This window comes from Fundulus heteroclitus, chromosome 9 (genome assembly GCF_011125445.2).
Source record: "Fundulus heteroclitus isolate FHET01 chromosome 9, MU-UCD_Fhet_4.1, whole genome shotgun sequence".
Lineage (NCBI taxonomy): Eukaryota > Metazoa > Chordata > Actinopteri > Cyprinodontiformes > Fundulidae > Fundulus > Fundulus heteroclitus.
Genome location: NC_046369.1, coordinates 174,014 through 318,192, shown reverse-complemented (window position 1 = coordinate 318,192; position 144,179 = coordinate 174,014). Strand labels below are relative to the sequence as shown.

Below are 144,179 nucleotides of genomic sequence, written 5' to 3'. Positions count from 1 at the left end.
CGCTGCTATTGGCTGTTCAGCATGGCCAAAGAGCACGCACAGTTTTTCTCCCAAGCAGAACAAAAGCTTTTAATGGAAGGTTATGCCGAATTTGAGTCATTAATTAAAACACCTCAAAGTCTGCTAAAGCCAGGAGAGAGGGCCGGCAAAAAGCAGCAGACAAATTATTACGTAAATACTGTCCATGGTAGATGTTTCTATCACTTTCTACAGTATGAATTTTTGCATTTTAATAATCTCATATTTACTTTGTTCTTTTATATCAGAGCCTCCACAGGACCCACTAGAACATGGGGACAAGTAAAAGTGAAATACAAGAATATTCTACAAAATGGTAGCCTTTAATTGTCATACTTTATTTTAAAAAGGCACTTGTTATGTCAAGAGATCTAAATTTCAGTGTCATTCCTTAGACATGGGAAGTAAAGGACATGTGCAAACTGGGAATTTTAACAAAAAAAATCTTTATCCATAAAAAATTAAAATTTTCCTTTTCCAAGTCATCCACAGTTTACACGGTAAAACTGTATTGCTCTGTGTCTAGATAATCCATCCATAGTTTTTTCTAATACAATATACGGCTCGACAGGAAGCAAGCTGTAGTATATAGGGGGGATCTATTTACTTTGGCGGTGTCATGATTTGTCTTTGGATGAACCCGGACACAGCACGCACACACAGAGCTAGTTCTTGAAGTGAGTTTTATTGTACAGATTGGATGGTTAATGACCAGAGGAACCAGAGTCTTTATGGACGGAGATGAAGGGTGCAGAAGCTGGCTGACAGGAGACTGACCAGGGAGGAACACCGGAGCTGAAGACTTGAGACCAGGGTGGAGCAATTGAGACCAGAATAACAGAACCGGGAGCTTGAGACCGTGGAACAGAACTTGAGCCCGAGGAACTGCTGGAGAACGTGAGACCGTGGAACAGTACTTGAGACCGAGGAACTGCTGGAGAACGTGAGACCGTGGAACAGTACTTGAGACCGAGGAACTGCTGGAGAACGTGAGACCGTGGAACTTAACTTGAGAACGAGGAACTGCTGGAGAACGTGAGACCGTGGAACTGAACTTGCTGGATCTTGAGAACGTGGAGTAGCTGGGGAAACTTGAGAACTTGAGCGGAGCAGAGCTGAGCAGAGACTTGGGAAATGACTTGAACAAAAACCAAGTTGAAGTAACGTCTTCAGGTTGACTGCAACAAAAACGGAGCTGACACTGGATACTAGCAGGAACTGAGCAGGAGTGAACACCACGGACCGGCGACGAGAACAGAATGAGGTGAGTTTAAAAAAGGGTGGAACCGGGTGAGAGCAGTTGAAGGTTGATTGCAGCCTGACAGGTGGATTTAATTATTCTGAGCAGGGAAGGGAGAGAGGCAGCGAGGCACAGACTGCAGCCTACAAGCTGCATCCTGACAGGCGGAAGCACTCCCCTAGCTACTGAGTTTGCCTATTGGTTGTTTGCCGGCGCATTGATATTGAACTGTGAACGCTACCAAAAAGCTAAGTAAAGTTCCGTTCTTTTTCACCTCGAGTTGAATCATTATTTGCTATACTATGTTGGAGTAAAGACACAACAAATTGGCGACGAGTAATCTGGACCCTAAACCACGGCACGAAAGGAGGGTTTAAACTGAAGGGAAGGAGAAAGGAAGGAACGAAAACCAAACTTGAAGGATCCGTGAGTAACAGTGCATTGCACACAGTGAAAGGATACGCGGATAACATCGGAATTGCATGTCCGAAATGGCTTACGTGGGAAAAGTAGAGGAGTTTGATAGCGCAAGTGAAGACTGGGAATCATACATAGAGCGAGTGGAGTTGTACTGCGACGCTAATGATGTTGATGACGAGAAAAGAAGTTCCGTCCTCCTCAGTTTAATGGGAGCCAAAACTTACAGTCTACTACGTAATCTCCTGAGCCCTGCTAAACCGTCAAGCAAGTCATATAAAGACATTGTGGACACGTTGCAGAAGCACTTAAATCCCGCACCACTAGTGATAGCAGAAAGATTCAGATTTCATAAGATAAATCAAACAAAGGATGAAAGCATATCTGAGTATATGGCCGAGCTGCGCAAGCTATCACAACATTGTGACTTTAAAGATGGACTTGGCGATGCCTTGAGAGATCGTTTAGTTTGTGGCATTCACTGTACAAGTACACAAAAAAGGCTACTGTCGGAAAAAGAGCTAGATTTGAAAAAAGCCCTCGAACTAGCCATCTCAATGGAAACAGCAGCGAAGGGTGCATCAGAGCTACAGAAGAAAACATTAGAAAACGAAATGCATCGCATGTCCTTAAATGGAAAAAAGCAAAAATGCTACAGGTGTGGTAAATCCTCACACAATGCAAACGAGTGTTGGTTCAAAGAAAAGACATGTAGGAAATGCCATAAACAAGGCCACATAGAAAGAGCATGCAGATCAGACCAAACTAATGCCCAAAAAGAAAAATCTGGGAAGAACAAAGGTTTTAAACCTAAAGCAAGGGACAAAGCAAACGAAATGCATAAAGTAACAGAACATTCAGACAACACAAACAGCAGTGAGGAAGATGACCTGTCATGCTTAGAGCTGCACGGCATAACTGAAGAAGACCGAAAAGTAATATGGGTCACAACAACAGTGTCTGGTGTAAAACTAAAAATGGAACTGGACACAGGTTCAGCCTTGTCTGTGATCTCTGAGGCTGACTATGACAGACTATTCTCCAGCTTACCACTAAAAAAGACATCAGTGATGTTAAAAACGTATAGAGGTGAAAAAGTGTCCCCAAAAGGGAAACTTAATGTGGATGTTGTCTACGGTGACCAATCACATAAGTTAGAGCTTTATGTACTGAAAACCTCAGGCCCAGCGCTACTAGGACGTGAATGGCTGAGAAAAATTCAGCTTGATTGGCATTCAATAAAAGCCCTGAATATCTCAACAGGCTTCAAGAGCGCCACCTACAGGCCGGAACAGATACGGTCACAGTTATTGGAGGCTAATGCAAAAATGTTTGAGAAAGGCGTTGGAAAACTGAAACACTTGAAAGCAAAAATCGAACTTGACAAAGATGCCAACCCAAGATTCCACAAAGCGTGCCCGGTGCCATATGCATTACGTCCCAAGATAGACGCCGAACTACAGAACCTGGAGGATTCTCTCAAAAGTTGACTGGAGTGACTGGGCTACACCCATTGTCCCCGTAATGAAGAAAGGCAAAAGTGAATTGCGAATATGTGGGGACTTCAAGGTGAGCATCAACCCGGTGCTGCGCACAGTGCAGTACCCCCTGCCACGAATTGAAGACATCTTCTCATCATTGGCTGGTGGGGAGAAGTTTTCGAAGATCGACTTATCACAGGCTTATCTCCAGATGGAAGTGGAGGAGTCAAGCAAAAGGTTCCTGGCCATCAACACACATAAGGGACTTTATCAATACAATCGTCTTGTGTTTGGTGTTGCTTCAGCACCAGCCATCTGGCAAAGAGCCATGGATCAGGTGCTCCAGGACATACCTAGAACTCAATGCTACCTGGATGATATTATCATAACAGGAAAAGATGATGATGATCACTTCCAGAACCTGAGCAAAGTACTCACTAGGCTGAATGAGTATGGCCTATAGGCAAAGAGAGAGAAGTGTGAGTTTCTCAAAACCGAAATCTCATACTGCGGTCATGTAATCGACAAGCATGGCCTGCATAAATCACAAGAGAAGATCGAGGCGGTGCTAAAAGCACCTAAACCTGAAAATGTGTCACAACACAGATCATATCTAGGTCTCGTCAACTATTACCACAAGTTCCTACCGAACCTTGCCTCGGAGCTGCATCCATTAAATGCACTACTACAGACAGGAGTGGAATGGCATTGGTCAGAAAAATGTGAAAAAGCAAAAAGACTGATGACATCTGACGAGCTTCTGACCCACTATGATCCCTCCAGACCCATCCGTCTATGACGCGTCCCCGTACGGCATTGGCGCAGTCTTGTCGTACACAATGGATAATGGACTTGAACGCCCAATTGCATTCGTTTCAAGGTCCCTCTCAAGTGCCGAACGCAATTATGCAAAGATAGACCGGGAGGCCCTTAGCCTAATATGGGGTATTAAAAAGTTCCACCTGTACCTCTATGGCCGAAAGTATACCTTAGTGACTGATCATCCGCCCCTAGTATCAATATTTAATCCAAGGCAAGGAGTCCCAGTAATGTCAGCCGCACGACTACAGCGATGGGCCCTGTTCTTAGGGGCACACTCGTATGACATTGAGTTCAAGGGGACTAGACAACACTGCAATGCTGATGGCTTGTCACGCCTCCCACTCTCATCACCTGTGGATGAACCATCACTAAAGGGTGACCCTGCAGAAATGTTCCACACAACACTGGTAGACCAGTTGCCAGTTACAAACGCCATGATACGAAAAGAAACGCGGAATGACCCAACACTTTCCAAGGTGTATGACATCACCTTACAAGGTTGGCCTGCCCATGGGAATCCATGTTTTCTGGAGTTTTCAGCAAGACGTGATCAGCTGTCAGTCTGCCTGGGAACCTTGATGTGTGGATCACGGGTGGTAGTACCTTCCAAGCTTCGCACCAGAGTGTTGGACAGTCTGCATGAGGGTCACGTGGGTACAGTGAAGATGAAAAGTCTGGCCCGTAGCTACGTATGGTGGCCTGGGATAGATAAACAAATTGAGGACATCACCAAAACCTGCCCAGGATGTCAGGTTATTCAAAATGTGCCGCCACAGGCTCCCCTACATCCATGGGAATGGCTGTCTGCACCCTGGCAGAGAGTGCACATTGATTTTGCTGGTCCATTCATGAACTCCATGTTTCTCATAGCTGTGGACGCACACTCAAAATGGCCTGAAGTAGTCCCAATGAAATCAACATCATCTGAAAAGACTATTTCTGTCCTGAGAACCATCTTCACCAGGAATGGCCTGCCTGAGCAAATTGTGAGTGACAACGGCCCACAGTATACTTCTGAAGAGTTTCAAGAGTTCATGAAAAAGAATGGTATCAAGCACTTCAAGTCAGCACCTCACCATCCAGCAACAAATGGCTTAGCAGAACGGTTCGTACAAACATTCAAAAAGTCCATAAAAGCAATGACCAAAGAAGACATCTCTCTTCAGCACAAAATCGACAACTTCCTCCTGGTGTACCGCAATTCTGTCCATGCAACAACGAATCAGACGGCTGCAATGCTGTTTATGAACAGACGGCTCAGATCTCGTATGGACCTTCTGAAGCCCAACCTGAGGAGAGACGTGCAGAACAAACAGTTCAGTAACTTTTCAGGTGAAACAGCAAGAAGCTTCGATGTGGGACAGCATATACTGGCTCGTGACTACCGAGGGGACAAGTGGACGCCTGGAAAGATAGTCACAAGGAGCGGCCCTCTGATGTACGAGGTGGACACGGGTGAACATACCTGGAGACGTCATGTGGATCAGCTGTTAAATGCCCAACCAAAGACACCGCAGCAACCAACATGTCCACCTTATCCTGGAACCAATTCTGATCACAGTACAGTGGCACCCACAGTTGCAGAAGAAGCGCCTCCTGTAGTGAGCACTCCGGAAGTTCCCAGGCGCAACCCTGAACGACTTAGGGCACCACCGAAAAGATTGGATTTATAAGTTCACTTATGGGACTTATAAATCCAATAGACAGGATCCTTTAGCTGCGCTAAAGGATCCTGTCTATTGCGCAATACGCAATTAATTCAAATAACTCTGCAAATTATTCTTGCACCTTCCGCAACAGGTTGCAGTCGTAAAAATGGACATGGCTACGGCAGACTTCGCTATCTCCTCCGCTTATACAGCCGTGATCTAATCTTGTTTACATGAAATAAGCCTGCTCTGGAGCAGGTCAACAATGAAATCCTGCTAACTGAGTTAGCGAAGTACGAAGAACGGACCCCAGCTGAGCATCTTTATGACAGTGCACTTTTACTTTCGCCCTCTGGGGGGAGCCTCGCTGGAAAATCAACCCCGGTTGCATAGTATACCTTTAAGAGTGTACCGGTGCGCAGCGGCTCATCAGATGGATGCTGTTGCCTATTGACTGACAGCCGCTCTGACTGCAGCTCTGCCTTCTTTGGTTCAGAAAAGCGCAGATGAAATTATTTATTTTATTACTTTTTCCAATGCGGACCCAGTCAAATGTGGGACATTGTTTCACATTCAGACCCTTCCTCAAAAAAAAAAAAAAAAAGAAAAGAAAAAAATCGTGTCAGCGACAGACACGCTTACCGATGGAAGTTGTTGTCAGATGGTCAATCCGCTCCACTTCCTGACTTGCTGGTTTGCATAAATCCAAAGAAAACCTTTGACCACCGCTACTGTCATTCATGCATCTGTGTCCAGTTTGAGATGCTGTTCCAAAAGTTGTTGCTGTTGTTGTTTTTCTTCTTCTTCTTCTTTTGTTATTTATTGGCGGATGGCAACCAACTCAAGGTGCATTTACCACCACCTACCAGACTGGAGTGTGGTCTTCAATGATCCCAGAGGGAAATTAATAATACATGCCTCAATGGTATGCTAGAATGCTCAAATTAACATCCATACAATTCAATTCAATTCAATTTTATTTATATAGCGCCAAATCATGAAACATGTCATCTCAAGGCACTTTACAAAGTCAAATTCAATCATATTATACAGATTGGGTCAGATTATACAGATTGGTCAAAAATGTCCTATATAAGGAAACCAGTTGATTGCATCAAAGTCCCGACAAGCAGCATTCACTCCTGGGGAAGCGTAGAGCCACAGGAAGAGTCATCTGCATTGTACATGGCTTTGCTGCAATCCCTCATACTGAGCAAGCATGAAGCGACAGTGGGAAGAAAAACCACCCATTAGCGGGAAGGAAAAACCTCCGGCAGAACCGGGCTCAGTATGAACGGTCATCTGCCTCGACCGACTGGGGTTACAGAAGACAGAACAGAGACACAACAAGAGAAACAAAAAAGCACAGAAGCACACATTGATCTAGTAATCTGTTCTACATTAGATGGTAGTAGCGGGTGAGCCGTCTTCTCTGGATGATGTCACAGTTAACAGAACGCCAGACCAGGTGTACCTACTATGAAGAGAAAAGAGAGAGAACAGAAAGTTAAAGCAGAAATGACAACACATAATGCATAATTGAAGAACAGTAGAACTCAATAGAGTGAGAAAATTAGATCCTGATATACTCCAGTAGCCTAAGCCTATAGCAGTAAAACTATAAAGGTAGCTGAGAGTAACATGAGCCACTAGTTATAATTTTTGTCAAAAAGAAAAGTTTTAAGCCTAGTCTTAAAAGTAGACAGGGTGTCTGCCTCACGGACCAAAACTGGGAGTTGGTTCCACAGGAGAGGAGCCTGATAGCTAAAGGATCTGCCTCCCATTCTACTTTTAGAGACTCTAGGAACCACCAGCAGACCTGCAGTCTGAGAGCGAAGTGCTCTGTTAGGAACATACGGGGTAATCAGAGCTCTGATATATGATGGAGCTTGATTATTAAGGGCTTTATACGTTAGAAGAAGAATTTTAAATTATATTCTTGATTTAACAGGAAGCCAATGAAGGGAAGCTAAAATTGGAGAAATATGATCCCTCTTGTTGATTTTCATCAGAACTCTTGCTGCAGCATTTTGGATCAGCTGAAGGCTTTGAACTGCATTTTGTGGACTTCCTGATAGTAAAGAATTACAATAGTCCAGCCTTGAAGTAACAAATGCATGGACCAGTTTTTCAGCATCACTCCTGGACAGAATGTTTCTAATTTTGGCGATATTCCGGAGGTGAAAAAAGGAAACTCTGGAAACCTGTTTAATATGGGATTTAAATGACATGTCTTGGTCAAAAATAACACCAAGATTTTTTACTTTATTACCAGAGGCCAGGTTAATGCCACCCAGATTAAGTGATTGGTTAAGAAGTTTATTTTTTGAGGACTCTGGCCCAAAGATTACAACTTCGGTCTTGTCAGAATTTAGATGCAGGAAATTTAAAGTCATCCAGCTTTTGATATCATCAAGACATGACTGCAGTCGAAGTAATTGATTGGATTCATCAGGATTTATGGATAAATATAGCTGAGTATCATCAGCATAACAGTGGAAATTAATCCCATGCTGTCTGATAATTTTACCTATCGGAAGCATATATATAGTAAAGAGAATTGGTCCAAGGACTGAACCCTGTGGTACTCCACAGGTGACCCTAGAGTTTGAGGAAGATTTATTATTAACATGAACAAATTGGAATCTGTCTGACAGATAAGATTTAAACCAGCCTAATGCTTTCCCCTTAATCCCTACAGTATGTTCAAGTCTTTGTAGGAGAATATTGTGATCAACTGTATCAAACGCAGCACTGAGATCTAACAGGACAAGTATAGACACAAGTCCATTATCTGAGGCCATGAGAATATCATTAGTGACCTTCACCAGAGCTGTTTCAGTGCTATGATGAGCTCTGAAGCCTGACTGAAACTCCTCAAGTAGGTCATTACTTTGTAAATGTTCACAAAGTTGATTAGCAACTACTTTCTCAAGAATTTTAGATAAGAAAAGAAGATTAGATATAGGTCTGTAATGTACTAACTCATCTTGATCAAGAGAAGGTTTCTTAAGTAAAGGTTTAATAACAGCTACTTTCAAAACCTGTGGTACATATCCATTTACTAAGGATAGATTAATCATGTCTAAAATAGTGCCACTGATCAAAGGGAATATGTCCTTAAACAACTTGGTTGGGATTGGGTCTAACATACAGGTAGAAGGTTTAGATGAAGCTAAAATTTTAGATAGCTCAGAAAGCTCTACTGCTTCTAAACAGTTCAAACACTGCGCAGATTCTAAAGATTCCTCCCATGCTGCCTCACTTACTGAGGACGAGGTAATCATGTTTGGGAGGATGCCAATTATTTTATTTTTAATGGCATCAATTTTATTTATGAAGAATCCCATAAAATCATTACTACTAAGAGCTAAGGGAATGGATGGATCAACAGAGCTGTGGCTCTGGGTAAGTTTGGCAACTGTACTAAAGAGAAATCTAGGATTATTTTTATTCTCTTCAATTAATGATGAAAAATATGCTGCTCTAACTCTGCGGAGGGTCTTGTTATACAACAATAGTCTGTCCCTCCAGATTAAGTAGGATTCCTCTTGGTGTGTAGAGCGCCATTTTCTCTCCAATTTCCTAACATTGTGCTTCAAGGAACGCAGCTCTGAATTAAACCAAGGAGCCAGCTTCCTGTGAATAATCACCTTCTTTTTCAAGGGAGCTACATTGTCTAATGCAGAACGCAATGACGAAGTCATACCGTTAACAAAGACATCTATTTGTGAATTGGAAGAAACAACAATGCTGCCATCTACAGGGCATTTCTACAATACGGAGGATATTAAAAAGGGGACAGACTCTTTAAGTTTTGATACAGCATTATCCGATAAAAATCTACTATAATGGAACCCTCTTTTGGGGGTGGAGAACTCAGTTAGATTAAACTCAAATGTTATTAAAAAATGATCAGACAGGACAGGGTTGTGAGAGAATACTGTTAATTCTTCACAATCAATGCCATATGTCAGAACAAGGTCTAAAGTATGGAGCCGAGAGTGCGTCGGTTCATGCACATTTTGAGCAAAACCAATTGAATCTAGGATAGTTTTAAAGGCTACACTAAGGTTATCACATTCAGTGTCAACATGGATGTTAAAATCACCCACTATAATAACCTTATCAGTATTTAACACCAAATCAGATAAGAAATCTGACAACTCATCCAAAAACTGAGTGTAAGGGCCTGGTGGACGATACAAAACAACAAACAGAAGAGAATTTAATGCTTTGCAGTTTGGATGAGGGAAACTGAGGGTTAAATGTTCAAAAGAACTGTAATTATTAGTTGGCCTGGGACTAATTAATAAATCAGACTGAAAGATAGTTGCCACTCCTCCTCCTCTTCCCACAGATCTGGGAATGTGGAAATTTGAATAACTGGAGGGGGTTGACTCATTTACACTAACGTAGTCCTCTTGTAGCCAGGTTTCTGTGAGACAAAACAAATCAATCTGATTATCAGAAATCAATTCATTAACTAACAAAGTCTTCGGAGGGAGAGACCTTATATTTAATAGACCACATTTAATTATTTTATTTTTTGGTTCAAAGTGATCCGTATGGATTTGTATTAGATTTTTATGATTTGTTCCTTTTAGATCAGTTTTTGATCTGTTAAGTTTTGGCCGTGGGAAAGACACCGTCTCAATAGGATAATGGGTGGGTAACAGTACAGAAGCTGCAGAGAGGTGTGTTAAACTACGGCTCTGCTTCCTGGTCTGGACCCTGGGTTGTCAGCATTTAGGAGAACTAATAAATCCGGCCAGATTCCTAGAAAGAAGAGCTGCACCCTCCAAAGTAGGATGGATGCCGTCTCTCCGGATCAGACCAGGTTTTCCCCAGAAAGTTCTCCAGTTATCAATGTAGCCCACGTCGTTTTCTGGACACCACCTAGACAACCAGCGGTTGAATGATGACATGCGGCTAAACATGTCATCACTGGTCAGATCAGGCAGGGGACCAGAGAAAATTACAGAGTCCGACATAGTTTTAGCAAACTCACAAACCGAAGCAACACCAACTTTGGTGACCTCTGATCGGCGTGACCGGGTGTCATTACCGCCAGCGTGAATAACAATCTTACTGTATTTACGCTTATCCTTAGCCAGTAGTTTTAGGTAGGATTCTATGTCGCCTGTTCTGGCCCCTGGTAGGCATTTAACTATGGTCCCTGGTTTCTTTAGTGCCACATTTCTCATTATGGAGCTGCCAATAATTAAGGTCGGCTCCTCGGCGAGACTGTCGCTCAGAGGGGAAAATTTATTAGAAACGCAGATGGGTTGGTGGTGGTCTGGGGTCTGTAATCTAGAGCTATGCTTCCTACGAACTGTCACCCAGCCAGCCTGGTTACCAGGCTGCTCGGGTGCTACTGCTTTAGGTTCGCTACGTGAAGTTACTCTATGCGGCTCCGCGCTAGCAAAAGAGCGGCTATCAGCTGGTTTTTCAACAGCACGGAGCCGGGTCTCCAATTCTGACACCCTCGCCTCCAAAGCTACAAAAACACTACATTTATTACATGTACCATCATCACTAAAGGAGGCAGAGGAATAACTGAACATCTGACACAGAGAGCAGCAGATAGGAGACTTAGTCAGAGACGGAGAAGCCATTATGAGGCTAAGGCTTGGCTAGCGCTAGGCTAACGCTAGGCTAAAGCTAGGCTAGCGCCCTATTATCACGCCAAAGAACAAACCGTGTGAAACACGAGGAGTTCCCAAGCGTGATGAGCAGCCACAGACAATGTTTTAAAAGTGCTTATGTTTGGAAACAGATGTTACAGCAAAGAGGTTTAAAGATAAAAAGCGAGAGAGCCTGGAGCAAAGCTCCGTCGTTCACACAGCAACAACAGGAAGTGACACAATACGCCTTACCGCAAACAGGAAGTCCGCGAGCCCATACACATATGTGTGTAAGGTAGTGAGGTCAAGGGTCAGCAAGGTGAACCGAAGAAAGAGCCTTAGTCAACAATTCCAGCTTCTGATGACTTTTTATTTTCAACAAGATTGAGAACACTCCACACACATACACACTCTAAATACGATTAAATAACCCAGTGTTTTTTTTTAAATCTAATTAATTGAATTCTAACAAAATTTGATTTATTACCTAAAAGATTTATCATCGAAAATCCTATTTCCTTTCTATTTAGTACCGACCTTAAGTGCTGACGTTCCTCTGAATACTTATTACATTCAAATAATACATGTTCCACTGTTTTCATATGATTACAGTAATTACAAGTGCCTGTTTCATGTTTCCCTATTCTGAAAAGATCTATTAAGTCCAGTGTGACTAATTCTTAATCGAGACATGACATCTTTAGATCCATCTGTATATATAATTATACTATTTTTAAATCTTGCAAAATAATTATTAACTATAACCCATTCTGGAGTCTTTCCCTTTTTAAGAAGTTTCCCCAACTGTAGATCAACTTCTGGTGTGATAAATAGCCATGGTTGAATTGGTGACTGTGGAACTGTAAGACTGTACTTGAACTGAGTCAACCCCAAATTGTGAGCTTTGATGTCCCCAATCAACCCAAAGCTGTTACAATTAGATTTATGGTGCTCCCAACAGTCCTGTAGCACCGTCTTAGTTGGATGATCATTATTATGTCCCTGTAGATTTAGTTCCAAAAGTTAGAATGATTGAGCACCAACAAAGCTCAGTTTGGCAGATGTCCGCTTTGCAAAGACCCGCCCTACTCTCTTTCTGATTGGCTAATGTTACGGCTCTGTCAAGTTTCGCTGGTTGAGAGCAACTTCAGTTTAAAACCTTGAATAAAAAGTGTAGACGGAACAATTTGCGCTCATTTTCCAAATGACGGAAATTTGTCGCAGCGACGGAGAACTTTAACCCCTGCCTTAGAGACCCGATAATATGGTTGAATAAAGTCTGAGAGAAAGGCTGTTTAAGCACCGAACAACAAATTTACAAGAATTTTAAAATCAGTTGTGTAGAAGAGCAGCCAGGACATGGTGATGTGTTCACGCCTGTGAGATCGTGTTAAAAGACGTGTTGCTGCACTTTGCTCAAGCTAAAGGTGGCTGAGAGCAGCCTGTCTGACACCAAAGTACTGAGCATTACAATAGTCAGGATATGAGGAAATAAAAGCAGGAATGACTCTTTCAAGATCCTTTCTAGAAAGAACGTCTTTTCCAACTTGTGTGAGTTGAAAATAGCTAGATTTTAAAACTTAACTTATTTGAGGGTCAAATTTCAAAATCTCACATAAGGAGACAAGGAGCTAAGACTCAAACCAGGAGCATCACAAGAGCAGATTATTTTGTGGAAAAGTATGAGCTCAGTTTGCTTTTCATTAAAACTTAGAACATTTTAATGAACAGTTTTATCCTCTTTATTAGCAGCCAGGATAGCACCTCCACCTCCTCTAACTCCTTAAAGTTTACCAGAGAGCTGCATTCAGCTTTTCTATCCTTCATTACTTCTGAAATGTTTTTAATTTAGGACAATACTGCAGTCTTTTCTTATTTTAACAGCATTCACAGTATTATGGAATTATTCAAGGAAAATTTGATTATAACATATTCTGCTCTAAAATAGGCAGATTTTTCCTGCCTTGTATTTGTTACAGATTTTTTTAAAATTCATATTCAAAGAAAACTAACTGATGTGCAGCTTTCTGCTGCAAAGGATGCTGAATTCCTCTGAAGCTGTTCTTCTGCTCCATCATCAAATTCCTCCATCCAGCCGGCAACTTTGACGACTGCTTACTTTGATTGTTCAGGAGTTTAATTGTTACTGTTTGGGTTAGCTGCACACTTCAAAGGCATCTTTCCATCATTTTAACCTTGAATGTCTCATCTCATAAATCATATTCTTTATTGAATTTATTTTTAACAATATTCAGACAGTTAAACATAAGTTGCTTCAAATTGCACTCTTCTTATCTTTACATTTATGTAACATTGTCTTCTATGTGACTCACTGCCTCTTACAGCACATTTCTTTATGATATAAAATGTGAAAATTGCTTTATTGTTCCACAATGGGGAAATTCTGGCGAGGCAGTGGCAAAGACACAAAGTTACACATAGTTTATAGTAATGAAAAAACAAACTAATCTTGACAAAGTATATCCAGTAGTGGCCACTGCTTTCTTTTTCATTAAAAACATCACTGGGACAAAATGTCTAAATATTCTAAACTCATTTAAATCCTCTAAGGCTAAAGATCCCTTTGGAATGGATATCAGTATGTTCAAAGACCTGGTTCAGTTCTTGCCAGTTTTATTTCCTCTCTTCCACCCTTCCCAGATGCTTGGAAATCTGCTTTAGTTACTCCAGTATTCAAATCTGGTGATTTAACATCTTTAAACAATTATTGACCAATAAGGATTCTTCCCACTTTTTCACAAATTAAAGAAAATGGGTCCCTGGACAAATTGTCCATCATTTAGATAACAGCTCCTTGCTCCACTCCATACAGTTTGGCTTTTGGGCCAATCATTCCACTGAGATGGCCATGTGTCTGTTTGTAGAGAAAACAAAAGCATCTCTAGGTTTGGGTGGTGTTGTAGGAGCAGTATTTCTGGACCTTAGGAAAGTATTTGATTCAGTAAATCATTCAGTTCTTTTTGCAAAGCTTAATTTCTCCATTACTGCAATGAGATGGATTGAATCCTATTTAAACAATCATTCTCAGTGTGTTTCAATTAATAAGAATAAATCTAAGGCACTCAAACTGGCATCAGGAGTTCCTCAGGGATACATTTTAGGCCCCCTTTTATTTAGTCTTTATATTAATGATTTGCCCTCTGTTTCGCCTCCTGAAGTTGAATGTATTATGTATGCAGATGATAAAGTTTTAATTGCTCGTGGTCATTCTAAAGACATTGTTGCAGCCAAATTAAGAAGTCACGTGACAACATGGCTGCAAAAGTACTGTCTACAACTTAATGTCTCCAAAACAGTCAGAATGTTTTTAAGCAAAACCAACAGAAGCTCTCATGATCTCATGATATTACCATCTAATGTAGAACAGATTACTGGATCAATGTGTGCTTCTGTGCTTGTTTGTTGCTCTTGTTACAAAGCTTATAGTTAGAGTGGCTCATACCCTGAGCTATCTCTATAGTTGTGCTGTGATAGGCCTAGGCTGCTGGAGGACATCAGGGTCTAATTTTCTCACTCTACTGATTTCTACTGTTCTTCAGTCTACTGTTCTCCAGTTTTGCATTGTATTACATTGAAATGACTGTCGTCATTTCAGCTTTTAACTTTTTGCTCTCTCTCTTTTTCTTCATAGTAGGTACACCTGGTCTGGCGTTAACTGTGACATCATCCAGAGAAGACGGCTCACCCGCTACTACCATCTAATGTAGAACAGATTACTAGATCAATGTGAGCTTCTGTGCTTGTTTGTCTCTCTTGTTGTGTCTCTGCTCTGTCTTCTGTAATCCCCAGTGGGTCGAGGCAGATGACCGTTCGTACTGAGCCTGGTTCTACTGGAGGTTTTTCCTTCCCGTTAATGGGGAGTTTTTCTTTCCACTGTCGCTTCATGCTTGCTCAGTATGAGGGATTGCTGCAAAGCCATGTACAATGCAGACGACTCTCCCTGTGGCTCTACGGTTCTCCAGGAGTGAATGCTGCTTGTCGGGACTTGGAAGCAATCAACTGGTTTCCTTATATAGGAAATTTTTGACCAATCTGTATAATATATATATATCCATCCATCCATCCATCCATCCATCCATCCATCCATCCATCCATCCATCCATCCATCCATCCAACTTAACTAAACAAAATGAAGGTGAAAAAGAAGCTAAGGAACTATTTACACGCAAAAACAAATAAAAGACAAAACAAAAGTGGTTGATCATAATCAGATAATTCGTTGAATCCTTGTTCACTGTAGATCTGATAAACAAAAACATGGAGTGGAGTTTAAAACATTTGGCATATGTTTCAATCCATTCACAATGCGAATCCTGTGGTAAACAAAACATTATTTGATGAAATATTTTAAGTTAAAGAACCAAAGTTCACCTTAGAGAATGTGAATCGTGGTTAAATTAGCTTTACTAATTCAGAACAACATTTGACATGTGTTTCAACCCATTCACAATGCAACGCACAAGTTAACCAGAACATTATTTTGAGAAAATAACATTCTGGTTACTGATTTGCCCAGTAAAATCATTTAAACCCTTAAGACTGAGTTTGTTAATGCGATTCTCCCTCCGGGTGTCTGGGGTTGCTGTAGCAAATCGGTGGCTAAGAGGTTACAACATAAAGTTATCAAAATTGCCTTTACCAACATTAATATTCAATAATAATGCAGGGATAAGGCTCATAGCACCATCGAAGGATGGCGGAGCCGAACGATTAAGCTTTGTGCTTTAAAACAAACTCCTTTTGAAATGTCCCGGACCGGATGTTAGCGAGGCTAATAGCATTAAGGCTAGCGTGAGCTACCTCTGTTAGCCTTTTTCTAAAGCACCATGTGTCCAACAAGTTATAGACATTTCCCAATAAACCTTTTTACTTCACCCTCAGCTCCCTGTCCAAACCTGTCCTTTGTCTCGTGTCAGTTCTGTCCAGTTTGGCCATTCACGGAAGGAACGTTGAAGGAGGGAAGTTTTTGGCTTGTTGTTGGTGGGCTAGCGTTAGCTCTGCAGCAGCATGTGGTCGGGTCGGAGGCCTGATGTCCTGCAGACAGTCTCTGACTCCGTCGCAGTCCGATTTAAGCAGGGGTTTTCCTCAGCATACAGTCAGTCAGTCGGTCTGTGAGAGGAGCCAGGGAATGAAACTAATTACCAGATGAAATCAGACAAATATTAATTTATAAGGCGTAGATATATACATCTGTCAACACTAAAACTACATCGGTTGTGCTGTATTTGTATATTTTTACTGTATTGTGGTGTATTGTATTGTCTTTATTTTCTCAGCAGTAGTGTTTTGTTGTCTTTGTGTCAGGATCTGTCGAGTTCAATCTCATGTCTAAACTGTGTTTTTGTTGTTGTAATTATATTCCTGTATTTTATTGCTTTTTTAACATCATGACCAGAGGACTACAGATGAAAAGGAGCCTTTGGTTGATATTGTTTTCTTAACTCATGAATTGTCATGTCATGTGTTTTATAAAATTGCACTGTCCCGTTTTAAATATGTAAATCTAATCTAATCTAAAGTTAGTTCTAAAGCAACAGAGAATGAGGTTTATAAGAAAGACCAAAAATAAAAGGAAGGATAAATACCAGAGTAAGTTATGCACAATTATTGATAATACAGCACATTAAGGTAAAAAATCTGAAATATTCAAGTTAAATGGTGAAAAACACATTAGCATATTTAAAGAACAATGTGGGGGAAAATGAAATTAGCATGATAGTACAGCAGCATCTCAGAGCAGCTAAGCCGTGTGAAAGAGTACCTTAGCATCTGAGAGACGGTGTAAATGATTCACGATCGGATCAGAACCAGTGCAACCATTTTGCATTATTATTCAGAAACATCACAACCACCACACTCTTAAAAATATTATTCATTAATACCCACAATTCTGATTGATTGATATCTTGATTAGCTGATTTAATTTGGCATAGGAAGAAAATAAAATAATTAAACCTAATACAACTTTTTCTACGGCCTTCAGCTGGTAAGATGGACTTTTTCCAGTAACTGCTAAATCAGGCTTCTAATTTTAGGCCTGAGAATTTTGGGGTTTTCAATTTTCAATCAATTTCCCAGCATGCATCCTGGGCTTGACCTCTCATGACCTTCAAAGCTCCATGATTTCAGTCTGATGTGTCCTTCCTGTATTATTCTGTTCCAGCTGCTGGAGGACAACATTGTCACTTTTGTGAAGAAGGAGCTGAAGAAGATCCAGAAGGTTCTGAGTCCAGATGACCCAGACTGCTCAGAGAGTCAGAGAGATGAGGAGGAGGGGTTGGAAGGTGAGGATGAAGAGCAGAGGAGGAGCAACAGAGAGGCACTGATGAAGATCACAGTGAACTTCCTGAGGAGGATGAAGCAGGAGGAGCTGGCTGATCATCTGCAGAGCAGTAAGAGGATTTCTACAAAGATTTAACCTGATGGATAAATCACACATTTACTGATGTCTGAAGAGATGGAATCACATTTATCCAGATCATCTGCAGAAGATCATGTTGTTTCCTTCCTGATTTCACTTTTTGTGTTCATTTAGAACATCTTGCTGCAGTTTGTCAACATAAACTTAAATCTGGTCTGAAGGAGAAGTTCCAGTGTGTGTTTGAGGGGATCGCTAAAGCAGGAAGTCCAACCCTTCTGAACCAGATCTACACAGAGCTCTACATCACAGAGGGAGGGACTGGAGAGGTCAATGATGAACATGAGGTCAGACAGATTGAAACAGCATCCAGGAAACCACACAGACCAGAAACAACCATCAGGCAAGAAGACATCTTTAAAGTCCCACCTGGAAGAGATCAACCAATCAGAACAGTGATGACAAAGGGAGTGGCTGGCATTGGGAAAACAGTCTTAACCCAGAAGTTCACTCTGGACTGGGCTGAAGACAAAGCCCACCAGAACATCCACTTCATATTTCCATTCACCTTCAGAGAGCTGAATGTGCTGAAAGAGAAAAAGTTCAGCTTGGTGGACCTTGTTCATCACTTCTTTACTGAAACCAAAGGAATCTGCAGCTTTGAACACTTCCAGGTTCTGTTCATCTTTGATGGTCTGGATGAGAGTCGACTTCCTCTGGACTTCCAGAACCAGGAGATCCTGACTGATGCTACAGAGTCCACCTCAGTGGATGTTCTGCTGACAAACCTCATCAGGGGGAAACTGCTTCCCTCTGCTCGCCTCTGGATAACCACACGACCTGCAGCAGCCAACCAGATCCCTCCTGAGTGTGTTGGCATGGTGACAGAGGTCAGAGGGTTCACTGACCCACAGAAGGAGGAGTACTTCAGGAAAAGATTCAGAGATGAGGAGCAGGCCAGGAGAATCATCTCCCACATGAAGACATCAAGAAGCCTCCACATCATGTGCCACATCCCAGTCTTCTGCTGGATCACTGCTACGGTTCTGGAGGACGTGTTGGAGACCAGAGAGGGAGGAGAGCTGCCCAGCACCCTGACTGAGATGTACATCCACTTCCTGGTGGTTCAGACCAAAGTGAAGAAGGTCAAGTATGATGGAGGAGCTGAAACAGATCCACAATGGAGTCCAGAGAGCAGGAAGATGATTGAGTCTCTGGGAAATCTGGCTTTTGATCAGCTGCAGAAAGGAAACCTGATCTTCTACGAATCAGACCTGACAGAGTGTGGCATCGATATCAGAGCAGCCTCAGTGTACTCAGGAGTGTTCACACAGATCTTTAAAGAGGAGAGAGGGCTGTACCAGGACAAGGTGTTCTGCTTCGTCCATCTGAGTGTTCAGGAGTTTCTGGCTGCTCTTCATGTTCATCTGACCTTCACCACCTTTGGTATCAATCTGATAAAAAAACAAACATTTAAAAAGTCTTCATTTTCTAAGAAACCTAAACCAAAGTCTTTTCACCAGACAGCTGTTGATCAGGCCTTACAGAGTCCAAATGGACACCTGAACTTGTTCCTCCGGTTCCTCCTGGGACTTTCACTGCAGACCAATCAGAGACTCCTACAAGGTCTGCAGACACAGACAGGAAGTAGCTCACAGACCAATCAGGAAACAGTTCAGTACATCAAGGAGAAGATCAGTGAGAATGTGTCTGCAGACAAAAGCATCAATCTGTTCCACTGTCTGAATGAACTGAAGGATCGTTCTCTAGTGGCGGAGATCCAACAGTCTCTGAGTTCAGGAAGTCTCTCCACAGATAAACTGTCTCCTGCTCAGTGGTCAGCTCTGGGCTTCATCTTAGTGTCATCAGCAGAAGATCTGGATGTGTTTGACCTGAAGAAATACTCTGCTTCAGAGGAAGTTCTCCTGAGGCTGCTGCCAGTGGTTAAAGCCTCCAACAAAGCTCTGTAAGGACACAGATTGTTGCTGCTTTTATTTCTGATAATGAGAAATCTGCTAATGAGGTAAATATTGATTCACGTTGCTTCAGTTTAGTTATAATAAACCAGTTCAAAATAAAGGGAGACATAAAGATGTATAAAATCAGACAAATCCATCAGTCCTTCCAAGGAGAACATTGGTGACTGCAAAGAAATAAAAAAATATTTCTGATGAATTGTTTAATAACAGATGTTTCTCCCTGTCTCCTCAGACTGAGTGGCTGTAACCTCTCAGAGAGAAGCTGTGAAGCTCTGTCCTCAGTTCTCAGCTCCCAGTCCTCCTGTCTCAGAGAACTGGACCTTAGTAACAACAACCTGCAGGATTCAGGAATGAAGCTTTTCTCTGCTGGACTGGAGAGTCCAACCTGCAAACTGGAAACTCTCAGGTACAAAGTTCTCCATCCTGTTGAGACCAGATTTCTGTCCATTACCTGCTAAAACATGATGGAATTGTAGTTCAATGATAGATTTGTCAACTTTCATCTGACCTTTATTCTCTATGAATAGAAACTAGGTGCAGACTTTCCATGTAAGAGTGATTCTCAAATGTTTTCTTTTGTGCCCACATGAATCCCCCAACACAACATAATGGGCCAAAACATTTACTTTTATTGTTTTATATTTCGATGCATTAAATCTGCTGTTCAAAAGATTACCCAGAATCCCTTTTAAAATTTGAATACATCATATGACAATAGTTTCTCACAGGTACAATTTTTCAACATTGCCACACTTCTTTAACTATATAATATTAACAACAATATAAAAGGTTTTTAACGCTAATTGTACCTACAGTCAACACAAACCAATGTGTCAACTCACATCGGTTGTGTCCGGTTACCGAGGCCGTGCTGAGCTGCAAAATATTCAGCAAGAAGGAAGTTTGACCGGACGCCAAAGCGGTCCCCAGATCATGCTCCTAAATTTCATGAGCTAAACGGGAAACGTTGGACGCTAGACAGGATAAAGTTCTGGTGAATTTCAGAATAAAACCACTGCACCAACTTAACTAGCTTGACTAGTGTAAACAAAACAGCAACACAGAAACACGAAGGCCATATATATAGACTCTGTCTCTGTCTCTATCAGAGTTAATGACGTTAGCTAAATTCATCTGCATTTACAATGCAGACTACCTTGGCCTTAGAACATTTGCTAAGATTCATGTGTTGATGTTGTATAATTGTATCAGACTTACTAAATGGTTGGGTTGCTTTAACCTGCTCATTACACAGCCTTGTGTTCTGAAAGCAGCCCAGCTTACTGCAGGTTCTGCTACATGTTGCTGTGGCTAGAGACCTGATGTCACCGCCACCATCACCATCAGCTATGGCAGCTGTTGACAGCCCTGCTACAAACATTTCTGTTATTTTTGCTCATTTGGCAGCAAGTGCCTAAAAATGGAAGTTGTTGTTTTTATTCACAGTTTCTCTGAGCCTCCTAACTTTTTCTTCATCTCGGCATCCTAAATTGCACGTAAAGGTAGTTTATTTATAATGAACTAGTTCACAATAAAAGGAAAAATACGACGTGTAAAATCAGGCAGATCCATCGATCTTTCCAAGGAAAACATTGGTGACTGTAAAGAAATAAACTATGTTTCTGATTAATTGTTTAATAACAGATGTTTCTCCCTGTCTCCTCAGACTGAGTGGCTGTAACCTCTCAGAGAGAAGCTGTGAAGCTCTGTCCTCAGTTCTCAGCTCCCTGTCCTCCAGTCTCAGAGAACTGGACCTGAGGAACAACAACCTGCAGGATTCAGGAGTGAAGCTTCTCTCTGCTGGACTGGAGAGTCCAAACTGCAGACTGGAAACTCTCAGGTACAAAGTTCTCCATCCTGTTGAGACCATATTTCTGTCCATTACCTGCTAAAAACATGATGGAAATGTTAGTCCAATGATAGATTTGTCAACTTTTATTGTTGTACCTTTACTCCCTATGGATACAATCCAGGCCCAGACTCACCATATGTAAGTGGTTCTCAAATGTTTTATTTTTCACCACCTTTGAAGAATGAACAACCCCACCCCCACCTCCTTCTCCTCCATTCCAACAGAATGGGTGAAAAATGTAACTTTTATTTGTTTCTGTTTTAATGCATTAATGTCCTTGATCTAAAGATTACCCAGAATCTCTTTTAAAATGTAGATACATTATATAACAATGATTTCTCACAATTACAATTTTTCAACATTGCCACACTTGTTTCACTATATAATATTACCAACAATATAAAAGGTTTTCAGCCATAATCATACTTACAGTTAACACAAAGGATGTCACTGCCTGCAGACACAGCTCCTTCTCTCTCTGGAAAAACGACACATAGTTGTAGGGTTAGGGGAACCCTGGGCTCACATTGAATGCAGTGTAGATCCAGTGTCGGTGCCGCAAGGAACCCAATTAATTAAAAACCAATGTGTCAACTCACATCGGTTGTGTGCGGTTGTGTGTCCGGTTACCGAGGCCATATGGAGCTGCAAAATATTCAGCAAGAAGCAAGTTTGACCGGGTGCCAAAGTGGTCCCCAGATCATGCTCCTGAATTCCAAGAGCTAAACGGGAAACATTGGATGCTAGACAGGATAAAGTTCTGGTGAATTTCAGAATAAAATCACTGCACCAACTTAACTAGCTTGACCAGTGTAAACAAAACAGCAACACAGAAACACGTAGGCCATATATATAGACTCTGTGTCTCTGTTTCTATCAGAGTTAAGGACATTAGCTAAATTCATCTGCATTTACAATGCAGACTACCTTGGCCTTAGAACATTAGCTAAGATTACTATATTGACACACAGTTTTGCGGTTCCCCATCCTCGGGAGTGGGAAGAAGTGTAGCTGGATTCAGCACATTACACCTCTTCACAGTGATATTTGGCAAATCCAGTAAGATTGAAGTGTACCTGTCAGGTCTAAGCACCTAGAACATCATACTACACAGGGAAAGAAAGGCACAACGACAATTAGTTTGGTTTCATTTTTGAGGAGAGTAGGAAGAGACCGTGCAGTTACAATTGTAATGTATTGGTGTGCCTCTAGGGGCGCTGCATGTTCTCTGTACCCGTTTGTTAGCAGCAGTCACCAACAAGGAAGTTCATGTCCTGTGTTTTCCAGTAAACAAGTTACCGAGCAGCCATCGTTGCGGTCTTTATTGTTGTCTCCAGTATCTTACATGGTGTCAGAAGTGTAGCATGGCTACCCCGCAGTTTGAGCACCCAACAATTGACTGGGAAGCGACTGATCTATATCAGGAATTTACGAATCCGCTTTCGGAGCCACGTTAATTTCGTTTTTGATGGACCTTTATCCGACCTGACAGCGAAGCAGCAAGCCGGCTGGCTGGGTACGTGGATAGGCGGACAAGGCAGAGAAATTTACAAAACGCTCTCCTGGACTGACGGAGAGAAGGAAGATCCTGGAAAAGTACTGGAAAAGTTTGAGAAGTATATCAGGCCAAGGAAGAACAAGAGGATAGCTCACCATCGCTTCAAGCAAAGGAAACAAGGCGTAAGTGAAAGCTTTGACCATTTCGTTAAGGATTTACGCTACTGTTAATGGATTGTGCCTATGCTGATCCCGACAACATGCTGATTGACGCGATTATCGCGGGAGTGTGTGAAAAACGAGTGCAAGAAAGACTACTAGATAAAGGAGAGGAATTAACGTTAGCCAAGGCCATTGAGATTCCACAACAATATGAGATGTCTCAGAAACAGCTGAAAATAGTTTGAGATGATGTTACATGTTCTCAAGTGTCCACTGTAGCACAAAGTGTTCAACCTAAGCATTCTAGCCAAAGTAGGAAAACTCGTTACCCATATCGCAAGTTCACTCAGTCCAAGCCCCCAGCTTTTTGTGGTAGCTGCGACAAGCATCCTGATCACAAATGGAACGAGGGCAAGTGCCCAGCCAAGGGCTCTACATGCTCTTACTGCCACAGACCCAACCACAGGATGGCAGTGTGCCGTAAACGTGCTGCTCACACACTAAATGTGTAGGCACTGGAGGAGATTGATGATGAAATACTGAACATTAGCCTAATGGATGTTGTGCTTCTGACAGCTGCATTAACTGTGGATAAATGGTCGGTGCATTTGATGATTCTTTCACAAAGAGTCCAGTTCAAAATAGATACTGGTGCTAGGTGCAACAGATTGACTCTTGACAGTTACCAAAAACTCGTGCACACTGGTGAATTGAAGCGTTCTATCAAGCTGTTGCGCTCCTACTCTAATCATAAACTCAAGCCAGTAGCTGCTGTAGATTTATCAGTGCATTACAAACAACATGCCACGGAGGCTGAGTTTGAAATTGTGGAAAGTGCACAGGAAAGCGTGCTCAGCGGATCCACGGCTGAAGCTTTAGGTTTGATAGCAAGGCTGAACTCCTTACAAAATACTGCGGAAGCTGAAGCGAACACGCCTGTGGAGGGCGTTAGCAGACGAGACGTTGTTCCTGAAGGCCTATGTGACTTTCCTGAGCTTGTTCGCACCACAGGGACTCTAGCAGGGAAGTACACAATCAAAATAGAGCCCAATGCTAAAGGTATTGTCCAGCCCGTGCACAGACAGCCCGCTGCACTCAAGGGACAGATTATACAGAAATTGCATGAAATGGAAGAAAATGGCTATATCAAAAAGGTCCAGCAGCCCATTGAGTGGGTCAGTTCAATGGTGGCGGTCTCTCGGGGAGACAAGTTAAGAATTTGCATAGACCCCAGTGATCTAAATAAAGTAATCAAAAGAGAACATTACCCCATGCGCACCTTTGAAGAGGTTGTGTCATCTGTGCCTGGAGCACGAATATTCTCAGTTGCCAAGTCGGGGTACCTACAGATTGAGTTAGATGAAGAATCATCATTCCTGACAATTTTCAACACACCCATTGGTAGGTTTAGGTGGTTGAGGCTACCGTTTGGAATAAAATGTGCCCCCGAGATCTATCAGAGGATCATGGATGACATGCTAGAGGGCATTACAGGAGCAGTGGCCATTATGGATGACATCTTGATTGCGGCCCCCACTGTTGAGATGCACAATGAGATCTTACACAAAGTCATCGAGAGAGCAACAAGCTACAACTTAAAGCTTAATTTGTCGCATTCGGCAGAGCCAAGTCCCATATATTGGCCATTTACTGACTGCTGATGGCCTGAAGCCTGATCCAGCCAAGATCCAAGCAGTAAGAGACATGCCAGAACCTACAGACAAGGAAGGAGTTCGCCGCTTTTAAGGGTTTGTGACTTATTTGTCAAAATTCATACCAAATCTCAGTGAAGAAGAAGCACGACTGCGTCAGCTTCTGAAAGGCAATGTGGAGTTTGCGTGGCAACCGGCTCAGAAAAGAGCTTTTGCAAGGCTCAAAGAACTGTGCTCACACCCCCCTGTACTTAAGTACTACGACCCATCAGAACCAGTTGAGATCTTCTGTGATGCAAGCAGCAGTGGATTAGGTGCTGTGCTCTTGCAGGACGATCACCCAGTTGCATTCTCCTCAAGGTCTCTGACTGATGCGGAAACCCGCTATGCTCAAATAGAAAAGGAGATGCTTTCTATTGTCCATGCATGCACAAAATTTCATCACTATATCTTTGGAAAGTCAGTCACGGTAATTAATGACCATAAACCACTTGAGGACATTTTTAAGAAATCTCCGCTTTCCGCCCCCATGCGCATACAGAAGATGCGCCTGCGAATCCAGTGGTATGATGTGACTGTAAAGTACAGGAAAGGGAAAGATATGGAACTGCCTGACACACTGTCCAGAGCACAACTGACACACAATACTCCAGAATTGGAACAGTTGGAATGTGTTTCCATGCTGAACTTTGTGGCTGTAAGTGAAGAAAAGTACGCTGAGCTATAAGAATACACAAAAAAAGAACTGAGCTCCCTACAACACATCATTCAGCGAGGCTGGCTGGAGCACAGGAGAGAGGCCCCAATGACTGTTCAGCCATATTGGGACTCAAGAAGTCAACTGACTATATGTGATGGAGTAGTGTACAAAGGGATGCGTATAGCAATACCACCCACTATGAGACAGCACATGTTAAAACTCATACACCAGTCGCATTTAGGAATTGTGAAAAGCGAGCAGAGAGCATGGGAAGTGCTCTACTGGCCGGGCATGAGTGCAGAGATAGAGGAGGTAGTGAAGAATTGCAGCAAATGGGCCGAGTTTCAAAACAAACTACCAAGGTTGCCTCTAAAGTCAACAGAAACCCCAGAATTGCCATTTGAGCTAGTGGCTTCTGATATCTTTGAGTTTGAGGGCAAGCACTTCATTCTTCTAGTGGATTACTTTTCCAAATTCATTGAAGTGGATGAGCTCAAGGATCAGCGAAGCTGCACCACCATCGAAATACTGAAGTCACAGTTCAGTCGTCATGGGACTTCTACTGTCTTACGAACTGACAACGGGCCCCAGTATGTGTCAGAGGAGTTTAGAGACTTTTGTGAGAACTACGGCATATCACACCTCACATCATCACCTCACACACCTCACTCAAATGGAGAGGCCGAACGAGCAGTACAAACAGTTAAAAGACTGTGGAACAAAGCTTCAGACAAACATCTGGCATTGCTTGACTATAGAACAACTCCACTAGAGGCAGTGGAGTTGTCCCCAGCGCAGCTGCTCATGGGCAGAAGACCCAGAAACAAACTTCCTGCAGCTCAACAACTGCTTGTCCCCAAGGCCTACAACTCTTTGAAAGTCAGACACCTACTCAATAGGTCCAAAGCATCCCAGAAGTACTACTATGACAAAGGCAGGACAATGGACGCTCGCTCTGCGCTGGTACCAGGAGAAGAAGTCCGAATGCAGACCTACCCTGGCCACTACAAGTGGTCTCCAGCTGTTGTCATCCAGCAACATAGCAGCACACCCAGGTCTTACATTGTCAATTCTGGTGGCAAGGAGTTCCGCAGGAACTGTCAGCACCTTCGCAAAAACACTGAAAAAGCGAATCAGTCACGTCACCTCGTGCCAGATGAGCCCTGGGAGGAGTTCCCTGATATCCTACCAGAACAAAAGGAATTGAGTCCTTCCCTAGTTGAGTCTTCAGCATCACCTGCCAAGGAACCCTTGAATGTGGGTCAACCTCAGCCTTCTCGGCTTTACACCACTAAGCTTGGCAGAGTAGTTAAACCTCCCGAGAGACTGGATTTGTAGTTGCTGCTTGTCATGAGTTAGATGAGTTCAGTAGTAAAATGAGCCTGTAGGCTCAACTGTTTGTTGATAGCTTTCAATATTTGGTAATAGACTCAAGTTACTCCTGAATAGTTAAAGAAAATGTCAATTGTAGTGTTTTTGTTTTTGACTTGACACTAATAAGTTGGAAGGGTCTTGAATATTGTTTATTTTTGGCTTTAAAATTTGTGTAAGAAACCTTCAGTTATTTAATCTGCTATGGAGTCCCCACAAATAAGCTGAAGAAGGGGAGATGTAATGTATTGGTGTGCCTCTAGGGGCGCTGCATGTTCTCTGTACCCATTGGTTAGCAGCAGTCACCAACAAGGAAGTTCATGTCCTGTGTTTTCCAGTAAACAAGTTACCGAGCAGCCATTGTTGCGGTCTTTATTGTTGTCTCCAGTATCTTACAACAATCTCCAACCCACTCAGATTTTATTAAGTTTGGGGCGTTTCCCTAGTTACATGACTAATGCTGTACTGAGGGGTGGGGATACAGATAGTTTACAGCCTCAGTTGTCAACAAACATACACAACTGAGCAATCACGTCCAGTCAGCACATAATCTTGTAGCTGATTCTTCTTGTTTCAGGAAGCGAAGAAACAGAGTCTCTTCTGGTTCTTTGCACAGACATGATTAAGCTATCATGTGAGTAAGCTTACATTACTACATCGTAACAAGATAAATCGGTTAATGACGTATAAACATTAATCCCAACAGTACCTCAGCCAGAGGTACACCAGAAAGATTTGAACTCTTTTGTTCTAAAAGAATGATGGCAATGTTGTGAGGAACAAGCACTGTAAATTCAGAATAGCCCACAATGTCACGTGATGCTAAAACAGCCCGCTCAGCTGCAGCCACTGCTCTGTGCATGTGCGTGTGTGTGTGTGTGTGTGTGTGTGTGTGGGTTGCAGAAGCGTCAGAGTCGGTCTCGACATTTGGGACAGTAGAAGCGGAGGTGACAGAGCGATTGTCTTCTTGACCACACACGTTTCCAGTCACATCCAGTCTCCCTGCCAACCATTTACTATGTTGTTTTCTTTGCCGTCTCTCTGCTTCATCTTTCCAACATTTAAAGCATGCCCGTTGTCTCCGTATCCCCAATAGTTCTTCTTTTTCATTTCTAATTTATTTTCTTGTTCTTTTATTTTTTTCTTAACCCTTTTTAGTACTGCAATATTAAATGAACCCCCTCGTGAGAAATCTGCATGTTTAATCCAATTATTTAGGCATGTCATGCTTTCAGGCTCATACTTTTTCAGTATGAAATCGAACGTCTCACCCTGGGGCAAGGCTTGGCCTGGAAACTTTGCCTTTGACCCTTTATATGGACTTCTCTGCTTCCAGACCCTTTTTTCATTTTATTTTTATTATTTTTAATTGTCCTCTGCGAGGTCGACCAACCAAATGAAAGGCTTCACATTTATTGGCCGTTCCGGTATAATGGGAGAGAATTCTCCTTTTCAAATCTTCCTACGTCTAGAAAGAAGTCAGATGCTTTAAGCACACCTGCGGCTTTCACCCACTACATTCGTGGGAAGCCCTACGTCCCCCCCTTGACAAGAGGTGTTTTGTTTTCCAGGTAAAAATCATTCAGCTCCCCCTCGTCCCAGCAGGAGAGCCCGTATTTCAGCTGAAAATGTAATTTAATTAATTTTCTTTTAATTAAATGTAATTTAAACTTAAACTTTAGTTACTGTTCTGCATTGCGAATCCGGTTTTATTTGCTTTAAGGATTAAATATAATAATTTTCATAGTTTTTTAATTTCTATTTTGTAGGTCACAGTTTTGCAGTGCTTTCTCTCTTATTTAAAAAAAAATTGCAGCATTTTAAATCGGGTTTAAATTTTGAAGCTTGCAAGCGGCTTGAAGCAATTGCATTTGAAAAAGAAAAATGCTGGAAAATAATCTTCTTACCGTCTCATGAAAGAAAGGTTTGAATCTGATCCCACGCAGTACACGCACCCCACTCAGTACACCCCAAACACATGCAGGCCAGAGTCCAGAGCGACAGGGAAACTAGTGATGAGACAGAAAGAGAATAAGATGCAGTAAGTTGGGAAAAAATGGGGAAATGTTTAATAAAGAGTGGAAGAAAGAGATCACACTGGATCTGACCTCAGATGGGAGATGTCTCAAAGCATTCTGCTGATTCTGCAAGTGTGAAATATTTGCTCACCATACGCTGCTGACGCTACTGATCCAAACCACAGCTTAATTCCTTATCTCAGCTTCAATTCTTGACTCCATCAATGAGATTAAAGTTATCTAAACACCAGAACAGAGGTTCTACTGGGACCACCAGTTTATCTTTGGTATTTTATGTCGAGTTTGAGGTTTGGTTAAAGCCAGAACCTTCTGCAGAGCTTGCGTCAGTTTGCAGAGTTTCCATCTTAGTGGAGCTCTAGTCAGGATTCATCTGTTTAAATGTCAGATGTTACTTTTTGTTATCTACAGAACAAAATACGGTGTGATTTATAGTTTATATTAATTAAAACCTGCTAAGCAGCAGTTTCTTGATCACTACTTTCTCATCTCAACATCTTGTGTTAAATTGTGTGTCTGCAGCTTGTCAGGCTGTCTGGTCTCAGAGGAAGGCTGTGCTTCTCTGGCCTCGGCTCTGAGCTCCAACCCCTCCCATCTGAAAGAGTTGGACCTGAGCTACAATCATCCAGGAGACTCAGGAGTGAAGCTGCTGTCGGCTGGACTGAAGGATCCACTCTGGAGACTGAAAGCTCTCAGGTATGGAGGAATAAAGGTGTAGAGATATTTTATGACAAAGTTTGATCAGACTGATTTATGACCCCAGATCATAAATCAAAGCCTCCTCGATTTAACCCCCCCCACACCCCGTGTTGCGGTTTCCAGGCTCACCACTAGGGGTCCTGTTAGAAGAGATTTAAAAAATTGTGTTTCTGGAAGCAGTGAGGATCTTTATAAGCTGAGTTTTGGAAGCAGTCTATGTTGTATTTTCTGACTGTGTGCGCTCTTAAGACTGCTGAGTTTTGTATTTTATCCAATCAGAATAATTTCTTAAGTAGGTTTACTGTTCTGGATCTTTCCTGTCAGCTCATTTTAGCTGACAGCAGATATGGATAACTAAACTAGCCTTTCCCCTTCAGTTGGTGATTCTGATTATGTTTAGTTGCCTTGTTTGCCTGATCTCCACATTATCAGTGATTGAAGCACAACACAGGAAAAAGATGAAACAGTTTTAATTTGTTCCCAGATGTAGTTTGGGCTCCAAATAAAGGCCTGTTAGGTTTACTAGACAGCATGTGGCTGCAATGATTTGTGTAATCTATTGACATGAGAGGTTGTGATTACATCAGATTATAATTTGTGTTTTTATTCATTTATTATTGATTGTAGAACCACACACATACAGAGACTTAAATCTGCTTATTAAAACAAACAGAAAGCATCACTTGGCCTGGTCATTGGATCTGGGGTCATTCGGGTATTTAACCAGAGCCCAATTCTGTGATCACCACCATAGTGAGCCGGACATTAATTTTAGACATCATCATTAAAAGTGGAGTAGAGGATCCAGATACTGGCAGTGTATAAATTAACTAAGAAACCTGATATAAGAACAGACACTGAGGTGGAAATGATGGAGATGGTAAGAGGACTTCCAGCCTGCAGGACTCTGAGCTCCAAAGACAAATGTCAGAATAACATTAGAAAGATGCAAAAAGCTGCTCAGCACTAATTAAATGGGCTCCAGTGTTTTAAAATCAGTAAAACTTTTAACATTCATTATTAAAAAGTCTACAAATAATTTTCAACATGCCATTCTGATAAAATGTAAATAAAATAGAATTTTATCTCTTTATAGATGGTTATATTTTGAAAGCTACCTGTCTCATTTCCTTCCTACTTCTAGATCTGCCAGAGTTAAGAATAATTTTGGCCGTAATTTTATTCTGTTTCTATTTTATCACATTTGTGGAGCAAAATCTGGAGCTGCCGAGATTTGGTTCCCTTCTTTTCCTTTGACTCCAGACAAGATTATGAAGGTACGGTGCTGAAACCAGCAGCTCAGAGTTCATGTGTGATCATGGAGAAAATGTCACATATTTCATGGTGACTTTTCCTCCAAGATTACAGGAGGTTGTTGTGATGAGAGGTGAAAATGTGTTAAATGTGTTCTAAAAAGCACAGATGGTTAAAATTTGTAAAAGACAAAATAAAACTAAAAACAACTCGTTTTCTGAATAAGTTGAGATGTTTAAGTGACAAGAAGGAAGAAACAGGAGGAGGATGTTCATGGATTATCATGGGGAGAAAACAGAACAGATGGAAATGGAGAAATAGTAGAAGAATGCAGAGGGTAATAATTTAATCTGTTGAATGATGGAAGATTGACCAAAACAGATGCTCATCCAGGAAGTGGATCAGTCCTTGATTTAAGACTAATTTCCAGGAATATTTCTGCTGGTTGTGAAATGGGATTTATTAGACGACACGTCTGCAGGCACAGATCATTACCCAGTTTTCTGTAATATTCTCCTCACTTGTGAGAATGGCTCACAAGGAAAATTAAAGGTCTTTAATGGCACTGAATAGGAACTCTGAATATATTTGTGAAATTTCACCAGTTAGATTGACATGATGAAACACAGAGGATAGAAAATACTTTAAACTTAATTTTAATTTAGTTTTAACTTCATTCAAAAAGAGAAAAAGAACAACAACCAGATCATGAAACAGTCTTTGGTCAGAGCTGTGTTGTCACAATGTCTCAGATCCTCCATCTAACAATGATCCAATTACCAATTACTACCTTTAGTTTTATTGCATCAGTAACATTATTGCAGGTTCCAAATGCCTATTGAACACATTCATTTAAAGTCTGGTTGTCATGGTTTAAGTTTTGTCTGGGTTTATCTCTGTTGGTTTTCAGTTTCTCCTCCTGTCACTCAGCTCACCCTTTCTCCCTCAGCAACTGGTCACACCTGTTAGCACTAATTAGTCTGGATTCACTTCACCTGCCATGCTCCCTACTTAAGCTTACCTCTGTTTGTTCCTGGTCTCTGGCTCGTATTCAGTCAAACCAACACCACACCTGTCCATTCCAGTCCTCTGGTCTTGGTTCCCGTCTTGGTTCCGTTCTGTCCTGTTATGTTCCTGTTTGCTGCGCTGCTGGACTCTGTACCTGTTCCTGTCTTCATGGTCTCTGGCTTCACTCCCGGTTCTGTAGCAGCTCCTTCGTGTCCCTGGTTGTCATCTCCGCCCTGTTCCTGTCGGCCAGCTCCTGCACTCTACAACTCCATCCGGTAACTGACTCTGGTTCATCATGTCATTGTCATCATCTTCTGTTACAATAAACTCTCAAGATCAGCTCTGTGTGTGCGTGCTGTGTCCGGGTTCATCCAAAGACAAATCATGACACTGGTCAAGTTGGTTCTCTCCATTTGGTACCAGGCCCAAACTTTCAGCACCACCAGTTGTGGGATGAAGGTTCTGCCTTCAACCAGTTAGTAGTTCTGCATTTCAAAACTGCAGTGAGCAGCAGATTAAAGAGGTAGAACTTTTGTTGGTCCCTCTGACGCATCTAAAGTTATAGACTATAACATAAAAGTATATGGCATTTGATATTTTAAAAGTTTTAAGCCCCCAACAATGCAAACCCAACAATGCAGGACTGGGTTCTGGTGATATGTTGGCTTTAAAAGCTGCTTTGAAGCCTCAGATCCATTCTTCCAGAACACATTCAGCTTTGATCAGGACCAGAACACATCGGTGTGATGTGTTGTGTGGGTTCTGCAGGTTCTCCAGCATAAACTGGGTTATTTGGGTCCATCTTTGCTGTAATTTCTGGAGTTCTGAAGAACCTTATCATTATTTTTCATTTAAACTCCTTTCATGAGTCTGAATTTGTAGTCAAATGAGTGTTACCCATGCTTTACTTAATCTTAGGCTAGAAACAGAAGATCCTCAAAGGTTGGCTCTAGGAGTGGAGTAAGAGACTGAACACCAGAAATTGATTTTTGTTGGTACCATAAATTGTGCAGGAACACAAGCATAACAGACACACAAAGATATCAATACAATGGCCATTCAAATCTTAAGTGCAATTCATCAGTTAAGTTCAAAATCCCACAAGTCATAAAATAACAAGGTCCAGAGAAATCCAAGTCCCAGCAGCACTGTATGCCACACGCAACATCCAGTTCAATGGCCTAGCAGATAAAAGTCCAATAGATTCAAAACGGAGGGGAGTGTCAATGTAGAAAGGCCTTGGGCAATGAGTTGGAATAAAAAAAAAAAACGGGACAGTGATTTAAAGGTAGGCTATGAAGCCTCCTACCAGCCCAATCAAAGCAGGTGTAACCCAACAGGTGAATTCTGGGCTGAGATGAGCTTCAGACTTTCTTGCCTTAATAGTAGTGATGTGTCCCTCCGTATCGAGGCTTCGAAGCGTGTGTCGAGTAATCCAGGATGATTTCTGTAAAGCGCGTACCGAGGCTTGTATCAATGACGTATGTGGTGACGTTTGAAGCCTCACGAGCCGGCCGTACCATGTGACTGATTCAGGAAGCGGTTCGGACACTGATCTCTATAATACACTGGAGTGCTAATCGCCTGCTGTTAGAACGAGTCGCTTTGAAGCCACCAGCCGCCATATTGGTACTCCCTATTTTCCCCCAGTAACTAGGGAATATGTGCGCTACAACATCGAATAACGAGGATTTTCTCATGTTCAGGGGGGGCTTAAAACTTTTAAAATATCAAATGCCATATACTTTTATGTTATATTCTATAACTATCAAGTACTGAGAAAGTCATGTGCTGAAATATTTTGCATTTTATTTATTTAAATATATATATATATATATATATATATATATATTTAATATGTAAAATATTTCATCACCTAATTTCCTAGTAGTTGATAGTGTTAGTACATCCACTGACTGTAGAATTACCTGTGAAACGTTTTCACAGCCAGAAAACTGCTTGTTGTTGCAACCAAATCCTATGAGATTCTGTGAGAGTAGGGAGTAGCAAGATGGTGGCCAGTGACGTCAGTTTTTCGGCAAAATCAGCACTCCAGTGTATTATATAGCTCAGTGGGTTTGGCAGTTTATTTCAAATATAAGGGCCAGCAAAATGCAATGGATCCCCCTTCACATTTTGTGTACTTGGGAAAGAAACCGCCTGAAGCCGAGTACTGTGGAGAAGTTATTATTTTTAAATAAAAATTAATTAAATGCTGTGTCAGCAGTCAAAAAATAAGTAACACAAGCACATTCACATGAATGTGATGTCAGAGCAGGGCAGTATTATACATTTTTTTTAAGAGGTAAGCTAGTTACAAGTTTGTTTTTCAAAACTTTAAGCCTGCATTACATGAGCTTCAGAGCAGATTGTCTCCCTGTCCTCTTCAGAACAAATTGGGCCCGGTTCTTCCTCCCATCTCTGCTGAATTGCTCCAGAGTTCTGCTTCTTCATGGACACAAAAATACTGTAGAAGATCCAAGATATTTCTTTGCTGCTCTTCCTACCTGGACATCAATCAGAGCTTTTCAATGGGAGCTGGAGCTCTGATTTCACTCCTGATGTGACATCAGGGAGGATCTGAGCTGAGAGCATCTAAAATGATCAGTGTTGGCAGTTTAGGTTCACTTTTAAGTTGTTTAAATTTTTTGAACTGGCTGTTAGCAAATAGTTGATGAATATGTAATGAAGTTTGTATTCTGCCCATTTTAAAACTAATATCCAGGTTATTTGGAGCAAAGGACTTCATGTATTCAGTAGATGACAGGGGAGAGATGGAGGTTGATGTTTCAACGTTTTCTTCATCTTGGCCCATAGTTGAAGTGTTCTGCTTGTTCCTTCTGTTGCCTCCTTTACCATATAGTCTAGAACCGGCAGGATGTGCAGGATGTGCAGGGGTACAGTACCTGAGCTCTGCTCAATATGAAGCCGGAGTGTATCTACATTGTTGTGCAATTATACTCTGTTTAAAGTTATTTAATGTTTATTAAATAACTCTGTCTGTTAAATATTGTCTGGTGATGATCAGCTCTTAAGCTGATATCAAGACAATGGTTGAAAGGAATGAATTCGAGCATTACCGATCTTTTAACAGCAAACTCTGCACACACATAGAATAAAGGTGTCATGATTTGGCTTGGATGAACCCGGACACAGCAAGCACACAGGCCCGTATTAAGATAATGTGGTGCCCCTGGGCACTATACCTCAAAGCCCCCCCCCCCCCCCCCCCCTTACCCGTGCTGTCCTCCGGTCAGAAACATCAGACAAAATCAAGGGGATTTCTGTAATGGATGAATTTTCTGTAGCGTTAAAAAAGACGATACATTTGCACGTACTATGACAGATTGGGGAGGGGGAGTGATAGATCATGTAGCCTAATCTTAATTTATTTATCATTTATTATTATTGTGACATCAGTGTTCACAAAACATATAATGCATGGTCTTTCAACAATTTCAAGTAAATAATATAACAATTTATGAAAATTATATTTTTAAAGCATGTGTCATGTGGTGCCCCCCCATGGTTGGTGCCCCTGGGCACTGGCCCCCTGGCCCTTATGGATAATCCGGCCCTGAACGCACACACAGAGCAGTTTTGAGAGTTTATTGCAAGCAGTGGATAATGGATAACAAGAACCAGAGTCAGTTACCAGACGGAAGTGATGTTACGTGATGTGCCGAGGCTTCGAGGCGTGTGTCGAGTAATGGAGGGGGCGTTTCCGTGAAGCGCGTATCGAGGCTTGCTTCATTTAGGGGAGGAGCCGAATACGATGACGGCCGAAGCCTCGCTGCCCGGCTGTACCACGTGACTGCTTCGGGAAGTGGCTCAGAGTTTGCCAGATGACCGGTTCATTCAGAACCAGTCATGGCTGCACACTGGATCATAAAACAGTTCTGCTAACCAGATGCAGTTTAAAAAGCCACTTAGTCTGTTTATAAGTTTCATTTTTATTAATTCTGCATTTTTTAACTACATGCACCGTATTTCTGTGCCTCTGCGCTTGCTCCTCTCCCCCCTCCTTTCCCTTGGAGCAGGTGCTTTTGTCACCGTTCACCATTCAAAACGTGAATCACTACGTTTAATTCCCTCACAATCGGTAGCAACGTGTGCCAGTTAAAGTCAATAGGAGAGTTACTAGCTGTGTTTCATGCTCTTTTGTTTTTAACAACATAGAATCAGTGGCGCTTCGGTGGGCCTGCTGCCTTGCGCTTTAATTCCGGTGCGCACTTTTAAGGGTCATTTTAAAGAACTTGTAACATCAGGGGCTTCATCTCAGACCTGTCAGTACCCCTGTTCCCTTTATAGGAGCCCTTTACAGTAATTATGCACTGTGCACCAGTGTTGTAGTACTCGAGTCCGAGACTCGAACTCGAGTCCGAGTCATTAGCTAAATTTAGAGACTCGTGACTTGACTTGGACTTGAGCACTGATGACTCGAACTTGGACTCGGACTCCTACATTCAGATCATTCTGACTCGGAAATTGAGAAAAAGACTCGACTTTTTTTATATCATTAGGCTATAATTTTAATATGTCATTAGAATATTATTTGGTGTATGATTTTAATATCAAAATGTCGTACCGCGCACGTGACGTCACCATCTCATGAGCAACGCCCCTTGCCGCTAAGGTTGGGCAAACAGTGTGAGAGCGCACGTAGCAGCCAGCCATTACACATGCAACAGATACAAGGATATGACCGACTTTTCAGCTGTTAAACTTTCACAAGAGGATGTCCAGGCACCCATTTTACTGGTAGAACTGTGGAACAACATACCAACGTTCAGCTCAAATGATGGCTTGAGTGTCGAGGGCTTGGAAAGACTGGAAAAACGGGCTGAGTTGATAGAAAGGTAAGTCGTTGTTTTTCTCCTGCTCGTCGTTCATGGCGTCAGCGGGCCTTTTTTTCTGTTTGTAGTCACCGTCCAGGAATCGGTATAAATTTTCCGGCCCGCCGAACAATTTAGTCCGGTCCGGTGGCCAAATGCATTATCATTATCCAACGGCTGTATCTCCTCGCTGCATCGACCGATCCACACCAGATTTGTTGTGAGTCATGTGGGAATGCTGCCGAACGCGTTTGTGGGAATCGCCCGGTGAACGGGCGAGGAAAATGCGTGACGGCATCTGCGGTGGCGGGCGGCCGGCGGTGCGCGAACCCCGCCGGCCGCCCGGAGCCGCCCGCCCACCGGCCGGCACCGCGGCGGTGCGCGAACACCGCCCGCCGGCCGGCACCGCGGCGGTGGCCAATAGGCCGGAGTGCGCTTGGCTGCGAGGGCCGATCGACGCCGCTTGCGGCTTTAACATCCTTCATATGCGGCCTATCAGCGTACCTCGAGTCGCTGTTGCACGTTCCATAACAACAATGTTTAAAAACCATGGTTAGGAGACGTCTTAGACTTGGAAAAAGCAGTAGTTTTACTGAGTAAAACCAAGGGTAACTACAGCGAAAGAGTTATTAGTGCAATGGAATGTTACTGCTTTGTGTCATACATCACACGTCAATAGTGACTGGACTCGGACTTGACTCGGATGAGTAGTGGACTCGACTCGGACTCGACTCGGATTTTTTTTTTAATGACTTGGACTTGACTCGGACTTGAACACTGGTGACTCGAACCTGGACTCGGACTCGAGGCATAGTGACTTGACTACAACACTGCTGTGCACCAACGAGGGTAAAATCCGCCCACCGCACTGATAATAGAAATTTGTCTGGTCAGCGCGGCGACTGACTGAGAAACCTGTCGCTGTGAAAGATGATGAGAATGTTATAAACTGTAACAATCTAGAAGTGCATTGAGCTGAAAGGAGGGAGACATCAGCAGCTGAATCGTGCGTAAAGACGCAGCGTGAACCTCTGTGTGCTTCAGTGTTGCTGCTGAGGGGAAAATGTTGACCATAATCCCCTCCTCCCAAAATTAGCATAATCTTACTCTTAACTTTTGATCAAAGTTGAGAGGTCTGATTATTACACACCATGCCATATCACATGAGACTACTATTTTGGGAATAATTACACACAGAGAATACATTCAAACAATATTTTATTATACACATGTGTGTATACATAATTTATGTAGACAAATGATTTCGTCCTACACCTTTTGTGAAATCATTCCCAAGAGCCATAATAGACAAAAAAATCAATGCATCACACATGTTAAACTACAGCTGGCTGTGATTATACACCTGGCCAGTAGGTGGTGCCGTGTGCACATGAAGCTCCAAGAAATGAACCCTTTCTCGAACCAGTTGGCTCAAGTGGTTCAATGCCTCATGAGGCTTCATCTCACCATCACTACCAGACAGAGATGTAGGATGCAGGAGCTGGCTGACAGGAACAGAGCAGGAAGAAATCCAAAGGAGCTGGGCTGCGCAGAACAAGGAGTGTAACCTGAGACCATTAAGACGGAAACGAAGGTACAGAATCCAGCAGAGCAGCAAACAGGAACTTAACTAACCAGACGGGAACCAAGACAAGAAGGGACAGGCGTGGTGTTGGTTGACTGAATACGAGCTGGCGAAGAGGAACAGACTGAAGGTGAGCTAAATAGTGGAGTGAACAGGTGGAGCCAGTCCAAGTTAATTGCAGCCTGACAGGTGCTTCCAATCAGAGCTGCACAGAGAAAGGAGGAGGCAGAAACTGCTAAGAGAAATAAAATGAACATCAAGAGAACATCACTATGTAATGCTGTTTATCTGAAATAACACTATATGTCCATTAATAAATCCTCTCTACTAGGCTAGTGAAACTTAACTAAACTACTAAGCAAAATGAAGATAAAAAAGGAACTAAGCTTTCTTTTACATGCAAAAACAAACAAAAGACAAAACAAAAATGGTTGATCATAACCAGAATAACTCAGTAAATCCTGTTCACTGCAGATCTGATTCAAAGAGCATGGAATGGAGTTAAATTAGCTTAACTAGGGCGCACATGTGGCGCAGCGGGTAGTGCGACCCATATACCGAGGCCTTAGTCCTTGACGCGGTCGACCCGGGTTCAAATCCGACCCGCGGTCCTTTGCCGAATGTCTCTCCCACTCTTCTACCCCCTTCCTGTCAGCCTACTTTTGGAAAAAAGCGAGCCACTAGAGCTGCAAAAAATCCCGAAAAAAAAACAAAAAAACAATTAGCTTAACTAATTTAGGAAAACATTTGGCATGTTTTCAATCCATTCACAATGCGAATCCTGAGTTAAACACACGTTATTTGATTAAATAACATTTTGTTTAAGTCAGAACCAAAGTTCATCTTAAGAGATGTGAATTGAGGTTAAATTAGCTCCACTAATTCAGAACAACATTTGACATGTGTTTCAATCCATTCACAATGCAAATCCCAAGTTAATAAATTATTATTTTGAGTAAATAACGTTCTAAAGACTGATTTGCTCAGTAAAATGATTACCTTAGGAGCGCTTATATTTATCAATGCCATGAAACCTCCGGGAGCTCCCCTTTGTAATGGGAAGTTCCCATTACTAAGTGGGTGGACCTGTTTCTGTTGAATTTGCATGGTATCTAAGCCATTACAAGGCCTTTGTTGGGCAGTAGTATAAAGCTTGATGCTCCACATTACTCCAGACTTTTTGAATTAAGAAAGCTTCCTGGATGGGAAGCGAAACGTCTTCAAACTTCGGAAAACAAGTCCAGTTGCTTTTTTTTTACTTTTTTTTTGGAAGTAAATATGTGCAGCGCCACCTGGTGATGCTGATTGGTAGAGGAAGAGCTGAACGGTTGGAGGTGTTTGTCAGAGGTCTGTGATGATGGAAGTCTCTCCCTGGTTTGTGAGTCTGAGCTCAGAGATCAGATCTTTGATTCTTGTTGAACTCTTTGTTGAATGTGATGCAGCTTCTCCTTTTTAATGTTTGTATTTCTGGATCTTCCAGTGTGGCCACAGCAGATTTCCACAGGGCTCTTTAGTGTTTCATTCCTCCATCTGTGTGGGAATGTGGATGTAACAGGGATCCAGAGTTGGTGTCAGTGTTTAGATTGATTGTATTTTAATGCTGATTATTAAATCAGGTGGAGCTTCCAGAAATGTTGACTTAGTTTCCTGATGTCCTTTTAGGCTTCAGGCTGTTTCTTCAGGTTGTTACTGAGAGATTTCCTTTCTCCTCTCTTTTGGAGCTTTTCCTCTGTTTGGACAAATGAGTTGTGCTACAGCGCCACCAACTGTCCTCACTACATCCACTGCAGGTAGCAATGTTATCATCATCACAATCATCATCATCATCATCATCATCATCATCATCATCATCATCATCATCATCATCATCATCGTGTTTTCCGGGATCGCTCTCCGCGAGGCCCGCCCGACGCTGCCCAGCAATTAAAGGCGGCGCTTCCAGTCGCCGCTGCCAGCGTAACTGTCGCTGCTGCCCAGCATGTCTAGACTATGCTGCCCAGCGTTTTCTAGTTTCTGTTGTTGTTTTGAGTTATTTTGGCCCTGGGGTTTTGAGTTACTTAACATTCTTTGGTTTTAGAGTTTTTCCAGTGTTCCTTAGATTTCTTAGAGTTCTTTAGTTTCGGTTTGTTGTGTGTTCTAGTTCTGCTTAGATTACTTGGGTTTCTGTTTTGCTTTGGGTTTTGTGTTCTGGTTTGTTTTGGTTTTCTAGCTTTAGCCCCTGTAGTTCCTGTTTGGCCCAGTAGTTTTCTGTTTAGCCCTGTGGATCCCTGTCAAGTTTGTTAATTCAGGTCTTAGTTCTGTATTTGTTTTTCTAAGTTTTGTTGTTTTGTCCCCTTAATGTCTGTGTGTCTTAGTTCCTGCGCTGTCTGGGTTCCTGCGCTGGATAGGTTCCAGCGCTTTTAAAGGTCCCTGCGCTCTTAAAGGGCCCTGCGCTCTAAAAGGTCCCTGCGCTCTAAAAAGGTCCCTGCGCTCCCAAAAGGTCCCTACGCTTTACTTCTCCTGTTTCCTTATCTTAGTTTTGCCCAGTTAGGTTAGTCTAGTCCTCTCTAGCCTTTGGCGTTTCCATACGCCTGATCTTTCCCCCTTTGGCGTTTCCATGCGCCCGTTCTTTCCCCCGGCGTTCCTGCACGCTAGTTGTGCCCCAGCGTTTCCGTACGCTGTTGAGCCATAGCGTATCAGTCCACCGGTCCTTCCCCTTAGCGTTTCCATACGCCCGTTCCTTCCCTAGGCGTTTCCGTACGCCCGGTCTTTCCCCTTGGCGTTTCCGAAGGCCGGTCCTTCCCCTTGGCGTTCCGTACGCCCGGTCCTTCCCCTTGGCGTTTCCGTACGCCCGGTCCTTCCCCTTGGCGTTTCCGTACGCCCGGTCCTTCCCCTTGGCATTTTCCATACGGCCGGTCCTTCCCCTTGGCGTTTCCGAAGGCCGGTCCTTCCCCTTGGCGTTCCGTACGCCTGGTCCTTCCCCTTGGCGTTTCCGTGCGCCCGGTCTTTCCCCTTGGCGTTTCCGTACGCCCGGTCCTTCCCCTTGGCGTTTCCGTACGCCCGGTCTTTCCCCTTGGCGTTTCCGTGCGCCCGGTCCTTCCCCTTGGCGTTTCCGTACGCCCGGTCCTTCCCCCGGCGTTTCTGTACGTTAGTTGTGCCCCAGCGTTTCCTTACGCTGTTGAGTGGTCTCAAGTTCTGCAGCAGTTCCACGGTCTCAAGTTCAGTTCCACGGTTTCAAGTTCTGCAACTCAGTTCCACGGTCTCAAGTTCCGCAACTATTCCACGGTCTCAAGTTCCGCAACTGTTCCACGGTCTCAAGTTCTGCAGAAGTTCCACGGTCCCACGTTCTACAACTCAGTTCCACGGTCTCAAGTCCGCTGCTCCAGAGTTTCCTCCTGGTCAGTCACCTCACACTCCTCCTGTCAGCCAGCTTCTGCACCCTTCATCTCCGTCCATAAAAGACTCTGGTTCCTCTCGTCATTAACCATCCATCCTGCTCAATAAACTCACTTTAAGGACTAGCTCTGTGTGTGTGTGCTGTGTCCGGGTTCATCCAAAGACAAATCATGACAAAGACAATGGTTGAAAGGGATGAATTCGAGCACTAGCGATCTTTTAACAGCAAATCCTGCACACATATAGAATAAAGGAGTGACAACTTATTTTTTAATTCCAATAATTTAATAACAGAAATAAAATGAACATCCAGAGAACATCACTATGTAATGCTGTTTATCTGAATTAACACAATATTTTGATTAACAAATCCTCTCTACTAGGCTAGTGAAACTTAACTAAACTACTAAGCAAAATGAAGATAAAAAGAAGCTGACAAAAGAAAAGTGGTTGGTCATAATCACATTAATTCGGTGAATCCTTGTTCACTGAAGATCTGAAAAGAGAAAAACATGTGGAGTTAAAAACATTTGCCATGTGTTTCAATCCATTCACAATACAAGGTAAACAAAAACATTATTTGATGAAATAATATTTAGCTTAAGTTAAAGAACCAGAGTTCACCTTAATGAATGTGAATCGTGGTTAAATTAGCTTTACTAATTCAGAACAACATTTGACATGTGTTTCAACTTATTCACAATGCAAAGCACAAGTTAACCAGAACATTATTTTGAGAAAATAACATTCTGGTTACTGATTTGCCCATAAACCCTTATGACCGAGTTTGTTAATGCGATTCTCCCTCCGGGTGTCTGGGGTCGCTGTAGCAAATCGGTGGCTAAGAGGTTACAACATAAAGTTATCAAAACTGCCTTTACCAACATTAATATTCAATAGTAATGCAGGGATACGGCTCATAGCACCATCGAAGGATGGCGGAGCCGAACGATTAAGCTTTGTGCTTTAAAACAAACTCCTTTTGAAATGTCCCGGACCGGATGTTAGCGAGGCTAATAGCATTAAGGCTAGCGTGAGCTACCTCTGTTAGCCTTTTTCTAAAGCACCATGTGTCCAACGAGTTATAGACATTTCCCAATAAACCTTTTTACTTCACCCTCAGCTCCCTGTCCAAACCTGTCCTTTGTCTCGTGTCAGTTCTGTCCAGTTTGGCCATTCACGGAAGGAGCGTTGAAGGAGGGAAGTTGTTGGCTTGTTGTTGGTGGGCTAGCGTTAGCTCTGCAGCAGCATGTGGTCGGGTCGGAGGCCTGATGTCCTGCAGACAGTCTCTGACTCCGTTGCAGTCCGATTTAAGCAGGGGTTTTCCTCAGCATACAGCTTTCAGCTCCATCTGGGGTTCGCTTTGTGGTAAAGGCTGAGGAGAAATATAACAGAGCTGTATTGGCAGGCAGGATCTTCCCTCCTGCTACCGGTAATGAGGTTAAGACAGCAAACTTAGCTCTGTATTTGCCCGGACATGCTCCCCGGGCGACGAGAGACCTCTCCAGATGCGGCCTGTGTGTTATTTCAGGCCCATTCAGGGCCCATGGCCTGAAGTGGTTTTCTGGTCTGCTCCGGGACGAGGTGATCTGTGCAGCTTGGTGTCAGGAGTTGCAGGAGAGAAGAAGAGAGTCTGAAGAGATGTGCTGTGACTTTTATCTGTAGGAAGTGGTCACAGCTGACCTCCTGCTGAGAGAGAGTGAGAAAGAGAGGCTTTCCTGCTGTCTCTCTCTCACTTGTGGCTGTGTGATCAGAATTACAATCTGATTCAGTCAAATCATTGTGATGATAATTGCGGTAATATCACAACATCATCATCATCATCATTATCATCATCATCATCATCATCATCATCATCAGAGCCCAGGGGTCCGTTCTTCGTACGTTGCTTAAAACATCCGAGCTCAAATGACACATCCAAGATGATTTCATCCGGCTAATCCTGATCCGGCTAACTGGGTTCTTCTAACACACCTGTTGTTTATGATTAGTATGGCTGGATTGAGTTATCTGAGACAACTGCGCGTTCATGCGTTTGTTTAAAAGGGGAAATGTATCGATAGTAGAAACAATGATCAGCAGCGCTGCTATTGGCTGTTCAGCATGAACAAAGAACGCCCACAGTTTTTCTCCCAAGCAGAACAAGAGCTTGGAAGGTTATGCCGAATTTGAGTCATTAATTAAAACGACAGGTAACACCTCAAAGTCTGCTAAAGCCAGGAGAGAGAGTTGGCAAAAAGCAGCAGACAAATTATTACGTAAATACTGTCCATGGTAGATGTTTCTATCACTTTCTACATTATGAATTTTTGCATTTTAAAAATCTCATATTTACTTTGTTCTTTTATATCAGAGCCTCCACGGGACCCACTAGAACATAGGGACAAGTAAAAGTGAAATACAAGAATATTCTACAAAATGGTAGCCTTTAATTATTACACTTTATTTTAAAAAGGCACTTGTTATGTCAAGAGATCCAAATTTCAGTGTCATTCCTTAGACACGGGAAGTAAAGGACACGTGCAAACTGGGAATTTTAACAAAAAAAATTCTTTATCTATAAAAAATTTAAATCTTCCCTTTCCAAGTCATCCACAGTTTACACGGTAAAACTGTATTGCTCCGTGTCTAGATAATCCATCCATAGTTTTTTTCTAATACAATATACGGCTCGACAGGAAGCAAGCCTTTCAAAGTAAACTAAACTTCACAATAAAATAGCCTGAACAAATCTTCTTACTGAATAGGATAAAAATAAAAAGCAAACCATCTTACAAATAACTTAAATATTTTAGATTTATGGCTCTAACACCACTTTTTCCTCTTTAAAAGCCACTGTTAAATGATGTTTGTCTGTTTATAACAGCCACCAAGAAAAATCTCTCTACAATTACACTGTCACGCTGCGCTAAAGGATCCTGTCTATTGCGCAATACACGATCAATTTGAAAAACTCTGCAAATTATTCTTGCACCTTCCGCAACAGGTTGCTGTCGTAAAAATGGACATGGCTACGGCAGACTTCCCTATCTCCTCCGCTTATACAGCCGTGATCTAATCTTGTTTACATGAAATAAGCCTGCTCTGGAGCAGGTTTAAGCTGGCGCACATGTTGCTATGACAACAAGTGCAGGATGTCTTTCGAAGAACCAAACGATCCAAGATCATGCCAAATCGTCAACAATGAAATCCTGCTAACTGAGTTAGCGACGTACGAAGAACGGACCCCTGGTGTCTGTCTGCTCTCAGCTCTTCTTTCTTTCTCTGGATTTTTACAACAAGTGGACGTGTCCAAATGTTGGACTGGTCCTTTCTCAGTGGAGGACAATGAGTGTCTGAGAGACATGTAATGTCAATGTTTGCTGCTGAAAGAGACTGATGGTCTGACCCCCCTCCTCCTTTCAGGGTGGAGCCTGCTGGAGTCCGATGGTTGACACCAGGTCTGAGGAAGTGTAAGTGTGTTTTTATTTGATTCATGACAACAAAGCAGCTCACATTCAACCATCTTCAAACTGTCCATCACTCATTCAGGAGTCATCATCAAAGTGTCAATAAATGATAAATAACTGCAGCTGGATTGTCTTTGTTCTCTCCATCAGATTCCTGTCAACTCACAATCGACACAAACACAGTGAGCAGAAAACTCAAACTGTCTGAAGACAACAGGAAGGTGACATTTGTGAAGGAGCTTCAGTCATATCCTGATCATCCAGACAGATTTGATGATGCTCCTCAGCTGCTGTGTAGAACTGGTCTGACTGGTCGCTGTTACTGGGAGGTCGAGTGGAGAGGAGTAGTTGATATTTCAGTGAGTTACAGAAGAATCTGGAGGAAAGGAGGCAGTGAAGACTGTTGGTTTGGATTTTATGATCAGTCATGGAGTCTGAAATGCTCTGATGATGGTTCCTCTGTCTGGCACAATAACAGAGGAACATTGATCTCCTCCTCCTCTGTCTCCAACAGAGTAGCAGTGTATGTGGACTGTCCTGCTGGTATTCTGTCCTTCTACAGCGTCTCCTCTGACTCACTGATCCACCTCCACACCTTCAACACCACATTCACTGAACCTCTGCATCCTGGCTTTGGTGTCTGGTGGTCCGGTTCTGGTTCCTCAGTGTTTCTTTGCTGATTAAGTCTAAAAAGTCTCCTCCTGTCAGAGAAAGCCTCTCCCTGTTGAACAGATAGTTCATTCTGTTCATGTCTGTCTCTTTCACTCAGAAACACGTTTTCAGATTCATGGATTCAATCTGTTTCTTTGTGAAACTCTTCTAAATGTTTCCTTGGAAACTTCTTCCTCTTCCAGTCCTTTAAAGATGGAAGCTGGGATTATTCCAGGATCCACATGTTGTTTTTCTGCCTGTTTCCAGTCAAAGCTTCACTCTGAATATCAGCATGTTGACTTTCTCTCTTGGTTTTTTGCTTTCATTCATGAGTCAGATTTCATTGAAATGTTGTTCCAGTTTTTCTCAATCTCTGGACATTATCTGTTTCTGTCGGCTCCTATTTTTCTAAACACTTTAGATTCAAATGTTAAATCTTACTTTTGTATATCTGCAGTTTTACTTCATGTATTTTAATGAGTAATAAACATATTTTCTTCTTCTGTATTTGATTAATTTGCTGCTCATTCTCTTTTGTTCCTCTGATCAATTTTTAATATTTCAATAAAACAAATGTATTTTTTCTATCAACACTTACTTTCAAAAACTCCTAATTTACGGTAAAACATTTCCATCTTCTTTCTGACATGTTTTTAAATGACAGATTTTTGTTCTTTGTTTGAATAAATCAGCAGCAGAAACACAAAGCAATGATGAAATGATATTTCTGATCCATCTTTCCAAACCTTGAAAACACGTTGAGAATGAAAGAAGAGCCGACGCTGACAGTCTGGGACTAAAATCAGCTTCTTTACTTCCAAACTGCTGACTGGACAGACTGAAGACCAATTTTTCATTTTCTAGCTAAACTCCTGCAGCACCAAACCAGAAGCTGAACAAACACCACCAACAGAACCACATGGAACATTTCCACATCAGAAATTCTTCCTATTCTAGACTTTTATTTTTACACAGGAAACGTGTGAACGCGCACACAGATCCGCAGGGTGCACGGCGTCCTGCTGCTCCTCTTAAAGGGACAGTCCCACATTTTCAGCTTTAGGGAGCTGTTAGTGTAGTTTAGAACACAGACTGGAAGTGGAGGGAAACTGTTAGAGCTGCAGCAGAACAGAACCACTTTGATTTCTGTTCTCGGATCAGAACATCAAGTTGAAGACTTTTGGAGCGTTTAGAAGTTGGATTTTATCTGATAAACGGGTCGGTCACTGTGCAGAACCAGGCTGAAGGATCCAATATTCCTGATGGGTTGATCAGAGCTCCAGGTTCTATGGTGGACCAACTGCAGACTGGAGGTCCCAGAGAGGACACCGGTCATGTGACCACATAAATTCAGCAAAGATCCATCAGAGAGGAGCAGCTGGTTCCAGCAGCAGTTTCTCTGAAGTTCTGCTCATTTCAAGCTTCCAGATGCAGATTTTATTCTATGGGACTTTGTGATGCTAACCTTCAGGATTCTTTGCTCTGATGGTTCTCAACCTCCTCCAGTGTCTTTTGACTGCAGCCAACCATGGACTGTGTCATCAGCCCTAGCCTGCCTGGTAAAGTAGATGTCCGGGACACGTCACCTGAAGTCAGGCCAGCTGACAGCTTTGCTAGGGCCCGGGACAACACGGTCTTTTTGGGCCCCTCCTCTAGACCTGCCGCCACCACACACACACACACACACACACACACACACACACACACACACACACACACACACACACACACACACACACATGCCAAACAAAAAGTCAACTTAACTGTATGCTTCATGCCCTGGAAATCTCTGTATTTTATATTGGATATTTTCAACCCATCTATTGAATTTAGTGCACTAGTTGATCTTTTCCTCATAAGAGATCAGCAAGCACTGCAGCCAGAATATGGCCTTTTTTGACCTGCTGCATATTAGCCAGTCCCTAACAATTTTATCCCTTCCATTGCAGGAGGTAGTATTTGTTAGATACTTTGGGAATTCTCTGCCCTCTGAATCTCTGAGAAAGGCTTCCTTTTTTCCATTAAACACACAACATTCACAGATACTTTTGACATTTAAGCTTGATGTATCATGAAACTGTTACAATTATATAATAACAATAATAATTTTATGTTGAGTTTTTTTTCTAATTCACCTCTTATATCTTTCAATCCTTATGTAATTGTGTCTGTGTTGTGTGCACCTGCCTGTTGCTTTAATCCTATAAATTTCCCCATTGTGGGATAAATAACTGATTAGCTAATGTTATCTTATCCTAAATAACACTTTTTAATAGGATATATGTACTGGGTTCTTTCAAGGTCTTAATTACATTTTCTGTGTGGGCTCCAATAACATATGATAGATAATATCTACTTTAAAAGTTAACATGAAGTGTGTCACGTTTTGTAGACTGAACCCGAACACAACCACAGCAGAGTATAATTTAACAGTTTATTGAAGTTTGTGGATAATGGAGGAAGGAACCAAGAGTCTGTGCAGAGCTGAAGCAGGAGGATGGTGAAGGCAGGAACTGGCAAGCGGGACGGAGCCAGGGCACAGAGGCAGCAGAACCAGAAGCACAGCAGAATGGAGACTTGAAACCAGGTTGGACTCACAGCACGACAGAATGGAGACTTGGAACCAGGCTACAGCAGGCGGGCGGAGAATGGAGGAACTCGGACTGGATGAGATGAGCAGCAGAAACAAAGGTAAACAGGAAAACAGAACGAACCGACGAGGAATGACAGAATGCAGTGAGCTTAGTGAGGCTGACAGGTGTGCTGAATACTGACTAATTAGTAGCTGACAGGTGTGGAGGATTACTGAACCGGAGACTGGAGCTGAATGTAAGGTGGAAAGTGTCCGAGTCTGTGCATGGTGCAGCAGACAGGCTGAATTATGACAAAGTGCTGCTGAAGATGACCACTCTGATCTACCTGGATGTTCTCTGGAGGACTGAAACGCCTCAGTCAGTGACGTCAGTCTGTGGGTCTGTCGGGGCAATCAGAGAAGTTTCCTCTCCTCTCTCCGTTTCTGTCACTGGGCGTTTTCTTGCTCATGGTTTTTCACATGCTTAGATAAATTAGTTGTGTTTCCACTGAATTTAACCAGCTTTTTACAAAACATGCAGCTTGATTTCATTTACGGTATTAAAAAATAGCCAAACGGCGCTACTTTCCCTCTTCATGTTTTTCCGCGTCTGCGCTCTCTCTCTCTCCGAGTCTGAGGAGCAGCGCGGTTGTTTGTGTGTTGAGTGAAGAGAAGCTGAGTGGGCTGAGCCAGCGTGCTGATTGGCTGGTGCCGCTGAGCCGTGTACGAGAGGGGAGGGCGAGCAGCAAAGTGCTGTGACACACAGACTAGGAGACTTTGATGGAGCTGCTGGAGTCAGCCATTTTAATGGTCAGTCAGAGTGTCAGTTTTAGGCCCCCCCTCTGTCCTGGGCCCGGGACAACTGACCCGTTTGTGGAGCCGCTCCGCCAAGGTGAGCTTCTTATCCAACAGATCTGGGCTTTAAAGCTGCTGTCTCCGCTCCAAAGCTGCGCTTCTCCTGTCGCTTCTGGAGCTTACTGGACACTCAGATCAGACCCAGAGGATTCACGCTTTTCTGTTCCGAGCAGACTAAGTTCATCCTTTCAATAGATTTAATTAACTAATCAATGTTTTAATGTGCTTTCATGTGATGATTTTGTTCAGTTTTAAATCATTTCCGGCACACAGGTGAAAAAAATACTTTTATTAAATCATGTTGAGCTTTTGAAGACAATAGTTTTCTACTGGAGAAAAGAGCTAGAGTGGGGACGAAATAATGGCCCTGGCATTTTTTTGCTGATTGTGGCCCTCCATAATTAGTTATAGAATATGTGCACACGGAGACCCACAACACGAGAAATATGCATACATTTGTGTTTAGAAAATTAAAATAAAGCAAAATGAACTAATCAAGAGTAATAAATGGTTTGGTAAAAGTACTGAGCAACTGATAACATCTGATTTATTTAAAAATTGTAATAAAATATAATCTAAAGTTCTGTGCAAATTCTGTTATTTTAAATACTAAAAAAAACAACTAAAACCAATAATTCATGCAGAATAAACACTTGATACCTCTCTTCTGTTCAGCCGATGTGTTTATTACTGTTTATTCTTTGATCTCTAATGGCTCAGTAGAAAATGAAACAACTCAGCTTGTGTTCAAACTAGAGGTCTTTTCTTAATCAGTCGTTTCAAAATCAAACTCCTGAAACCTCCAGAGGAGTCGTCTGGGCCTCCTTCCTCCTCAGGAGGTGTTCCAGGCCATGTCCCCCCGGGAGGAAGCCCAGGACGCCTTGGAGACTCTCTGGCTGGCCTGGGGACGCCTCGGGCTTAGCGGCAAACCAGCGCTGATGTTCCCGGTAAAAACATCCAGTCCTGCAGAAAGAGGCTGGCTGCTGTTTAAAATGCTGCCGGGGCTGAAGGAGCAAGAGCGCAGCCTACGTCATCAGCGCCATACAACCTCCACTGAGCAGGTTTAGCAGAGTTTTAATTTTCCAAGTAGAAGTCTGCGCCATGAGAAAAACTCTGTTCCTGAAAAGAACCACACTACGAGACAATTAGTTATTGAGGGCCCTATAAAACTCCTTTTACACGTCTGGTTAATACAGTTATTACTTATTTGCGCACATTAATCATGTTTCTGATTAAAATGCTGCTGATAAAATGTCATCAGAATGCGTGTTGTAACATGTGTGTCTTGGGGGCCCCTTCAGTCTCCACTATATTAGATCAGTCATGTGCAGAAAGGAACCAGGAAGACAGCAGCAGAACATGAAAACAAACGGCGGCAAGAGGCGAGACGAGAGAGAAAAGGAGAGCAGAGCAGGACTTGTGGTTTGTCTGAGCCTGAAAAGCCAGAATGACTGCTCAGTCCAGAGCAGTCAGCCTGCCTCGTTCATTGGTCCTACGGGGTTGCAGTTGGGTCCCTGTGTCATTAAGGAGAGGGTGCAGCAACGTGTGGAGCAGCATTCCCCAGGTTGAAGTGAGATGGAAAAGCTGAATGCTGACTCAGCATGGGCTGCTTGTTAGCTGGAATCACTGATATTCACCCAGCAAGACGTGAAGTGAAGGTTTACTCTGATGAGCATCACCAGGATCATCATCAGGAACAGAGAGCAGAAGGATTTTCACCTGAGCTACAGGTAAATCTAAAAGCTCTGGCTATGATAGAAACCAGCAAGAACCCTATCTGGGAGCTTCCACATGGATTTTCATCATGATGGGAAAATTAACTGCTCCATCTTTTAGAAATAAACTGGGGCCATAAAGTTTGTTGACTTTAGCTCCATGGTGCTTAGATCAGTAAAAAAGCAAAGCATTTATTCCTAATGTAGCTAAAAACATTAAAAGGTCCTTGAGATCAGCACATTGCTTCTCATTCCAGCAGCAGGTCCAATCCTGCTTGTAGACAGAAAAAATAGTTTCATAGACCAGGAAATTCTACCAGATCTACTGGTGCCAGTAGGACATAGAAGTGATTGTGAAAGTCAGCCTCCCTTTTTCCTATTTTCTGTGCTGATTGTAAACATGCAACTCTGGGTTGTTTAAAGATGCAGAATTAATAAGAAAGAAATCTGAATAATACATGTGAAATATATTTTGTACGCTAAACATGGACACAGTTTTACTCAAGATGATTAATCTATCCTTAGTAAATGGATATGTACCACAAGCTTTTAAAGTAGCTGTTATTAAACCTTTACTTAAGAAACCATCTCTTGATCAAGATGAGTTAGTAAATTACAGACCTATATCTAATCTTCTTTTCTTATCTAAAATTCTTGAGAAAGTAGTTGCTAATCAACTATGTGAACCTACTTGAGGAGTTTCAGTCAGGCTTCAGAGCTCATCATAGCACTGAAACAGCTCTGGTGAAGGTCACTAATGATATTCTCATGGCCTCAGATAATGGACTCATGTCTATACTTGTCCTGTTAGATCTCAGTGCTGCATTTGATACAGTTGATCACAATATTCTCCTACAAAGACTTAAGCATACTGTAGGGATTAAGGGGAAAGCATTAGGCTGGTTTAAATCTTATCTGTCGGACAGATTCCAGTTTGTCCATGTTAATAATACATCTTCCTCAAACTCTAGGGTCACTTGTGGAGTACCACAGGGTTCAGTCCTTGGACCAATTCTATTTACTATATATATGCTTCCGATTGGCAAAATTATCAGACAGCATGGGATTAATTTCCACTGTTATGCTGATGACACTCAGCTATATTTATCCATAAATACTGATGAATCCAATCAGTTACTTCGACTGCAGTCATGTCTTGATGACATCAAAAGCTGGATGACTTTAAATTTCCTGCATTTAAATTCTGACAAGACAGAAGTTGTAATCTTTGGGCCAGAGTCTTCAAAAAATAATCCAAAATGATCCAAAATGCTGCAGCAAGAGTTCTGATGAAAATCAACAAGAGGGATCATATTTCTCCAATTTTAGCTTCCCTTCATTGGCTTCCTGTTAAATCAAGAATAGAATTTAAAATTCTCCTTCTAACGTATAAAGCCCTTAATAATCAAGATCCATCATATATCAGAGCTCTAATTACCCCGTTTGTTCCTAACAGAGCACTTTGCTCTCAGACTGCAGGTCTGCTGGTGGTTCCTAGAGTCTCTAAAAGTAGAATGGGAGGCAGATCCTTTAGCTATCAGGCTCCTCTCCTGTGGAACCAACTCCCAGTTTTGGTCCATGAGGCAGACACCCTATCTATTTTTAAGACTAATGTTAAAACTTTCCTTTTGACAAAGCTTATAGTTAGAGTGGCTCATACCCTGAGCTATCTCTATAGTTGTGCTGTGATAGGCCTAGGCTGCTGGAGGACATCAGGGTTTAATTTTCTCACTCTACTGATTTCTACTGTTCTTCAGTCTACTGTTCTCCAGTTTTGCATTGTATTACATTGAAATGACTGTCGTTATTTCAGCTTTTAACTTTTTGCTCTCTCTCTTTTTCTTCATAGTAGGTACACCTGGTCTGGCGTTCTGTTAACTGTGACATCATCCAGAGAAGACAGCTCACCCGCTACTACCATTTAATGTGGAACAGATTACTAGACATGTCAATGTGTGCTTCTGTGCTTGTTTGTCTGTCTTGTTGTGTCTCTGCTCTGTCTTCTGTAACCCCAGTCGGTCGAGGCAGATGACCGTTCACACTGAGCCCGGTTCTGCTGGAGGTTTTTCTTCCCACTGTCGCTTCATGCTTGCTCAGTATGAGGGATTGCAGCAAAGCCATGTACAATGCAGACGACTCTCCCTGTGGCTCTACGCTTCTCCAGGAGTGAATGCTGCTTGTCGGGACTTTGATGCAATCAACTGGTTTCCTTATACAGGAAATTTTTGACCAATCTGTATAATCTGACCCAATCTGTATAATATGATTGAACTTGATTTTGTAAAGTGCCTTGAGATGACATGTTTCATGATTTGGCGCTATATAAATAAAATTGAATTGAATTGAATTTTATTTATACAGTTCTTAATAAGTGAAATATTGATACTGATAACAGGACAAAGGATGAGAGTCCAGCAAGGCTCCAGGTTGAGGCTCTATGTTTTATTTTAAACCCCACAAGTTAAAGCATTTTCTCCACTGAATATAAAGATGCACTAATGGCTCGCACACTCAGGGGAGAACAACAGACTGTGTTGTAAAATGATTTATTTTTGGCATGACAAATTAAATGTTTTTGCTGCAAGCCTTAAACATGCAGCAATTATAGCACAAGATTCAGTAAATTTAAATATTCCTAGTGGGGATAACAGTAATAGAATAATCTATATTTAAGTATAGGTTTGCAAGCTTTTCTGAGGGCAACATTAACATTATTTGCATAAAATAAAAAACAGCTAATTCTAAAAGGAGTTTAAAATAACATAAAACTAGGGAAGTAAAATCTCACTATCTAAAATTGATTTTGTGCAATCCTATCCTAAAAGTTTAAAGGAAGCAAATTAGATCATCTTTAAAGTAACACATCACACTGTTGACTTTGTGTTATAATCTGCTGAAGTTTAAGGGAAGCAGCAAATTAAATTATTCCTAAATCTGAACCTTCAGGAGCCGTTTTAACGCAGCACTTCCTAAATCCATGAACCCAGTTCTGTCCTTTCCTGTTTTGAACTGATCAACACTTTGCTGCAGAAAATTTCACTTCATTGTTTGTTTCTGGACAATCAGAACACAGATGATCAGCACAGAAAAACATGCAAAATGTTGATTTAATAGAGTAAAAAATTAAATTTATCCGTCTGTAACATAAGGATAAATAGAACAGATGAAGAACAATTACATTTTCACATAGTCTAATTAGATTAGAGAACCTGTGTTCAGACATAAGAAATAAATGTTGCACTATAACAGCCGTCCTCATTTTCTAACTATACTAATTTATACTGAAGCAAGCAGATTGTTTTCTATCTAAAACCGTTTGCCACAAAACACGCTGAGTCCATCGGTCGTACAGCTGAAACTGGGCCCAAACCGGGTCATTTCCACCACATCTAATGATTTTTCACGTCTCGCTTGTCAATCTGCTTATTGTGTTGATACTGAATTAGAACATGTTGATATCTGTAATGTAATGCGTGCATTTCTGAGGAGTTTCTTTGTGATTCTCTCTTCAGGGTCAGAGGTCAGCAATCTCCAGTGCAAAGGCTGGCGAGGATCCCCAATCACATGTGATAGGCTGGCTTGGCTCCATCCCAGCACAAGCCGAGGGGACAGCGAAGGAGAGTGAGCCTGCAGTCACCAGAGGTCCTCCATGGGGGGGAGCAGAGGAGCATGCTGGGAACCAAGGGCCCGCTACAGCCTGCTTCCACTAGGGCCGTGGAAGTGACCACCAGGGTGGAGTGGGACTCATTTTTACCCCTGGAGTTTCACACCTCAGACCAGCCCACTTTAGATAACCACCTTTCATTAATAATATTAAAATCACAGAACTCTAACCTGACATGTCAAGTCTACCATAGCTTAGTGTTCTTTGGAGCCCAAATCTTTTTCTGAAATATTTCTAATTCAGGTCAAGAGTTGCTGGACTACGTTGATTTATCTCGACAGAAGTGCTCATCTCCTACGGTTGTCTTTCTAACGTCAAAATTTCCTTTTCTACAATATCAAATATGAAGCAAGTTAATGTTCACAGAAATCTAATCCTTATGACTGAAACAAGTTTTACAGTTTTCTTTAAGTCTGTTATTCCCAGTATAACATAACTTTCTAATGAAGCCGTTATCTTTTATCTCTATGCATAAGAGTAGTTTCTAAGAAACATGGCCGACCCTGAAACATTAATAAACTCCTGAGTGGTGCGACTGGAATCCCGGTCCAGCCGGTCAGCTGCAGGCCTGGTAAACAGCCGTCCAGAGAAGCAGAGGTGAAATCACATTTATGGCCTGCAGAGTAAAACACCAGCAACTGCCCTCCTCATAATAAAGATCTTCTCATTTTCTCTGACATCTATTGCATGTATTAGTTCCCTCCACAGATATTATTCATGCTCATTTACTCTGATATAAATCTGCTTTGATTTTTTAGGCCGGAACTTTTCTTGTTGTTTTCTAGTGTTATCACCTTTTCAGACTTTGACAATTTTTTTATTAGCTTCTGGTTTTTGTATCTGCTCTTTTTCATATTAGATAAAGTTGTTCCTCTTTGGTCACCTTTTTAAACCCCGTGTTTTGGAACTTTTCTTTTTCTAAGTGTCCTTCTGTCCTTTAATACATGTCTGGTTTCTCACTGGGTAATAGCCAACGATAAAGGCCCATGCTGAGGTTTTTTTTTTTTTTTTTTTTTTTTCCCAGTGTCCTGTCTAGCACTATGGCAATAGGAATTGATATCTCAATGCCAGATGGAGCTCGACAGATTTTGCTTTTACAAGTGGAGCAAACAGCTTTCGCCATAGTGCTCCACTTGATTTATGCTTGTAAATAGCTTTATTATGATTCCTGCAAGGAGAATTTCAAATTATATGGACATGACAATGGGAGAGTAAAGGAAGAACAAAAAGTGAAAGAAAAGAAAAAAAAAAAGAGTAGAGGTGAAAGAAAGAGGAGATAAAAGGAAGAGAATGATAAAATGTCCTCTGTCTGCTCCATCACCTGGAAAGAGACACAAAAAGAACAGCACAACCAACAGACATAAAGCAACAGATACACTCTAATAACACCTAGATGCCATTGCTAAATCATATATATTATTATGTAAGCTGACATGTGTAATGTGATATTTGAAAAAAGAAAGTGACACAACATAAATAAATAAATAAATAAATTATAAGATTACTGTATATAAGTGAACACTTAATACCTGGGACCCAGCACCTGTGGGAGATGTGAAAGTGCACTAGTTTAGGTGAAGATTATCCAGAAATAGCTTGATAGTGATTGTGGAGAACCAAAGACCCACCTTCCCCGAGCACAGAGGCAGGCGTCAGGGGACCCGTAACCCCGGACTCCCAAAGGGGTCCCTAAAGCAGGTCGCCCAGGAGGGGCCGACACAGGATATCTGCAACCCCCCCCCCCAAGGAAGGAGCAGAGACGACCCCGAGGAAATCCCCCAGCCACCGCAATGCCGACGCCCTCAAGGGCCGCGGAGACGAGCCCGTGGGCTCCGCCGGCAGCCAGCCCCGCTGAAGTGGTCCCGGCCATGGGCCCTGAGGGCCAGAGGCCCCAGGGGCGCCCCGCCCCCGCGACGAGGGCCCCGGCCGCCCACCGGGGGGCCAGGCCCCGCGAAGAGGCCGCCAGGAGCGGGCCGGCGCACGCCCGGGAACCCGCCCCAAACCCGAAGCCAACTAATGCGCCAGGGGGCCAAGGCGCCCGCCAACGAAGTGGAGGAGGGCAGGACGTGGGGGGATGGGCTCCGCACCTATCGGAGACTTGAGATGTTCTTGGGAGAGGGAGCGGACCACACCCATACCTGAAAAAAAAAAAAAAAACTCATTCACCCCATCCCTCCCTTGTGCCCCACTCGCCACACACAGAAAAAAAAAAAAAAAAAAGACGCTGTACACACATTCCCACATAACACTCACATCCAACACTGACCAAAGGGGGGGGGGGACACCCCAAATCGACTATACGACTGCTTGTGCCCGACCCCCGGCCCCGGCCCCCGACCAGACGCCCCCCGGACCGGGCCCCCCCAAGAGGGCGGGTCAACACGACCCGCACGAGCCACCCGGCCAGAGCCCCCCCCTCCCCCTAAATACCTAATAAACCCACTCCCTCCCCCCACCTTACCCTTGCCATCCCTGCCCCCCGCCCCCTGGGGGGAGCGGAGGCATCAGCCCCAGACCTGGTAGGCCGCTGACTGCACACCGCAGCCCCCCGCCAAGACCCCGGACACAGTGGCCCGCACCTCCTCCAGGCCCCAGACTCCTTGCCTCCATCGGAGAACGGGGGTGTGCAGAAGACCCCGACCCTCCCTACGCCTGCTCAAATGTTGTGTTGTTGCATGTTGTTCTCAAGTGCGTTTAAAAACTGGGAGCGCCGAAGGGGATGCACGGCACAGCCCACCCCCCTTTCGGAAGGTAGCTGTTGCCAGCGCACCCCTTCCGTGTGACTGCCCAGAACCCTCAATGTCTAAGTGGGAGAGGAGGTGAAGGGAGCCGTCCGAGGTGAGGCCCACACAACATAAGCCCCCTCCCAGACGTCTTCCCCCCCCCCCCCCCCCCTACCATGGCCTATATGAGTGTGTGATGTGAAAAATGTTTGAAGTGAAAGTGTCTAAGATGCAAAATAAAATTGGGGAGAGGGGCGTCACCAGAAAGTGGCAACCTCCAGTAACGCCCCCTCCCTCATGACCTGCATGTGTGGCGGCGTGATGGAGCAGGCAGAGGGAGGAGTCCGGGGATGGGGAGCAAATGACTGGGAAGCCAACCCAGGGAGCCAGCTCCCCTACTGACTCCAATAGGCACCCCCGCTCCCCGAAAGCCCCACCTAGAGAAGGGGGCCTCGCCAGCGGCACCACCGTAGCCCGGGGGCCAGGGAGAGGCCGCAGGGCCCGCCAGCCAACCACCCACCAGGACCAACACCTAAGCCCCCCCCAGCCCACCCACCAAGCCTACTTAAACTAAATAAATAAATTAATAAATAAATAAATAAATAAATAATAATAATAATAATAATAATAATAATAATAATAATAATAATAAGAGGGGGGGACCCTGGCCAGCCGGCCCGCACGAGCCACCCCAACCCCACCCCCCAGGTGAAACCCGCACCGGAAGACGACACAGACCAGGACCGGGACAGGGGGCCGGACACAAGCCCACCAGAACGTCAACCCCCCCCCCCCCCCCCCCCCCCCCCCCCCCCCCCCCCCACCCGTGGATTTAATCCCTCCCCAACACTAACGTTCAAACAACTCACCATACATTCGACAGTAGACATCCAGGCTGGGTAGATCCCTACTCCCCCTCCTTTCCCCCTCCCCCCACTGGCAGAGTGCCTTTCCAATAAAGGAGAAGAGCATCTGCCCAGAGGTGTTAATGACCATGCCCCCCTACCAGCTCAACGGGCCCCGAGACCCCCCAGCGCACCAGAGGCCCCGTGCAGGGGCGGACACCCGGGCGCGCGCCGGCCCACACCAAAAGCGGCACACCCTCCGGAACCGGAACCCCCGAGGCCCCGCCGGGGCCCGCGCCCGAGGGCGGCGCGCCCCAGGGACCCCAGACCCCCAGACCCACCCCGGCCCCACCCAGCGGCAGCACAGCTACCAGGTCAGTAACCCACGTCCGTCAACACGCAGCTCCCAAAGAGCGCCGCAAGCGGCTGCTGAAGGCCACCCGTAGGCCTCCCAAGCTCCTCCCAGATGGGGGCAACAGACCCCGGAGCCGGATCCACCAGGCGCCCTACTCCAAGTGCCCCCAGGGCCCCAGGAACCCCTCCATCCAGCCACTGCGCCCTGCAGGAAGCAACCCACCGCCCCCCTATTCCACTAAGTGATGGTGTTGATCAGAGGAGCCCAAAAAGACCAATCAGATGTGGAAGCAGATGCCGTCTCTAGATTAATATGATCCAACAAAAGATCTCTATACTGATTGATACTGAGATTTTGTTTACTTTTCCAATTCATGAGGATAGTTTTCTTTGCGATGCATAAAGCAGTAAAAACCATGTAAACTATTTCTTTTTTCAGAGGACTTTCCTCAAAATTACCGAGCAGGCAAACTGATGGGGATGGTGTAATCTTACAGCTCAAGCACCTTGATAAGTCCTTACATATCTGTGTCCAGAACCTCTGGACTGGTGTGCATAACCATAACGCATGAAAATAATTATCAGGATGATTGCCTATGCAGTGTGGGCAGATATTAGATTGTGCCAGACCCATCTTGAATAATCTTTGTCCTGTATAATGTACTCTGTGAAGGATTTTGTATTGTATTAGTTGTAAGTTGGTGTTTCTAGTCAATTTGAAAGTTCTTAGACATGTCTGAGCCCAGAAATTTTGTTCAAAGGTGCCTGATAAATCTTTTTCCCACTTCATTATAGGAAGAGATATCGAATCATCTATTTTAGTCAGTGTCCTGTATGATTTAGACAGTAGTTTGGGGGGGGTTAAATCTAAGAACTCTATTATATTAGTTGGGACTTGTAAACCACCATTAATATGCTTATATTTATTTTTAATTATAGATTTAAGTTGTTCATATTCCAAGAATTTATTTTTACTAATGCCATATTGCATATTTAGTTTAGCAAAATTGATGAACTCGGTTCCGTCAAGTAGATGTTCCAGATATTTAATACCTTTATTCTTCCAGTATGTAAAGTTTATCATTTTATTATTTTGTAGGATATCAGGGTTATTCCAGATAGGTGTACGACTGCATGGGATAAGGGATGACTTTGTCATTTTGAGGAACTCCCACCATGCTGTCAGAGTAGAACTAATGTTGATATATTTGAAGCATGTATGCCGTTTTATATTTGAGCTTATAAACGGCAGATCTGAAATCATGATATTATTGCACATTTCCTGTTCTATATCTAACCAAGGCTCATCTAAAAGACTATTTTTTATCCATTTAGAGATGTATTGTAGCCTATTTGCTAAGTAATAGTTATGGAAGTTAGGCAGATCTAATCCTCCCCTGTCTTTAGTCTTCTGTATTGTCTTTAAGCTAATACGTGGGGGTTTATCTTTCCAAAGAAATCTAGAAATGGCAGAGTCTAGAGATTTAAACCAGTCAGATGATGGTTTATTGGGGACCATTGAAAATAAATAATTAATTCTAGGTAGGACCATCATTTTTATTGAAGCTACCCTACCCATAAGTGTGATTGGAAGCGATTTCCATCTTTCAAGGTCCTCTTCTATCCTGTTTAAAAGTGGGGCATGGTTAAGTTTAAGTAAATCTGTTAATTTATTCGACACAGTAATACCTAAATATTTAATATTTCCTGATTGCATTTGTAAATTTAGGGAGTTTTCGAGAGAGAGCAATTAATTGACAGTACCGTAGATTTAGACCAGTTTAACGAGTAATCTGATACTTTGGAGAAAGATTCTAGTATTCTAATTACTTGTAAAAGAGAATTATTTGAATGCTGGAGATAAAGTAATACATCATCCGCGTACAGACTAATCTTGTGCTCTATTTTCATGCATTTTATACCTTTTACAGCTTTTGTTTGTCTGATAGTTGCTGCTAGAGGTTCTATAAAGATGGCAAAAAGTGATGGAGAAAGAGGGCATCCTTGCCTGGTGCCCCTCTGTAGACAAAAACTGGAAGATATTTGATTATTTGTCCTGACACAGGCTGTTGGAGAATTGTATAGAATTTTTAACCAGTTTATGAATAAATCGCCAAAACCGAATTTATGAAGAGTAGCGAATAAAAATTTCCAATTTACTCTATCAAATGCTTTTTCTGCGTCTAAAGACAATATATTGGTTTTAATGTTTTTACTGTAGGAATAATCAATTAAATTAAGTAATCGGCGTGTATTTGTGGATGACTGCCTTCCTCTGATGAAACCAGTTTGATCTGGATGTATTATGAGAGGAGTTACTTTGTCTAATCTTTTTGCTAAAGCTTTACAGATTATCTTAATATCCACATTAATTAAGGATATGGGACGATAACTAGTGGGCAACACAGGATCTTTGTCTGGCTTGAGCAGAAGGCTGATGGTTGCAGAGTTCATATTAGCTGGAAATCTACCTTTTTCCTGTATTTCCTGCAACATTCTGTGGAACGTTGGGGCTAGAATATTCCAGAACTCTTTATAAAACTCAGTGGGGAATCCATCTGGACCTGGAGCCTTTTTATTAGGCATGCTTTTAAGAGCTTCCTGGGTTTCAGCTGTTGTCAGCGGGGAATCCAGTGTCATTCTTTGGTTATCTGATAATTTAGGAAGTGTAATTTTATCCAGAAATTGCTTAATATCCTTCTCTGATGGATTTATCTGTGGTGTGTATAAAGATTTGTAGAAATCGCGGAAGGTATTATTTATACACTCTGGTTCACTTACTGTATTACCAGTTGAATCTGTAATTGCAAATATAGTAGTTTTCTCCTTATTTATTTTAAGCTGATTAGCTAGAAAGCTTCCTGACTTATTGCCATGTTCAAAATTTTCTATTCGGAGCCTTTGTATTAGAAATCTATTTTGCTTTTCAATATAGTGGTTTAGTTCTAATTTTACTTCACGGATTTTACCTAACTTCCCTTCTTCTTGAGATAAATCTAGTAACTTAAGTTTTTCTTCTAATTCCTGAATCTTTTTGTTTTCTTTTTTCTTTTTATGAGATGAGAAAGAAATTATTTTACCTCTCATCACTGCTTTTCCAGCTTCCCACAATATCGATGCCGATGTACCTGGTTGATCATTGTATTCTAAGTATGAAGCCCACTGTTCTTTAATGAATTTTATAAATTCTTCATCTTTAAGCAGTGATGTATTAAATCTCCAGCTTTTGTTTTGTGTGGTTATTTTTTTATTAATTAAGGTGAGAGTAACAGGAGCGTGATCACTGATAGCAATAGGATGAATTACCGTCTCTGAAACGACCGACAGCAGTGAGCTACTTATAAGAAAGTAGTCCAGACGAGAGTACGAATGGTGAACGTTTGAGAAAAAAGTGTATTCTTTACTAATAGGATGAAGAGAACGCCATGCATCGCAAAGACCAAAATCACTCATGTATTGTTTGACTACATTTACTGACTGCCAACTACGCTGAGTCCCTGTTTTATTCAACCTGTCTATATCGTTATTTAAACCAAAGTTGAAGTCACCTCCTATAATTAGTGAACAATCCCCGTGTTTTGAAAGTGCAAGGAAGAATTGGTGGAAAAAAGAGGGGTCATCAACATTTGGACCATATATACTGACAATACATAGCTTCTGGTTATGGATAGCTATTTTAATTATTATGTATCTACCTTCAGGATCTATAGTTTTATCTAATATTTTAAAACTAACGCTTTTGTGGATTAAGATTGCTAAACCTCTCTGTCTAGAGTTATAGCAGGCCGCAAACACATTAGGGAACTCAGGTGAATTAAGCTCACTTGCATTTGTAGCTGATTTGTGGGTTTCTTGCAATAATACAACATCTGCCTTTAATCTAGTAAGCTGGTTAATGATCTTCATTTTTTTCTCTCTGGTGCCAGCCCCATGCACATTCCATGTCACAAACTTTACATTCGCCATAGATGTGAGTGAGAAGTTAGAAGGTGCATGCCCTTGAGAAAATAGTCATACATAGACCCAGGTAGCATCATATGATGTGCTTGTGATTGACTGATGATCAGGAAAGAAGCAGACAGATAAGATAGAAATACACAAAAAAATAAAAAAGTGCAAAGAGTAAGAGAGTGTGTAAAGGGATAAACCATAGCCCGTGCCTTCTGTACCCAACCGTGAACACCAACCATACCAACGTACTCTTTAGCTGTGCGTGTATTTAATTTATCACCGTGTACCGATCTGTGCGTCTTATTTATTTATTTATTTTATTTATTTATTTTAAATCATTGAAACATGCTTTAAGTCCACCTGTGGTGTAACTAATAAAGCCAAGGGGTGATCTTCTGATCCCTGAACAACTGTCCATTAATATAAAGTCTGTCAACCGATATGGTGGCTTTAACGCCGTCCATCATGTATTTCTTCCTGATTGGGAACAGCACTCGCCTGCGATCTAGGATTTCCTTAGGAAACTGATCATTAACACTAAAGTCTGTCCCTCTCAGTTCCCTGCCGCAACTTCTAACGAATTCTTTTTGTTTATAATGCTCAAATTTAGCTATGATCGGGCGAGGACGGGTTTTGTCGGGTTTCTTACCTCCGAGCCGGTGGACTCGATGAAAAGTGATGTTTTTTACCTGATCCGCCGGGATTTTTAGCTTCTGCTGGAGAAAGTTCCGGACCGTTTCTTCTGCTATCTCTCCCTGCTGCTCCTGAATGCCTGCAAAGACGAGATTATCTCTCATACTTCGCGACTGTATGTCCAGAATGGATTCCTTCATTTTCTTATTTTCGCCGGAAAGCTGGATAATCCCTTCGGTCAGCTCCGTAACCTTCTCCCTCAGCGCGTCGTTCTCGGCGGCCATAGCTGTTAGCTGGGCTTGGCTAAACTCCACCGACTCCCTGAGAGACTGAAACTCCTTGTGTAGAACCTCTACCAAGGCGAGACGCGCATCAAGGCTGGTAAGCTTCTTGTCGATGGATTCCAAGATGTCGCTGAAGTTCCTGTCTGGGGACAAAGTGGAAGAAGAAGAAGCACTGGTGGAATTAGAACGAGTGCGCTTAAGTGACGGTGTGCTAGCAGCTGTAGGCTTCTGGGCCTTCCCCATCACGATGCTATCAAAACACTCGTCCAGGTAGCACTCCAGGCTCGTCACGGTCTCTTCGTCCAGTTTGTTCCCTCGTAGAAAATAAGACAGTTGTAAATGTTTGGGCTTTAACTTTGTATTATTTTTAGTTATTGGTTCGTTCTTACCTTAGCTTGTTTGATTTGAATTACATGAACTATTGGTGCTCATGCTGAGGTTTTCAGGTGAATTAACTCCCTGGGGTCCCTCCGTAGGAACCAGTAGGGGACAAAAGAGGTGCCATCTAAAGAAATACAGAATAAAAACCTAGATGGTCCTGAAGCTTCAGAAAAAATAAAGAAAAACGTGACACAGAGGCCCTCCATGCGGGGCCTCGCTATGATAAAGGAGATCGTGGCTCTAGACTGGTTCCTCATCCCAATCACTGAGCAACTATCTCTTCTTATTGTTAAGGCTCTCTGGAGTAGCCATGTTAACTTTGGATATTCTTTTAATTTTTAGATATTTCTTTAAATCCAATCTATTATTGGTTGGGGTATTTATTCCCAGCTAGCTTAGAGTCACTGGTGGAGAATAAGTGGTTAAATCTGATAACAGAGCAATAGCAATTCAGTCAAATATGAAAAGATATAACTTTTCAAGTTAAGCTGTAGAGCAGAAGAGAAGGAACTTCTAAGAAAGGAAAATAATGCACATTTCTTAAATAATCAGGCATATTAAAATATGTGAAATATTCCAGATAAAAAAGAAAAGGAAAACCACGACAGAAAATGACGACAGAGAGAAAAAAAAAACAGGACAATATGGAGGATTGTGGGAAGAAGCTCCCAGAGAAGTTATAAAGTGTGCTAACAGCCATTAGAAGAGAGAAGTCCCAGAAGCCACCGTTTTTCAGGTGCATCCATTCTGCCAATCTCACAGCCAGGTGACATGTCCCAGACACAGTCCATGGTTGGCTGCAATGAAAAGCCTCTGGTAGACGTGGAAGACGAGCAGCCGCCGGGCAGCGCTAATTGCTGGCTAGGGAGATCAGAAGCACCCGGCCTGTCACGCTCACATCCCCGTGGGCTGACTCAGTCCCTGCACTCCGTTGCGTGGGCTCTGCTCTCAGCTCTCTCTCCGTGGGTGGACTCTGCGTGGTTCACAGGAGCTGAGGCTGGCCAGAAGAACTCGCAGGTGGATGAAAAGTTGCTGCTGTGGGGAAGAAGACGCAGCTGGGACAGATTGACAGAAAAACCAAACAGGACGCCGGACTGTGGGAGTCCAATGTCTATACTGCACTGGAAATTATTTTGTCCTCATTGGTGCTCAAGCTCTGCCAGTAGAGCAGCTACCACTGTTTCTCTGGATATAGAAACACATTCTGCTGTTTCTATATCCAGACCTTTTCACCTAAGCAAAGTCGCGTCCATAAGCTTTCCAGGAGCAAAAACATCTACACCTCTCCAGCCTGTTCACGTTACTCTCACAGAAGAACCTGATTGTGTTCTGCATCAATGAGGAACTCTTTATTTCCCTGTACATTGCAAACAGGAGGTGAAATGGTGACATCTCCAACGTTCCCCTCAGAGAAGCTGATTGTCCTCTGCACCAATGTGGCTTAAGCGGTTAAAGCCAGAAGTCCTGTCATTAATGTTGGTTCTTGGCTGGAACAAGAGTATAAAACAGTTCTGGACGTTAAAAAACATGTTCCTGAAGTCATATTGTTGTTTCCTCAGTGCTTTTGAGCCATGCTGAAGCTGATGTCAGAGTGTTGGACCCATAGCCCCACCTCACCATCCTCAGAGTTAAGTAGACCCTCACCAAGATGGTGGAGTCCCAGGACATGAAGATCTGCAGAACATCCTCATCCTCCTCCTGCTTCCTCCTCTGCAGGATTAATCTGACTTTCTTCTTCTTTTTGTTTACTGGCAGATTGCAACCTTAGCTTTAAGGTGCATACCGCCACCTACTAATCTGACTTTCTCAACCTGGACTGGACCTTTATCTGATCAAAGCAGGAAGTGACAGGAGTTTGAGAACCATTAGAAAAAAGAATCCCAAAGGTCAGCATCACAAAGTCCCATAGAATAAAATCTGCATCTGGAAGCTTGAAATGAGCTGAACTTCAGAGAAACTGCTGCTGGAACCAGCTGTGTCATGCTGCAGCCTTGCTTGCTGCACCATGGACATTTCAGGACACTATTCACCCTCCCTACATCCCAGTCTTCTTCTTCTTCTTTTTGTTTTATGGCGGTTGGCAAACAACTTTCAGGTGCATTACCGCCACCTTCTGGACTGGAGTATGAACCAGATGTCTAATCCCTATAATCTCCCTATTAGACCTGTTTTCCTAAGAAACCTAAACACGGATTTAAAAACCACATCTCCAGAAGATTTTTGTAGCAGGTCTCTAATATTTAATTTAACTTTATTCCTATTTAACTCTTCTACTAATTCCTCTCTTTCTAGATTATATTTATTACATTCCATAAAAATATGTATAACTGTTTCCAACTTTCCACAAAAATTACATAACCCCGTTCTATGTTTATTTATTATTTTCAAAGTACTATTTAACCCTACATGTCCAAATCTTAATCTAGATATAATATCTTCCTCTTGTTTATTCCTATTTTCTTTTCTACACTCCCCCACTTTTTTTTGAATATTATAATAAAACCTTGCCTTCTTTTCTACATCCCAGTCTCCTCTCCACCTCAGTAATCATCTACACCTGTCAGCCACTAATCAAGCCAGAACTCATCACACCTGTCATCCTCTCTATTTAAGCTTCCTGCATTCAGTGCTTCCTTGTCAGTTTGTTCTGTTGGTTTCTGTTTACTCTTGTTGATTTTGCTCATTGCTGCTCACCTTATCTTGTTCTCGTCAAGCCTGAGTTCTCCGCCTGTCTGCTGTGATTCTGGTCCTGCTCTTACTCCAGTCGTGCAAGTATTCATCCAGTGTACTGCTGATCAAGTCTGGTTCTCAAGTCTATATTCTGCTGTGCTGCTGGTTCTGCCGTCTCTATGCTCTGGCTCCGTCCTGCTTGCAGCTCCAGCCATTTACAGCTCCAGCCTGGTCTGAACTCTGGTCATTTTCTTCCATAATTCATCATCTTCAATAAGCTCTCTTCTATACAGTACTCTGTGTGTGGTTACGTTCTGGTTCATCTAAAAACATGACAAGCTGCTCCTCTCTGATGGATCTTTGCTGAAATTATGTGGTCACATGACCGGTGTCCTCTCTGGGACTTCCAGTCTGCAGTTGGTCCACCATAGAACCTGGAGCTCTGATCAACCCATCAGGAATATTGGATCCTTCAGCCTGGTTCTGCACAGCGACCGACCCGTTTAACAAATAAAATCCAACTTCTAAACGCTCCAAAAGTCTTTAACTTGATGTTCTGATCCAAGAACAGAAACCAAAGCGGTTCTGTTTTGCTGCAGCTCTAACAGTTTTCCTCCACTTCAAGTCTTTGTGCTAAGCAACACTAACATGGGAGGTGAAAATCTTCAGCTCCCTGAAGATTTTATTTATTTCCAGAAATGATATTTGTACAGAAAATGAAATAAAAAGACCCAAGGACTTAAGAACAGTTTCGTATGGTTCAAGTGACAAAAGAGTTTTTAAAAATATACATGTATTTTAACAATATATTTTAACCATATAAACTATATTAAGAAAAAAATGACTTAAAAAGAATATGGTTCTCTTCTGCAGCACCTTCAACTTCATAATGATGATGATAATGGGTTTACAAATGTCAACCTTCTGGGATGCTTCTGGACAAATATGTCTATGATTTTGTTGTCTAAATAAATGTCCTTGTGGACATACATAAGTAGCAAAGCCACAAACCTTTCTTGTCACATTGTCGACCTCAGCAAAGTTTTCACTGCTTTAAGGCCCGAGTTATGTTCCACAGAAGCACTCGTAAAAGGTATAACTGACAGAAGGTGACGTATCATATAAATGTTTGGGTAGCACTTCATATTTGTTATCCTTAGAATTCAGGGAGAGAGCTGGGTTTTTCCACTGATGGTGACCACTTTGTGTGCCACAACTTCACTTCCTGCCTGAATGTTGATCCTGATGGTAGATCATCTTTATATGATGTAAAGACCTCTTTCTCACTCTCATCGTTCAACATATGCAAGTTGCTTGGCAATAGTTTTAAGCCTAGTATGTTTTCATAAAGGAGACCATTCTTAGTTTTAACAATAAAAGGCATGTGGCACTAATAGGTTTAGATCAGACAATACACACTACACAATAACTATTGTATGCGTTTCAATGTCCACTATTTTTTTTTTAACTTTACACTCTTTTTTTCATTACTTTTCAAAAACTGTGTAACAATTAAATTTTCATAACTTTCCCATTACTGGAAAAAGTTTTCCTGAAATTACATTACTTTACAACTTTACACAACTTGTGAGAACCCCAAGTTTTCTTATCAACATTTTCTAATGATCATCATACCTTTTTTCTGTGGGGAGAATATAAGATTAAGGTTGATCCATATGCCAATCTGGAAGGTGGCGGTAATGCACCTAAAAGTTGTTTGCCAACCACTATTAAAAAAAGAGAAGAAGTAGTAGTAGTAGAAGAAGAACAGCCTCGTCACTGCGCGCTATTATCCAAGATGGCCACGACCGGTGCGGCAGAGAGTGATGGATTAATTAGCGACAGCAATGGGAGTTCCATGGATTTATTATCATCATCTAATAGCGATTTGGAATATATAGAAGATTTTCTTGACAGCAACCTGATTTTTGACGAAATCCAGCCATACCAGTTTGAGGCAAGGAGACCAAAAAGGAACGATGTGAGTTGAATCTGTCTGCTGCAGCAGCGGTCTCCTTATTTTTCTGATGTTTTTCCACTTTTACCCGATGTATTGCAACATCAAACTGCCATGCACGTGGGCATTCTTGCTTCAACAATGGCTCTCGAAAATTTCAATGGTGAAGTCGTCTGGAAATCCGAAATAATTGTTGTTTATCGCAGCTGTATGAGTGCAATGCCTCTGCTAAGAAACAACACAGGATGTGACTTCAGGCCATCATTACTGCCCATATTTGGGCACTAAATGCCACTCCCAGAATCGGTGATTGCTATGCCGCACCGGTGTCACAGTGCGTTCTAAATGACAGGTAATGGCTATTAATCATAATTCTATGAAAGATGTTTAAAATTTCTGGCTCTTAAAAAAATACTTTTGGTCTCCAAAAGGGGGGTGCGCACGGCCCCTGCGCCCCCGCCTGAATCTGCGCCTGTTTGGTGCTGCAGGAGTTTAGCTAGAAAATGAAAAACTGGTTTTCAGTCTGTCCACTCAGCAGTTTGGAAGTAAAGAAGCTGATTTTAGTTCCAGACTGTCAGCGTCGGCTCTTCTTTTATTCTCAACGTGATTTCAAGGTTTGGAAAGATGGAGCAGAAATATAATTTCATTATTGCTTTGAGTTTCTGCTGCTGATTTATTCAACTAAAGAACAAAAATCTGTCATTTAAAAACATGTCAGAAAGATGATGAAAATGTTTTACTGTAAGTTAAGACTTTTTAAAAGTCATTGTTGATAGAAAAAAAAACATTTGTTATATTGACATATTAAAAATTGATCAGAGGAACAGAAGAGAATGAGCAGCAAGTGAATAAAATACAGAAGAAGAAAATCTGTTTATTACTCATTAAACCACATGATGTATACGTGCAGCAAATATACAAAAGGAAGATTTAACATTTGAATCTATTTAGAAAAATAACAGATAATGTCCAGAGATTGAGAAAAACTGCCCAACATTTCAATGAAATCTGACTCATGAATGAAATAAAAAAACCAAGAGAGAAATTCAACATGCTGATAATCAGAGTGAAGCTTTGACTGGAAACAGGCAGAAAAACAACATGTGGATCCTGGAATAATCCCAGCTTCCATCTTTAAAGGACTGGAAGAGGAAGACCTTTCCAAGGAATCATTTAGAAGAGTTTCACAAAGAAACAAATTGAATCCATGAATGTGAAAACGTGTTTCTGAGTGAAAGCGAGAGACATGAACAGACTGAACTATCTGTTCAACAGGGAGAGGCTTTCTCTGACAGGAGGAGACTCTTTAGACTCAATCAGCAAAGAAACACTGAGGAACCAGAACCGGACCACCGGACACCAAACCCAGGAAGCAGAGGTTCAGTGAATGTGGTGTTAAAGGTGTGGAGGCGGATCAGTGAGTCAGAAGAGACTCTGTAGAAGGACAGAATACCAGCAGGACAGTCCACATACACTGCTGCTCTGTTGGAGACGGAGGAGGAGGAGATAGATGTTCGACTGTTATTGTGACAAACAGAGTAACCACGATCATCAGAGCAGCTCAGACTCCAGGACTGATCATTCAGTCCAAACAAACAGTCTCCACTGTTTCCTCTCCTCCTGATTCTTCTGTAACTCACTGATATGTCAACGTATCCTCTCCACTCGACCTCCCAGTAACAGCGACCAGTCAGACCAGTTCTACACAGCAGCTGAGGAGCATCATCAAATCTGTCTGGATGATCAGGATATGACTGAAGCTCCTCCACACGTGTCACCTTCCTGTTGTCTTCAGACAGTTTGAGTTTTCTGCTCACTGTGTTTGTGTCGATTGTGAGTTGACAGGAATCTGATGGAGAGAACAAAGACAATCCAGCTGCAGTTATTGATCATTTATTGACACTTTGATGATGACTCCTGAATGAGTGATGGACAGTTTGAAGATGGTTGAATGTGAGCTGCTTTGTTGTCATGAATCAAATAAAAACACACTTACACTTCCTCAGACCTGGTGTCAAATATTGTTCTCCAGCAGGCTCCACCCTGAAAGGAGGAGGAGGGTCAGACCATCAGTCTCTTTCAGCAGCAAACATGGACATTACATGTCTCTCAGACACACATTGTCCTCCACTGAGAAAGGACCAGTCCAACATTTGGACACATAAACTTGTACAAATCCAGAGAAAGAAAAAGGACCTGAGAGCAGACAGACACCTGGGGTCCGTTGTTCGTACGTCGCTAACTCAGTTAGCTGGATTAGATTGTTGACGATTTGGTATGTGCTCGGCCAAAAGAGCGAGTCCGTCGGTTGTAATGGGGAAAGCGGCGGACGTTATTGAGAATGCTCCCCATAAAGAAAGCCGTGACCAGATTAGGTCTCCACTATGTTTACCGTTATCAATAGGATCTGGTCGTGATTGTTTGGAGGTCTTAGCATTAGTTGATTCTGGGTCCGATTTTAATTTGATCGATCAAAGACTTGTGGACCAACTTCAGGTTCCCACCGAAGGATTAGCCGAACCTTTACAGGTGTCAGCCTTAGATGGTCAGGGGTTGACCTTAATTACTCATCGAACTAGTTTACTTGACGTAATCGTTTCCGGTAACCATAGAGAGAAGTTATCTTTCTTTGTTTTCCCGGTCAAGCGCTCTCCGGTGGTCTTAGGGCTGGCTTGGTTAACTGTTCACAACCCGCAGATTAATTGGACTGAGTCCCGACTAGAATCGTGGTCACCTGCTTGTCACTCCCGCTGTTTACAGTCCGCTCGGCCTGTATCTCATTCCCCATCCATAGCACCTCAGAGAGAGGATCCCATAGATCTTTCACGGGTTCCCCAGGATTATCACGACCTTCGTCTAGTCTGTAGTAAAAGTCAGGCTGGTTCGCTTCAGCCCCATCGTCCTTACAACTGTGCCATAGATCTATTACCTGGAGCTCCCCTGCCGACTAGTCGCCTTTAAAACATCTCGAGGTCTGAACGTCAAGCGCTCCAAGAATACATGAGCGAGTCGCTGTCGGCGGGGTTGATTTGTCCATCCTCCTCCCCTTTGGGTGGAGGGTTTTTCTGAGTGGGAAAAAAGGATGGATCCCTCAGGCCCTTTATCGACTATCGGGGGTTAAACCAAATAACCGTTAAGAACAAATATCCCCTTCCTCTTCTTTCATTTGCTCTCGAACCAGTCCAAAACTCATCTGTCTTTACCAAACTCGATTTGCGCAATGCTTACCATTTAGTTCAGGTGCGTCAAGGGGACGAGTGGAAGACTGCTTTTAAGACACCACTGGGTCATTTCGAATATTTGGTTATGCCTTTTGGGTTGTGTAATGCTCCTGCTGTGTTTCAGGAGTTAGTTAATGACGTTTTAAGGGATTTTCTTAACATTTTCGTGTATCTGGATGACATTTTGATTTATTCTAGCAATCTCAAGCAACACAAGCATCATGTCCGTTTGGTTCTCCAACAATTATTAGAGAATCGTCTTTTCGTGAAAGCAGAGAAATGCAACTTTCACCAACCTTCCGTCTCATTTTTAGGTCTAATCTTAGAAGGGGGGCAGGTTAGATCTGACCCCGAAAAGGTTTAGGCAGTTGTAGAATGGCCCACCCCTGAATCTCGCAAACAACTTCAACGATTTCTTGGTTTTGCTAATTTTTAATAGGAGATTTATCAGGAATTACAGCCAGATCGCTACTCCACTACATGCACTTACTTCCACCAAGGTTCCATTTATCTGGGGATCCAAGGCTGAGACAGCCTTTAATCAGCTTAAATCTCAGTTCACTCAGGCACCCATCCTTATCCATCCCCATCCTAGCAACTAGTTTACCCTGGAGATAGATACTTCTGATACAAGGGTAGGAGCGGTACTTTCTCAGCTGTCTGAGACCGACAATAGACTCCATCCTTGTGCGTTCTTTTCTCGACGCCTTACCCCTGCCGAGCATAATTACGATGTGAGTGATAGGGAATTACTGGCTATTAAGTTAGCGTTAGAGGAGTGGCGGCACTGGCTCGAGGGATCCGAGCAGCCCATCATCATTTGGACGGATCACAAGAACCTTGCCTATCTACAGTCAGCTCGCCGTCTTAACTCCCGTCAAGCCCGTTGGTCTCTGTTTTTCTCAAGATTCAACCTCTCCATAACCTTCAGACCCGGATCCAGGAACGTTAAGCCGAATGCTCTTTCTCGCCAGTTAAAAACCTCATGAGATGGAAGGGGAACCAGAGAGGATCCTACCCTCCACCTGCACGATAGGAGGGTTGCAGTGAGATCTGGAAGACAGGATTCGCCAGGCTCAACAGTTAGACCCAGATCCTGGTAACGGTCCGGCTGGTCTCAAGTACGTACCCCGATCAGTACCTCCTGAGGTGTTACAGTGGTGCCATGATTCCAAGCTCTCAGCTCATCCAGGTATTTACCGAACCCAGTCTCAGGTATCTAGACATTTTTGGTGGCCATCGTGGACTAAGGATGTTAGAGACTATGTGTTAGCCTGTCCCGTTTGTGCTCAGAATAAGGCATCCAATCAACCACTCTCAGGACTGTTACATCCTCTACCCATCCCCAAACGCCCATGGTCCCACATCGCAGTAGACTTTGTCACCGGGTTACCCGTGTCCCAAGGTATGACCACCATGTTGACAGTAGTTGACTGTTTCTCCAAGGCTTGCCATCTCATCCCCATCCGCAAACTACCCAATGCCCATCAGACCGCCCAGCTCCTCATCCGCCACGTCTTCAGACTCCATGGGATTCCAGCAGAGATACTCTCTGACCAGGTTCCTCAGTTCATCTCCCAGGTCTAACGACACTTCTGCTCTGCTCTCTGTGCCCGTTACACTCTCACGTCAGGTTACCACCCGCAGACAAATGGACAGACAGAACGCATGAATCAACAATTGGAATCTACACTACGCTGCCTTACCTCCTTCTCTTTTTTAATTTGTGACGTTCAATTTCAGGTGTTTTTTCAGGTCAAAATACAATTTTTTTTGTTGAAGATGCCAATTATATATAACGGATGGCACCCTGTGTCATTTTGTGAAAGAAAAAAAAAAGGTGAAACATGCCTCACGCAACAAAAGCAAAAAGAACCTGTTTTTTTTTCTGCCTTTTTATTGGTGGCTGTTATAAACAGACAAACACATTATTTAACAGTGGCTTTTAAAGAGGAAAAAGTGGTGTTAGTACCATAAATAGAAAATATTTAAGTTATTTGTATGATGGTTTGCTTTTTATTTGTATCATATTCAGTAATAAGATTTGTTCAGGCCATTTTATTGTGAAGTTTAGTTTTACTTTAAAAGGCTTGCTTCCTGTCGAGCTGTATATTTTATTAGAAAAAAAATATGGATGGATTATCTAGACATGGAGTAATACAGTTTTACCGTGTAAACTGTGTATGACTTGGAAAAGGCAAAACTTAATTTTTTATATAGATAAATAATTTTTAGTTAAAATTCCCAGTTTGCACGTGTCCTTTACTTCCAGTGTCTAAGAAATTACACCGGTATTGGATCTGTCGCCATAACAAGTGGCTTTTTAAAATAATGTATAAAAATAAAGGCTACCATTTTATAGAATATTCTTGTATTTCACTTTTACTTGTCCCCATGTTCTAGTGGCTCCCATGGAGGCTCTGACATAAGAACAAAGTAAATATGAAATTATTAAAATGCAAAAATTCATACCGTAGAAAATGATGCAAACATCTACCATGGACAGTATTTACACATTTAATTTGTCTGCTACTTTTTGCCAGCCCTCTCTCCTTGCTTTAGCAGACTTTGAGGTCTTCCCTGTCGTTTTAATTAATGACTCAATTTCATCATAACCTTCCATTAAAAGCTCTTGTTCTGCTTGGGAGAAAAACTGTGGGCGTTCTTTGGCCATGCTGAACAGCCAATAGCAGCGTTGCTGATCATTGTTTCTACTATCGATACATTTCACCTTTAAAACAAACGCATGAACGCGCAGTTATCTCAGATAACTCAATCCAACCATACTAAACATAAACAACAGGTGTGTTCGAAGAACCCAATTAGCCGGATCATGATTAGCCGGATGAAATCATCTTGGATGTCTCATTTGATCTCGGATGTTTTAATCAATGTACGAAGAATGGACCCCTGGTGTATGGGGGCAATATTGTTGCTTTGTCATTTGCAAATGTGTGTGGAGAGTTGTGTGTCTGTATCTCGATTTATGTGTGTGCAGTGGGATTTGAAAATGTGTAAATAAATCTGTAAATGTGTGAGGAGATTTGTGTGTCTGTACAACAATATGCAAATATGTAAAACTACTTGTGTGTAAACCGTTTTGCAAATGTGTAAAAAATCCACACATCTGTATTCAGATCTACAAATGTGTACTGATATTTATAAATGTGTAAAAAATCCACAAATCTATATTCAGTTCTGCTTGTACCTTCTGTTGTCTCGGTTTAAGTAGACAACAGAAGGGACAAGCAGAACACTTCAACTATGGACCAAGATCCAGAAAACGTTGAAACATCAACCTCCATCTCTCTCCTCTCATCTACTGGATACATGAAGTCCTTTGCTCCAAATAACCTGGATATCAGTTTTTTAAAAAAATGGGCTGAATATAAACTTCATTACATTCATCAACTATTTGCTAATGGCCAGTTTAAAAATATTTAAAAGACTTAAAATAGAGTCTTTTAAATATTATATATATATATATAAATATTATATATATATATATATATATATATATATATATATATATATATATATATATATATATAATATAGGAGAGTTATGGGTATTTGTTGATGGCTGTGTTCAGACACCAGAGCACCTCCGCATGCAGTGTTGCATTGGATCCAAATGTTGTTCCAAGACCGTCTGATTTGCCGACGTTAGTGGCAGTAAAGCTTGCTCCAGCTGCTGCTGTGCTGTTTCCAGTAACTAATGCGGATGTGACTGCGTTGGTTACAGAAAGGTAACTTGACATTGTTAGCTGTTGTCTGCCCCTTGCAGCTGATCTGTGGCTGTCTGCAGTGGTGTAGTGGTCCCTGGAGAACTGGGTATACTCTCAAAGTTTGCCCTTTTAGACGCAGCTCAGACAAATGCTGTTTTAGAAACAATGACATGTAACACTGGTCTATTTAATTTACCCAAAAATCCATCACTAGGGTTTACTCATTTTAGCCTAAAATATTTAGCCTAAAACATTTAGATTAAAATATTTCCTTGAGCTACTACGTGAGGTGTGAAAATACTGTTTTCTCTTTTTTAAAGATTTTATCCAGCTTCTGGGAGGTAACGTAAAATTTTCTTTGGTTTATATTGAAGGAATTCCTACACTAAATCCAGAATCAACATTTCATTACTTTACTGTAGGTTTTTCAATATAGACCTAGATGATAAGTGTAACCCAGGTGTAAATCTCAGTGATCAAGCCTGTATAAAATTTAACTTCCATCCCCTCATTACTTCACAGCCAATCGCTGTCGTGTATCAAGGTCACATGTACTTTCACAGCCTATCAGCTAGGTATATTAGCTGGAGGAAGGAAGTAGGAAAGATTGGGACATGTTGGGAGAAGCAGAGCTGCAGGAGCTAACTACTTTGCCAGGATGAGATGAGATGAGATGAGATGAGATGAGATGAGATGAGATGAGATGAGATGAGATGAGATGAGATGAGATGAGATGGGGAGAAAAACCTGTTGTGTGAGGCATAAACTGTGGAATTGGTGAGTGTTTCTGTGTGTGGCTTAGTGTTAGCTCATTGATGTCAATGTTTGTTTGTATACTCAATAATTTAGCAGCTAAACAAACGGACGACCATTTTAGATTTATACAAACCACATGTGAACAATAGGGTGCCTTAAATGTTTGTTGAGCACTTGTTTATATTGGGTTTTCTTTACATTTCATGTCAACTAATTTATATAGTGCGTATGTATTGGATTTTCATGGATGTAAGTTATATTGAACTTTATATTTATATTGAATATGCATATTGACTGAAAATTGGAATTATTTATAGTGCAAAGAGTGCCATTTATTGAATTTGTGTGTGCACACTAGAATGTTTGATTTAGATATTGAGAAAATGGTCCTGTTTTATTATTCAGGCCAGGTTTCGATGGCGAGCTGAAGATCCAGGCCTAGAGCCCAAGAAAGATTGCACTTTTGCGTGCGTGAAGACTTGTTGATCTCCTGCCAGGCTGGTAGGAGGCTCCTTGCAGCCAACGAACAATTCTGTTCTACCCTGATCTGACTTGAGTCAGTCAGGACCTGCACTGCACCAAGCACTTTAAAAAGAACTTGCTTGGGACCTTTAACCAACCCCAGCTTGGGGTGAATGAACTGTGGGTTCATTAATTGTAGAATTGATTGATTTGTTTTTTTTTTTTTGTTTATTTTGTGTTTTTCTTTTGCGCATTTTATATGGCCATTTGAATATTTCACTGTTGTAAATATGTATATAATTTTCTACACTATAAATACAAAGGCACTCGCAACTGCAACCTTCCAGTCTGTCTGCTCCTTCATGAGTCGTATCTAGTTTCTGATCCAACTAGCCCATTGACCTGATTGGTCACTATCCACTTACATTGATTTAAAATGTATTATATTTACAAATATGCTACATAAGGCATATGGAAAGTCCTAAATTGATTGAGAAAGAGAATCTGTAGAAAGACATAAAGGTAATGACAAGGAGAACATCAAAACTCACTTTGTCTTTGAAAGTCATGAATTGTCAAATATACCAGTTGAAACACCCAAAGAACTGCTGATCCTGTTAATGTAGATCCCCTGACAATGAATGTGTAGCCCCTCGATTTTAAAATGGACGGTGATTTTAAACTTGACAGTCAAAAAGGGACCTCAGTTAAGTCATTTTTATCATGTAAAGAACAAAGCAAAGGTATAACCTATTCTTTCAAGGCAAAAATATGGAAACACTACTCTAAGCCTTCATTTCATCATGGCTGGATTAGTGTAATTCTCTTTATCACTAAATCCATTCCCTTAGCTCTTAGTAGTAATGATTTTATGGGATTCTTCATAAATAAAATTGATGCCATTAAAAATAAAATAATTGGCATCCTCCCAAACATGATTACCTCGTCCTCAGTAAGTGAGGCAGCATTGGAGGAATCTTTAGAATCTGCGCAGTGTTTGAACTGTTTAGAAGCAGTTTCTGAGCTATCTAAAATTTTAGCTTCATCTAAACCTTCTACCTGTATGTTAGACCCAATCCCAACCAAGTTGTTTAAGGAGATATTCCCTTTGATCAGTGGTCCTATTTTAGACATGATTAATCTATCCTTAGTAAATGGATATGTACCACAGGTTTTTAAAGTAGCTGTTATTAAACCTTTACTTAAGAAACCTTATCTTGATCAAGATGAGTTAGTAAACTACAGACCTATATCTAATCTTCTTTTCTTATCTAAAATTCTTGAGAAAGTAGTTGCTAATCAACTTTGTGAACATTTACAAAGTAATGACCTACTTGAGGAGTTTCAGTCAGGCTTCAGAGCTCATCATAGCACTGAAACAGCTCTGGTGAAGGTCACTAATGATATTCTCATGGCCTCAGATAATGGACTTGTGTCTATACTTGTCCTGTTAGATCTCAGTGCTGCGTTTGATACAGTTGATCACAATATTCTCCTACAAAGACTTGAACATACTGTAGGGATTAAGGGGAAAGCATTAGGCTGGTTTAAATCTTATCTGTCGGACAGATTCCAATTTGTTCATGTTAATAATAAATATTCCTCAAACTCTAGGGTCACCTGTGGAGTACCACAGGGTTCAGTCCTTGGACCAATTCTCTTTACTATATATATGCTTCCGATAGGCAAAATTATCAGACAGCATGGGATTAATTTCCACTGTTATGCTGATGATACTCAGCTATATTTATCCATAAATCCTGATGAATCCAATCAATTACTTCGACTGCAGTCATGTCTTGATGACATCAAAAGCTGGATGACTTTAAATTTCCTGCAACTAAATTCTGACAAGACCGAAGTTGTAATCTTTGGGCCAGAGTCCTCAAAAAATAAACTTCTTAACCAATCACTTAATCTGGGTGGCATTAACTTGGCCTCTGGTAATAAAGTAAAAAATCTTGGTGTTATTTTTGACCAAGACATGTCATTTAAATCCCATATTAAACAGGTTTCCACAGTTTCCTTTTTTCACCTCTGGAATATCGCTAAAATTAGAAACATTCTGTCCAGGAGTGATGCTGAAAAACTGGTCCATGCATTTGTTACTTCAAGGCTGGACTATTGTAATTCTTTACTATCAGGAAGTCCACAAAATGCAGTTCAAAGCCTTCAGCTGATCCAAAATGCTGCAGCAAGAGTTCTGATGAAAATCAACAAGAGGGATCATATTTCTCCAATTTTAGCTTCCCTTCATTGGCTTCCTGTTAAATCAAGAATAGAATTTAAAATTCTTCTTCTAACGTATAAAGCCCTTAATAATCAAGCTCCATCATATATCAGAGCTCTGATTACCCCGTATGTTCCTAACAGAGCACTTCGCTCTCAGACTGCAGGTCTGCTGGTGGTTCCTAGAGTCTCTAAAAGTAGAATGGGAGGCAGATCATTTAGCTATCAGGCTCCTCTCCTGTGGAACCAACTCCCAGTTTTGGTCCGTGAGGCAGACACCCTGTCTACTTTTAAGACTAGGCTTAAAACTTTTCTTTTTGACAAAAATTATAACTAGTTGCTCATGTTACTCTCAGCTACCTTTATAGTTTTACTGCTATAGGCTTGGGCTACTGGAGTATATCAGGATCTAATTTTCTCACTCTATTGAGTTCTACTGTTCTTCAATTATGCATTATGTGTTGTCATTTCTGCTTTAACTTTCTGTTCTCTCTCTTTTATCTTTATAGTAGGTACACCTGGTCTGGCATTCTGTTAACTGTGACATCATCCAGAGAAGACGGCTCACCCGCTACTACCATCTAATGTAGAACAGATTACTAGATCAATGTGTGCTTCTGTGCTTTTTTGTCTCTCTTGTTGTGTCTCTGCTCTGTCTTCTGTAACCCCCAGTCGGTCGAGGCAGATGACCGTTCATACTGAGCCCGGTTCTGCCGGAGGTTTTTCCTTCCCGCTAATGGGTGGTTTTTCTTCCCACTGTCGCTTCATGCTTGCTCAGTATGAGGGATTGCAGCAAAGCCATGGACAATGCAGATGACTCTTCCTGTGGCTCTACGCTTCCCCAGGAGTGAATGCTGCTTGTCGGGACTTTGATGCAATCAACTGGTTTCCTTTATATAGGACATTTTTGACCAATCTGTATAATCTGACCCAATCTGTATAATATGATTGAACTTGACTTTGTAAAGTGCCTTGAGATGACATGTTTCATGATTTGGCGCTATATAAATATAATTGAATTGAATTAAATCGGTCCTCACTCAGACGTCTGCAGCTGGTTCAAATGCTGCTGCACACCTTTTAATGGAAAAACATAAAATAAAGCATATTACCCGATCCTGGCCTCCCTTCACTGGTTGCCTGTTTATCTTAGAGTTCAGTTTAAAGAACTTCTGTTTGTTTTTAAGGTTTTAAACAGCTTATTATTATTGTTGTTGTTTTAAATCGTTGAGTCTTAACCCAAGCCATTTTATTGAATTATTTTAAAGTGCTCTTTAAATAATGTTGATGATTATGATGATTATGATCACAAGAAACTTTTGCATCACCTCCCAGAAGCTGGAAAGAAAAGAGACAAAAAGATTTTTTACACCTCACTTAGTAACTCAAGGAATTATTTTAAACTAAATATTTTAGGCTAACATATTAAACTGTTTATCGGTTGTTGTTATTTCTTCAATCCCACCGTTATGTTTAGGAATTTCTGCCAAAAACTGCAGCATTTTCATTTAATTCATCTGAATGCAGTATTTGCACGCCATACTCTGATTGGATGGAAAGAAACCTGTCTGTGATTGGCTGGTGAGGTGGACAGTTTTTGAACTCATGAGTGCACAGACAGAATCCAGAGTGGAAGAAGCAGGTCACGGGCAGACACGGAACCGGGCGAGGATAGCCGGTTGAGAAGAGTTTATCAGTTTTGAGCGCGCGGCAAACAGGTTTTAAACGTGCACAAGATGTTTCAAAGCTGAATACCTGTCTCACTGCGCGTTCAAACAAAAGGCACAAATATTGCTCCAGAAGTTGATATAGGCAATGCTGACTGAAAAATAAGCAAGTATACGCCGCTGGTCAGGGTTAGCCAGTGCATACTGCTCAATAACTAATTTTCAAATATCAAAACAACCTTTCCTTATTTGAAAACAGAATTTCAACACACTTTGAACATAAACTGTATTAAATGTACATTATGTTAAACATGTACCTAATTATGGGGTAAGTGTTTCAACCCATTGGTGGCTCGGTATGCCACACCTGCAGACGACTTGTCAAATAAATCCCATTTTACAACCAGCTGAAATATTCCTGGACACTAGTGTTAAATCAAGGGCTGATCCATTTCCTGGATGAACATTTGTTCTTGTCCATCATCCGTCATTCGGCAGAATAAAATATTACCCTCTAAATGTTCTACTAATTCTCCATTTCCATCTGTTCTGTTTTCTCCCATAATAATCCATGTACCTTAAGGTCAGCACACATCAGAATCGGACATACTTTGATAATCCCATAGGGAAATTACTTTTGTTACACGCTCCAGATATACAATCAAACATTTTTATATATATATTTACAACATTCCACACAAAGTAATATAAATATATATATATATACATATATAAGTCAATATATATATATATATATATATATATATATATATATATATATATATATATATATATATATATATATATATATATATATATGTATAACTATAGATCCAAATAAAGTGATAGTGACTTGTGGAAGAACAGTGCAAAGAATGAATAGTGATTGCGTACACTAAATCTGCATTAACTGGTTCAGATCTTACGTTTCACAGAAATTATAATAGTTAACTATAGTTAATTTACCCTCATTTATTATTCTCTCGATTACTACATATTCCGGATCAGTTCCTCTACTTATTTCTCTGCATGTTAGATTATCTTTTCTAAATGTTGAACATCCTCCTCCTGTTTCTTCCCTCCTGTCACTGAAACATCTCCACTTATTCAGAAAACTAATTGTACAGTTATTTTTTTTCTTACACATTTTAACCATCTGTGCTTTTTAGAACACATTTAACATGTTTTCACCTCTCATCACATCAACCTCCTGCAATCTTGGAGGAAAAGTCACCATGAATGATGTGACATTTTCTCCATAATCACACATGAACTCTGAGCTGCTGGTTTCAGCACCATACCCAGATCATCTAGTCTGAAGTCAAAGGGAAAGAAGGGAATCCAAATCTCAGCAGCTCCAGATATTGCTCAGAAAATGTGATAAAATAAAACAGAAAAATGTTACAGCCAAAATTATTCTTAACTTGCAGATCTAGAAGTAGAAAGGAAATGAGGCAGGTAGCTTTCAAAATATAACAATGTATAAAAAGATAAAAATCTTTTTAATTTACATTTTATTAGAATGGTATGTTGAAAATTCTTTGTAGACTTTTTTAATAATATATGTTAGAAGTTTTACTGATTTTAAAGCACTGGAACCCATTTAATTAGTGCTGAGCATCTTTTTGCATCTTTCTGATGTTATTCTGACATTTGTCTTTGGAGCTCAGAGTCCTGCAGGCTGAAAGTCCTCTTACCATCACCATCATTTCCACCTCAGTATCTGCTCTAAAATGAGGTTTCTTAGTTCATTTTTACCCTGCCAGAATCTGGATCCTCTACTCCACTTGTAATGATGATCTCTAAATTTAATGTCCGGCTCCCTATGGTGGTGATGGCAGGGTGGGCTCTGGTTAAATGTGTGTGCATTTAAATGTGTGTGCTTCTACAAACAATAATAAACAAATAAAAACACAAATTATAATCCGATGTAATCACAACCTCTCATATTAGTAGAATACACAAATCATTACAGCCACATGCTGTCTAGTAAACCTAGTAAGCCTTTATTTAGAGCCTGGAGACTGCACCAGTCTTGCCTTCAGAACATCACTCGTCTATAGCACCTATTTTAATTTTACATATCTTTAAGATAATGATTAGTGATCTTTGTATTTTTAGGTCTTTCTGCTCCAATCTTGTACAAAGACAGCCCTCAGCTTTCCACTATTTCAGGGGGAAACAGACCATCATGCTGAGCCTGCTAGGATTTGTATCATCATCATCATCTTGAATCTTCCCACTTTGGGACACTGCATTAAACTATTCCTAATGATACGTTAGCCTTATTTAAATAAACTATACAATTATTCTGATTGGACGTGATAAGAGGGGTCGGAGAGGGATGGGGGTGGTTAAATCAAAGAGCCTTTGATTTATGATCTGCGGTCATAAATCAGTCTGATCAAACTTTGTCATAAAGTATCTCTATACCTTTATTCCTCCATACCTGAGACCTTCCAGTCTGCAGTGTGGATCCTTCAGTCCAGCCGACAGCAGCTTCATTCCTGAGTCTCCTGGATGATTGTAGCTCAGGTCCAACTCTTTCAGAAGGGAGGGGTTAGAGCTCAGAGCCGAGGCCAGAGAAGCACAGCCTTCCTCTGAGACCAGACAGCCTGACAAACTGCAGACACACAATATAACAAATGATGTTAACATGAGAAAGTAGTGCTCAAGAAACTGCTTCTCAGCTGGGTTTAATGAATATAATATATGAATCAAATCGTATTTTGTTCTGTAGGTAACAAAAAGTAACATCTGACACATTTAAACAGATGAATCCTTACTGGGGCTTCACTTGGATGGAAATTCTGCAAACTGACACAAGCTTTGCAGAAGGTTCTAGCTTTAAGCGAACTTAAAACTGGACCTAAAATACCACAGATAAACCACTGTTCTGGTGTTTAGAAATCTTTAATCTCATTGATGGAGACAAGAATTGAAGCTGAGATAAAGAATTAAGCAGTGGTTTGGATCAGTGGCTTTAGCAGCCTATGGTAAGCAAATATTCCACACTTGCAGAATCAGCAGAATGCTTTTGGGACATCTCCCATCTGAGGTCAGAAAAAAAGCAACTTCACCTTCAAAAACACTGGGTCCTGGTTGTGGGTGTAATTGAGCAGTTTTGGTGTTGCCTGTGCACAAATAAGGCCCGTTTACACTACACTTTTTTAACCGAGCCGAGCCGAGACCAGTCCGAGCTTGGATCAGTTAACCAAGCTGAGCCAACCGTTTACACACCAAGCTTATCTCGGTTCCTTGGTTTCCTCGCCTTCTAGTGGCGATCTGCGGTACTACCGCAGGGATTGCTGCTTCTTCTGGGATTGAAGGCGGAAGCAGCAAAACAAGACGGCGGCGCCAGTAAAATTCAGGATGTTATGCTTGATATTGTGATATGAATAAAGAGTCAGGCGAAGAAGGCAACCATTGGTGAATTTACTTGAGAGAGTTGGCTTTTGGGAAGTGGATGAGAAAAGCAAATGTCTAATAAGGATTTACAGACGCAGGAGGTTATAGCAGCTGAGGTTTATCATGCTGCTAAGCATAATCATCACTGGAAACCGTGTGGCACGGTACGGAAGCTAGTATTATTATGAATGTCTGAAATTTGTCTGAATGGAGTGTGAATCGGGACGTGCAGCCAGACACGCCGGAAAACCCACGGACAGTCAGCTGACTGTAAGGGGATGACGCGGTCTGCTCATGCGCTCTTTATCAGATAACCGGGATTAAAAAAAACAGTCCTAGACCAGCTCAGGAACTGGTCTGCATTTAGCGCGTTCCGGTTATGTTTAGCGCGGTCCAGTTCAGTCTGCTGACCATTTACACACAAGAGTTATCTCGGTTACCGAGCTCGGTCTGGTCTCAGCTCAGTTAAAAAAGTGTAGTGTAAATGGGCCTATAATCTTTGCTGTCTTCTTTTTCTTTTGACTCATTGTCAGGCTATGGTGAAGCAGGTAGTGACTGAATGGAATACAATAAAAACTATTCTGATTATTTATACGTAATTTAAGTGTTATTTTGGGACTTAGTCCATCTTTTTAACATACATCTGAATCTCTTCTTTCATGAGATCCAGGGCTTATCTCTCGCTTTTTCAGGTTTCAGCTCTGCTTCATCTTTCTCTGTTCTGATCTCTCCTGCAGCTGTTACTTTTTTGACAGTAAATCTCAATTATTTTATTTCAAACATGCATAAATAATGCAGGAGTTGTGTTAAGTGGCGGGGCGACCAGCAGGTCCCCTTATTGGTGGGGGCCCAGGCGGTAGCAATCCTCAGCAACAACTTTTCTGCACTGAGCTGACATATGGTTGTCTGTACATGAATAATGTTAATAAACACATGGCAGTGGTGGCTTAGTGGTTACAGAGGCTGGCATTGGTGTCTTGGAGAGGCCCCAAAGGTTGGTGGTTAAAAAACGATCACTCTGGGTCCCTGAGCAAGACCCTTGAGCACAGAAGGAGCTGTGTCTGCAGGCGGTTAACATTTTGTTTGATCCTCTGTTTTTACTGTAGGTATGATTAGGTCTAAAAAACATTTATATTGTTAATATTATACAGTAAAAAAGTACGAGAATGTTAAAAATGTTTACCTGTGCGAAACCATTGTAATATAATGTATTCAAATTTTAAAAGGGATTTTGGGTAATCTTCAGTACAAAGACATTAATGCTTCAAAACAGAAAAAAATGAAAGTTAAATTTTTGACCTATTCTGTTGGGATGGAGGAGGAGGAGTGGGGTTGTTCATTCTTTAAAGGTGGTGCAAAATAAAACATTTGAGAACCACTCTCATATGGTGAGGTTGGGCCTGGGTTGTATCCATTGGGGGTAAAGGTAAGACCATAAAAGTTTACAAATATGTTTTTGAACGAACATTTCCATCATGTTTTACTAGGTAATGAACAGAAATCTGGTCTCAACAGGATGGAGAACTTTGTACCTGAGAGTTTCCAGTTTGCAGTTTGGACTCTCCAGTCCAGCAGAGAGAAGCTTCACTCCTGAATCCTGCAGGTTGTTGTTACTCAGGTCCAGTTCTCTGAGACTGGAGGACTGGGAGCTGAGAACTGAGGACAGAGCTTCACAGCTTCTCTCTGAGAGGTTACAGACACCCAGTCTGAGAAAACAGGGAGAAAATGTGGTATTAAACAATATATCAAAAATATTGTTACAGTCACCAATGTTCTCCTTGAAAAGATTGATGGATCTGTCTGACTTTGCACACCTTTATGTTTCCTTTTATTGTGAACTGGTTCATTATAAATAAACTAGCTTTACGTGCAATTTAGGTTGCTGAGCTGGAGAAAAGCGAGGAGGCACAGAGAAACTGTGTAAATAAAAGTAACAACTTGCTTTTCAAGCACTTGCTGCCAATTGTGCAAAAATAACAAATGTTTGTAGCAGGGCCGTCAACAGCTGCCATGGCTGATGATGATGGTGGTCGTGACATCAGGTCTGTCAGTGGCAGCAGAACCTGCGGTAAACTGGGCTGCTTTCAGAACACGAGGCTATGTAATGAGCAGGTTAAAGCTACCCAACCACTTGGTAAATCTGATAAAATGATACGTCACTACAGGAATCTTAGCTAATGTTGCTATAAAGCTTTGCTCCCATAGACAATCACACTCAGTCCCGTCACTCCTGCCTGGGGGGAGGGGGGGATTTACACTTTTTGCCTTGGACTCTGAAGGAGAGGGTGGCTTAAGCCGGGCATACACTGTACGAGTTTTTCAGTCGTGGTACTTATATACATCTCAAACTGTGCGATGGAACCGCGGGGTTTAAAAGATCACCGCTCACGATCTGTGTTCTCACACTGTATGGCACGATGCTCGGACGTGACCGGAGTGCTCACACTGTACGTCGTGCCCCCTCCGGAAGAGGGGGGAGAGTTGGGTACCCGCCGGCCCATGGAGGACGGCCAGGGCCTCCCGCAGAGGCGGTGGGACGACGCCAGGCGAGTGACAGTGGGTGGCAGGGACCCAGACCAGGGGGTCGAGCCCGGCTCAGGCGAGGCCCACGGGAGGCACCGGGTGTCGGGGGCAATGGAGAGGAGAGAGAAAAGACGAGATGCCCCGGCGGCCGCGCGGCACGGCAGACCGCCAGGCCCGCACCCCCACCGCGAGCGGAGGCGTACGGAAACAGACGGCCAGCACGCCGCGCGGACCGGAACGCTCGTCCTCCCCAACCCCCCCGCGAGCCGACGTCCGGGCCCCGCGGGTCCCGGGACCGAGCCGGGCGGAGGTCGCTACGGGGACGCCCGCTCCCCTCCCTCCCCTGGCGAGGAGGGGAGGGCGCCCCCTCGTAGCTCTACTTGAACAGCAGGATACGCTCACGAAAACAAGACAACCTGCCGACTGCCGACTGAATTTTAAACATGTTTGATTTTTAACCAACCGTCCGATTCCTGATCGGGAGGTAGTAGTGAGAAACCAGTCGCCTCTCCTCCTCCCTGTACGATCAAGCTGAAATTCGACCCAATTCAAAAAATGCTCGCACGACTGAAGAATCGGCCCAAAAGGGGCAAAAACTCATACAGTGTAAGCCCGGCTTTAGGGACCAGCCAGCCTCAAAAAGGCTAACAAGCTGAGTAACAGGGGCCTTCTGTGAAACTCATTTCCCGGCGCTTCAATGGAGTGACAAAAGGGGGAGATTCAAGACCCAACTGAGTTTGGATATTTGCTGACTAGATCGAAGCTAAGTTTGCAGTCTCACTTCTGCGCAACCAGCCGCTGAAGTAAAGAATACCAAAAGAGCATTGTTTATTTTTTTGAGCTGATGCAGGAAGGCTGAGGCGAGACGGCACGAAGCAGTCTCCTATCCTCACCAGGCCAAACAGAGATAAGAGCTGAGCTGAAATAACCCACTGTTACCGAATCAGAGACTGCATGCAGGACCTCGGACCAGCCTACCTCGACCACGTTTCGGCTAGCTCATAGCCTCTAACCCGCTGCTGAAATAACTAACGTTTTCTTGGACCACTGCTCTCCCTTGAATGCTAAAGTGAACCAAACTCACACTGAGGCACAAACAGGTTTGGCAGAGAAGCAAACAGGGAAAGTTAAGTTATAAGTGTTTCGTTGTTCGCTGTTTGCAGTAAGGCGTATTGTATCACTTCCTGTTTTCACTGCGTGATCAACGGTTTGTTGCTCCAGATTCTCTCGCTTTTATCTTTAATCTCTTTGCTGTAACATCTGTTTCTAACACATAAGCACTTTTAAAACATTTTCTGTTGCTGCACATCATGCTTGGGAACTCCTCGTGTTTCATGGTTTGCTCTCTTGGCGTGGTAGAAGGGCGCTAGCCTAGCTTTAGCCTAGCCTAGCTTTAGCTCCACAATGGCTTCCTCCCCTACTATTACCTCAGCTTCTCCGTCTCTGACTAAGTCTCCCCTTATCTCCTGCTCTCTGTGTCAGATGTTTAGCTATTCCTCTGCCTCCTTTAGTGATAATGGTACTTGTAGTAAATGTAGTGTTTTTGTAGCTTTGGAGGCGAGGGTGTCAGAATTAGAGTCCCGGCTCCGTGCTATGGAAAGACCAGCTGATAGCCGCCCCTCTGCTAGCGCGGAGCCACATAGACCTAGCGTTAGTTCACTTAGTGGTCCTCCAGAAGCACCCGAGCAGCCGGGTAAGCAGGCTGGCTGGGTGACAGTTCGTAGGAAGCATAGCTCTAGATTTCAGCCCCCAGTTCACCACCAACCCGTCTGCGTTTCTAACAAATTTTCCCCACTCAGCGACACACCCGCTGAGAAGCCGACCCTGATTATTGGGAGCTCAATAGTCAGAAACGTGGCACTAGAGACACCAGGGACCATAGTTAAATGCCTGCCAGGGGCCAGAACGGGCGACATAGAATCTTACCTAAAACTGCTGGCTAAGGATAAACGTAAATACAGTAAGATTGTTATTCACGCTGGCGGTAATGACACCCGGTCACGCCGATCGGAGGTCACTAAAGTTGGTGTTGCTTCGGTGTGTGAGTTTGCTAAAACAATGTCGGACGCTATATATTTTCTCTGGTCCCCTGCCTGATCTGAACAGTGATGACATGTTTAGCCGCATGTCATCATTCAACCGCTGGTTGTCTAGGTGGTGTCCTGAAAACGACGTGGGCTACATTGATAACTGGAGAACTTTCTGGGGAAAACCTGGTCTGATCCGGAGAGACGGCATCCATCCTACTTTGGATGGTGCTGCTCTTCTTTCTAGAAATCTGGCCGGATTTATTAGTTCTCCTAAATGCTGACAACCCAGGGTCCAGACCAGGAAGCAGAAGACTTTAGACCTTGTGCTGAAATATGGCATTGATTGTGAAGAATTAACAGTATTTCCTCACAACCCTGTCCTATCTGATCATTTTTTAATAACATTTGAGTTTAATCTAACTGAGTTCTCCACCCCCAAAAGAGGATTCCATTATAGTAGATCTTTATCGGATAATGCTGTATCAAAACTTAAAGTGTCTGTCCCCTTTTTAATATCCTCCGTATTGCAGAAATGCCCTGTAGATGGCAGCAATGTTGTTTCTTCCAATTCACAAATAGTTGTCTTTGTAAACGGTATGACTTCGTCATTGCGTTCTGCATTAGACAATGTAGCTCCCTTGAAAAAGAAGGTGATTATTCACAGGAAGCTGGCTCCTTGGTTTAATTCAGAGCTGCGTTCCTTGAAGCACAATGTTAGGAAATTGGAGAGAAAATGGCACTCTACACACCAAGAGGAATCCTACCTAATCTGGAGGGACAGTCTATTGTTGTATAACAAGACCCTTCGCAGAGTTAGAGCAGCATATTTTTCATCATTAATTGAGGAGAATAAGAATAATCCTAGATTTCTCTTCAATACAGTTGCCAAACTTACCCAGAGCCACAGCTCTGTTGATCCATCCATTCCCTTAGCTCTTAGCAGTAATGATTTTATGGGATTCTTCATAAATAAAATTGATTCCATTAAAAATAAAATAATTGGCATCCTCCCAAACATGATTACCTCGTCCTCAGTAAGTGAGGCAGCATTGGAGGAATCCTTAGAACCTGCGCAGTGTCTGAACTGTTTAAAAGCAGTAGAGCTTTCTGAGCTATCTAAAATTTTGGCTTCATCTAAACCTTCTACCTGTATGTTAGACCCAATCCCAACCAAGTTGTTTAAGGAGGTATTCCCTCTGATCAGTGGTCCTATTTTAGACATTATTAATCTATCCTTGGTAAATGGATATGTACCACAGGCTCTTAAAGTAGCTGTTATTAAACCTTAAATCTCTTGATCAAGATGAGTTAGTAAACTACAGACCTATATCTAATCTTCTTTTCTTATCTAAAATTCTTGAGAAAGTAGTTGCTAATCAACTATGTGAACATTTACAAAGTAATGACCTACTTGAGGAGTTTCAGTCAGGCTTTAGAGCTCATCATAGCACTGAAACAGCTCTGATGAAGGTCACCAATGATATTCTCATGGCCTCAGATAATGGACTTGTGTCTATACTTGTCCTGTTAGATCTCAGTGCTGCATTTGATACAGTTGATCACAATATTCTCCTACAAAGACTTGAGCATACTGTAGGGATTAAGGGAAAAGCATTAGGCTGGTTTAAATCTTATCTGTCGGACAGATTCCAGTTTGTTCATGTTAATAATAAATCTTCTTCAAACTCTAGGGTCACCTGTGGAGTACCACAGGGTTCAGTCCTTGGACCAATTCTATTTACTATATATATGCTTCCAATTGGCAAAATTATCAGACAGCATGGGATTAATTTCCACTGTTATGCTGATGACACTCAGCTATATTTATCCATAAATCCTGATGAATCCAATCAGTTACTTCGACTGCAGTCATGTCTTGATGACATCAAAAGCTGGATGACATTAAATTTCCTGCATTTAAATTCTGACAAGACCGAAGTTGTAGTCTTTGGGCCAGAGTCTTCAAAAAATAAAGTTCTTAATCAATCACTTTATCTGGATGGCATTAACTTGGCCTCTGGTAATAAATTAAAAAATCTTGGTGTTGTTTTCGACCAAGACATGTCATTTAAATCCTATATTAAACAGGTTTCCAGAGTTTCCTTTTTTCACCTCAGGAATATCGCCAAAATTAGAAACATTCTGTCCAGAGGTGATGCTGAAAACCTGGTCCATGCATTTGTTACTTCAAGGCTGGACTATTGTAATTCTTTACTATCAGGAAGTCCACAAAATGCAGTTCGAAGTCTTCAGCTGATCCAAAATGCTGCAGCAAGAGTTCTGATGAAAATCAACAAGAGGGATCATATTTCTCCAATTTTAGCTTCCCTTCATTGGCTTCCTGTTAAATCAAGGATATAATTTAAAATTCTCCTTCTCTAAAAGTAGAATGGGAGGCAGATCCTTTAGCTATCAGGCTCCTCTCCTGTGGAACCAACTCCCAGTTTTGGTCCGTGAGGCAGACACCCTATCTATTTTTAAGACTAATCTTAAAACTTTCCTTTTTGACAAAGCTTATAGTTAGAGTGGCTCATGTTACCCTGAGCTATCTCTATAGTTGTGCTGTGATAGGCCTAGGCTGCTGGAGGACATCAGGGTCTAATTTTCTCACTCTACTGATTTCTACTGTTCTTCAGTCTACTGTTCTCCAGTTTTGCATTGTATTACATTGAAATGACTGTCGTCATTTCAGCTTTTAACTTTCTGTTCTCTCTCTTTTCTCTTCATAGTAGGTACACCTGGTCTGGCGTTCTGTTAGCTGTGACATCATCCAGAGAAGACGGCTCACCCGCGACTACCATCTAATGTAGAACAGATTACTAGATCAATGTGTGCTTCTGTGCTTTTTTGTCTGTCTTGTTGTGTCTCTGCTCTGTCTTCTGTAACCCCAGTCGGTCGAGGCAGATGACCGTTCATACTGAGCCCGGTTCTGCCGGAGGTTTTCCTTCCCGTTAATGGGGAGTTTTTCTTCCCACTGTCGCTTCATGCTTGCTCAGTATGAGGGATTGCAGCAAAGCCATGTACAATGCAGACGACTCTCCCTGTAGCTCTACGGTTCCCCAGGAGTGAATGCTGCTTGTCGGGACTTTGATGCAATCAACTGTCCGTCCGTCCGTCTTCTTCCGCTTATCCGGGGTCGGGTCGCGGGGGTAGCAGCTTCAGTAGGGAGGCCCAGACGTCCCTCTCCCCAGCCACTTGGGCCAGCTCCTCAGGAGGAATCCCAAGGCGTTCCCAGGCCAGCCGGGAGACATAGTCCCTCCAGCGTGTCCTGGGTCTTCCCCTGGGCCTCCTCCTGGTGGGACGTGCCCGGAACACCTCACCAGGGAGGCGTCCAGGAGGCATCCTGACCAGATGCCCGAGCCACCTCAACTGGCTCCTCTCGACGTGGAGGAGCAGCGGCTCTACTCTGAGTCCTCCCCGGATGACTGAGCTCCTCACCCTATCTCTAAGGGAGAGCCCAGACACACTACGGAGAAAACTCATTTCAGCCGCTTGTATCCGGGATCACGTTCTTTCGGTCACGACCCAAAGCTCGTGACCATAGATGAGGGTAGGAACGTAGATCGACCGGTAAATCGAGAGCTTCGCCTTTTGGCTCAGCTCTCTCTTCATCACAACGGATCGGTACAGCGCCCGCTTCACAGCAGACGCTGCACCAATCCGCCTGTCGATCTCCCGCTCCATCTTCCCCTCATTCGTGAACAAGACCCCAAGATACTTGAACTCCTCCACTAGGGGCAGCACATTCTCCCCAACCCGGAGAAGGCACTCTACCCTTTTCCGGTTCAAGACCATGGTCTCGGATTTGGAGGCACTGATTTTCATCCTGGCCGCTTCGCACTCGGCTGCGAACCGCTCCAGTGAGAGCTGTAGATCACGCCCTGATGAAGCCAATAGGACCACGTCATCAGCGAATAGCAGAGACGCAATCCTAAGGCCACCAAAACGGATCCCCTCAACACCTTGGCTGCGCCTAGAAATTCTGTCCATAAAAGTTATGAACAGAATCGGTGACAAAGGGCAACCTTGGCGGAGTCCAACTCTCACCGGAAACGAGTCCGACTTACTGCCGGCAATGCGGACCAGACTCTGACACCGGTCGTACAGAGACCTGACAGCCCTTATTAAAGGGTCCGGTACTCCATACTCCCGGAGTACCCCCCACAGGATCCCCCGGGGGACACGGTCGAATGCCTTCTCCAGATCCACAAAGCACATGTAGTCAACTGCAATCAACTGGTTTCCTTATATAGGACATTTTGACCAATCTGTATAATCTGACCCAATCTGTATAATATGATTGAACTTGATTTTGTAAAGTGCCTTGAGATGACATGTTTCATGATTTGGCACTATATAAATAAAATTGAATTGAATTGAATTGAAGTTTAACATTAGGATTAGCCGATTTTAGCAACCAATCGCTACAGTGACCCCTAGCCTCCCAGAGGTATAATCACTATTGTCCTGATATCTGCTCTATTTTATCAAATAATGTTGTAACTTAGGATTTGCATTGTGAATGGGTTAAACAGATACCAAATTTTGTTCTGAATTAGTTAAACTAATTTAACCTCATTTCACATTCTTGAAATTTGGTTCTCCCAAGAGCCAGCTTCTGCAGCCGAGGATCGGAACGCCAAGGTCCCCGCCCTCTACTGCTACCCGTTGCACAATGCACCCGACCCCTTTGGCCCCTCCGACAGGTGGTGAGCCCATCGGAAGGGGGACCCATGTCACCTCTTCGGGCTGAGCCCGGCCGGGCTCCATGGGCAAAAGCCCGGCCACCAGACGCTTGCCAACGTGCCCCACCTCCAGGCCTGGCTCCAGAGTGGGACCCCGGTGACCCGCGTCCGGGCGAGGGAACACGAGATCCAAGAATTTCACTCATCATAAGGGGCATTTTGGGCTGCGCTTTGTCTGGTCACTCCCTCCGGGCACGTCCCACCGGGAAGAGGCCCAGGGGAAGACCCAGGATACGCTGGAGGGACTATGTCTCCCGGCTGGCCTGGGAACGCCTTGGGATTCCTCCTGAGGAGGTGGCCCAAGTGGCTGGGGAGAGGGACTTCTGGGCCTCCCTACTGAAGCTGCTACCCCCGCGACCCGACCCCGGATAAGCGGAAGAAGACGGACGGACGGACGGACGGACGGAAATTTGGTTCTTTAACACAGATATGCAGTAAACCAGGATTCACTGAATTATTCTGATGATGATGCTGATGATCATCAACCATTTTATTTATTCATAGTTTATTCAAAGTACATAGTTTCTTAGCTTCGTTTTATTCTTAATTTTGCTTTGTAGTTTTAGTTAAGTATCACTAACCTCGTAGAGAGCATTTGTTGATTGAAATATAGTCTTAATTCAGATAAACAGCATTATATAGTGATTTTCTCTAGATGTTATTTCTGTTAATAAATTCTTGAACTCCTTATTCTATATGTGTGGAGAAGTTGCTGTTAAAAAAACGGCAGTGCTCGAATCATCCCATTCAACTATTGTCCTGATATCTGCTCTAGAGCTGATAATCACTGGACAATACCTAACAGACAGAGAGTTATTTATAACTTTAAGACAGTGTGTAATTGCACAACAAAAGATTGATGAATCTTTCTGATTGTAAACATCTTTATGTTTCCCTGTATTGTGAACTGGTTCATTAGAAATAGTCTGAAGCAACATGAATCAACATTTACCTCATTAGCAGATTTCTCACTATCAGAAATAAAAGCAGCAACAATCTGTGTCCTTACAGAGCTTTGTTGGAGGCTTTAACCACTGGCAGCAGCCTCAGGAGAACCTCCTCTGAAGCAGAGTATTTCTTCAGGTCAAACACATCCAGATCTTCTGCTGATGACACTAAGGTGAAACCCAGAGCTGACCACTGAGCAGGAGACAGTTTATCTGTGGAGAGACTTCCTGAACTCAGAGACTGTTGGATCTCCTCCACTAGAGAATGATCCTTCAGTTCATTCAGACAGTGGAACAGATTGATGCTTTTCTCTGCAGACACATTCTCACTGATCTTCTCCTTGATGTACTGTGCTGTTTCCTGATTGGTCTGTGAGCTACTTCCTGTCTGTGTTGGCAGACCATGTAGGAGTCTCTGATTGGTCTGCAGTGAAAGTCCCAGGAGGAACCGGAGGAACAAGTCCAGGTGTCCATTTGGACTCTGTAAGGCCTGATCAACAGCTGTCTGATGAAGAGACTTTAGTTCAGGTTTCTTAAATAATAAAGACCACATAGATGTTTGTTTTTTTTCCATCAGGTTGACACCAGAGGTGATAAAGGTCAGATGAACATGAAGCGCAGCCAGAAACTCTTGAACACTCAGATGGACGAAGCAGAACACCTTGTCCTGGTACAGCCCTCTCTCCTCTCTAAAGATCTGTGTGAACAATCCTGAGTACACTGAGGCTGCTCTGATATCGATGCCACACTCTGTCAGGTCTGATTCATAGAAGATCAGGTTTCCTTTCTGCAGCTGATCAAAAGCCAGTGTTCCCAGAGACTTAATCGTCTTCTTGCTCTTTGGACTCCAGTGTTGATCTGTTTCAGCTCCTCCATCATACTTGACCTTCTTCACTTTGGTCTGAACCACCAGGAAGTAGATGTACATCTCAGTCAGGGTGCTGGGCAGCTCTCCTCCCTCTCTGGTCTCCAACACGTCCTCCAGAACCGTAGCAGTGATCCAGCAGAAGACTGGGATGTGGCACATGATGTGGAGGCTTCTTGATGTCTTCATGTGGGAGATGATCCTCCTGGCCTTCTCCTCATCTCTGAATCTCTTCCTGAAGTACTCCTCCTTCTGTGGGTCAGTGAACCCTCTGACCTCTGTCACCATGCCAACACACTTAGGAGGGATCTGATTGGCTGCTGCAGGTCGTGTGGTTATCCAGAGGTGAGCAGAGGGAAGCAGTTTCCCCCTGATGAGGTTTGTCAGCAGAACATCCACTGAGGTGGACTCTGTAGCATCAGTCAGGATCTCCTGGTTCTGGAAGTCCAGAGGAAGTCGACTCTCATCCAGACCATCAAAGATGAACAGAACCTGGAAGTGTTCAAAGCTGCAGATTCCTTTGGTTTCAGTAAAGAAGTGATGAACAAGGTCCACCAAGCTGAACTTTTTCTCTTTCAGCACATTCAGCTCTCTGAAGGTGAATGGAAATATGAAGTGGATGTTCTGGTGGGCTTTGTCTTCAGCCCAGTCCAGAGTGAATTTCTGGGTTAAGACTGTTTTCCCAATGCCAGCCACTCCCTTGGTCATCACTGTTCTGATTGGTTGATCTCTACCAGGTGGGACTTTAAAGATGTCTTCTTGTCTGATGGTTGTTTCTGGTCTGTGTGGTTTCCTGGATGCTGTTTCAATCTGTCTGACCTCATGTTCATCATTGACCTCTCCAGTCCCTCCCTCTGTGATGTAGAGCTCTGTGTAGATCTGGTTCAGAAGGGTTGGACTTCCTGCTTTAGCGATCCCCTCAAACACACACTGGAACTTCTCCTTCAGACCAGATTTAAGTTTATGTTGAACTGCAGGAAGTTGCTCTAAATTAACACAAAAAAGTGAAATCAGGAAGAAAACAACATGATCTTCTGACGATGATGTTAATAAATGTGATTCCATCTCTTCAGACATCAGTATATGTGTGATTTATCCATCAGGTTAAATCTTTGTAGAAATCCTCTTACTGCTCTGCAGACGGTCAGCCAGCTCCTTCTGCTTCATCCTCCTCAGGAAGTTCACAGTGATCTTCATCAGTGCCTCTCTGATGCTCCTCCTCTGCTCTTCATTCTCACCTTCCAACACCTCCTCCTCATGACTCTCTGAGCAGTCTGGGTCATCTGGACTCAGAACCTTCTGGATCTTCTTCAGCTCGTTCTTCACAAAAGTGACAATGTTGTCCTCCAGCAGCTGGAACAGAATAATACATGAAGGACACATCAGACTGAAATCATGGAGCCGTCAAGGTCAGGATGCATGCTGGGAAATTAATTAAATATTGAAACCGCAAATTTCTCAGGCCTAAAATTAGAAGCCTGAGTCAGCAGTTACTGGAAAAATCCCATCTCACCAGCTGAAGGCCTTAAAAAGCTGCGTTAGGTTTAATTATTGTATTTTGTTCCAATGCAGAATTAAATCGGCTTTATAATTAAGATATCAATCAATCAGAATTGTGGGTATTAATAATTCATATTTTTAAGAGTGTGGTGGTTGTCATGTTTCTGAATAATAATGCATAATAGTTACACTGGTTCTGATCCGATCATGAATCATTTACAGTCTCTCTGATGCTAAGGTACTCTTTCACACGCCTTAGCTGCTCTGAGATGCTGTTGTACTATCATGCTTATTGCATTTCTGTATGCTGGTGTGTTTTTCCACTATTTAATTTGAATATTTAATCTTTTTTTACCTGAATATGCCGTAATATCAATAATTGTGCATTACTCTGGTATTAATTTTTCCTTTTATATTTGGTCTTTCTGATAAAGTTAATTTTCTGTGGCTTTAGAACTACCTTCAGAGTAGATTAGATTAAATTAGATTTATTTATTTAAAAGAGGACAATGTAATTGTTTTTCATCTTTAGGCCCCTGGCCATGATTAAAAAAGCAATAAAATACAGGAATATAAAGCACAACACCAACACACAGTAAAAACATGAGACTGAACTCGATAGTTTATGACACAAAGACTACAAAACACTGCTGTTGTGAAAATAAAGACAATACAATACAATACAAATATACAAATACAGCACAACCGATGTAGTTTTAGTGTTGACAGATGTTTATATGAAAGGAAGGCCGCAAAATATCAACAGCTGGCCCAAGACTGCCGAGACAGAGGCTGGCAGGCGTGGGTCTTCCCTGTGGAGATAGGGTGCAGGGGCTTTCCAGCAAGGTCTGCGTGGAACTTCCTTTCTGCCATAGGCATGGATGAGCGGAGTAAAAAGGAGGCAGCTCGTCGGATGGGGGAGGAGGCGGAACGTGCCTCATGCTGGATTTGGAGCAAGAGAGAGGAGGAAAGCTGGAAGCCAGGAGCAGATGGGCAGTGAGCTGGCCACTCACTGCGGGCCCACCAACTGGAGGGTGTTGTGGTTTAGGGCTGAAACACCCAGTGAAGGTTGGACACCACCTGAAGATCTCTCCGCAACTGAACTGCCTCAGCACCAGAGACCAACTCAGAGGAACACCCCTCCAACCACCCCAATCCAATTAGCAAGGAGAGAGAGGATTAACTGGCCAAAGATGGCAGACAGTAGTGCTTGGATGCAGTTAGATGATGACCTTGATGGCATCCTGGAAGCAACTGCATCAGGCTCAGTTCATAGGAAGATCGATGCACTGACAACCATAGTATACAACCTCGCAAAGGAGCGGTTTGGCACTAAGGTGCGGAAAGGCCAGCGCCAACTACAGCAGCAGCCAAACAGGAGGGAGAGGGAGATCCGTCGCCTGAGAAGCGAGATAAAGGCCCTCAACAAGCGGTTCAAGACCAGCTCACCGACCGAGAAGGAAGGTATTAAAGACCTGACAAGTAAGGTCCGGGAACAACTGTGCAGGGTTAGAAGAGCAGAGAACATCCGGAAGCAGCGTCGGAAGAAAGAAAAGAGAAGATCTCAGTTCATAAAGGACCCATACAGCTTCACAAAGTCTCTTCTAGGCCAACAAAAATCTGGCTCACTCTCCAGCACAAAAATGGAGGTTGAAGAGTTCCTTGCTGAAGCCCACGGTGACCCTAACAGGAGTCGGGGTCTAGGGGCCAATCACAATATCTCTAGGCCTGAGAAACCAACAATTGAGCTGAATGGGAAGGAACCCACCTGGCAAGAAGTTCGGGACGTCGTCCACAAGGCCAAATCATCAGCTGCCCCTGGCCCAAGTGGTATACCATACAAAGTATACAAAAAATGCCCCAAGCTCCTCAAGAGGCTATGGAAAACCATGAGGAAGATCTGGGCCAAGGGGACAATTCCACCCAGCTGGAAGTTGGCCGAGGGATGCTTTGTTCCGAAAGAGGAAGGGTCATCCACAATCTCCCAGTTCAGGACGATCTCTCTTCTGAACGTAGAGTGTAAGATCTTCTTCTCGGTTCTGGCACGAAGAATCACCTCCTACATGATGCAAAACCACTATATCAACCCTTCCATCCAAAAAGGTGGGATCCCAGGCTTTTCGGGCTGTCTGGAACACACCTCGATGATTACGCAACTGATCCATGAGGCAAAACGTAAGAAAAGCGACCTAACAGTCATTTGGCTAGATCTAGCCAATGCTTATGGGTCAATTCCACATGATCTCATCCAAGAAGGACTTGACCATTATTTCATCCCTGAGACAATCCGAGGCTTGATTTCAAACTACCTCGCCGGGTTCCGACTCAGATTTACATCGTCTCTTTTTACCACCAACTGGCTGGACCTCCAAAAGGGGATTCCAACAGGGTGCACCATCTCCCCCATCTTGTTCATTATGGGCATGAACATACTGCTAACAGCTGCAGAGGGCATAACCCGGGGTCCTAGATTGGAATCTGGTGTTGTGCAGCCAGTACTGCGTGCGTTTATGGACGACATCACAGTAACTACTGTGACGCATGTCCAAGCAAGATGGGTGCTGGATACATTGGGCAGCGTTGCCTCCTGGGCAGGGATGCTGTTCAAGGCCAGGAAGTCCAGGAGCATGGTCATCAAGAAGGGCAGAGTCACCGGCAAGTTCAGTCTCCAAGTCCAGGGTGAGATCATCTCACCCATCGAGGGCAATCCAGTAAAATGCCTGGGAAAGTGGTTTAATGCGTCACTAACGGATGGTGCCAACGTAGCTGAGGCGGTGAAGCAGACTGAGGAGTGGCTGAAGAAGATCGACAAATCTTTGCTACCGGGCAAGTTCAAGACCTGGCTTTATCAACATGGCCTCTTGCCCAGGCTCCTTTGGCTACTAACAGTCTACGAGTTTCCCATGACCACCGTCGAGCTCATTGAGAGGAGGACCAACAAGCACCTGCGGAGGTGGCTAGGCATTCCCCCAAGCTTCTCATCAGTGGGCCTTTACATCAGGTCGGGGCAACTGCAACTCCCCCTGTCATCAGTAGTCGAGGAGTACAAGGTGGCGAAATGCAGGGTTGTCCTAAGTCTGAGGGATTCCAACGATGACCTCATCAGTCAAGCTGGCATGACAACCAGATCTGGACGCAAGTGGGCTGCCAATGCAGCTGTAGACCAGGCAGTCAGCTCCTTGAAGTTGCGGGACATAGTGGGAAACCAGTGCATTCACCGACAAGGCCTCGGCTCTGCACAGTTCCAAACCTGGGGAGGTGCAAACACGGGAACCAGGAGAGGCATGGTGCAAATGGAAGTGAGGAGCAGAGAGGAGGAGAAGCGAGTAGCAAGAGCAGTGCAGCAAGGTTCCCAGGGAGCCTGGACAAAATGGGACTTGCCCAGGCGCAAAGTCACATGGAGGGAGCTGTGGCGCCTGGAGCCCTATCGCATCTCCTTCCTTTTACGGTCTGTTTATGATACCCTCCCCTCCCCAGTACATCTCCACACATGGGGTCTAAGAGAGGATCCACTTTGCAAGCTGTGTGGCAAGAGGGGGACCTTGGCCCATATACTGTCCGGGTGCAAAACATCATTAACCCAGGGGCGGTATAGATGGCGCCACGACAAAGTGCTCCTCTCATTGGCTGACACCATAGAGCGGGAGAGGGTCAAGAAGAGGCCAGCCGACACGACCGCACAGAGAGCTATCACCTTCCTCAAGGAAGGAGCTGCTAGACCACAGTCCACCAGGAGGAAAAGGACTAGCATTCTCCAGGCCGCAAGTTCCTGGGAGATGAGGGTGGATGTGGGGAAGAGGCTGCAGTTTCCTGAGGTGGTGCAAACAACCCTCCGCCCTGACATAGTGCTGTGGGCATCCAAGGAGCGGAAGATAATCTTGGTGGAACTGACAGTACCATGGGAGGAGGGGTGCGAGGAGGCCCATGAAAGGAAGGCCGCAAAATATCAACAGCTGGCCCAAGACTGCCGAGACAGAGGCTGGCAGGCGTGGGTCTTCCCTGTGGAGATAGGGTGCAGGGGCTTTCCAGCAAGGTCTGCGTGGAACTTCCTTTCTGCCATAGGCATGGATGAGCGGAGTAAAAAGGAGGCAGCTCGTCGGATGGGGGAGGAGGCGGAACGTGCCTCATGCTGGATTTGGAGCAAGAGAGAGGAGGAAAGCTGGAAGCCAGGAGCAGATGGGCAGTGAGCTGGCCACTCACTGCGGGCCCACCAACTGGAGGGTGTTGTGGTTTAGGGCTGAAACACCCAGTGAAGGTTGGACACCACCTGAAGACATCTGCTCCTGGCGTAAGGCTACAGCTACCTGCTTAGGTAGCTGAGAAAGGCACCTCGTGTGTATTCAACAAGTTTCAAATGTTTCATCTGGTAATGAGTGTCATTCCCTGGCACCTCTCACAGACCAGGCCGAATGACTAAAGGTGCTCTTCCTCAGAGGAATAACAGTCTCCTCTGCCTGAGCCTCTAATCACTGTTGTTTCTCTGACTGATGAACTCAGAGAGGAGCTGGGGCTAAATTATGATTTACTTTGGAAATCAAGCATAAATCTGCAAATTTGTACAAGTCAGTCTAATTCATAAAAACATACTTAAAACAATAATATTGTCACGCCAACTGACAGAAAGCACGACGGAAACACCAAAAAACTTTCTTCATTCACTTCCAAAAACAAAACAAATTTTCAGGTGGACCTGCAGGGGGCAATCAATCATTTGCATTTTTTGCAACATAACCAGAAAAGCACCCCAACTGACTTCCTGTCAAGAGGAGGAACTTCCTGTTAAACGGCCATCTTGAACATCAGTTCAATACATGCTGTGGAGGACAAAGGAGGAAAGTTTGTTGAGAGCAAAAGCTTAAAGAAACAAGCAAACCAAGAAAACTAAAATCCCTCAGTTCACCGTCAAACGCAACTGGTAAGAGATTTGACTTTCTTGAATTATTCACCTGTTGTTGTGGAAGGTGAAAAGGATAAACTTGTGCTTAACTATGTGCTCCACATGTGCACATGTAAAATGTTTGTCTCAGTTGGCATCTGACTTAGTTTATTCTAATGTTAGTGGCTTTCAGTTAATCATTGTCGCTTAGTCTGCCTAGTTTGAAGTCTGAAGTTTATGTTAAGCTTGACAATGCAGCTTATTGTTTAAGTTAGTGACTCAAACCAGTCCAATTGTTTGGATCAGTAAACCTGATGGCTTTATTGGACTTGTGCTTTTGTTTGACACTCCACTATTTGCATATCTTAGTTACTTCTTAAGTTAAATGTTAAACAAGATATATTTATGTGAGATTAATGCTAAAACTTAAAGTATGTTGGCACTTATGCTGATTTGATGCTAAGGCATTGCTAGTTTGGTTGCACTCAGTTAATTGTAATTAACTAACCTTTTTACATTTTAATGATTTGTGTTTGTTTAAACTTGAAATAACGCAATATCTCCTGTACTCTTGTGTTCAAGGTTTTCAACCTGAATGACTGTATGACCCCTTCACCAATCAAATCAAGAAAACAAATTTCAATAATAAACATAAAAAAAGGGGAAATCCTTGTTCTGAGTTGTTCCTTGCTGACTGGGCTCTTTCAAGTGGAGCATTACTGAGGGAAAAAATCAAAATCACAACAAAACTTGACAGTTGAAAACCAGCGTGGCAACAGTGACTAAGGATAAACGGCCTTCAGTCAACCTTGTCTACGCGAGGAAACACTGCAAGAATGGCGGAAGAAGCCACAGGAAAAACCATCAAACAGCTGAAGACAGAGAGGACTTCAGCAAAAGCGGCCTTCACGAAACAAGCAAACTACCTGTTAAGAGTGACTGGAGACCTGATGAAGTCAGAACTTCAAACGGAGTATAGGAAACTCTGCACACTCTCCAGGGAGGTCAACAGTGCCAACGACCAGTACGAGCTCGGTCTACTAGCAGAGGTTGACGAAGGGGAGAAAGAGGTGAAGCTGCAACCAAACGAAGAGAGCGACCTTTCAAAGACCACAGAAGACTGCAGGAACCGACTGGAAGAAGTCAGAACAAGTGTACAGTCCAGTCTCTGGTCAAGGTACGCTGAGGGGGAGCTGACCTTTGCCATTGAGGAGGCAGAGTCAGCATGCGAACAGGCTCGTGGCATCCCTTGTGTCCCTCATCAACAAAGATGCATATGAGCACAAGGTGGAAACCGGAAAGCAACTTGTCGCAGAGGCAGTGGCTGCACTCAAGGAATGGGAGGGATGGATTCCCAATGAGGAGAAGACTGAATTGGATGGCAGGTTAAAAGGCTTAAGGAAGCTGAAGAACAATCTTGTGGCAAAAAAGGCTGAATTCCTAATCGTGCAGAGAACTGCAGAAGAGGAGAGGCGGGATTCTTCTCAAGCCAAGTCAGCACCTCAGCCAGCCCAGCAGACTATCCTCAAAATAAAGCCCACCAGCCTGCCCAGATTCCATGGATCAAGAAGGGAATTCTACCAATGGAAAAAAGACTGGGAAAATCTGCAGCAGCAAGGCGAGCCAACCGGCTCGGCAGAGGCAAAAAAGATGCAACTCCTGGACAGCATGGATGATAGAATCCGCAAAGACCTCCGGCTCTCCACCTACAAGTCTGCCGAGGAGATGTTCAAGGTCCTGGGAAACAGGTTTGGGAATAAAACTACCATTGCCCTGGAGATCATCGAGGACCTGGTAAAGGTCCCACCTCTAAAATTCCACCAGCCCAGGAGGATGATCGAGCTCATCCAGTCTGTCGAGAAGGCCTTGAGCGACCTTACAGAGCTCGGAAACACCGGAGCCATCAAAAACCCTCTTATAGTCAGGTCGATCGAGGGCAAACTGCCAGACACGATGAAGAGGGATTGGCTAGTCTACATGGTAAATCCAGAAAATGCAGTCACACCAGACAACCACTTTGACAAGCTCCTTGCCTACCTGAAAACTCAAGAAGAGGTCTTGGAGAGACTTGAGCAACTTGGAGTGTGTGAGAAGCCGGGCAAGAGGCCAGCGGACTCCAAGAAGTATGCTTCTACCAAGGCCACGAGTAAAGAGGGATGTGTTGTCTGTGGTGACGAGCGCCATGCAGAAAAGCTCTTCTTCTGCAAGAAATTCAAGGAGCTGAAGGTGAAAGACAAATTGAGTGCTGTAGAGAGGCTGGGAGCCTGCACAAAGTGTTTGGAGTGTCATGACGAAGACAGTACCTGCAAAGACACTTACCTGTGTAAAAAGCTGGGCTGTAGGAGAGGCCACCACTTCTTCCTGTGTCAGAAAGCAGACCCTAAAAAAGAGGAAACGGAGACAAGGGCAACCATGAAGAGGCATAAACTGACAGAAGAGCAACAGCAATTCGTGTCAGAACTGTCCCCTGAAATGGCAGAAAAGTTTAAAAGGGCCTTTACAAATGTGTCTGCAAGATCTCTCTGCACCGACAAGCCTGCAGGCATGAAAGTAAGTGCAGTTGCAGAGCTCCCTGTGATCCTCATGCTCCTTGAAGTCACGACCAATGCAGGTCAAAGGATCGGAACTCTAATCGACTTAGCCTCCGACACGAATTACATTACCCACCGTGCAGCCAGGAGACTAGATCTGAGGAGCGAAAAGATCACACTTGTTGTCCACGGGGTTGGAGGAATGGCCCTAAAAGTCAAAACAAGGCGATACCATCTCAGAGTGAGAGTTAAGACCCCCAAAGGAACGGAACGTGCCCATGAACTCCTCTGCTATGGCTTGGAAGACATCGCTAAAGTACAAAACCCAGTCACTCCTGAACAGCTGAAGAAGTTCTTTCCAAACACCAACTTGGATGATCTGCATAGGCCAGAACAAATCGAACTCCTCATCAGCCATCGCGAGGGACGACTTGTACCGCAAAGGATGAAGGTGGTCGGTGACCTCATTCTCTGGGACGGCCCACTGGGGAAGACGGTCGGTGGAACGCACCCGGACCTCTTCGAAAAAGTAGGTCTGGCAGCACACACCTCAAAAACCCATTTTGCAAGATCCATGAGGGCGACAGCTGTGAGGTACCAAGAACTCCTTGACACGGATGGGATCTCAGCTGAAACCAAAAGCACTGTAGCCAACAAAGAATTCCTCAACTGGTGGAAATGGGACAGTATTGGAGCAGCTTGTGAACCAAAGTGTGGAGGGTGCAGATGTGGAAACTGCCAGCCAGGAGGAAAAGAAATGACGCTGAGTGAGGAGAGGGAACTGGAGATCATCAGAAGAGGCCTCACCTTCATCAACACGGACGATCACAGCAGTGAATCCCACTGGGATACAAAGTATCCATGGATCGAAGATCCAACTTCTCTGCCAAACAACCGAAGTGGAGTGGAAGCTACTTTCCTGAGAACAGAGAAGCAGCTCAAAAGAGAACCAGAGTGGAAAGTGGCGTATGCAGCTCAAATCCATGAAATGGTGGAGAGAGGAGCAGCAAAGAAGCTCACCAAAGACACAGTGACCAACTGGACAGGACCAGTATGGTATGTCAGCCACTTGATAGCGCCAAATCCACATTCCACTACAACACCTGTACGCCTGGTGTGGAATAGCAGCCAGAAATTCAAGGGCACAAGCATGAATGATCTTCTGCTGAAGGGACCCGACGTGCTCAACCCGATCAGGGCAGTGCTACTCAGATTCAGAGAAGGGGTGCATGCCGCACTCGGAGACATCAAGAAGATGTACAATTCGGTGTGGTTGGAAGACCTGGAAGTACACCTACACAGATTTCTCTGGAGGGACACAGAAGACGGAGAACTTGAGGAGTATGCCATAACAAGAGTCAACATCGGTGACCGGCCAGCAGGATGCATTGCACAGCTCGCCATGAGAGAGACTGCAAAGCTACCCATGTTCACTCACCTGGAGGAGGAGCGCAGGATCCTGGAGGAAGACTCCTATGTTGATGATATACTTACCTCCCAAAATGACCTGGAACAGCTGGACAAAAACATCACAGGAGTTGAAAAAATCCTGAAAGCAGGCGGATTCTTCCTAAAGCCTTGGGTCCGGTCAGGCCAAAGTGGGAGGGACAAGCTCGCACCAGAGACACCAGCAAATAAAGTCCTTATTCTTCCAAATCAAAGAAGAGAAGATGATGACAAAGCCCTGGGAGTCGGCTATCTGGTTGAAAGTGACAAACTGTACCCAATGACCTCAGTCAACTTCTCGAAGAGGAGAAAGAAAATGAGAGTAGGTCAAAATCTCCTGGAGGGAGAGGTGAGAGGAAAAACTCCCAAGCCTCTGACTAGGAGACAGCTGTTGAGCCAAGTGGCTAGCCTTTATGACCCAATAGGTCTTGTCACTCCGGTGAAACAGAAGGGTGCCATCCTAGTCAGGAGAGCCTTCCAGGAGGCCGGAACCAACACAGCCCGAGACACCTGGGACAGGCCACTGTCAGAAAAATTGAGAGAAGAAGCAATCCAGCTTTTTGAAGGATACATCCGCCTCAGCCAAATAACCTTCCACAGAAGCCTCACACCATGCAACTGGACCAAAAGACCATGGGGGATAACATTCTCTGATGGAAGTGACCAGAGCTATGGAGCCGTGGTGTATTTCAGGTGGGAGACTACAGAAGGCATCGAAGTCAGACTCGTCGAGTCGAAAGCAAAGCTTACACCACTCGACCAGAAGGGGGAACCAGTCAAAACTGAAATCTGTGGTGCTGTTTATGCTGTCCGCCTAAGAAGGTACATTGAGAAGCACTCTCGAATGGAGATTGAAAAATGGCTCCACCTGCTGGACAGTCGAACTGTGTTGGGAGCAATCCAAAGAGACAGCTATGGATATCAGACATTCTTTGCGAATAGAGTTGGAGAAATCCAGAAGACCACATCCCCGGATGAGTGGTGGTGGATCCAGGGAGACCTCAATGTGGCAGACATCATAACAAGAGGTGCAGCCCCAGAAGATCTTAAAGAGGGTTCTGTATGGCAGAATGGACCAGACTTCCTGAAGCTACCGGTGGAAGAGTGGCCAAAAAAGTCTGCCAAAGATGTTGCAGCCCACGCCAGAGAAGGGATAAACAAGCTTCAAAGGAAGTCCTTCTCAGGAGCGCTGACCAGAGCACAGCTCAAAAAAGCCACACACGATGTGCCATCTAGTGGTACAAGCGGCCCAGAGACAGTCGCAAGCAAGAGAGAGACTGATGCTCAGCAAAGCACTGCAGATGGAACGGGGCCCAGGACTCAACTCCGAAGACCACTAGCTGGTTCTGCAGTAAAAGAACTGATCAATGTCAGAAGGTTCAGCAGCTTGACCAAGATGACCAGAGTTATTGCCTGGGTGTGGAGAGCTGCAATGAAGTGGAAAAAATTGCTGGGCAAAACCCAATCCACAAGTAAACCAAAGTGGGAGGTGCTATCAGCAGAGAAGCTAAAGTCCAGAGCCAAACAAGCTGTACTTACCGTCGGCGAGTATGAAGATGCTCAGAGAGACATCTTCCTCGCAGCACAAGAGGGTGCATGCTTCCAAGACGCCACCCTCAACAGACTGGTGGTGTACAAAGATGCAGAAACCGGACTCTTAGTCTGTGGAGGAAGATTTCAGATCTTTGATAAAGACAAAACCGCTGTACCAATCTTACCATGTGATGCGTGGATATCCTCTCTGCTGGCACAAGAAGCCCACAATGTAAACCACGAGGAAATAGCAGGTACACTGCTGAGAATGAGAAAAAAAGCATGGGTCACAAGAGGCCGGAAGCTGGCTCAGAAGATTGTGGACAGCTGTGTGACATGCAGAAAGGCCAGAGCTAGAAAGTGCCAACAAATCATGAGTGACCTCCCATCCGAACGGATAACACCAGCCAGGCCATTTGAATTCACAACATTGGATCTGTTCGGACCTTATGAAGTGAAGGATGAAGTGAAAAAGAAATCAAGGCTCAAGGTATGGGGGTTAGTCTTCTGCTGTATGGCATCCAGAGCTCTGCACTCAGATGTTGTAAGCGACCAGTCTTCTGAAGGTTTCCTACTGGCCTACAAAAGATTCACAGCACTAAGGGGACATCCAAAGAAGCTGTGGTCAGACCCTGGGAAAAACTTTGTGGGTGCCAGACCTGCTCTCAAAGACCTGTACACCTTTCTTGGCCAGCTGCAATCGCCAGAGGTTGAGAATGAAGTCTCCAAGCATGGGACAGACTGGAGCTGGAAACTTCACCCCGCTGATTCCCCTCATAGAAATGGAGCTGCAGAGGCTGCTGTACGCACCGTGAAGCGCGCCCTGCACAACCTGGGAGGAGACGGGTCCTTCACTTGGGGTGAGTTCCAAACCTTCCTCTACATGGCTGCAAACCTTGCCAATGAGAGACCCATAGATGCCAGAATCCAAAGCAGAGAGGACTGTGTAGAGTACATCAGCCCGAATTCTCTTCTACTCGGGAGAACAGGACCTAGAGGAGACCTCGGAAGCTTTGATTTTGATGGCTACCCCTACAAAAGGCTAAGAGTAATTCAAACAGAAGTTGACCAGTTCTGGAGAAAATGGAGCCAATTGGCAGGGCCCAATCTCTTCATCAGGAGCAAGTGGCACACAACACACAGAAATGTAGCCACAGGAGACATCGTCTGGCTGGCCGACCAAAATGCACTGAGGAGTCAGTACAAACTGGCCAGAGTCATCAGCGTCAATCCTGACAAGAAGGGCGTTGTCAGAGATGTTCATGTCCGAACCTTCCCCAGCTACCCAGTCTCGACCATTAAGTCGGACCAAAGGTCAACAAGAAAACATTCAACAAAAATCCCCTCTACAATTCTGCACAGGGATGTACGACGGGTCATTGTTCTCCTACCTATTGAAGAACAAGAATCATCATCAATAATCAGAACAACAAAGACTGATCATCCACAACCCTTGTGACCTCTCTGAGTTTCAAAACCGAGAGGTCAAGTGGGAGGTGTCACGCCAACTGACAGAAAGCACGACGGAAACACCAAAAAACTTTCTTCATTCACTTCCAAAAACAAAACAAATTTTCAGGTGGACCTGCAGGGGGCAATCAATCATTTGCATTTTTTGCAACATAACCAGAAAAGCACCCCAACTGACTTCCTGTCAAGAGGAGGAACTTCCTGTTAAACGGCCATCTTGAACATCAGTTCAATACATGCTGTGGAGGACAAAGGAGGAAAGTTTGTTGAGAGCAAAAGCTTAAAGAAACAAGCAAACCAAGAAAACTAAAATCCCTCAGTTCACCGTCAAACGCAACTGGTAAGAGATTTGACTTTCTTGAATTATTCACCTGTTGTTGTGGAAGGTGAAAAGGATAAACTTGTGCTTAACTATGTGCTCCACATGTGCACATGTAAAATGTTTGTCTCAGTTGGCATCTGACTTAGTTTATTCTAATGTTAGTGGCTTTCAGTTAATCATTGTCGCTTAGTCTGCCTAGTTTGAAGTCTGAAGTTTATGTTAAGCTTGACAATGCAGCTTATTGTTTAAGTTAGTGACTCAAACCAGTCCAATTGTTTGGATCAGTAAACCTGATGGCTTTATTGGACTTGTGCTTTTGTTTGACACTCCACTATTTGCATATCTTAGTTACTTCTTAAGTTAAATGTTAAACAAGATATATTTATGTGAGATTAATGCTAAAACTTAAAGTATGTTGGCACTTATGCTGATTTGATGCTAAGGCATTGCTAGTTTGGTTGCACTCAGTTAATTGTAATTAACTAACCTTTTTACATTTTAATGATTTGTGTTTGTTTAAACTTGAAATAACGCAATATCTCCTGTACTCTTGTGTTCAAGGTTTTCAACCTGAATGACTGTATGACCCCTTCACCAATCAAATCAAGAAAACAAATTTCAATAATAAACATAAAAAAAGGGGAAATCCTTGTTCTGAGTTGTTCCTTGCTGACTGGGCTCTTTCAAGTGGAGCATTACTGAGGGAAAAAATCAAAATCACAACAAAACTTGACAAATATACATAATTTAATACATCAGTGTTGGAAATGTCTTGCTTTTTTATCCATAACCTTAACGGCTTGTTGTACAATAATTCAACTGTATTCATCATATCATTTGAAGCCTATGACAGGTGGTTAAACAATAATTAAGGTGGCTAAAAATCATATAATCAGAATCAGAATCAAGTTTATTGCCAAGTAGGTTTGCACTTACAAGGAATTTGACTTTGTGTTGATGGTGCAGACAAAAAAATAAATGAAATCAATTTATATACAGAAGCTGTATACACTCAGTAAACTTTTAGATTAGATTCAACTTTATTGTTATTACACAGGTACAGGTACAAGGCAACAAAATGCAGTTTAGGTCTAACCAGAAGTGCAATAGCAGCAAGTGCAGGATAAACAATGGTTCCATAAGTACAGGACATGGGTTTTTACTGAATAAATATAGCGATGAATCCTATTATAAATGGAATTTTACTGATAGATTTGTCCTATGAGTATAATATATAGATAACTAGTATTGTGAACTAAATTTACAGCTGGATGTGTACCGAATATAATATACAGGTGGATATTACTATGAATAGAGTTTTACAGATATGTACAATAGCATAATATACAGATGACTGTTATTATAACAGCGTTTACATGTGCTATGAATAGATGTACAATATATGTATTACTATAGGCAGAATTGTGAGCATGATATACAGGTAGCTATTACTATAAAATGAATAAATAAAGTTGGGACAGAAGCTATTTAAATTAAGGTGCAGTGGAAGGTAATTGCATATTACAGTTAAAGTACGGTATTGCAATTGTATATGTAAACAATTGATACTGTGAATAGACAGTCAGCAGTGCAAATCAATATTCAGTCAAGGTAAGTAGTGCAAGATACATGTTAACAGTTGTTACAATAGTAACTGTCAGGAGTGCAGGTGAACATTACAGTCTTGTGAATAACACAATAACAAAATGGAGGTAGGTGTGAGGAGGGAGAGGAGAGTCTATCAGTGGGGGTTAGAGTTCAATAAAGAGACAGCTCTGGGGAAAAAGCTGTTCTTTAGTCTGGTGGTTCTGGTCCGGAGGCACCTGAAATGCCTGCCGGAGGGCAGGAGAGAAAACAGTCTGTGGGCTGGGTGGGATGAGTCCTTAAGGATGCTGCGAGCTCGATGTAGGCAGCGTTTCTTCTGGATGTGCTCAATGGTGGGTAGTGGAGTTCTAGGGATGTACTGGGCGGCTTTCACCACCCGCTGCAGTGCCTTGCGCTCTGCAACAGTACAGCTCCCATACCACACTGTTGCACAGTTGGTCAGGATGCTTTCTATTGCACAGCGATAGAAGTTAGAAGTAACACAGAAGCTTGTAAGTCCTGAACGGGAGAGAGAGGCAGTGTCCGGAGTCACAGGCAGCTCTTGGCTTTGTTGATAAGGCCGGTAGAGGATGGGAAAAAACTGTTCTTGTGGCGTGAGGTTGCGGTCCTGATGGACCGCAGCCTCCTGCCAGAGGGAAGTGACTGAAATAGTCTGTGACTGGGGTGAAGGGATCAGCCACAATCTTCCCTGCATGCCTCAGAGTCCTGGAGCATACAGGTCCTGGAGAGATGGAAGATTGCAGCCAATCAGCTTCTCTGCAGACCTGATGACACGCTGCAGTCTGCTCTGGTCCTTAGCGGTGGCACCAGCGTACCAGATGGTGATGGAGGAGGTGAGGATGGACTCAATGATGGAGGAGTAGAACTGCACCATCATTGTCCTTGGCAGGTTGAATTTCTTTAGGTGCCGCAGGAAGTACATCCTCTGCTGGGCTTTCTTGGTGAGGGAGTTGATGTTCAGCTCCCACTTTAGTTACTGAGAGATGATAGTTCCCAGGAAGCGGAAAGACTCCACAGTGTCCATGGTGGAGTCACAGAGGGCGATGGGGGTAGCTGGGGCTGAGTTCTTCCTGAAGTCCACAACCATCTCCACTGTTTTTACAGCGCTGAGCTCCGTCTGCGTTTGTCTGCGAACTTCAGGAGCTTGACAGACTGATGACTGGAGGTGCAGCTGTTGGTGTACAGGGAGAAAAGCAGAGGAGAAAGAACACAGCCCTGGGGTGAACCAATGCTGATGAACTGTGACTCAGAGTCATGTTTTACCAGCTTCACCTGCTGCTTCCTGTCTGACAGGAAGTCTGTGATCCACCTGCAGGTGGAGTCAGGCACGTTCAGCTGGGAGAGCTTCTCCTGAAGCAGAGCTGGGATGATTCTGTCTGTACCTAGTATCCGCACTGAAGCTGGAAAGACAGCTTTTCAGTACTCTGCCCCCACAGCATGGAACAATCTTCAGAAAGACTGGAAGTTGAAGGATTTGATTCCGATTGGACATTTTAAACGATTGCTCAAAGGTTTGGAAATGAGATCTATGGTTTGTAACTGTTTTATGAAATTCTAATTTAGATAGATGTTGTTGTAAACTGTAATGTAAATTGTAATGTAATCTTTTGCTGCTATCTTGGCCAGGACTCCCTTGAAAAAGAGATTGTTAATCTCAATGGGACTTTTCCTGGTTAAATAAAGGAATAATAAAATAATAATAAATTGTGGTGAAGGCAGAGCTGAAATCCACAAGCAGGATCCTGGCGTAGGTTCCTGCAGAGTCCAGGTGCTGGAGGATGTAGTGAAGGGCCAGGTTGACAGCGTCGTCTGCAGACCTGTTGGCTCTGTAGGCAAACTGTAGGGGGTCCAGCAAGGGAACTGCGATTTCTTTTAGGTGTGAAAGCACATGGTGCTCAAAGGACTTCATAACCACAGAGGTCAGAGTGTCAGGTCTAAAGTCATTAAGTCCTGTGGTCCTTGGCTTCTTGGGATGAGGGATGATAGAGGAGGGTTTGAAGCAGGTTGGCACGTGGCATGTCGTCAGTGAGGTGTTAAAAATGTCTGTGAACACTGGAGACAGCAGATCAGCACAGTGCTTTAAGATGGATGGAGAGACAGAATCTGGTCCAGCAGCTTTCCGGGGGTTGTGTCTTCTGAAGAGTTTGTTAACATCTGTCTTGTGTTTCCGGTGGCGCCCCCGAGGCAGCGGCTGCGCATACAGCTCCGACCAACTCTCGACATTTTTAACAAAAAATGACGCCAAACTCCCTAGAAACCTCTCATCTACCCAGCCGATCAGTACTTGACCACAAGCACCTGTTGGAGTTACGGTCATGTAGTGTTTTTGGACTTTTAACTACTGCTACGCTGTAGTTTACGTGGCTGCGGCGTTCTACGAAGACCAGCCCCGGAGGCCTGTGAAGGGGCGGCCTCGACGAGCAGCTCATGCTGATGGAGAACGACACAGAAGTGGTGTAGCCGGCCGAAGAAGCGCGGCTGCCGTGGAGTCTTAGCTGCGAAGCTAAAGGCTAACCCATTCAGATCGCCGCTCCCGTCCATCTGGCTTTCCAACGTCCGCTCACTGGACAACAAAAAAGACCATTTACAACTCGAGCGCTCTGTAAAGAGGGAGTTTAGAGAATGCTGTGTTCTGATTCTGACCGAGACATGGCTCAACTCAACAATTCCAGACCAAGCCGTTAGCCTGGAGGGGCTAGCTACTTTCCGCGTCGACAGGAACAAAGAGCTCAGCGGTAAGACCCAAGGAGGCGGACTCTGCATTTACATCAATAACACCTGGTGTAAAAATGCTTGAATAATCACAAGTTTTTGCTCTCCGGACATCGAGCTGATGATTATTAGCTGCAGACCTTTTTATCTGCCTAGAGAGTTCATCACAGAGGTTTACGTGCCTCCCAGCGCAAACACAAAAGACGCTATGGGTGTTCTCTATTGGACAATCTCTGAGGTGCAATCTGCACACACAGAGACGGTTTTCATCATTGCTGGGGATTTTAACCAGGCAAATATGAAAACTGTTCTCCCTCATTTCTACCAACATGTGGATTTTGCAACTCGGGGAGAGAACACTACACAAACATAATAGGCGCATTCAGGGCAGCCCCCCGCCCCCATCTGGGCTCTTCAGACCATCTTTCTGTGATGCTAATTCCTGCATACAAGCTCCTGCTGATCAGAGCCAAACTTACAGTGAGGCAGGTGAGGGTTTGGACTCAGGGAGCAATGGCGTACCGCGAGCGAGCTATTTTTAGAAACGTAACGTCACGATGACGTCACATCACATGGTACGCAGTAGGGCAAGCTTGCATAGTACGCCGCTGTGTCGCTGTAAAAGAGACGTGCGTTACCCTTGGTTTTACTCGGTAAACGACTGCTTTTTCCAAATCTAAAACCATGGTTTTTAAACATTGTTACTATGGAACATGCAACAGCGACTCGAGGTACGCTGATCGGCTGCATATGAAGGATGTTTTCTTCAAGACTGCCAAGGAGAAATGTGTGCGCTGGGTACACCGGTGCGGTCAGCCTACACAACAGTTCAACCCGGAAAAAGTTACCAAATTCACCTACATATGTAGCAAGCATTTTGTCGGAGGAAAGGGCCCAACCGAAGAACATCCTGACCCAATTCCAGCGACATCAAGTAGTGAACAGGTAAGAGTATTTTGGTGGCCGACATGTTAATAATGAAGTGCCTGCTACCATGATAGCATATAGGCTATCATGGTAGCAGGCGCTAACATGATACCCTGCTACCAGGATAGCTTACTCAAAAACACTTCAAATAAGACAAACATTAAACATATACCGATCCCTGGACGGTGATTACAAACAAAAAAACGGCCGACGACGCCATGACCGCCGCGCAGGAAACCGTTACCGTTCGATCAACTCGGCCCGTTTTCCGGTCTTTTTAAGCCCTCGACACTCAAGCCATCGTTTGAGCTGAAGGTTGGTGTGTTCTTCGACAGTTCGGCCAGTAATCCGTGCGCCTGGGACATCGTCTTGCGAAAGTTTAATGGCTGCAAAGTCTGTCATATCGCTGGTTCTGTTGTGCGTGTAATAGCTGGTTGCTACGGGCGTTCTCTACCTGTATGCCCTACCTAAGCGGCAAAAGGGGCGTTGCTCTTGAGTCGGTGACGTCACGTGCGCCGTACGCCATGGAGGCGCTCCAGGACTGTTTTGAATGCTCTGACTGGGACATGTTCAAAGCTGCAGCAACTTATGAGGACAAGATTGACATTGATGAGTACGCCATGACTGTGTCAGCCTCCATCAACAAATGCATTGAGGACGTCAGCACCACAAACACTATCATCACCCGAGCAAACCAACGACCCTGGATTACTGTGGAAGTCCGTCAAGCGCTAAAAGCTCGGAACTCAGCCTTCAATTCTGGTGACAAGGAGGCTCTGAGGACAGCGAGAACCAACCTGAACCGTGCCATCAGGCTAGCGAAGCAGAACCACAGTCAGAAAATCCAGGAGCTTTTCCATTTTGCCAGCAACACCAGGAGCATGTGGAAAGGCATACGGGCGTTCACTGAATACAACACGCTCTCTCCCCGGTGGGTGAAGTTGATGCTGACTTCCTTAACGGACTAAATAACTTCTTTGGGAAGTTTGAGGCACTAAACAGCACTCCAGCAGTGAAAGCTGTTCCCCATCAGGAAGTGGAGGTCCTCCACCTTGACACTGCCGACGTGTGGAAGACTTTGAGGAGAATCAACCCGCGGAAAGCCCCAGGTCCCGACAACATACCTGGGCGGGTGCTCAAGGAGTGTGCAGGTCAGCTGGCTGATGTCTTCACAGACATTTTCAACACCTTGCTGGACCAAGCCACAGTGCCAGCATGCTTTGAGTCTGCCTCCATCATTCCGGTGCCGAAGAAACCTCAAGTCACCTGTTTCAATGACTACCGGCCTGTTGCACTGACTCCCATCATGATGAAGTGCTTTGAAAGGCTGGTAAAGGAACACATCGTCTCCAGTCTCCCTCAAACACTCGACCCGTTCCAGTTTGCCTACCGACGGAACCGCTCCACTGAGGACGCCATCTCCTCTACTCTTCATCTGAGCCTGGCACACCTGGAGGAGAAGAACAAGCATGTGCGGATGCTGTTCCTGGACTTCAGTTCAGCATTCAACACCATCATCCCACTGCACCTGGTGGGAAAACTGGAGCATCTGGGCTTCAACACACCCCTACGAAACTGGCTGTTAGACTTCCCCACCAACAGACCTCAGTTGGTCCGGGTCGGACAGAACACCTCTGATGTCATCACCCTCAGCACGGGCTGCCCTCAGGGCTGCGTCCTGAGCCCCCTGCTGTTCACCCTGATGACTCACGACTGCGTCCCCAGGTTCACCACCAATCACATCGTGAAGTTTGCTGACAACACAACGGTGGTGGGCCTGATCAGAGACGACAACGACCAGGACTACAGAGAGGAGGTGGAGCAGCTGGTGGACTGGTGCAGAGACAACAGCCTGATCCTGAACGTGGAGAAGATGAAGGAGATCATCGTCGACTTCAGGAAGAACCAGCCTCACCACGCTCCACTGCTCATCAACAACTCAGCTGTGAAGGTGGTCAGCAGCACCAAGTTCCTGGGGGTGCACATCACGGACAACCTCACGTGGTCTGTGAACACCACGTCACTGGTGAAGAGGGCACAGAAGCGACTGTACTTCCTGCGGAGGATGAGGAAACCCCACCTGCCCCTGCCCATCCTCACGACCTTCTACAGAAGCACCATAGAGAGCATTCTGACCAGCTGTCTCTCTGTGTGGTGTGGAGGCTGCAGTGCTTTCGAGTGGAAGAACATGAGGAGAGTGGTGAGGACAGCAGAAGGGATCATTGGGGCTCCTCTTCCCTCCATAAAAGACATTCATCTCAGCGCTGCGTGTCCCGAGCTCTAAACATCATCAGGGACCCCTCACACCTCCTCCATGGATTGTTCTCCCTGCTGCCTACTGAGAAGAGGTTCCGCAGCATCCGCTGCAGTACCACCAGGTTCTGCAAAAGCTTTTTCCCTGCTGCCATCAGACTGTTGAACTGCTATCGAACTGCTGAACTACAACCCATAAACTCTGCACAACATTTGCATATTTACATATTTTGCATCATTGCATCTCCATCTAGCATTACAAATGCTGCCAAACTCTTAGTTTTAAAAAAATACTCACCTATACACTGTGACTTCTCCTGCATTGTCTACATTAAAATTGTTATGTCATTGTGAAATCTCTCTCTCTCTCTCTCTCTCTCTCTCTCTCTCTCTCTCTGTGAGTGATGGCGTGTGAGTGAGGAGCTAAGAGTGATTTGCTGGTTTGTTTCAACTTTTCGTAGTTTTTGAGAAAACTATTTCTTTTTTTTCCCCGCTGTGTGTGTTTGTAAGTTGTTACTTTATTATTTTCTGTTGAAAGGGCTGTTTCTTTTTATGTGGTTGTGAGTGTGTGTGTGTGCGTGTGTGGGGATTTGTTTGTGAGGGCAGCGTGCTCTGGGGCACAATGCCGGTGATGGAGGCTGTACCTGCGGAGTTTGAGAAGCTGACTCGCAGACATGCGATCAAGCTTTTCCCCGCGGTGCAGTGCTCGGTGGAGGAGGCCGGGCTGGCTGTGGGAGAGGTGGTTGGGTGTGACTGTGTGAGGTCTGCCTCACGCATGAACGGGGCCATTGTTATGTTTTTAGACAGCACGGCTAAGGTTGGTGAGGTGGTGGAGAGGGGAGTGGTGATCAAAGATACCTTCACTCCCGTCTCCCCTCTCGTTAACCCAGCCACAAAGATAATGATTTCTAACGCCCCCCCGTTCATTAAAAATGAATTGCTGGGGAAGGAGCTATCTAGATATGGACAACTTGTGTCGCCGATTACGATGGTTTCTTTGGGGTGTAAATCTCCTAAACTGAAACATGTTGTGTGTCATAGAAGACAGGTGTACATGATCCTGAAGGAGAGAAAGACTGATCTGAGCCTGTCTTTCTCGTTTAAAATTGATAGATTTAATTATGTGGTTTACATTTCCTCAGAAACAATGAAATGTTTTGGTTGTGGGGCGGAGGGGCACCTGATCCGCTCCTGCCCGGAAGGTGGCGGAGCGCGGCGGGCGGCTCCGGGGGGGGATCCGCCCGGTGCTGCTGCGGTAGCTCCGGGGGGGGATCCGCCCGGTGCTGCTGCGGTGGCTCCGGGGGGGGGATCTGCCCGGTGCTGCTGCGGTAGCTGCGGGGGGGGATCCGCCCGGTGCTGCTGCGGTAGCTCCGGTGGGGGATCCGCCCGGTGCTGCTGCGGTAGCTCCGGGGGGGGATCCGCCCGGTGCTGCTGCGGTGGCTCCGGGGGGGGGATCTGCCCGGTGCTGCTGCGGTAGCTGCGGGGGGGGATCCGCCCGGTGCTGCTGCGGTAGCTCCGGTGGGAGATCCGCCCGGTGCTGCTGCGGTAGCTCCGGGGGGGGATCCGCCCGCGGATGCAGCTCCTGCCCCGGTAACCGTGTGGGGCACCCCAGTGGCTGCCGGGAGGCCGGGTTCTCCTGCTCCGGTGGGGCCGCCCGTCGCGGATGATCCTCCCGCGGCGCCGGTCCCTGTGGTTGCGGGGGACCCGGTTCCGGTAGTATGTGCCGAGGCAAAAAGTGAAGCCATGACAGGCGAGCAGAGTGACATGTTTCAAGAAATTATGGAGGAGGATATGTCTGATGACGATCTCCTCAAAATGTCTCAGAAAAGAAAACATTTTGAAGCAGGAAAAAAGAACAGTAAAACAAAGAAAATAAGTGTCCGGATGTCCACAGAGTCAGAGAGTGACTTTCCCCTGACTCAGGAGGACTCTCAGTGTAGATATTCTCCTGAGAAAATAAAAAGTTTCCTAGAACAGACTAAAGGCTCCAGGCTGCCTAACGTAGGGGATTTCTTCCCAGACCTTCAGCTGTTTATCAGGTCAGCCAGGCCTCTCACCAGGAAGAGCAGTGGGGAGGAGGTTTTAACAGATCAGGAAATATACAGACTGAAAAAACTCTTACTGAAGGTAAAAGCTCAAATCGTCAACGATGAAGATGAGTTTTAGATGTTTTCTACCTTTTACTGCTCCTCTTACTGTTATTCTTTTTTTATCCATGTGTGACTTCAATATCAGTACCTTAAACCTGAACGGGGCCAGGTCTGATCTTAAAAGAGCTGCTCTTTTTAAACTGATGGAGACAAAAAGAATCGATGTCATGTTTGTTCAGGAAACTCACAGCACTACAGACAATGAAAGTGACTGGAAAAGGGCTTTTAAAGGGGAAGTGGTTTTAAGTCACAGGTCCAGTCTGAGTGGAGGAGTGGGGATTTTATTTGCTCAGGGTTTTGTACCTTTTTCTATTACTGCTGATGAAGTCGTTCCAGGTTCTTTATTGAAAGTTAAAGCTGTCTTTGAAAATGTGGAACTTGTGTTTTTAAATGTCTATTCTCCCACTAATGCGGTGGACAGGGTAGTTTTTTTAAACAATCTAAGCGACTGTGTCAAGAACTGTGAGGATGATGGTTTTATGTTTTTGGGGGGTGATTTTAACTGCACAGAAAATCCAACCCTAGACAGGAACCATCCTGAACCACATCCTCCTTCATCTCACACACTCAGACAGCTGATGGGGAACCATGAGCTGAGTGATGTGTGGAGGGTTTTTAACAGTCAGCAGAGACAGTACACCTGGAGCCACAGCAGGGAGGGGGTTCTATCTCTGGCCAGACTGGACCGCTTTTATTGTTTTAAACACCACTTGAATATTTTTAAGAGGTGTTTTATTCAGCCTGTGGGTTGTAGTGACCATTTTTTGGTCTCTTGTCGTGTTTTTATCAAAAACACCCGTTTAAAGAGCGCTTATTGGCATTTTAACACGGGCCTTTTAAATGACCAGGCTTTTAGAACTGCTTTTAAGCTTTTTTGGGAATCCCACAGAGAGAGCAGGCCTGCCTTTACCAACATACAACAGTGGTGGGATTTTGGTAAAACACAGATAAAACAGCTCTGCCAGCAGTTCACTCGCGGTGTCACTACAAACTTAACTCGGTCCATGAAAGATCTGGAGACGCAGGTGGTGGAGCTGCAGGCTTTAGCAGACTCTACAGCAAATCGAGGGCTATTAGATTCCCTCAAGTCAAAAAAATCGGCCATAGCCAACCTGTTGGGCGTCTCAGCACAGGGGGCGCTGGTCAGGTCTAGGTTTATGAATATTACACAGATGGACGCCCCATCGCGCTTCTTCTTTGGGCTGGAGCGGAAAAATGGACAAAGGAAAACCATCCATTCTTTACGAACTGGTAGCGGCTCCGAAGTCTCAGACTCATCTGAGATCAGGAAGTGTGCTGCCGAGTTTTATGGAGACCTGTATAAGAGTGAGTGGACCCATGATCCAGATGTGCACAGCAGCTTCCTCAGCGGTCTCCCTCAGGTCAGTGAGGCTGACAACAGCAAGCTGGCAGCAGAGGTGACGCTGCAGGAGCTCCACACTGCCACCATGAGCCTGCAGAGCGGCAGAGCTCCAGGTATGGACGGCCTTCCTGCTGACTTTTACAAGTCTTTCTGGTCTATAATAGGACCAGATTTACTAGAGGTGATCAGTGAAGGCCTAAAGACCGGCAGACTGCCCCTGAGCTGCAGGAGGGCGGCAATAACCCTGCTGCCTAAAAAGGGAGACCTGCAGGAGCTGAAGAACTGGAGGCCGGTCTCATTGCTGTGCACGGATTATAAGATCCTGTCCAAAGCTCTGGCCCTTAGACTAAGGGAGGTGATGGCGTCCATCATCCACCCTGACCAGACCTACTGTGTGCCCGGCAGGCTCATCAGTGACAACGTCACTTTAATTCGAGACATTTTGGAGCTCTCCAGTTCATTGGGCATAGAGGTTGGTCTGATTTCAATAGACCAAGAAAGGCTTTTGACCGGGTTGAACACCAGTACTTGTGGCAGACTCTCGCTGCTTTTGGGTTCAACCATGGTTTCATAGCCATGGTCCGAGCTCTCTATAGTGACATTGCGAGTGTTCTGAAAATTAACGGTGGGCTGAGTGCACCATTTGGGATCCAGAGAGGGGTAAGGCAGGGCTGCTCTCTCTCTGGGATGCTATATTCGGTAGCCATCGAGCCTCTGCTCCACAAACTTAGAGCTACACTTACAGGTGTGGTTTTCCCCCAGTGTCCCGTGTCTTTTAAACTGTCTGTGTACGCTGATGATCTCGTTGTTTTAGTTAATTCACAACGAGATATTGACATTTTAGCTGACACTGTGAAGGATTTTGGTTTTATCTCATCTGCCAGAGTGAACTGGGGTAAAAGCGAGGCTCTGATGGCGGGAGGGGAGCTGGGGGGCTGGCTCAGGCTGCCCGGTGGCCTACAGTGGAAAAAAGGAGGTTTCAAATATCTTGGAGTCTTTCTGGGGGATGAGAACTACACAAATAAAAACTGGGACCTTGTCCTGGAGCAGGTCAAAGGTCGGCTGGGGAAGTGGAGGTGGCTACTCCCAAAAATGTCCTACAGAGGCCGAACCTTAATAGCCAATAACCTGGTCTCATCCTCCTTGTGGCACCGGCTGGCTTGTGTTGATCCTCCAGTTACTCTCCTGTCAAAAGTTCAGTCAGTTTTAGTTGATTTCATTTGGGACAAGTTGCACTGGGTCCCACAGGGTGTCCTGTTTTTACCTAAAGAGGAGGGGGGGCAGGGCCTGGTCCATCTGGCCAGCAGGGGCGCAGCTTTCCGCCTCCAGTTTATCCAGAGACTACTGACCGGACCAAAGGATACTCTGTGGAGACCCTTGTCCCGCTGCATTCTGCAGGGTTTTAAAGGCCTGGGTCAGGATTTTAATTTGTTTTTAATGAACGTACCGAACATGAGCACATCTACTCTGCCTGCTTTTTATAAAAGTGTTTTTAGAGTGTGGAACCTGCTGAGGAAAGAGAGGAGGGGGCAGGTGGACTCCCTGTACTGGATCCTCCAGGAGCCGGTCGTTTGGGGGACCCGTCTGGACCTTCCCAGTTGGGCAGGTCAGAGTCTGTCTACAAGACTGCAGACTGCGGGGATTGTTACTCTGGGGCAGGTGGTGGCGCTGACTGGACCCCGGATGGACGATCCCTCTGGACTCGCTGCCCGGCTGGGACTGACGTCAGTGAGGGTCACACAGAAACTCACAGAACACTGGAAACAGAGACTCACAGGACACGAACGCCTGCTTCTAAACTCCGCTTCCAATCAAACAGTGACTGATGACCATCCTTTTCCTGCTATTTCCCTGGCACCGGATTTTAAAGACTGCTCTGGGATTTTAATGGAATATACACACCTCGCACCACTGGATGGTACCACAGGAAAAACATTTTACCGAATATTGGTGAAAGCAATTAACCAGAAAAAACTAGACAAGAGACCTGACACGCCATGGAGGAGATATCTGCAGCTGGCTCCTGCAGTCAGACCTGAGTGGAGGTCCTTCTACAAACCTCCACTCTCTAAAAGACATGCAGACATCCATTGGAGAGTCCTCCATGGGGTTATTGCAGTGAACTCTTTTGTGTCCACTATAAACCCAGCAGTAGAAGGCAAGTGTCCCTACTGCGACAAAAGAGAAACCGTGTTTCACTGTTTTTATGAGTGTCTTCGTCTTTTACCCTTGTTTCTGTTTTTACAATCTGTTTTCACCAAATGTGGAGAGGTTTTTACCAAGCAGTTATTTATTCTAGGTTTTAAATACACACGCCAGCACAAGAACAAGTGCCAGCTTTTAAACTTTGTTTTAGGGCAGGCCAAGATGGCGGTGTATTTTAGCCGGAGGAGGAAGGTGGAGGATGGTTTTACTGTTGAACCTGTCACTGTGTGTACAAATATGATGAAGTCCAGACTCCTTATTGATTTTAATTATTACAAAGCAGCAGGAGATCTGGACTCATTCCAGCAGGTTTGGTGTTTTAATCAGGTGTTATGTTGGGTGGAAAACCACACACTGCAGTTTGGAGATGTGCTCATGTGAATTAAGTATTTATTTATTCATTTATTTATTTACTCTGAGGAGTAAGGTTGTATAAATATGTCATGATCAAATGATTGTTTGGAAATGAACGGAAAATAAAGTTGATTTAAAAATCAAAAAAAAAAAAAATCTCTCTCTCTCTCTCTCTCTCTCTCTCTCTCTCTCTCTCTCTCTCTCTCTCTCTCTCTCTCTCTCTCTCTCTCGTGTAGACACCTTGATTACATTAGTATGTTATCCATTGGTTGTGTAAGAAATTACATTTTTTACATGTTTGTTATTATTACAGTTAGACTTGATTCGTGTGGAGTCAGATATTTTCTCTTATAACATGTTTAGTCAATGTAGAGGTCTTTTAGATATGCCACGTTTTAACGTGCCAAGGGAGGATGTGCAGAAGTTTGATAAACATCATTAAGGTCATTCTGACCTGACTGTCAGCAAGAGAGGAAACATCTGGAAAGAGGCAGTTACTTTGTTTAAATGTAATGTTCCGAGATATGTCAAATAGCGGAATTAATAGGCCTGTTTTTGAACTTTTAGATAGACATTACCCAGAAGTGGGTCCAGCCTGCCAAGAGGCTGGATGTCAGTAGATTGCAATACACGCCAATGGAGACACACAGACTGTTGTTACATCGCACACGCATCTCTGGGCCATAAAAGGCCTGTTTAAGATCATGAATTTAGAATACTCTGCTTGTACCCATTAGTACGTCCAAGGTGTAATAAAGGGAATTCTTGTTGACAATGACAAAGGAACTGTTTCTCTCCGAGTCTTCTTTCTTAAAGTTCAATAGTTAAATAATCTCCCTATATAATACACATACAGCTCTTTGGTTGACAATCTGTTGTTTTTAAATGTGATTTATAAGTACATTGGACTGGAAAAACGGGAGTTTCACAGAGGATCAGGGATGTTTCCTTGGGATGGACGTTGGGAGCCAGGAGAGGAAGCATTGCTTCAGCTGAAGACTGATCAACTGAAGCAAAAGCATCAGGGAACCCAAGGTTTCATAATGCTTTTGCTTCAGGGTGGATTCCTCTGTTGGAAACCATGGGATGCAGTGTTTCCTGATCTGATTATTCCTCCTTGGATAATTTGATAATTTCTCATGTTGCTTTAAATTATAAAGCTTTTCTTGGGTTACTTTTGAACACTGTGGATCTAAACTGGAATATATTTTTTCCTGGGATACTTTGTGACGCTGTGGATTTAAGTTGGATTAATCGTTTCTGTAGGAGCCATTTGTTTATTTTAATTATTTGACGATATACTTTCTTAATTTCTATATATCTTAATTTCTATGCCAGTTTGTTTCCATGTTTCCACCTATAGGTGAAGGCGGGAACTGCACCTTTAAAAGGCTGTGATGCAGGACAGCAGCTGTGTCTGATACAAGCTGAGACAGTCACTGACCGTGTTTGGCACTGCAAACTTGGACTGATCTTTTGTTATACTCAAGTTTAATTTGTTACAATAAACCATCAAAGGACACAATAATCATCTCCCGGATTTAATTTCACGTGTCAGACCACAGTATTGGACACCCAAGGTGGGAAAGGTTGTTAAGGAAAAGAAACAAAGAAATGGTAAAAACAACCAAATTGAAACAACAACTTTACCACTACAGTTTCCTTTGGATATTTTGGGACTCTGTGGATAATAATTGGGGTAACATTTAATTGCATATTTTGGTTATGAGTCAGATTACCCTTTCTTTGGATTTTGAGATATTTTTTATGATTTTCTTTGGGTTTTCTGTGCGGCTGTGGTTCCAGATTGCATTTATTCCTCAGTGCAACAACTGAAGACAAAGACCTGGACAACAGAAAAAGCCTGGCTGCTCCACTAATATCTGTTCCACAAGCTTTCAACTGCGTGGATGAGCTGTTTGCCAGTTTATCAATTTCCTCAACACCAGAGACCCATCAGATTCCTAATCATCTACACCGAGGACATCAGGACATGGATCGACTAAAGAATTCATCACTTAGGCTGTCAACAAAACCCTGCATCAGGACCAGAATCAACTCATCTCGCTGTGCAGTAAGGTCAGTGAGGAAGTGGGCAGAGGAACAACAGATGCTCTGAAGTCTGATCTCAGCTGCAGCAGAGAACGACCCTCAGCTGGGAGACAGCAGGAGAAGACAGGACTGAGGGGCCTGTGGGCCATAAGAAGCTTTGTGTTCTGCCAAAGTTATTCAGCCCCTGTAATAAAAGGCTGCAAGTTATATGCAAGAGTGATTAACGTCCTGCTCTGGTCCTGCTAATCAAGACTAGTTTCATTCAGCCAAGAGGTCTGTCTTAAAGGAGAAGATTCCAGCATGTGTGAAAAAGAGAGTTCACACCTGCCTGTTGAAGATCCTCTCCACACCTGTTCTAGGAGCCGACCCCATGAGAGGAAAAACGATGGAGAAAGATCTGTTGCTCATCAAAGTTAGATTTAGAGTTCATTAGTATCAGCAAACTAAGGAGAGTTAGCTTAGTTAAATAAATTGCTGTTTTGATTTGATTATTATTTTTGCTTCTGCTGTTATTTTACCCTGGTAAGCATTGCTAATTATGGACTAATATTAAATTCTAAATAATTTGTGGACATTCAGTCATTAGAGTAATTTTCATCACTGAGTTCTTTGATGGTGGTAAAATAGTTCTGGTCTTGGTTCAGGAAGAATTAGGAGGTTTTCAAATGTTGCCTTGGCCCAGTTTAAACATCATCCTGGTGACTTTTTCTTTCCTCCTCACTAAAATCTTTCTAGCTCAGATACAGATTGTAAAAGAGAGGAACAGCAGCTGTTAATGGTTGTGGGTTGAAAACCTGATCCCAGCAAGGCTACTTAGGGGCTAAATGGCAACAGGAAGAAGGGTGGGACGCTCTGAAGGATGTAGCTGTTAGCAGCTAGATGAATATTCTTCACCACCAGCTTGAATAGATTACCTCAGAACTCTGGACCGGGTAAAACCCGACAGACTTAGGAACCTCAGACCCGTTAGATGGAGAGCTGGATAGAGTTAATCTCTTATAGTTAGGGACTTAGAGGGGGGGGGGCTGAACTCTGTGACAACAGAACCAAACATCAGAACCATGTTGGACAGACTGACGGTCCACTGGTCCACAAAGTCCAGCATGGAGACGACTGAACAGAACCAAAGGAAAAGTAGTTGTTGTACAAGTACAGACCATAAATATGGAGTCCAGCTGGGTTTGATGCTGCCGGGCAGACGGACCTCTGGGAACCTCTGAGTTCTGCTGGTCCACTCTGTGGAGGAACCAGAACAATCAGGAAGGAAGGAAATATTCATCCAGCAGTTTTCACACACCAGAACCACCCAGTAGACGATTTAAAAAGTAAGTCTCAAACATGGACTTCAAACTGTCCACACTGTCAGCAGATCTGATGCTGGTGGGGACAGTGACCCAGAGCTTGGAGACAGTGGAGGTGAAGGTTCTGTCCACACAGGTCTTCAGGACAGTGTGTGGGACATCCAGCAGGTTCTGGTGACTAGATCTGAGGTGGTGTGGACCTGGAGGAGGTCTGAGATATGTGGCTGTGTGTCCATGTAAGGTTCTGTCCTGGATGTGATGGTGAGTATTTTAAAATGGTTCCTGTAGGTCCCTGGAAGCCAGTGAGCTCACATTCTATCTGTCCACACAGAGACAATCAGAAGGTAAAGGTCCATGAAGGACATCTGGATGTGAGCAGAGAACCAGATGATCCAGGTAGTTTTAAATTATGAAGCTTTCCTTCCCTGCTGAACTGCTCTCACAACGCACACAGGAACCAAGTCTTGATGGGTCAGACTGGCTCTACCAGGTATTTCCCAGCGGGTCGTGGAAATGTGATCCACTGTTAGTCTGACATGGAGCCAGGAAGCAGCAGAACCTCCTGATCAGCATCAACACTCCAGACATGAAGACATGAAGGTGTTTTCATCAGAACAGGGCAGCTGATTTCTGGAGATAACGGATCAAACCTCTGTCTGCAAATAGAACTGGAACATCTGAGAGCTCACTGGGAGGAACTGGGTTTCTGTTCTTGGCTCTTAATGAAATGTAACGGGTCATTTCCAGAACCTCAGACCAGACTGAGGAGACCGGTTCATACTAGGGGTGGTGATTGGCTAAAATATCACAACATGATTCCTTGCAGTGAAATCAGGATTTTATTAGTAACAATAAAGTAACAATAAAGCTGTTCAAGAAATATCTAGAGAAAATTTTAGGCCAGAGCATTTCTGACACATTTTAATGAGTTGCTGAGTAAACAGTCCAGTTAGCTCATTAACATGGAACAGAACCAATCAGAGTGAGCTCCAGTCCAAACTAAATCTTTGACTTTAACCAGAGAAAAGTGTTTAATGATGGCGACTAATCAATGAGGCCCAAAAGCAAACAGATCAGAGCTGTTAAACATGATGTAGCAGCATCCAGGACGCCTCCAACAACATCCATTTTTTCCACTTTCACTGCTGTGGTTCTGGAGAACATCCAACACACACCGCTTCACATATGAACATAGAACTGTGGGAAAAAGAGCTGAGCTCACATTAAACACATGTTGGAGTAAAACATTTCAGACTGACTCAGTTTCCACAGTGATATATTAAAAAATTATTTTTGTTCTTTGACGATGTATTTTGGGAAAAACTGGTTAGTTTTAAACTAAGAGCAACATATATGCTTGTGCCTATTATGTTGCTCACATAAAACTAAGAACAAGATGTGTTATTTTGCTATACCTTGTTTTAACTTGTGGTGGGAACCTATGACAATGTGTTATGGGAAAGACTGATTCTGTATTCCTGATTTTGCTTATATTTGCTGTATTCTGAGTTTGCAATGTTATTTTGCTTCACACACTGCTGAGATGCTGGGAATATTTTTGGTTTTGGAAACATGTTTTGGAAAGGGGACAACAGATCAGATGGGAGAGAGAACTGGCCACTCTCGCTCCCATCTGATACTTTGTTTATGGGTATAAAAAGGAGGGAACCGCCCTCATTCGATGAAGTCTGCCGTGGGTTCGTGTGGATGCCTGGCTGCGTTGATGTCGCTCTAACCAGACTGACCAGCTTCCGAGTTCTGTGCCATGGTAATAAACCTGTTGAACATCAAGCCTGTTTGAAAGCATGTTGCTTTAAATGCTTGCTACTTTGCGTGTGCGAACTGCTTGCTGTTTGTTTGCTGTATTCTGTGAGGAATGATAAATGTAATAATATGTAATATCATCTTTATTGTCATTGAAACATACATTACAATGAAATTTATTCTCTGCTTTTAACCCATCACCCTTGGGGAGCAGTGGGCTGCCACTGTGCGGCGCCCGGGGAGCAATCGGGGGTTAAGGGTCTTGCTCAGGGACCCAGGGTGCAGGCGCTGGGGATCGAACCGGGTACTTGCATCCTTCTCTGAGTACAAGCGCGCTGCTCTAGGCCAGCACTCCCCACTATTATCCTAACAGAAACAGTGTTTGTGTTTTTATTTGTGTATTGCCAATCTCTTCCCAAATTTGAATAAAAATTTCATAAAACACAGTTACAGCAGTTAGATACAGCTCACCTCTCTGAGGACGGAGGTCCAGAAGATTTGAATTCATAGATGACATTCTTTGACCCGTCGCTCCTAAAGGACACACAGCTGGGTTCTGGTTCTGGTTCTGGTCTGAGACTCTGATGGATCCTGACAGAAACATTATGATCAAAACATCCTGTGAGGTTCTGTTGACATACCAGCCCACATTTACTTAATGGACCCATATGGGCAGCAACTGGACTGAAAATGGGACCCAGATGTAATTGTCTATAAGTTAAATAATGGCTCTGTGTTAATTGTCTATTTAGGTTTGATGCAGAACAACTCTGGGTAAAAACTGGGACCCATATGGGTTCCAGAGGTTCTGCTACATTTGATCTGATTAACCTGAGACCCATTAGAGATCCAGTCAGTACCTCCATAGAGGGACCAACTGGTTCTGTTGATCTGGTCGTATTTAGACAGAAAATAAATGTAAAGATTCTTCCATAAATGTCTGATCAGCCGTCCTTCTTTCTAGGATGAATAATGTTGAACACATGTTGGTCATCAAGATCCAGGAAATGTTCTGGAAGTTGGTGAGTTCTTCCAGATGTGTCCTGCTGGAACCCAGAGCTCTAAGCAACAGGCTGGTGTCACTCAGCTGGTTGTGCAACACTGACTTGCTGTTTGTCAGAACCCACTGGTACCATGCTGAGCTGCTCTGTTCAGTCTGGATGAAGCAGCAAAGAGGAACAGCAGCAGCTTCAGGACCACTTGGTCTCTTCTGGCCTGATATAGTGAGAACGCTGTGTGAAAAGACACAGTTAGAGATGCTGATCTCACCTCTGAGCGTGGCTCTGGCTCTCAGCTTCCCCACACAGAGTGGTTTTAGAGGGAGGGACTCCCTCCTCTCTGTCCTCACACTGATCCATGCTGCTGAATTCACATCAGCTCACACACACTTTCTACCTTCACCTGCAGAGGAAACACAAATCATTCATCTGCACATCAACTCTGATCATCCTTTACATCATTAGTGCTGGAAAAAGATCAGCTGCTCCTCCTCTGATTGGTTCTTCTTCTCTGCTTCATATCAGTGTCAGTTGAATGCAGTCAGACAGCAGTGAAAGGCAGAGGAAGCTGCCATCAGCTGCTGTACTTCTACTATCAGTCCACTAGATGGAGCCATGGAGCAACATTTCATCCACTGACACTGATTCACTCTGATTGAACATCAGCAACTATTTTATTTCACAATCATCAAACTCTACAAGTGGATTATCTGCTGCATCAAAGCTGAACTATTTATTAATCTGACTGAATTAAACACATTTTAACATTGATGTTTTATTTCGAAAGGACTCGCAGGAAGCAGCAGGAAGCTGTTGTGTCTGACTTTAACGTGAGACGAGAGTTTGATACCAGGGAATAAAAACATGAAGCAGTTTGCTGAGTAAAGAAAACATAGAAACATCAGCTGTTCATCATGTTGTTTGGTTCCAGTTCATCAATAATCTAATAATCCTGTAGATTAGTCTTCAAACAGCAGAGATTAAGTTTTGTGCTGAAATCAGAACCTGGCCCCTGGTAATAAAGTAAAAAATCTTGGTGTTATTTTTGACCAAGACATGTCATTTAAATCCCATATTAAACAGGTTTCCAGAGTTTCCTTTTTTCACCTCCGGAATATCGCCAAAATTAGAAACATTCTGTCCAGGAGCGATGCTGAAAAACTGGTCCATGCATTTGTTACTTCAAGGCTGGAATATTGTAATTCTTTACTATCAGGAAGTCCACAAAATGCAGTTCAAAGCCTTCAGCTGATCCAAAATGCTGCAGCAAGAGTTCTGATGAAAATCAACAAGAGGGATCATATTTCTCCAATTTTAGCTTCCCTTCATTGGCTTCCTGTTAAATCAAGAATAGAATTTAAAATTCTCCTTCTAACGTATAAAGCCCTTAATAATCAAACTCCATCATATATCAGAGCTCTGATTACCCCGTATATTCCTAACAGAGCACTTTGCTCTCAGACTGCAGGTCTGCTGGTGGTTCCTAGAGTCTCTAAAAGTAGAATGGGAGGCAGATCCTTTAGCTATCAGGCTCCTCTCCTGTGGAACCAACTCCCAGTTTTGGTCCGTGAGGCAGACACCCTGTCTACTTTTAAGACTAGGCTTAAAACTTTTCTTTTTGACAAAAATTATAACTAGTGGCTCATGTTACTCTCAGCTACCTTTATAGTTTTACTGCTATAGGCTTAGGCTACTGGAGTATATCAGGATCTAATTTTCTCACTCTATTGAGTTCTACTGTTCTTCAATTATGCATTATGTGTTGTCATTTCTGCTTTAACTTTCTGTTCTCTCTCTTTTCTCTTCATAGTAGGTACACCTGGTCTGGCGTTCTGTTAACTGTGACATCATCCAGAGAAGACGGCTCACCCACTACTACCATCTAATGTAGAACAGATTACTGGATCAATGTGTGCTTCTGTGCTTTTTTGTCTCTCTTGTTGTGTCTCTGTTCTGTCTTCTGTAACCCCAGTCGGTCGAGGCAGATGACCGTTCATACTGAGCCCGGTTCTGCCGGAGGTTTTTCCTTCCCGTTAATGGGTGGTTTTTCTTCCCACTGTCGCTTCATGCTTGCTCAGTATGAGGGATTGCAGCAAAGCCATGTACAATGCAGATGACTCTTCCTGTGGCTCTACGGTTCCCCAGGAGTGAATGCTGCTTGTCGGGACTTTGATGCAATCAACTGGTTTCCTTATATAGGACATTTTTGACCAATCTGTATAATCTGACCCAATCTGTATAATATGATTGAACTTGATTTTGTAAAGTGCCTTGAGATGACATGTTTCATGATTTGGCGCTATATAAATAAAATTGAATTTAATTTAATTGAATAGAAGTGAACATGTTCTCCAGACATCAGAGAGCAGAAACAAAGAGGAAAGTTCCTCAAGACAAAGTTCTGGTAGGAAACAAAACAAACTTACAGTTTGTTCAAACGGTCCAAAGTGCTGAAGAACAAGATCTGAACAACAGACTGAGACCAAACAGAACCACCGTAGAACCGAGCTGTGTGCCTCACCTGGACAGGTGAGTTCAAACTGAAAGTGACTGAGAGGAATGTTGTATGACTGATGATGTCACAGCTCACCTGGTTTGTAGTTTTTTCTTTCAGACTAAAACAGTCAGTAGAGCGTCTGCAGTGATATCAGAGGCAGGTTGATAATGTCTTCAGGAGAAAGGAGAGAAGTTCTGCTGAAAATGTTTCCTGATGGTGTCCTGAGGAGAAATGAGCCCAGAGAACAGAGCTGCTGGTTGCTTCCTGCTGCAGGAACTGGTCAGACTGGTCTGGCTGAGTAGGAGTCAGAGGAATGTTCACCTGCTGACGTATGAAGACATGAAGCCTACTCATGACTCAATAATTAGATAAATTAAGACAGTTGTTGCTGCTGCTGGTCTGAGAGGAAGAACAGCAACAACAGAATAAAAAGGAGATAAAAATAATCCCTCCTTGTGATTCTTAATCCTGGTTTTATTGTCCCATCCTGCCCCCTGCTGGCGAGTCTCATTCAGGTAAAATCATGGCAGCAAGTCAGAAAATCTGCCCAGCTGACACTTCACCTGCACACATTTGCCTCCAACGGTGCATTATCAGTCCTTTGTTCTCTGAAACAAGTTAGATTAAGAAAGTGAGAAGGAAGAGTTGCGAGTTCGACTCCACCAGTTGACATGTTTTAATGGAAAATGTTCAACAATTAAAGTTTTAAACTGTTACCGATAAAAACCCATCAGTTATTTTAAAACATTTTAGATCAATTTTTTGCAAACCAGTGAATAAAAAGATCAGCAATGTGTTGCTTACCCGAAAATAAAAAATGCAGCTTTCTCTTTCTTTGACAATTGTTTACATTTTATAGTATTTCAAGTGTATTTAGTTTTATTTAATATTTCAGTGATTACATAAAAATTGCATTACATTACATTGCATTAAACACAAGTATGATTTATTATCATCATTCATGTCCACTGCTGATATTGGTTCCCAGTAAAACAGTAATTTCTGGGATTTTTCCTACAGACAGTCAGTTTATTGCTCAGGGTGGAAACACAACATGATCAGAAACATTTCAGTCAAGATTTATTCACAATAAAAGACCTTTTTCTTTTTCAAAAATTTTTAATTTTTTAAATTAACATTTTAAATTAACAACTCTAAGATTATATGATAGTTTTTCATGCTGAGGGTGTTGCTGCCTTAAAGCCTTAAAGCCTTACTTTTGTCTCATCAACATAACGTTCTTGTTATTTTGGCAAAAAAGTTCAAATCTGTGGATGTCAGCCGAGGTGTTTCAGCTCGAGTCCTGCTGGTTTGCTGGTTTATTCAGTTTTCTATCATCTGCCAGTGACAGTTTGGGTCAGATGGTTCTTACAACACCGGGCCCAAACACGGGTTTAACATCACAACTGCTCAGCAGCTCAATCCAGAAATAAAAAGAAATACCAGGATGTTGGTGCTGGTTCCTGTCTCCAGCGGTCTGTGGGTGAGGCGGGTCCATCCTGGACGGGTCGGCGGTCCATCACAGGCAGCGCTGAGACACACAGGACAGAAAACAGTGAACACACACCGTCACACACCTAGAGGACATTTAGAGAGACCTGTTCACTTAACTGTCATGTTCATAGACTGTGGGAGTGATTACACAACAGCAGAAAATAAAACACTTGGTGAGTCTTGAAAAGCTACTGGAAGGAAGTGGAATAAAAACATTTAATTAGCTGATATTTTTACCTCTGAACAGAGACTGTGGAGAAGAGTGTAAACCTCAAACAGAATCCCTTCCTGAAAACTAAAAGTGAGACAAATTCAGCTGGAAATACTAACCTGGTGGGAAAAGGTCTTCAGTTTAAAGACAACGGCTCATTTTCATGTGTTCTGTACAGATCTGACTCTTCACTTTATTATAATAAATATTGTTTTTATTGAAAAATAAAGAGTTTACTTCACCTGCAATACAAAGAGAAACATCAATCCAAGCATAAAATAAAATCTCTGTCATAAATATTCTTCATTTTTTATTTATTAAACCATATGTCATCATGGGGGAACCTGATCTTCCTCCTCAGAATGATGATCTGGGTCAGAACAGAAATCAAGTTCACTTCTTTAAATCTTTTAATGAGGACAAAATCTGTATTTTTACCACATATTTACACATTTAACAAACGACTTTCTCTGATTTTTTTCCATAGTTTCTTTGCTTCATGGTTGCCATTGTTAACTGTGATATACTAATGATCAGCTGAAAACTTTTGTTTTTTAAATCAACGTTCTGCAAATCAGCTGCTGCAGCTTTATTTTTTAATTTGAACATTTAATATCTTTATCTGAATATGCTTCATTATTCGTTAATAATTCTTGGTCTTGTCTATAATCTGCTCCTTGGCATTTGTTGCTGATTGTGGCCATTGTTTTGTCATATCACAGCCATGGTCATCAAAATAATTGAGGTCAGATTTAATTCTGACCCTCACAGCCACAAAGGAGAGAGAGTCAGCAAGGACGGCCCCTCTCTCTCAGCAGGGTGCTTCTGTAAACACCCCCAAAGATAAAGGTCAGAGTGCTTCTAATCACCCCTACTTCTCAGAACCTCTTCTGCAGCCTCTTCAGACCTCTCTTCAGACTCCAAGCTGCTCAGACCACCTCTCCCTAGAGCAGACCAGGAAAAAGCTACTTCGGACCATGGGCCCTGGCCGGGCCTGACCGACGCACCATTCAGCACCTGGGGAAAAATTCTCGTCGCCTGTGGGACATGTCCGGGCAACTCAAAGTTAAGTTTGCTGTCCTAACCTCAGCGTGAGGAGCAGGAGGAAGGGATCCACAAGGGTTGCATACATTGATGGGACATTAATGTTACGTTATCCGGCCCACTCACTATGACTAAAAATAAAGCTAAAGTCTTTAAAGTTAATGCCGAAAACCTGCAAGCCAAAATGCTATTAGCTTCTGTTAACATCCGGTTCTGGACATTCAAAGGAGCTTGTTTTAAAGCATAACGCTTGTCTTTTCTGCTCCGTCGGTAGATATAGCTATGAGCTTTATTCCCGCATTAATGAGGAATATTAATGCCGGTTTAAAGGCAATTTTGATAACTTTAGACTTTAACCTATTTAGCGACCGATCGCTACAGCGACCCCAGGCGACCGAAGGGAGAATCGCATTAATAAGATCGGCCGTCATAAGGTTAAAAGGATTTTTTTGAGCAAATCAGTCTTTAGAATGTTATTTACTCAAAATAATGTTCTGGCTAACTTGGGCTTTGCATTGTGAATGGATTGAAACACATTTCAAATGTTTTTTAACTCCATTCCATGTTTTTTTGGAATCAGATTTGCAGTGAACCAGGATTCACTGAATTATTCTGATTATGATCAACCACTTTTGTTTTGTCTTTTGTTTGTTTTTGCATGTAAATAATTCCTTAGCTTCTTTTTATCTTCATTTTGCTTAGTAGTTTAGTTAAGTTTCACTAGCCTAGTAGAGAGGATTTATTAATTGAAATATTGTGTTAATTCACATAAACAGCATTGCATAGTGATGTTCTCTGGATGTTCATTTTATTTCTGTTATTAAATTCTTGAACTTGAAAAGAAGTTGTCACTCCTTTATTCTATGTGTGTGCAGGTTTTGTTGTTAAAAGATCGCTAGTGCTCGAATTCATCCCTTTCAACCATTGTCTTGATATCAGCTTAAGAGCTGATCATCACCAGACAATACTTAACAGACAGAGAGTTATTTAGTAAACATTAAATAACTTTAAACAGTGTATAATTGCACAACACCCTCCATGATTAGTTCTAGAATATGTGCACATGGAGACCCACAACACGAGGAAATATGCATACATTTGTGTTTAGAAAATGAAACTGAAGCAAAATAAACTAATCAAGTAAGAGTAATAAATGGTTTGGTAAAAGTATTGAGTAACTGGCCGTAACATCTGATTTATTTGAAAATTGTAATCAAACAAAATATAAAGATCTGTGCAAATTCTGTTGAAATAAAATATATTAAAACAATAATATAATCATTCAGCAGAAACTCTTAATACCTCTCTTGTGTTCAGCCGATGTGTTTATTGCTGTTTATTCTCTCTGAACGGCTCAGTAGAAAATGAAACAACTCAGCTTGTGTTCAAACTAGAGGTCTCACTTCAGCAGAGCTGAAGGCGTCTGCAGAAAAAACACTTTTCTTAATCAGTCGTTTCAAAATAAACTCCTGAAACCTCCAGAGGAGTCATCTGGGCCTCCTTCCTCTTCAGGAGGTGTTCCAGGCCATGTCCCCCCGGGAGGAGGCCCAGGACGCCTTGGAGACTCTCTGGCTGGCCTGAGGACGCCTCGGGCTTAGCGGCAAACCAGCGCTGATGTTCCCGGTAAAAACATCCAGTCCTGCAGAAAGAGGCTGGCTGCTGTTTAAAATGCTGCCGGGGCTGAAGGAGCGAGAGCGCAGCCTGCGTCATCAGCGCCATACAACCTCCACTGCGCAGGTTTTGCGATGTTTTTTTCAAAGTAGCAGTTTGCGGCATCAGAAAAATTCTGTGCCTGAAATGAAACACGTTGCGTTTTTCAGAGACAATTAGTTCTTGAGGGCCCTATAAAACTCCTTGTACACATCTGGTTAATACAGTTATTACTTATTTGCGCACATTAATCATGTTTCTGATTAAAATGCTGCTGATAAAATGTCATCAGAATGTGTGTTGTAACATGTGTGTCTTGGGGGCCCCTCCAGTCTCCACTATATTAGATCAGTCATGTGCAGAAAGGAACCAGGAAGACAGCAGCAGAACATGAAAACAAACGGCGCCAAGAGGCGAGACGAGAGAGAAAAGGAGAGCAGAGCAGGAATTGCTGTTTGTCTGAGCCTGAAAAGCCAGAATGACTGTTCAGTCCAGAGCAGTCAGCCTGCCTCGTTCATTGGTCCTACGGGGTTGCAGTTGGGTCCCTGTGTCATTAAGGAGAGGGTGCAGCAACGTGTGGAGCACCATTCCCCAGGTTGAAGTGAGATGGAAAAGCTGAATCCTGACTCAGCATGGGCTGCTTGTTAGCTGGAATCACTGATATTCACCCAGCAAGACGTGAAGTGAAGGTTTACTCTGATGAGCATCACCAGGGTCAACATCAGGAACAGAGAGCAGAAGGGTTTTCACCTGAGCTACAGGTAAATCTAAAAGCTCTGGCTATGATAGAAACCAGCAAGAACCCTATCTGGGAGCTTCCACATGGATTTTCATCATGATGTGAAAATGAACTGCTCCATCTTTTAGAAATAAACTGGGGCCATAAAGTTTGTTTACTTTAGCTCCATGGTGCTTAGTTCAGTAAAAAAGCAAAGCATGTATTCCTAATGTAGCTAAAAAACATTAAAAGCTCCTTGAGATCAGCACATTGCTTCTCATTCCAGCAGCAAGTCCAATTCTGCTTGTAGACAGTAAAAATAGTTTCATAAACCAGGAAATTCTACCAGATCTACTGGTGCCAGTAGGACATAGGAGTGAGTGTGAAACTCAGCCTCCCTTTTTCCTATTATCTGTGCTGATTGTAAACATGCAACTCTGGGTTGTTCAAAGATGCAGAATTAATAAGAAAGAAATCATTGCAATCAATCTCAAATGTACCATTAATCAGTTTACAGGTTTTTCTTTCTGAATAATACATGTGAAATATATTTTGTAAGCTAAACATGGACACAGTTTTACTCAAAGTAATACATAAACACCATTTTATTTATACAGTTCTTAATAAGTGAAATATTGATACTGATAACAGGACAAAGGATGAGAGTCCAGCAAAGCTCCAGGTTAAGGCTCTATGTTTTATTTTAAACCCCAAAAGTAAAAGCATTTTCTCCACTGAATATAAAGATGCACTAATGGCTCGCACTCTCAGTGGAGAACAACAGACTGTGTTGTAAATTATTTTTTTTTTGGCAGGACAAATAAAATGTTTTTGCTGCTAGCCTTAAACATGCAGCAGTTAAAGCAGAAGATTCAGTAAATTTAAATATTCCTAGTGGGGATAACAGTAATAGAATATTCTGATGATATGTTTAAGTATACGTATGCAAGCTTCTCTGAGGGAACATTAACATTATTTGCACAAAATTAAAAAACAGCTCATTCTAAAAGGAGTTTAAAATAACATGAAACTAGGGAAGTGAAATTTCACTATCCAAAATTGATTTTGTGCAATCCTATCCTAAAAGTTTAAAGGAAGCAAATTAGTTAATCTTTAAAGTAACTCATCACACTGTTCTTGACTTTGAGTTATAATCTGCTGAAGTTTAAGGGAAGCAGCAAATGAAAATGATTCCTAAATCTGAACCTTCAGGAGCCATTTTAAAGCAGCACTTCCCAAATCCATGAACCCAGTTCTGTTCTTTCCTGTTTTGAACTGATCAACACTTTGCTGCAGAAAATTTCACTTCATTGTTTGTTTCTGGACAGTCAGAACACAGATGATCAGCACAGAAAAACATGCAAAATGTTGATTTAATAGAGTAAAAAATTAAATTTATCCGTCTGCAACAGAAGGATAAATAGAACAGATGAAGAACAATTACATTTTCACATAATCTAATTAGATTAGAGAACCTGTGTTCAGACATAAGAAATAAATGTTGCACTATAACAGCCGTCCTCATTTTCTAACTATACTAATTTATACTGAAGCAAGCAGATTGTTTTCTATCTAAAACCGTTTGCCACAAAACCTGCTGAGTCCATCGGTCGTACAGCTGAAACTGGGCCCAAACCGGGTCATTTCCACCACAAATTCAGAGACACATCTGATGATTTTTCACGTCTCGCTTGTCAATCTGCTTATTGTGTTGATACTGAATTAGAATATGTTGATATCTGTAATGTAATGCGTGCATTTCTGAGGAGTTTCTTTGTGATTCTCTCTTCAGGGTCAGAGGTCAGCGCTCTTCCTGCTGTGTCAGCGATCACCAGTTCAAAGGCTGGAGAGGATCCCCAATCACATGTGATAGGCTGGCTTGGCTCCATCCCAGCACAAGCCGAGGGGAAAACAGAGGAGAGTAAGCCTGCAGCCAGCAGAGGTCCTCCATGGGGGGGAGCAGAGGAGCATGCTGGGAACCAAGGGGCCGCTACAGCCTGCTTACACCAGGGCCGTGGAAGTGACCACCAGGGTGGAGTGGGACTCATTTTTACCCCTGGAGTTTCACGCCTCAGACCAGCCCACTTTAGATAACCACCTTTCATTAATAATATTAAAATCACAGACACAAATCGGCTCTTCTTTCATTCTAAAAGTGTTTTAAAGGTTTGGAAAGGTGGAGTAGAAATATCATTTCATCATTGCTTTGTGTTTCTGCTGCTAATTTGTTCAACTAAAGAACAAAGATGTATTATTTATTGAGGAGACTCTTTAGACTCAATCAGCACAGAAACAGTGAGGAACCAGAACTGAACCAGAACCCAAAGCCAGGATGCAAAGGTTCAGTGAATGTGGTGTTGAAGGTGTGGAGGTGGATCAGTGAGTCAGAGGAGACGCTGTAGAAGGACAGAATACCAGCAGGACAGTCCGCATACACTGCTACTCTGTTGGAGACGGAGGAGGACATACGTGTTTTTTTCTTATTGTGCCACACAGAGTACCCATGATCAGAGCATCTCAGACTCCAGGACTGATCATTAAATCCAAACCAACAGTCTCTCCAGTCTCCTTTCCTTCTGATTCTTCTGTAACTCACTGATATATTAACGTCTCCTCTCCACTCAACCTCCCAGTAACAGCGACCAGTCAGACCAGTTCTACACAGCAGCTGAGGAGCATCATCAAATCTGTCTGGATGTTTAGGATATGACTGACTCTCCTTCACAAATGTCACCTTCCTGTTGTCTTCAGACAGTTTGAGTTGTCTGCTCACTGTGTTTGTGTCGATTGTGATTTGACAGGAATCTGATGGAGAGAACAAAGACAATCCAGCTGCAGTTATTGATCATTTATTGACACTTTGATGATGACCCCTGAATGAGTGATGGACAGTTTGAAGATGGTTAAATGTGAGCTGCTTTGTTGTCATGAATCAATTGAAAAACACACTTACACCTCCATGGACCTGGTGTCAACCATCGGACTCCAGCAGGCTCCACCCTGAAAGGAGGAGGGGGGTCAGACCATCAGTCTCTTTCAGCAGCAAACATGGACATTACGTTTCTCAGACACACATTGTCCTACACAGAGAAAGGACCAGTCCAACACTTGGACACGTCCACTTGTTGTAAGAATCCAGAGAAAGAAAGAAGAGCTGAGAGCAGAAAGACACCTGGGCTCTGATGATGATGATGATGATGGAAACATTACAACCTGTAGTTGATGTAGAGGACAGTTGGTGGCGCTGTAGCATAACTCATTTGTCCAAACAGAGGAAAAGCTCCAACAGAGAGGAGAAAGGAAATCCCTCAGTAACAACCTGAAGAAACAGCCTGAAGCCTAAAAGGACATCAGGAAACTAAGTCAACATTTCTGGAAGCTCCAACTGATTTAATAATCAGCATTAAAATACAATCAATCTAAACTCTGACACCAACTCTGGATCCCTGTTACATCCACACTCCCACACACACAGATGGAGGAATGAAAGACTAAACAGCTCTGTGGAAATCTGCTGTGGCCACACTGGAAGATCCAGAAATACAAACATTAAAAAAGGAGAAGCTGGATCACATTCAACAAAGAGTTCAACAAGAATCAAAGATCTGATCTTTGAGCTCAGACTCACAAACCAGGGAAAGGCTTCCATCATCACAGACCTCTGACAAACACCTCCAACGTTTCAGCTCTTCCTCTACCAATCAGCACCACCAGGTGGCACTGCACATATTTACAATGAGACCAAGAAGAAGATGCAGCTTCCTGAATCCAGCAGCTTCAGTAATGGCTTGTGAAAGTGTCCAAGGAGCCTCTGGAACAAGGTCCCCAGCAGATAAAATAGTCCAGAGAGTCTTTGTTTGCATCTTTCCTCACAGATTTCCAAACTGCTTTGAGAGAGAAATGAAGTCCCGTTCTACTGATGATGACACTATTTAATATCACAGATCAGGAGTTGGTGGACTTCTACATTTCCAGCATGGAGGACATAGAAGATCTCAGCTCTGATGAGGAGCTCGCCTGTCTTCAAACTGATTCAGGGTCAGAGAAATATTTCCAGATGAAGTCAGACTAAAATGTTGGATTGTCACGCTGCTGCAAGCAGACAGGCCAAGAAGAAAGCTTCAAGTTTTTCTCCTGTTCAGCTCTACGTTCCTGTCAGAGACTTCAGCTCGTCATGAGGAGAACAACTAAAGCCTGGAACAGACTGTCACAAACATCCTGACATCTCCTCCCTGAACAAAGGTCTGCAGCATCAAGGTGACTCTTAGCTTCATCTATGGAAAGATCTTCTCTAAAGGGGGCGGAGTCTGGATTGGAGGTACAAGTAGGAGCTTCCAGGGACAAACCTTGGGAACCTCTGGAGTAGCACATGTCTCTGAGATTACTGCTTTAATCAGTGGATTCATTGATAGAAGACATGATGACTAAAATATCTGAGAGCTGCAGCTCCATTTTGTATAGTTCTGCTGGAATATCAGTTAGAAGTGAAGAATCTCATAATTTCAGATCCAATCTGTTCATCTTCCATAGAAACAACTGAATTATTGAGCTGAACTGGTTCTGAAGGTCTGGATGGTAAAAACCTCCATTGTTTTATGTCTCATTAGTTTTAATAAAGAGTTGAATTGTTGCTGCATGAATGAAATCCACCATGACTTGGATCATGAATGATGGAGATACGCTCTGGCTTCATATTGAGCAGAGCTGTAGTACCGTACCCTGCACATCCTGCCGGTTCTAGACTATCAGTTAAGGAGATAACAGGAGGGATAGGCAGAACACTTCAACTATGGACCAAGATCCAGAAAATGTTGGAACATCAACCTCCATCTCTCCCTGTCATCTACTGGATACATGAAGTCCTTTGCTCCAAATAACCTGGATATTAGTTTAAAAAATGGGCAGAATATAAACTTCATTACATTCATCAACTATTTGCTAATGGCCAGTTTAAAACATTTAAGCGACTTAAAACTGAACCAAAACTGCCAACACTGATCATTTTAGATGCTCTCAGCTCAGATCCTCCCTGATTTCACATCAGGAGTAAAAGCAGAGCTGCAGCTCCCATTGAGAAGCTCTGATTGATATCCAGGTAGGAAGCGCAGCAAAGAAATATCTTGGATCTTTTACAGTATTTTTGTGTCCATGAAGCAGCAGAACTCTGGAGCAATTCAGCAGAGATGGGAGGAAGAACCGGGTCCAGTTTGTTCTGAAGAAGACTGGGAGACAATCTGCACTGAAGCTCGTCTGACTACAAATTCAGACACATGGAGAGAGTTTAAGTGGAGAATAATGATGAGGTTCTTCAGAACTCCAGAAATTATAGCTTAGATGGACCCAAATAACCCAGTTCAACCCAGAAAACCTGCAGAACCCACATAGCAGATCACACCCATGTGTTCTGGTCCTGACCCAAGCTGGATGAGTTCTGGAAGGATGGATCTGAGGCTTCAAAGCAGCATTTAAAGTCAACATATCAACAGAACCCTTTTCTGCATTGTTCGGTCTCACCTCAGACGGGTCAGAGGGAACAACAAAGTTCTACCTCTTCAATCTGCTTCTCACTGCAGCCTTGAACTGCAGAACAACTAATTGGTTGAAGGCAGAACCTCCATCCTACAACTGATGGTGCTGAAAGGTTGGGCCTGGTACCAAATGGAGAGAAGAACCAACTAGACCAGACTTTAAAATAATGTGTTCGATGGGCGTTGGGGACCTGCAATAATGTTATTATCGGAGAGGCCTCTGCGTCTCTGCCTGTTTGGACGCTTTTTTCTCTGCTCCTTGCTTGCTTGCATTTTCCTGCCTTTTACTTTTTATCTCCTTTTTATCTCTTAACCTAAACCACAGAAAGTTGGATTTAGTTTTTTTTATTTATTTTCTTTTACTTATTTTTTGATTTTGATTTTGAAAATATGCCTTTCTTCTTTTTTTTTCTTCTCCTTTCTTCACCACAATGGACTTTGACAAGCTTTTACAGAAGATAGCTGTTATGGAACTGAAAATCTGTCGACTCGAAGTGAATTATGATGTAAACGCCACGCATGGAAATGAAACAATCCTGCCTGTGATTCCGAGCGGTGACCACCAGCCCAGCGATTCATCGAACAAACAGTTCCCTGAGGAAAATGAGAATCCCTGGACCACTCTGGGTGCAAGACCAAAGGATCAACGAACCCCACACCTAGACAAAGAAAACTGGCCGAGACTACAGAGAGATGTCCCAAGACAAGTAAAACAACAGCGGGCTGTTCTCAAAACAAATGATAGGAGTGAACCTGCTGGAAATGCTGAAATTCCGTTACTAAACAGATTTGCTCCGCTCCAAAATGTGACCCAGGAGGACAAAAATCAGAGGTATGTCCACGATTTTCGTTTTAAGACATCAGAGAAAAGACATGCCACAGGGCCAAGGACCCTGATATTATGCAATGGATCTGTAAGGGGGATTAAACATTTCTGTAACAAGAAAAACACAGAGGTGTTGATTTATAACGACAGGAACTTTGGCCTGGTGTCTGATGTTTCAGACATCCTTCAGACAGACCTTCCAAGGGTCTTGAAAGAACGCCCAACTTTGAAAAAACTCATAATACAAGCTGAAGCACTGAAGGACGTCATCCGGATAAGAAAATCAGAAGTATTGAAAGAGAATAACATTCGTTTGTTGAACTTTGTTGATGGCCTGAATGTCAAGGTGTTTCTCAGTGGCCCTCACGCGCCCGTTAATTATGGAGATGAGATTTTTTCCCGAATTCTGATGCTAAACAAATGGCTGGAAAAAACATGCAAAGAAACAACTGTAACCTTCATAGACAACTTTAACATATTTTGGGAAAGAAGACATCTGTTCAACAGAGATCGTTTCTCTCTAAATAGGTCAGGTGCAAAACGGCTGATTTCAAACATCTTCTATTCTGTGAACCATGCGTCATCAGCTTTGTTCCAAAACAAAGTACATCCAGTGCCAAAACAAATGATAAGCCCAGTGCAGCCCGAATAAGCCAAGATAAAGATGGCCAGATAGATGACACAGAAAGAGGCTACGACAGAGCTACAGGAGGATTCATCCCAGATCTCAGCAGGACAAAGAGAGGACCAAGAACCTCCATCGTCACGAACATTGGTAAAGACTGCACCCACCTCCCCCTTCTTCTCCACAAAGCCCAGAAGTTCCTTTTCTGGAATTATGTCACAACATGAACAAAGTATTTAAGATTGGCCTACAGATGACATCCTCTCCACATAGCCATTCTGCTGTGAATAAACCAGGATTTTCCAAAGGCCTCAGAGCCTCAGATCCTCCTCCTCTACGTATCACAGAACACTCTGGTACTGAGGAACTCCAAATTACTTTGTTGTGATACAGATTAGGCCCTGGCCACACGTTTATCAGACATGACAGTTTCCAGAATCAGTTTGGGCCTTTTGCCGGAGATTATGGAATATCTGTGATAATACGTGGCAGAAATAAGAAAAACAAAAGGATAAAGAGGAACAAATACTTAAAAGTCATAAACTGTCAGATGCAACCTGTAACAGAGATATCATCAACCACTAAGTCATATAAACTGGGTTTATTAAGTATTAGATCTCTGTCAGGAAAATCCCTTTTAATTAATGACTTCATTGTTGAGAATAATCTTGATGTAATGTTTTTAACAGAAACATGGCTGCATGAATTTAGTGAAGCAGCTATACTGATGGAGTCACCACCGCCAAGCTACAATTTTCTTTGTGAGCGCAGACAGCAAAGGAAAGGTGGAGGAGTAGCAACATTGTTTAATGATTCACTAAAGTGTAAAAAGGTGTTTTTGGGAAAATTTGACTCTTTTGAACATTTGGCTCTCCAGGTAAAGAGCCCGGTATGAACTATGTTTCTGAATGTGTACATGCCTCCTAAGTCCACGTCAAACTTTTTTAAGGATTTTAGTGACCTCTTGTCTGTGATATGTGTTGACTATGACTGTTTAATTATTGTGGGAGACTTCAACTTTCACGTTGACAACCTTGAAGACAGAAGTGCAAAAAAACTGTGACACACTTTGGTTTAACTCAACATGTTAAACAGCTAACACACAAACAGGGAAGGTCGGCTTTCTATCACCTGAGGAACATTTCCAGGACTCCAGGATTGGCAGATCTAGAAATAGGACGGAAATGAGGCAGGTAGCTTTCAAAATATAATGATTTATAATGAGATAAAAATAATTTTTATTTACATTTTATTAGACTGGTATGTTGAAACTTCTTTGTAGACCTTTTAATAATCCATGTT

General features: G+C 43.3%; 3 protein-coding genes across 3 annotated transcripts; 2 read left to right on the top strand and 1 right to left on the bottom strand.

Moving 5' to 3' along the window:
• The first annotated feature begins 3,199 nt into the window (after positions 1-3,199).
• LOC118564224 (NACHT, LRR and PYD domains-containing protein 3-like) lies at positions 3,200-45,773 on the top strand. The gene is made up of 7 exons (XM_036141638.1): positions 3,200-3,493; positions 17,448-17,667; positions 17,811-19,599; positions 19,845-20,018; positions 21,279-21,452; positions 45,044-45,090; positions 45,238-45,773. Exons 1-7 carry the CDS (start codon positions 3,200-3,202, stop codon positions 45,765-45,767), a joined length of 3,228 nt encoding a protein of 1,075 aa, XP_035997531.1. The 3' UTR covers positions 45,768-45,773.
• Positions 45,774-69,658: 23,885 nt separating this feature from the next.
• Positions 69,659-128,644, bottom strand: LOC118564087 (NLR family CARD domain-containing protein 3-like). Its single transcript, XM_036140758.1, has 9 exons — positions 128,556-128,644; positions 127,758-127,877; positions 125,379-125,457; positions 96,053-96,275; positions 94,120-95,908; positions 85,345-85,518; positions 82,854-83,027; positions 70,339-70,385; positions 69,659-70,191 (listed from the first exon to the last, which is right to left on the bottom strand). The coding sequence occupies exons 1-9, from the start codon at positions 128,642-128,644 to the stop codon at positions 69,659-69,661; spliced, it is 3,228 nt and encodes a 1,075-aa protein (XP_035996651.1).
• Positions 106,620-109,329, top strand: LOC118564094. The gene is made up of 2 exons (XM_036140769.1): positions 106,620-108,618; positions 109,162-109,329. The coding sequence occupies exon 1, from the start codon at positions 106,672-106,674 to the stop codon at positions 108,265-108,267; it is 1,596 nt and encodes a 531-aa protein (XP_035996662.1). The 5' UTR covers positions 106,620-106,671; the 3' UTR covers positions 108,268-108,618; positions 109,162-109,329.
• Positions 128,645-144,179: the final 15,535 nt, after the last annotated feature.

What these genes read in the sequence shown, in the direction of transcription:
- LOC118564224 (XM_036141638.1), top strand. Translation starts at nt 3,200, where the DNA reads ATGAAGAAAGGCAAAAGTGAATTGCGAATATGTGGGGACTTCAAGGTG. An exon ending in TGCAGACTGGAAACTCTCAG is followed by an intron (nt 21,453 to 45,043) that starts GTACAAAGTTCT and finishes TCCTCCTTTCAG; the next exon opens with GGTGGAGCCTGCTGGAGTCC. An exon ending in GACACCAGGTCTGAGGAAGT is followed by an intron (nt 45,091 to 45,237) that starts GTAAGTGTGTTT and finishes TCTCTCCATCAG; the next exon opens with ATTCCTGTCAACTCACAATC.
- LOC118564094 (XM_036140769.1), top strand. Translation starts at nt 106,672, where the DNA reads ATGACCAGAGTTATTGCCTGGGTGTGGAGAGCTGCAATGAAGTGGAAA.
- LOC118564087 (XM_036140758.1), bottom strand. Translation starts at nt 128,644, where the DNA reads ATGGATCAGTGTGAGGACAGAGAGGAGGGAGTCCCTCCCTCTAAAACC. An exon ending in AAAGCCTCCAACAAAGCTCT is followed by an intron (nt 85,519 to 94,119) that starts GTAAGGACACAG and finishes CTGTTTTCTCAG; the next exon opens with ACTGGGTGTCTGTAACCTCT. An exon ending in GACACCAGGTCTGAGGAAGT is followed by an intron (nt 70,192 to 70,338) that starts GTAAGTGTGTTT and finishes TCTCTCCATCAG; the next exon opens with ATTCCTGTCAACTCACAATC.